The 119,778-nt window shown below is 39.3% G+C and overlaps 1 protein-coding gene across 2 annotated transcripts; it reads left to right on the forward strand.

Moving 5' to 3' along the window:
- Positions 1 to 32,252: 32,252 nt before the first annotated feature.
- MARK3 (microtubule affinity regulating kinase 3) lies at positions 32,253 to 108,544 on the forward strand. Of its 2 annotated transcripts, XM_032234799.1 has the most exons (18): positions 32,253 to 33,240; positions 48,945 to 49,136; positions 54,282 to 54,335; positions 57,046 to 57,094; positions 62,738 to 62,803; positions 70,436 to 70,506; positions 72,889 to 72,945; positions 73,911 to 74,147; positions 74,265 to 74,384; positions 76,636 to 76,735; positions 77,489 to 77,601; positions 82,496 to 82,649; positions 85,338 to 85,555; positions 89,263 to 89,369; positions 92,604 to 92,861; positions 96,167 to 96,193; positions 104,235 to 104,279; positions 105,923 to 108,544. In XM_032234799.1, the coding sequence occupies exons 1-18, from the start codon at positions 33,184 to 33,186 to the stop codon at positions 106,266 to 106,268; spliced, it is 2,271 nt and encodes a 756-aa protein (XP_032090690.1). In that variant the 5' UTR covers positions 32,253 to 33,183; the 3' UTR covers positions 106,269 to 108,544. The 2 variants fall into 2 exon arrangements, with proteins under 2 accessions (XP_032090690.1, XP_032090699.1); XM_032234808.1 differs by lacking the exon at positions 104,235 to 104,279.
- The last annotated feature ends 11,234 nt before the right edge of the window (positions 108,545 to 119,778 follow it).

The following is a 119,778-nucleotide window of genomic DNA, read 5'->3' on the forward strand; positions in this document are numbered from 1 at the left end:
GAGAGGCTGGTTGGCCACCAGGAGGCGCCTGAGCCTTGGACCAGTGGGGAGGAGACAAGGGAGTGTGATCCAGACGTCATGCATTGGAGCAGTGGGGAGGAGCCAAGGGAGTTGTTCCTGGATGCCCGGCACCGAAGAGCTAATAGGCATAAGGAACAGTTGTGCAGTTACAGGAGATAATTGCACTCAGCTGGTGGTAATTAGGCTCCTCTCAAGACTATAAAAGGAATGATTGTGCACACACCCTTTTGCAGAAGTCAACGTATTCACTTGAGCTGGAGAACTCTTGGGGCTAGCTTGGCAGGCTGGATTGCTGCCAAGATTAGTCTGTGCTGGATTGCTGCCAAGGCCTGGACTGTGCTGGATTGCTGCTAAGGGTCTGTCTGTGTATCAATAAATCCTGGAAGTATCTTTGTCTTGGCGTGCTTTGGTGTAGGACGAGCGGGGTCAGAACAGGTATGCATAGTCCATCTTCCCTTAAGCTCTCAGAGCAGTTATAGGCATTATGTCAGATCCCCATGTAACAGGTTTCTCGATATCTCTTCTGTAAGTTCTGTATAGCAGGACCTGGATAACTCCTAAAGTTAATGTGCTGCATATTCTGCATTTATCTAAAATGCAAGGATCTGAGTTCAATTTCAGATAGAAAATTCGAATTCTGTTGAAAAACAACTGACCGTCTGTATTTAATTATTTCCAATAAGGATGAAACTGAAAATGTGGCACCTGCTTAGTGCTCAAATAAAATAAACACTACCTCATTCCTTTAAAAGATCCAGAAAGTGTTGTGCTCCAAATGAATTTGAACAAGATTCTGAGACATGACTCTGCTTTTCCTTGATTGTTGAACTTCAATCTCAGGAGACATCATCATCGGGTATCTATCAATGGTGGGATTCAAAAATGTTTACTACCGGTTCTGTGGGTGTGGCTTTGTGGGTGTGGTGTGGCTTTGTGGGCATGAGTTGGTGGGCATGGCAGGGAAAGGCTACTGCAAAATTCCCATTCCCTCCCCACTCCTGGGGGAAGGTTACTACAAAATCTCCATTCCCTCCCCACCCCACTAACCTGCTTTCCAGCTCCATTCTCCTGTTCAGGGCAACAAAAGAAGATCAGCTGGGAGGCTAGGAGGCAGCAGGAGGGGGCCAGCCTATTTCCCAGTTCTCCGAACTACTCAAAATGTCCACTACCGGTTCTCCAGAACCTCTCAGAACTGACTAAATACTACCTCTGGTATCCACTGAATCCAACAAACCTGCAGCCTACTGCTGTTTCTGCCTTTTTATCGACCCACTCCGAGATTTAGGATTTAACAAAAGCCAAGAAGAAGCATCCATAATCGAGTCTTCAGCAATATCAAACACATTGTGTCATACATTAAAAAGCAGGAGAACGATAAACATGTGGGTTTTTAAAAGAAGAAATATTTGAAAGCCATATTATACAGAAGTATCCACACCGGGTTAGCCACAATGAGAGGTGCTGATTTCAAAATGGCAGGCAAGGCAAGGCAATCCAAACTGTGCCTCTTTTTAACGTGTATCACTTACACAGTGCACAGGCAAAAGGTGCAGAGCTTTAATTGCCTACCTAGTTTGTAGCTCCTTACCCCTTAGTTATATGTTCACAGGCATCAGCTGCAATGGAAGGCCATTTTTATTGCTATGCATTTTGCTTGTGCAATGGAGCAGATACCCAGGATCACTGAGATAAAAACACAGTCATGCTACAGGGAATTAACATAAACAGCTGCTCTTATTTCTGCAGAGTAGCTTGATTTGAGTTAGCAGCATGTAGTGTGAAACCACTTTTTTGTCTAAATGCTTTACATATGGTGTTCTGTTAGGTAGCATGTGGAGCCTGTCAGCATACCAATATCATTTGCCAATTGCTTGCAGTTGAGTCACATATGTCAGTTATTAAAGATGATCCAAATATACTAAAGGAGGTGTTTTTACACTTGCCGAGATCTCTGCCTTCTCCTGCTGCTCGCTCATCGCCAACTGTTTAAGTTAAGAATGTCCATCATATAAGGATGACAAAATTGCCCATCATAAGATAAACAGGCTGTCTTAGCATTTTTTTTAATTCAAAATTCTCAGGGTCATTGTCATGGAAGAAAAATGTCAATAGCCAGGTTGTAGTAACTATCAATTGTAAAATAAGCTGCTGTGGCTGATTTAGCACACTATCTTAAGTATTTAAAAAAAAACATTGTTCCTGTAATACATGATTCAGAGCTATAGTTTATAAATCACAGTAATCACAGGTTTTATAATGTGATTAAAACTGATTTGATGTTGGTGCATCTGTAGGCCTAACTTCATGTGAAAGAGGAGGAATGGTTGAAGTGATGTCTCGAGTTGGGATGGATGGGGACTGGACCAGAGATGGGTTCCTCCCAGTATGGTACAGTGTGCCAGAAGAGGTAGTGAAAATCTGGCGTACCAGATAGGACCAGTAGTAATGGTGGCCTGGTCATACCCTGGTTCAGGCAAGGGGAAAAAAGCTTTAAAAATAAGAGAGAGAAATGAGAGAGGGGGAGGGAGGAAAGGAAGGGAGAAAGAAAAAGAAAAAAAGAAGGAAGGAAGGAAGGAAGGAAGGAAGGAAGGAAAGAGAAAGAAAGAAAGAAAGAAAGAAAGAAAGAAAGAAAGAAAGAAAGAAAGAAAGAAAGAAAGACAGCACAGCAATTTAGGGCTAGATAATTGCTTGGAAATTATTTAGTCCAACCCCCTGCTACAGCAGGAAACCTTACATTGTCTGGATTATTTTGGTGCCTCTAAGAGAGAGGAAAATTGCCAGAAAGGAAAAAGAGTTTACTAGGACAAGACTGTCATGCAAAGGAAGGCAGAGATAGTCCTTGACTTATGGCTACAATTGAGCCCAAAATTTTGGTTGCTAAGCAAAAGCGTTGTTAAGTGAGCTTTACCACATTTTACCCAATCCATGACATCTCCTGGTGAGTGACATCAAGTTGGCCATGCCTATCTAGTCACATGACTGCCAAGCCACACTCACAAAATAGGCCACGCCCACGGAATAGGTAGTAAAATGTTTTGAAACCCACCCTTGGATTAGACTATGTGGTGGATTGATGAGTACCGTATATACTCGAGTATAGGCCGACCCGAATATAAGCCGAGGCACCTAATTTTACCACAAAAAAACTGGAAAAGTTATTGACTCGAGTATAAGCCTAGGGTGGGAAATGCAGCAGCTACCGGTAAATTTCAAAAATAAAAATAGATACCAATAATGTTTTTGAATATTTATTTCAAAGAAAAACAGTAAACTAGCGGTGTATTCAATGAAATACTTCACTCACCTCATGATGCTGATGTCCCGCTGTGATGATGATGTCCCGTGCAGCCGCGGGAGCGATGTCCCGCCTCCTATGACACACGGCACAGTGATTCCTATCATTGGATCACTGTACCAGAGGAGGTGGGACATCGCTATGTGGCTGCTTGCCATAACAAGGAGGAGGTGGGACATCGTTGCAGAGCGGCAGGAGGGGGAGGAAGGGGAATTGTAAGACAGCCCTGCATTACATTAGAACGTGAGGAGGGGGGATGGTGCGGTGCGCGCTGCGCGGCAAACTGACACAAAGGGAGGGGAAACTCACAGGGGCACTGGGCCATTCACGAGTGTCACCCAGCGGCATGGCCCCGCCCCTTTTTCTCCTCCATTTCGGGCAAATTTTTCACTGACTCAAGTATAAGCCGAGGCGGCTTTTTTCAGCCCAAAAAGTGGGCTGAAAAACTAGGCTTATACTCGAGTATATACAGTACATGGGTTGGATTTGGACTTTTGACTTACTGAGGGAAAACCCGGAACTCTCAGATTCGGGTTTTCTCAGATGTGCCAGTATACTTACTCTAATAAATTGGAACTTTGAGAAAATGTCTGTCTTGAAGTTTTCATTTGGAGTTGGGTTCTTCTGGAATGCTGACAATGGCATTGCAGTGCATGCCTCTTTTTTACATGTGTTTGGCATGTATACAAGAGCCAAGGTGGCGCAGTGGTTAGGGTGCAGTACTGCAGCCACTTCAGCTGACTGCTTGTTCTGCAGTTCAGCGGTTCAAATCTCACTGGCTCAGGGTTGACTCAGCCTTCCATCCTTCCGAGGTGGGTAAAATGAGGACCCAGATTGTGGGGGCAATATGCCGACTCTGTAAACCGCTTAGAGAGGGCTGAAAGCCCTATGAAGCGGTATATAAGTCTAACTGCTATCAGGACTTGCATCATGATTCAAGTCTTATCATATTGCCTGTTTTGAACTTCCTTTGTGGATGCCCCTGCCTCACATATAAACAGATGATGTTGAAGCTGACTGCCGTTGTTAAAGAGAGAGATAATGGAGGCGAGGTAGCGACATTTTCATAGGTCTAGGATATTTACATCACCAGAGAATACAGGAAATCCATGTTCCAGGTACCATACCTCAGCAAAGCTGGCTGAGGAACTCTAGGAGTTGAAGTCCACAAGTCTTAAAGTTGCCAAGGTTGGAGACCACTGCCATAACCTCATAAAGGGCTTCAGCAATATCCTATGAGGAAAAATTAGCCTGCTTATTTGGAAGAGGAAAAAAGTAAGGGAGGATACTAAAATAAATCTACAAAATTGCACACAGAAAAGGGATTCCATTGCACTCCGTCATTCATAATAGTATATTTCTGGGCCAATCCCAGAGGTTGAGTGGTGGGAGATGCAAGGCAATTAAAGTATGTATTTTTTTTCCCTTGCAGCTTGTAATTAAACTCTGGAATTTGTAACCACAGTACAATGATGGACAACAGCTATGACAGTTATGGCAAACCTTTTGAGCTCAGCATCAGGGATGGGTTCTGACCGGCTTTACTGCCCGTTCGCTTGGGTGCACCCATTGCGTGGGCACGCACATGCGCAGTTCAATTAAAATTGAACCAACAAATACAAGATGGCGACGGCGATGGCGGCGACCGATGAACGGGTTCAGTGGCATGGCAGGCCTGAGTTGCTGTCGGTTCCAGCGACCCAGGCCGCCATACCACTACTGGTTTAGCTGAACCGGGCCGAACAAGTAGGAACCCACCTCTGCTCAGTGTGTCAAAAATTTGGAAAATGCCTCTTTTCATTCTCCTGCCTGTCACAATGCTCTCTCTCTCTCCACCCAAAGAGCAGAGGTGGCGCAGTGGTTAAATGCAGCACTGCAGGCTACTTCAGCTGACTGCAGTTCTGCAGTTCGGCTGTTCAAATCTCACCAGCTCAGGGTTGACTCAGCCTTCCATCCTTCCGAGGTGGGTAAAATGAGGACCCGGATTGTTGGGGGCAATATGCTGACTCTGTAAACCGCTTAGAGGGGGCTGAAAGCCCTATGAAGCGGTATATAAGTCTAACTGCTATTGCTATTGCTAATCTTGGATACCCTGAACAGCAACATTTAATAGCATTGTTGAGGCTTGGCCACCTTGTACAACCACTGTCACTGCCACTCAACAGGCCACCTTGCGTCATTCCCCAAGGCACACAAGCCTTGAGGAACTGCGTGATTTCTCCCACAGGCCAGCGGTCCCCATGATCTGTTGTGTGCTGCTTACCTTCAGACCCTGTTCTCTTTCTGTTCAGAAGCTCTTGCAGCCTACCCGAAGCTACTGAGAGTGAACATGTGGCTTTTGTTCTGGAAGTGGCTTCGGAGAATGCTCTTTCTCAGCTTCTGTAGCCCCTAAAAGCTCACAAAAGCACTCCCTATTGTTGCCTGATTTTTAGAGGCTGAGGAGGCCACATGACAATGGGGTGTGCTGTCATATGGCCTCCAGAGCCCCCCAAAATCATGTGAGAATAGGGTGCATTCTTACAGAACTATGAATGGGTCTGGAGACTGTGCAAAAGCACACCCCACTATCATGCAGCCTCCACAGTTTCTGAAAATTGTCTGAAAGCATACCCTATTCTCACATGATTCTGAAGGCCATGCAACAGCAAGGCTCTCTTGTGCAATTTCCAGGGGGCCCATAGGCCATGCGACAACACACTCCATTCTTCTGCAGCCTCCGAAAACCACACAAGAAAGAAAAGGTCATACTTTCAAAAAAAGTTAGCAGATAGGTAAACGATGACACCCAAACATCATGGTGGGTTAGCTTATATGTGTGTCATAAGTTCTCCGTCACTGAGCTAGGGTGAGATTTAAACAAATATGTAGAATTGGTTAATCTGGGAATTTATATAATAAAAAATGGCATAAGACCAGCAATATGGCCATGAAAGAAGTGAATTGCAAAACCATTTCAGTGCAATTGGACCCCAGTTCTGCTGTATGAGTTATATTACAGCATGAATTTGAACAGCGTTCAAATTCTGAACTGAAATATTAAAGCCAACAGAAATACAATTAAAAATGCATAATGAGAAAAGATAATCCTTACTGCGGTGACATTTGTAAAGAAAAAGATACAATAACCAGCAATGCAGTGGTGGGTTGCAAGCGGTACACCCCAGTACAAGCATACCAGTGCCTGCCAGGAGCACCAGGTACCGTTCCAGTACGGTGCTCTGAAGGACCCGCCCTCCCACCTGAGCTCCTTACCTGTATTTGATCTCTTCGGGGCTTACACACACGCACACAGAGTGTGCAGTGCCTGCATGATGCTCTGCCGAGCAGCTGGAGCATTGCGGAGGCATTGCGCAGTGGGTAGAGTGCAATACTGCAGGTCACTTCAGCTGACTGCTAGATCAGCAGTTCAGGAGTTCAAATCTCACCGGCTCAGGGTTGACTCAGCCTTCCAGCCTTCCGAGGTGGGTAAAATGAGGACCCAGATTGTGGGGGCGATATGCTGACTCTGTAAACCGCTTAGAGAGGGCTGAAAACCCTATGAAGCGGTATATAAGTCTAACTGCTATTGCTATTGCCGAGGCGTCGTGGAGGTAAGGACGTATGCGTGCACTGCGCATGTGTGCACATGTGTGCACGCATGCTGTGTGTGTCCATGTGTGGGATGCTAGGCCCCATTGCACCGTACCAGTTGCACCGGGATCCGGAACCCACCACTGCAGCAATGTGTTAAGTTTATTGGACTTAAATATGAAAACAGGTAGATTATTGTTGAAGAAGTTACTAGTGGATTGAAATCAGTCAACAATGCCAGCTTCACTTTCTCTCCACCAAGAATAAGCTGAAAACCATATTGAACCATATTGACATGTCCCTGTCTCAAGCATGTCAACAATAAATCATGCTATAAGAAAATGCCATATCCAAGTTTCACAAAGCATGTCCAGTACCATACACTATAACACAAAAAGGTGTGAATTGAGCTTGATAGGGTAGCTGAAGGAATCCTTTCAAAAGTTGATTGGATCCAATGGCCTAAATACAGTATGTATTTCCAATTCTAAAAAATTAAATTGAACTATCATGATCTGTGGTGACTTTAAAGCTATTAATCCACCATAAGAGGCTGAGCACTACTCCTTGTATAGAATTGAGAAATTTTATATTAAGCTTGCTGGGGGACGTTTCAACAAAATAGGCCTAGCAAAGATTTATTTATAGGTGGAAATGGGTGGAAGATTGCCTGATGTTCCTCACTATATTATGTAATAGAATTGTTTTTGAAATAGTATCAGTCCCAGCATTTTGGCAGAAAGCAATGGACCAAGAATATCCTTGAGGCACCTAAAGCTACTTAGATGTCCTCACTATGACTATATAAAATGAAAGAGTGCATCTGCAAATTTCAAGGAATTGCTTGTAGAGATGGAATGACTAAAGCCTTAGAACCTAATATGACAAATATGAGTTCTTTAAAACTGGCATTACATATTACAATTATATCACATGACCTGTACAAATGTACAGAGAAAGTTTAATCAGTTGGGAATGCCCAAAGGCTGCAATATGTCAGGTACAATGCTTTTTAACATTTATCAATTATTATAACAGATTTCTGTCAAACCTAGCCACTGCAATGAGTATGTACTACCCTTTCAACCCTTTACTTCATGTGCGGAAGATACGATAATAGTGTAAACAAGCTTTCATGGAAGCAAAGAAAATAGTGATATTGAGTACAGAGCAGCAATGCTATTCTATTTTCTTCACTATCGGTTCTGCATACACAGAAGGTCCTTGATGACATCTGGGTGGGTGGAGCCTTGCACCGCCACCACTACCAGTTTGCCCAAACCAGTGCGAACCAGTAGCATACCACCTCTGGTTGGCCGCAATTATAACCCACACTTACCAATGACATTGGCTTGTGATGCCTCATAATATAACTCTGCAGTAGTTATGTTACACTTTATAAAAGGCAGCACTGAACACCCAATAGCTTTTGCATAATGCTCACTCACAGCTGCAAAGCAAAAAAATGCACTATGTTTAGTTAGGGGAGCTAAATGTTTGAAGCTGTATTTGTACAGAAGGGAGTCTGCCCTCATCACTGGTCATCAGCCACTACTGTCAATCTTTTGAGTCCACAAAAAGGATTCCTCTTACAGCAGCTGCTCAACTACAGTGTTGGGTTTTGTTCCTTGAAGGGCACATTCAGAACAATATTAAAAAAGCTGCATAATCCCCATACCTGTGAGATAGGGAGAGAAAAAGAGGTGGTGGGAGACAGACAGACAGTGCTGGCCCAATAACTTCACCATTAGTTGTTCCCTTTCTTCTCATGTCAAGTAAAAAATATTGTCATTATGCTATTTTGGTATCGTACAATAATTACACACTTTCTAAACTACAAGGTTCAGTTCCTGCTGCCAGAAATATTCTTTTTTTCCCTTTCAAGGACACACTGATCATAGCCCTGAAGTAACCCTCATGTCCTTAGCAATGTATCCTTTCCGTAGATGATGCTGAGTTGCTAATGGCAAAGTCCCTCCCCTATTTCAGCAGCAGCATCCTTGCCTCCCTCCATGCCTGAGAAGGTTTTCATTTGAATTGTGCTAAATTGTGCTTTAAAATGCTGCAACTTGATGAGATGGCTTTCAGCACTGTTTCAGAATCCTTTTCCTGATTGATCATGGTCTGCTCGAATGTACACATGAAATATGCATTTTGTACACCCACGTACATCAATCTGCACTTTCTTATACTGAACTGCATTTGCCATTTTGAGGCTGTTTCCCAGTTTGGAGCAAGAGCTTGGAATGATAGGTAATCCTTTTTTTATTTTTACTACCCAGAAAAGTTGGAAACAACCAACAAGTTTTTTAAATCACACCACTCACCACTCCAGATTCCTTATAAACAATTTTATTGTTTATAAAATACTCTCTGTAAAGGTAGTTTCAGCTTTTTTAAAAATGCAACCAAGATTAGAAGTTCAGTATCAGTTAGTTAGCAGTTAGACTTAGCAGTTAGACTTATATACCGCTTCATAGGGCTTTCAGCCCTCTCTAAGCGGTTTACAGAGTCAGCATATCGCCCCCCACAGTCTGGGTCCTCATTTCACCCACCTCGGAAGGATGGAAGGCTGAGTCAACCTTGAGCCGGTGAGAATTGAACCGCTGAACTGCAGATAACAGTCAGCTGAAGTGGCCTGCAGTACTGCACCCTAACCACTGCGCCACCTCGGCTCTAGTCCGAGTCTGCATCAGTTGCCAGCAAAAGGACATTCTGCTCCTTGGAGCAATGCAAAATGTTATTAGAATAACTCTCTATGCTGTGATGACATCCAAGATTGGTCTATATAAGTAATACAAGAGTATTGACTGAATGAACCCCAGGCACAAATCCAATCTAGTTAGCTGCAAGTAATTTTCACACATTTAGGGGCACTTTTCATGATTAAAGTAAAAATAATTTAATCTTAATTTTTGAAAGAAGGTTTAATTTTCATTCTTAAGCAAGTTTTTTTTAAATACTGTATATACTCGAGTATAAGCCTAGTTTTTCAGCCCACTTTTTGGGCTGAAAAAAGCCGCCTCGGCTTATACTTGAGTCAGTGAAAAATTTGCCCGAAATGGAGGAGAAAAAGGGGCGGGGCCATGCCGCTGGGTGACACTCGTGAATGGCCCAGTGCCCCTGTGAGTTTCCCCTCCCTTTGTGTCAGTTTGCCGCGCAGCGCGCACCGCACCATCCCCCCTCCTCACGTTCTAATGTAATGCAGGGCTGTCTTACAATTCCCCTTCCTCCCCCTCCTGCCGCTCTGCAACGATGTCCCACCTCCTCCTTGTTATGGCAAGCAGCCACATAGCGATGTCCCACCTCCTCTGGTACAGTGATCCAATGATAGGAATCACTGTGCCGTGTGTCATAGGAGGCGGGACATCGCTCCCGCGGCTGCACGGGACATCATCATCACAGCGGGACATCAGCATCATGAGGTGAGTGAAGTATTTCATTGAATACACCGCTAGTTTACTGTTTTTCTTTGAAATAAATATTCAAAAACATTATTGGTATCTATTTTTATTTTTGAAATTTACCGGTAGCTGCTGCATTTCCCACCCTAGGCTTATACTCGAGTCAATAACTTTTCCAGTTTTTTTGTGGTAAAATTAGGTGCCTCGGCTTATATTCGGGTCGGCCTATACTCGAGTATATACGGTACAATGTATTTCAAATCAGAAAAACATGGTGCTTTCTTCATTAATGTTTTCAGGGAGGGGGGACTGAACAAAGTGAAGAATCCAACTGGCTTCAATTAGAGAATAAGAGAGATGACCTTGAATGAAATATGCAAAACCCATTATCTAGGCCAGGGGTGTCAAACTCATGATGACATGTTGTTGTCACATGATGTATTGCAACTTTTCCCCCTTCGCTAAACTGGGGGTGGACGTAGCCAGCGCATGACGTATCTGGCCCGCGGGCCACGAATTTGATACCCATGATGTAGGCAAAGAAGGCTGAATCATTCTTTTAGTCCTGGGAAACAAGATAAAAGTCAGAAGCAACTCAGACAAATCCCTCCTTGATTCACTGAGGTAAAAGCAGAAGGGAAGTAAACCTTGCAAACCTTGTTTGCAAGGTTCTGTTATTATGGTCTATCTCAATAAAGTAAAATTCTAATCTTCCTGTGCAAGTGGTTTTCTGGTGTGATCAACGTAGTAGGACTCAGAAAATTTCTTCTCTTGCTCATGAAAATTGTTTGCCTAAACCTAATGGTAAAGGGCAGAGGTGGGTTGCTGCCGGTTTGGCCCGGTTCAGCAGAACCAGTAGTAGCCCAGAGCAACAGAGAGTGAACTGGTACGGTGGCTCTTTTGGCCTGCATGCCCGTGCTGTATACCTGTTTTTATGGCAAAAGGCAAATTGCGCATGCACATAGACATCCACAGTGTGGGAGCCCCGACAATCAGCTGACAGTGTGAGTTAGGCGCGTGCGCAAACAGAACGCATGCATGCACGATCAGCAAACCGGTAGTGACAGTAAGTGTAACTTCAAAGTGGTTAGGGTTAGGGTATAGAAACAGAGAGAGACAGAGGTTACAGCAATTTCTGAGTCAGTTGTTCCTCCTCTGCTTTCAGAGAAGAAAGAGGGTGAGAAACCATTTGACTTTGCAACTGCTGCCTGCAATTCTACAGCAGAAGCAAAATAACAGCCACCCAATTTCCCAGGGTCATGACAAAAAGGGGAAGGACCAGAGAAGGAATCGTTTGGTTCAGTTCTCTATTATGGCAGCAACAGAGAAGCAACTACTGTGGTAATTTGTGAGCCAATGCTCTCTCTCTCTCTCTCTCTCCAAGATTAATAGAGGCAGAAACTAAATTACTGAAAAATACAGAACCTTTCTCCTTTGTGAGTGCTATCTATCCATATTTCAGTTGGCACAAGCTATACCGACATGAAATTTCCTGTCTGCACTAGTATCTGTCTTACTTGCATTATTTTGTTTGTGACTCACTGCCAAATAGTTATGACCTGATCATGCATGTGCAGGACATATAAAGTAAAGCTATTAGTTTAATTCGATGATTTTGCAGTCTCACCCATTTCACTCATGACCAGCTGGTAATGAAACATCCAACAATCATTACAGTGATGTGGAAATAGGGTAGGGATTGACGTTTTGGAGAAATGAAAGTTAATCCCAGGGTAGCTATCATGTTTTGAAGGATGTTGAATCACACATGCATATATCTCACGAACATATCCCATGAGCTTCATATTTCAATAGCCACAACAGCACAATCACTAAACTACTCATCTTGCACATCCGTCATGATGCAGGAGGGAAGGAAAGAAACATTAAAAAAAATATTAGTTTGTGGCAGCAGTACAGAAAGCTGTTGATTTCTAGTATATATTATAAAAAGGTTTTGAAGCAGGATTTGAAACTTGTGGCAGACATGGCTCAATCAGAACTGTTCGGGGTTATGTAATATAGTTAGTCCTCAAATTACAATTGTAATGGGCCTATCATAACGTTGTAAAAACCATACCAAAATTTTTTACAACTATTTCATGGTAGCTGCTAAGCGAACATGGTGGTTATAACTGCAAACTACTATGGGAGCAATTGTGCCATACATCAGATGTGCCAGTTTTCAGCAAAACTGCTGTAAAATGTGGTCATGTAATTATGGGATGCTGTAAATGGACACAAATACAGCCATGTTGCTGAACATCTGAAGTGCAGTCAAATGACTATAGCAACAACTGTGGGAACTTTGGAACTGGAACTGGGTCATTAGTCCCCTTTTTTCAAGTAGGTCATAACTTTGGTCGCTAAATGACTGGCTGTAAATAAAGACTACCTTTAAACTTCCAAGGTCTTTCATTTTTCTCCAAAGGACTCCAATGTGGTTCATCTTCAGATGAATCAGGAAGTGCTTAAAAAGTTATTTAGATTGAAACCACTGTTTTTCAGGAAAGCTCCAGTACCACAGAGCAGGGCAACCAATGGCCTTCATGTTTCTTGCAGTTCCTAGGTCCGTGATGGCATGCGTGCCACAGGTGGCACATAGACCCCTTTCTGCGGGCACTCCGGCTGTCACCCCAGCCCAGTATTACTGCGCATGTGTGTGCGCTTCCCGCTGGCCAGCTGGTCTTTAGGTCTCTGTCACGCATGCGCATGGGCATGGTGTATGTACAGGGGGCGCTTGCATTGCATTTTGGGGTTTTGTGCACGTGCTTTGGGCACTCGACAACAAAAAGATTAGCCATCACTGTCCTAGATCATTTTGTGCAAATCCCAGAGCTTTCCCTTTTATCACAACACACTACTCAAATTTGTTAGCAAACCTTCAAATTGAAGCAAATGTTTCTACCAATTTTAGTGGGAATTCAGTTAAAATAAATCATACTGTATTGAACTTTCCACTAGGGACACACACACACACACACACACACACACACACACACACACACACACACACACGCTTATATTCTTGGATTTTCTCCTGCTCACCACCAATGTGATTTTCTGGAATGGAGCAGCTGAGTGTCTGTCTAAACTTATATTGTCTTGTTGGCAGCTAAAAGTGCCTACAGATTTAGTGCCTTCCCATTCCATACTGTGCTGCTAATCTTAACTTGGGGCATTCATGTCAACAGGTGCCTTCAAGAAAAGGAGGGATGTGGGATATTGGTACAGCTGGGGCAAGTATTTATAGGCTCTGTGTTGTTTTTAAAGAGTAAGCTTCTAGATCATATCTGTGTTAATATATGAAACTTAATCAGGGAAAATCCCTGTTTTTTTTTAATATATTCCACTGATACAGAATTTCCGTGGAATCTTCTTTAGACCACAAACTTAAAACTAAAAATAAACATCATTGAAAGCTACACATGAAGTGAAACATTGCAAACATGAAGATTTAAAAATAATCTATCTTAAGTAAAATACTGATGAATCAGCAGCCACTATGTATGAAGTACAATTGATCATTTCTTGCCTTATTAGCATACTACTGAACTTTTTGTCAAATTATTTCCTAGCAAATGCTAAACGTTTCAAAATTGGAGCTGACTGGCATCAGCAGCTTAATTTGTTTGTTCAAACTCAATCAAACAAGATGCAATTCCACTGCAGTTCATTATTCTACAAGTCCCTGGAGATTGTTTGGCATCTATGTACAACTGTTTACAGCACCAGAAAAGGCTCAGAGTTTGGTGGGCAAGTATATCCATGTCCAATCAACAACTTGGTTTGGATGGTCTCTAGGTTTCATTTCTAAATCAGGTTTTTTGGCTCATATATTTAGGTGGCAATGGATTTGTTCTCAGTTCTGACATGAAGCTCAGTTTTAACAGATCCCTTCAGCAAAAACAGCAAAAGCACAATGCCATCCAAGGCAGCAGGCTATCCGACTGGGCTGCCCATTCCCTCCCCCCTCCAAAGTAAATAATTGATGTTGGTTAAGCATAATGGAGATATCAGATCATTCTTGTAGCTCTGGGGATTGTTTCAATCTCCATTTTTACAGAGGCAGTCATTTTAGTTTGGGACAAGATTATGTTTATTTTTATAAACATAGAAAAAGCAAAATAGTAGAACTAGGTAGCAAAAAGATCTATATATCTTATAATTCCTTATTAGAATTAGCAATACATAGGGAAGCTCAATTTTTATAATGTATGGGAAATGCATCAATTCATTTTTGTCCTCTAAGGTATTAGACAGCATGGTGTTGATTCTGTGAGATGGAGATGCAGCCTGAATTTTTTGAACCTATCTTATTTTAGCTTGAAGGACATGTCCTTTGTGTTAGACCTGGAATCCATCTTTTACATTTGGGCCTTCAGGCCTGCCACATTTTTTACTGTGGGAAAATGGGGGATTATATAGAGCATAGGTGATAAATAGTCAAAATAACATTCTTTTCTCAGAGAGTCAAGGCCACCTTGCCCTGCAGCTGTGATGAGGTGACTGGGAGGCATCTCCAGTTTGGGATGGTGCCTGATTGGATCATGAGATGGACATGTGGATGCTGGGCAGGGACTTGAACTTTCTTTTTGGTGTGGGAAACCTGGAAGCTTTCAGATTCGGGTTTTCCCAGATGTGCCAATATGACATCTCTAACAAAATGGAATTTTGGGGAAATTCAAGCCTCGGAGTTGTCTTTTTTTTAATAAAGTTTTTTTTATTTTTTGTTCTCTATATGTACATTCACATAATTATTATTCTTTTTTTTACATTCATAATTCTAATACATTTGTCATTCCATTTATAGAATTGTAATATTCCATTCGGGTTGTTTTGTTTACTATCCCTCATCTATTTTGACACCACTTCTTCTCCTTTCCTTTCCTTTCCTCCCTCCCTCCTCTACTTCCTTCCTTTCTCTTTTCCCTTCCTTCTTCCATTACCTTTCCCCTACTCCTCTCTTCCTCTTCCCCTTCCTACCCTCTCTCCTTCTCTCCTTCTTCCTTCCATCTTCCTCCCTCTGAGTCTTCTTTTGTGGGGGTGTTACTTGGAACCCTGACATTTTGAACATGCATGTGCCTATGTGGGTGGGTGCCTGTGTGTATTCATGTGTACAACTGTTGCTGTTCTGCTACGTAATTTCAGCAATGTGATCTTGGGGAACTCCAAAGGCTTCTAAAACAGGAAGTTGGACGGGTTGCAGATTGCTCTTCCATGATACACTGTCTGGCTGAAGGATCAAATTTGTGCAAAAAAGCCAACTATCTCTTTCACAAATTGGCTGGTTATATTCTGTCTATTATGGAGATAAATATCACTATGGGAATCATGTGCAGCTTTTGTCCTAGTTTTCATATTGCTCATAAGAAAAGAACAGAAATTATATGAAGGAAATGACAGAGAATTTAGAGTCCTTCCCTATTTGTGGTTCTGGCTTCAGCTCCATCCACCAAATGGCCCCAGCTGGCCACCTCTGAGAGCATGTGGCTGTTTAAAAGGGGGCTATATTCCTTTAAATATTTTTTTAAAAAAAAATGACACATCCAATTCTACGCCGACAGTCCCTTAAGAATATCTCCCCACATCCCGTCAATATGACTTCACTGTTTCATTAATATCTCCACTGCAGTTTTTGACCCTCTCAAAATAAAAGTGTCCCCCTGGCTGCTAAAAAATTGCCTGTCCTAACATGCATGCAAAGTGTGTGTGTGTGTGTGGGTGAATAGAAATGAAATTACAGTGGTCATGTGTCAGCCTTTCTGATATATTCCCTTGGTTATGTCAGGAGCTGCCAGGAGCTTCCATTTCTCATGTTGGAGATTTGTTTCCCTAGATTTTTAATTGCTTTAAATTATCACAGGTTCTTCTTTTGAACCACCAATTACCAGACTGACCCAGATTCAACAAACACAAAACATTGGAAACTTGGCAGTTGATTGGGTTTTTCATCTCCCTTCAATGGATGGATTGAAATTTTTATTTTACAAAAGGAAAGATTACAAAATTCAATCTGTCTTTTATCTTTTTAAGTTTCTGCTTTCTATTTCTGTTCTGTCAAAGTCTTTGTTTCCTCTTCATCTTTTTTCTTTGTTTGATCCTGACCAGGCTTCTTGATTCTTCTTCTCTTCTTCCAAATCTTTATTCCATCGGAGGGAAACCACTTGAAGAACTTTTACCTCATGTGAATCTGAGAGAGGGAGATAAATGCCTTTCTTCCCCCCCAGTTTTCTCAGCTGCTGCTCCCTTTCATGTTGCCTCTTCTCATCTGGGCAGTCTATCTTTTAGTTTGACTCTTAAGTCAAAAGTCATGGGATTTGGCTGTGTTTATCCAGCCTATTTGTTGTGCTGACTCATATTTGATTGTCCACTAGGACCCCAAGATCCCTCTCGCAGTTAGTACTATTGAGCCAGGTATCCCTTATTTTATACCTGTGCATTTGGGTTTTTTGCCTAAATGTAGAGCCTTTCTTTCCTCACTGTTGAATTTCATTTTGTTAGATAGGGCCCAGTGTTCAAGTCTATTGAACTACTTCTGTATCTTGAGACTATCTTCTGGAGTGTTGGCTATTCCTGCCAGCTTGGTGTCATCTGCAAATTTGATGAGTTCCCCTTCTATCCCCTCATCTAAATCATTGATGAAGATATTGAAGACTGAATATTCTTTTCTATTGGATGCTTAAGCACAGAATTGCACCTGTGCATATTCTATTTCTTCTAAAACCCATCTTCTCTTCTGCTACTTGTGGTTCTATAACTGGTCTTATTCTCATTTATATTTTGGTGTACATTTTTCCTATCTGACTTGAGAGAGATGCCTCAATACTGTGTGCTTTCTTATTTCTTCCTTTGTTTTTCCACAGATGTATGTTGCCAGCCATAAGTGCAGTTAGTTGTTTCCACGTCACGTTAAAGATTCTGTGTAGCTATCTTATGCTGCTTTCACCTGCTGCTTAAATTATTTCTGTTTGTAGCCCATCTATTCCTGGAACTTCGTATTTGGGTGACTTTTTAAGATTTACTATTTCCTCAATCAGTATTTCTGGTAAGACAAATCAGTGCACATTTCAATTTTTCAGATTGTATGTCAAGAATATGAAAGCAGTGTAAGGTTATCTGATGCTTGACAAAATTTTGTAAAACCACATTGTACTGGACTGGTAATGAAAGCAATTATCATCTACATGCCATGGTTGCAGTCAATATTTTGACATCATTTTATATTGAAATTGAGTGATAGTTTGCATTGTCAGCAGGAACCTAATCAGTCATCATCAGTTACACAACCATTATTGTAGAAAGTTAGAGAAACTTTACAGTATTTAAAAAGTTATCCTCTTTGACCTCAAAGAATATTGGGATATAGAATTCTATAGATATAGCATGGGACCACTGGAGCATGGCTTTTTCTGTTTTCATAGATTTAACTGCAGCTAAAAAGAGTTTGATCATACATAATTTTAGGAAGAACTAGTATAAAAATGATTTAATTTTTTCCCATTTATATTTGACTCTTATTATAAAATAATAGACTAAACATTTAAAAGTTGAAAATTGAGTCAGAATTGTTACATACGATACCTTGCACATTCTTAACACTGAACTAGAAGTGACTATTATTATATTGTGGCAAATATTTCAGTGAGATAACATTAATGTCTTTTTGTTTCCAATTATCTTTGCTTATATGATTCAATAAATATTTGGTTTGATATGCATGTTTTTTTTAGCACTCATAAAAATTTAATATAATTCTGGTAGGTTGTCTTGTATAATTGTGGTAACATGACAAACATTCCTACCTTAGTCTGTACAGCTTCATTGTCTGAGCATATAACTTCCTCATATATCCCCTTTCATCTGAACTGCAAGATAGGACGTTTTCTCAGTAATATAGTGGACTCTCCCTCCTTGGGATGTATTGAAGCAGAAACTAAGTTGCTATTTGTCATGGGCCTAAATGGCCTTTTCCAACTGTGATTTTATGGCAGATGGAGAGATAAATGTACACATTAAGAGGTATAGGAAGGTATTTCTATACTGGTTCTTCAAATTTGTAGTACTAGTAGCTTTACTCATACAGTAGTATATTCAATTATAACATCATAATTAAAATGAGTCTCTAAACTAAACTAAAAAGTCCAGGGCATATATACTTATCCTTAAACATTCTAAATAAAAAATAAGAATGGATGTATTTAATTTAAAAAAAAATATGTTCCTTGGGATTCAAATCATAAAAATACTTTAGATGCTCTAGATCAGGAGTGTCAAACTCTGGTTGTCACGGTGGCCTCACGTGACATATTGTGACTTCCACCCCCCCTTTGCTAAACCGGCCGTGGCCCCATATGACACATCTGGCCTGCGGGCGGCAAGCTTGACAGCCCTGCTCTAGATTCTGCATAACCATCTCATCTTTCATTGTGCCTCCCCTTGTCTAGGATGTTTGTATATAGTTTTGCCCTTTTTGTTCTTTTAAATGTGATTGTTTATGAACTAAGGAAAATTAGTTCATAATTACCACAAGGTGGTAGATTTAAGAGGCAAAAATATTTCTCCACCTAGGGTATGGAGTGCTTACAGAAGTCCCACCACAAAATGAAACAAAGAATAGTCTGATGTTTCTGCTTTGGAAGTTTGGCTGCTTATTAAGATTCCAACAATGCTAACTTTAGGAGAGAGATGTTTCATTTTTCAGATTTATCTACTATATAGGATGGTTTGGACTATATATTTGCATTACATTATAGCTTTCAATTTCTTTTGGGAATGAGTAGTTTCCCCTCTGTTTCTCTTTTAACTGCATACATAATAATTGACTAAATCTCTGAACCCCTACTTAAGGCTGGTGGTGATATATTAAATTGTTGGCTCCACTTCTTCTAACAATCTGGGAATCTTAGGAAACATTAAATTTCTTAAGGCAATAATAGTGCCAATTTCAATAAAGGAGACAATCAATTAAATAATTATCATGGGATTATCCTGTTGTCAATCATAGGCAAGGTATTTATGAAAGTAGTCCAAAAATGCCTTCAGAAGAGAACAAGTCAAGAGTTTCTGTCAAGAGGATGCTGTGTCCAAATTTTGTATTATAACAATTGCTCAAGGAACACACCAGAAGTGGAAAGCTCATAATTGTGTTAATGAATTGTAGGAGCCTTTGGTAATGCCTATTAATCAACACTACAGAAAGCATTCACTTCAGAACATATGCTTGCTAAAACCCTATGCTCCCTGCAGCTGCTTTTGAGGGATCATGAAATTCTATTTGCATGAATGGCAAAATATCCAAAGATTCACTGATCTAAGGCAAAACTGCATTGTATTCCCTTTGCTGCTCAACATCGTGATTGATGCAGTCCTACAGAAAATCCATGCCAGTTAGTGTGGTGTCAAATTTGGACAAGATGGATTCATCACAGATTAATGTTTGCCAATGACAGTTTGATTTTTGCAGACAATGCAAGAGATGCTTGTGACATCCTACTTAGTATAGAAGTTTCTGCTTATAGAGATGGGCCATCAACACTGATGAGACCCACTTTGAAAGAGTTCATCTTGAGCAAGTTGAATTATTTAAATATTTTGGCTCAATTGTTCAAGAGAAGGTAACCACTACAGCCAATATCAGCAACTGAATCAGCCAGGCTGCCTCAGCCTGTAATGGTGTCTAAATATTGCTATCAAAATGTGCAATAATCCAATAATTTGAAAAAGCTTGAAGCTTTCCAAATTCATTGCCTATCCCTTATTCTATATAAGGAATTTGAATTTATAACAAACTACAAAAATGAAATAAAGAATGGTGTTGTAACCAATTTATGATAGTTGATGAAATGTAGAAGCATCAAACACACTGTATTGGACACATAAAAATCCTGCTATTATAGCTATAATTGTTAGACAGCTTAAATCCAAAATTGAATTGTAAGCTCTAAAGACTTTTTTAAGATGTTAAATGCAAAACTATACAAATGAAAGTTTGCTCATATTTAAAACAAATACATAAAGGAGAAAGAAAGAACACTTTAAAGCAATACTCAAGAGCCTCAATGGTTTTTAGAAGCCATACTTTTTATTATAATTAATTTTGAAATCACATTTCTTTAATAATGTTGTACATATTTATATTTTCTTTTATCAAGTAATTTAGAATACAGAAGGGAAGGGAAAAAGATTATTCTCATGTTTTACTGTCAATTCCATCCAGTAGAAAAATCATATTATCCATTTCAGTTGACCATTGTCAAATTATTACTCTTATTGTTACTGCTCCTCCTCCTCCTTTTAGCCCAAAAGTTCCATATTTCATTGCTGCAGAATACAGTAAATTTCTTTCTACTAATGTTCAAGCTTATCAATAATTAATTTGTACTTAAAAGTCTTATATAGACTGAAATCCTGCCTTTCTTCCTATTATGAATGGAATCTTTGATTCCATATTAACCACACAGGAAATACAGTGTTGGTGCAATAACATGCCTGACTCAGAAGGTAGCGAATCCAAAGAGAGTGACTCGCCAAAGAGGACAAGCTGTGATACGAACAGGAGACGTCTATAAAACAAGTTTGTTGTTTTTAAAACACGTTAAACAAAACTATTGGCATGACTTCATCATCTTCAAAAGAAAAATGCTTAAGAAAAAATTAACCCATTGCTCTTAATAGCATTTAATTTACACAGCTTGAGTATCCTTCCTGTTCATATGTTAAGGGAAGTTCACAGAACATTATTAAACATCTTTAATTAAAATAATGATTCTTGTATGAAAGGAATTAATTTATCATAAATATCATCAGGGCTGCTATCTAATAATTCTATCAATGACATATTTTCAGCACACTTTTATATATACATATAGCAAGAAAACAGCCCCCCCCCCCGGATGTACAATTCAAGGAAATGTACTGTCTGATCTTGTACTTGTTTAATTAGGAGTAAGGTCCAAGTTAGCATACATATGGCTATTGTTTTTATTAATTTTTTTGTTTTGTTTTATTTAGAAAGGGCAATTGGGACCTATCTGATATGAACGATTTGTCTATCCTAAGAGAAATCCATGTATTATTTCAAGAGAGCTGGTAACACAGATTTTTAGGAAATTATTTCCTTTGACTTGTTACCCATTTCCCTCTACTTGGCGCTCTCCAAATGTGTGAGACTTCAGTTGCCACAATTCTTAACCAGCATAGCCTATATAGCTAGGGAAGTCCCATAAATCTGGAATGTATCATCTTGGGGCAGCTGTTCTTTTTTCTAAAGATTTCCAGCATGACCTTTACCTTTTTAATAGCAGCCACAGTTCAGTTTTGACTGCACTACTCAAGGCAAGCCCAAAATCTGTTTCCTCTTGACATTGCCTATATATACCCATGCTTATGGTAAATGGCAACAGTATTTTTAACACCTTCTCCTGCATCTTAGAGAAATTATTATGGGCTCTAAATTACTCAGAAATAACTTTGCATAACCAGGAACCTTGGCCATCTCACTGCCCAGCAAATCATTTTTTTAACAAACCTATTTGGACTGTTTTTAATACTGAATCTTTTTATATTTCTCAAATAGAAAAACTGTCCATTTCTGATTTTTTTGCTTCTTCTTTTATACACAATCACTGGTTCATAGTATTGGTTTATCCTATGCCTGCTACTCATAAACCATTATTGACTAATTTGTCAATTCATTTTCAAATATCAAAGTACATTATGCGTACCATCTTCTGTTGTATCAGTAACACCATCAGAATTTTCTTTGCTGTAATTACAATAGAGGGGAAACAAAGAGATGTATATCAATTTACATTACGCTGCATGACAATTTATATGAGAGTTACTAATTTCACACTGAAATAAAGAGGGCAACAAGTGAAATAAATATTTTTAATAGTGTATAAATATACCAAATCAGTTACTTCACACTACTTTTGCACACTGGAAATATAAGCGTTCAGCAAATTCAATTACATTCATCTAGGTTATGAGTGAGGATCATGCTTCTTATCTTGTATAAATTTAAGCTTTGTCAAAAAAAATCTCAATTTTCATTTCTATACCATGTACACCATCTTCTACTATCAACAATATGCATTTGCCAACTAAAGTAACTTTCCAAGTGTTTGATGAAATGTAGTACTGTATCCAGTGTATAAAAATATATGTAATATAAAGTAGTTAATGATGTATAATAGACCTTTTTCTCTTTTGTTGCAACAGACAACTTGTTTCCCTTCACTTGCCTTTGATACATGTGTTCTTGTTTGCACAGAACCTGCTATTGACTAGGGTGATATTGTATTTCTTTTTTCTCTGCAGTCATGGATAACTCACTATTGAGCAAGAAGGGAGAAACAAATACTTAGCAAGGTCAATATGGAAGAGATCCCTTGGGGGAAAAAGAACCAGAGGCCCACGCTGCAGATGACCAGTTATGATTTAACATACTTTGAGATGAGTAAATGATTACACATTACTTTAAGAGAACTTCCTTATAAGATAATTAAGAAAACAGAATTGCAGTTATATTTGTTTTTTTCCTCATTTGTAAAATTACATATACAGGAAAGAACAATTTCAGTAATGTTTCTACTTCACTAGCTATTCAGTCTATAAAAACTGAATGCTGCAATCTAAACAGATGGGATACTGAGTATTTCTATTCTACTAAGAAGTATACGTATTACTAGCTATTAAATGATACAAAAATTTTAAAAGGGTGCTTGCTGACACTATACAAATGTCAGTACTATTAATTGCCACCATTATACAGTATAGGTGGAAAAGTGTTTAAACAGATATTTCAGATGCTAGAATCACCTATGTATTTATACGAATAAATCCTTTGGTCCTTTTAAAAAAAAATACTGTACATGAAATCAAAAGATTCAACAAATAGCCAGAGAAGGCCAGTGTGAAGAATGATGTTTGGAACTTGCATTTATAAAGCACACTTAATAAAACTATAGCAATAATTCACAAGATGGGATTGAAAACAGAAAATGTTATATATTTTATCTCACCTCTGCTTCTGTTTCCCAATTTTTCAAAAGCAGTATGGAGGGGATTTATGATCTTCAAATTTGCTGATCTCAAAACATAGAACAGTAGCTAGGAGTCACTACTTCCTGACTGGATGGACATAGACTTGCTTTCCTAATCTGTCATTGGTATTAATTCATAGCTCCTCCAAGGACATTCTAGTATCTCTTTGAACCCATTCATCTGCTTTATCCATTCTCTTCTCCATCTATTTCCCTCAACCCTGACAAGCATATTAGTTTTTCTAGGCCTTCATCTGCATCTATCACATGCCCAGATATTTCAGTTTCTACTTGTTGAGAGGTCATTCTTTATTTTTTCTAGGCTAAATTTATTCCAGCTACCTTCTCTTACTATCATTTTATAATGTAACCATTGTATATATTAAATAAGAGAGCATTTTTGTCTTGCTCCATCACCAACAATTCTTGCAACAGCTTTTCACTGCACATTCTCTTGTATCCTTCTTTTGTACAGTCATATACACCATTTTTTTGCAATCTCAAAGCCAGTCATATTTTCTATGACATAGAGCTGTTAATAATGTAATAATAATAATCCCTCTTCCTCTAGAGCTACAGACATTTCAATAGGTTCTTTTCTATTTGACAGTAGACATATACAATGGTGTAGTATATATTTAAACTGCAGTTGTTTTCTGTTTATTGCCAACAGTACAGAACCACACAAAATCTTTTTGGAATAACATTCACATTATTCTTTCATAATGTGTAGGGTGGGGGAGAGATATTGCCTAGGGAATGATCAGATAAAAGGGGAGGAACCTCAACTGAATGACAGAAAAAAAAAGTGAGAAAGGATACACCCTACATAATCAGGTGGTAAAAAGAAAAATGGGAGATTTGTACTTTCCGACTTGTAAGATTCTGTTAATGCAGCCTTACAAAAAGTAGAATTAGTTCATCTTGTGTTTCATATCTGGTATATTTGGGAGGCTACTCAGATGGACTCATGCTTTGTAGATAATAAGGACAGTGACCATGATGGAAATATGCAAGAATAGTTACTTAGGCAAAGTGATTGAAATGTTTTTTAAACCCCTGAAAACAAAATAATATTCAAAAATCAATCAGACAGATTTATAAACCTCTCTGATTCATAAGGAGTATAAGGGAGGGAAATACAGCATGAGCAGACTTGTTAGATTCTATTGTTACAACCTGTCTCAATGAAGGTAGTTCGACTCTTCCTATGGAGTTGATCTCTTGATTTGGGTTACCTAATGCAGCTACCAGTTCTAAAATCTATGGTATTATGTAATTATTTAAATTAAAATGGCCTATTTCAGTTTACCTAAATTATTTATTCATAAAATATCCATTTTAGCATGCTTTGCTTTTGCTTTGATAAATTCATTATTTTCATAATTTATGATTCTCATATTCCATGTTCCTATTATGCGTTCTTGTAAAGAAAAAAAACCCTTACCTTTTCAAAACTGATACGCTGAGTTGCCTGATTTCTTTCTGCTTTAATATATTTTATTCGCTCCAGATCAATGTATGGAGTTCTTTACTCTCCCCCTCCACTTAAAAGACCACTTTCCTATTGGAGGATGTTGCATCATTTAGCATCCAAATGCAAACCAAATGTTACAGCCATTTTTTTTTTACAATATTCTTGGCAAAGATAGAGAAGTGATTTACCATTGCTTTCTTGTGAGTTTGACCTCCGGAATTCCTTTTCATAGGTAGGATGGTGTCATACATGCTCAACATGTTATGACATATTTTTTCTTAAAAGACCAATTAAGCCCAAAAGCTGGGAAGCACAATAAAGTATAATTTAGAGGGAAAGGGAAAAGCAGAAGCTCCAGCATTTTAAAGCAAAGCTTCAAAGAATTGCAGATGTATCTTAAATAAATCAGATCAGCTACTGTCAAATAGGACTGAACTGGAGCACCGGGGAACTGCCAGAGGACTGGAAAAGACCTGATGTCGTTCCCATCTTCAAAAAAGGGGAAAAAAATAGATCCAGGAAACTATAGACCTATCAGCCTAACCTCAATACAGGGGAGGTTCTGGAAAAGATAAGCAAGCAATGAATTAGCGAACACCTAGAAGTAAACAAAGTAATAGCCAAAAGCCAACATGGGTTTGTCAAAAACAGATCATGCCAGAATAATCTTATTGCATTCTTCGACAAAGTGACAAAATTAGTGGACCAGAGGAATGCTGTCGATGTAATTTACTTGGACTTCAGCAAGGCATTTGATAAAGTAGACCATAACCTACTACTAGATGAAGTAGAAAAATGTGCGTTAGACAGCATCACCACCAGATGGATTCATAACTGGCTGACCAACCGAACTCAATGTGTGGTCCTCAATGGAACTGCATCTACATGGAGGGAAGTATGCAGTGGAGTACCCCAAGGCTCTGTTTTAGGCCCAATACACTTCAACATCTTCATTAATGATTTGGATGAGGGGATAAATGGGGAACTCATCAAATTTGCAGATGACACCACGATGGCAGGAATAGCCAACACTCCAGAATATAGGCTTAAGATACAGAAGAATCTTGACAAACTTGAACATTGGGCACTATCTAACAGAATGAAATTCAATGGTGAAAAAAGTAAGGTTCTACATTTAGGCAAGAAAAACAAAATGCACAGGTACAGTATAGGTGATACCTTGCTCAATAGTAGAGCGATGTGAGAGCGATCTTGGAATCCTAGTGGACAACCATTTAAATATGAGTCAGCAGTGTGCAGCAGCTGCCAAAAGAGCCAACACAGTTCTAGGCTAGAGGGATAGAATCAAGATCACATGAAGTGTTAATACCACTTTATAATGCCTTGGTAAGGCCACACTTGGAATACTGAATTCAGTTTTGATCGCCACGATGTAAAAAAATGTTGAGCTCTAGAAAGAGTGCAGAGAAGAGCAACAAAGATGATTAGAGGACTGGAGGCTAAAACATATGAAGAACGGTTGCAGAAACTGGGTATGTCTAGTTTAATGAAAAGAAGGACTAGGGGAGACATGATAGCAGTGTTCCAATGTCAGACCCTCCTGGAGGAAATCCAGGACTTGAGGGACCGTGGCCCTGGAGGGGGTCACATGGGTGGCCTGGCACCAGGAGACAAACGTCTCCCAAGTGGAATTGTAAATCCTGTTGGTTGACTGTCTGCGGGAGGCCTTGATGGCTCTGATCACCTTTTGGGACAGGAGGGTGCCTCTCAGGTGCTCCCGCTCAATCTCCACATGGCCAGTTGGAGCCACTGTGGATCTGGATGGACCAACTTTCCCTGTAGCAATCTCACCTCCCCCCAGAAAATCTCCACGGTCTCCCTGCTGACAGACTCAGCAGGTCCACAAACCAAGCCCTCCTGGGCCAGTAGGGCCAGGAGGGCTTGGGCCTGCTCTCTGACTACCTTCTGGATGATCCCGGGAAGGAGAGGTGGAGGGGGAAAGTGTACAGCAGCCCGACTGGTCACTTGGAGCAAAGGGCATTGACCTCCTCCTTTTCCCGAGCTGGGAACTGAGAGAAGAACCGCGCTAGCTGAGCATTGGATGGAGTGATGAACAGGCCCACCACTGGTCTCCCAAACCTCTGGTAGATCCTCTGGAAGAGCTCCTTGGACAGACTCCACTCTCGTTGTCTACCGTCTCCCGGCTCAGCCAGTCCGCCTAATGGTTGTTGATGCTGGTGATGTGTTCCGCTCGGATGGAGCACAGGTGTTTCTCTGCACAGTATCCCATGATATTGCCTCGGTGTGCAACGCCCTGGATCGTGTGCCCCCCTGTCGATTGATGTGCGCCTTTGCTCAACATTGTCTGTTAAGACAAGGACGTGATGACCACCTACTGAGGTTTGGAACCGTCGTAGGGCAAGGTGGACTGCCCGAAGCTCCAGCCAATTTATGTTGTGTTGAAGGTTGTTCTTTGACCACCAGCCCTGTGCCAGCTGGGAGCCTAGGGTTGCCCCCCATCTGAACAGGCTGGCGTCCGTTGTCAGTATGAGGCACTCTTGTTCCCCAAATTTGCAGCCCTTGAGCAAAGCTGGGGACATCCACCACTTGAGAGACATCAGCACCTGCGGCGTCGCTGGTACCTTGAGCGTCAAGTTGCTGGAATCGGCCCTCTATTATGGCAGCAGCCTCCATTGGAGCGTCCTGGCATGTAGTCGTGCCCACTGGACCACTTCGATGCATGAGATGAACTTTCCCAGCAAACTGGAAAGAAGGGCTATGGGAACACAACAATCCTTCCAGATCTGGTTAACTTCAACAAGCTGGACCTGCGGTCTGGGGAAAGAATCACTCGACCCAGCCGGGAATCAATCACCGCCCCCAATTAGGATTCGGGTGGATGGGGAGGGAGTACTCTTCTCGAAATTAATCGAGAACCCTAAGCCCTGGAGGGTGTCAATGACCTGCTGAAGGTCTGACCTAATCTGAGCAGGAAATGCCCCCTGGACAAGGATGCCATCCAGGTAGCAGAAAAGCCCGATGGGAATCTCCCTCAGATGGGCAGCCGCTACCGCTAACACCTTGGTAAAGGTCCTGGGGGCTGAAGCCAACCCAAACGGTAGAGCCCTGTACTGGTAGTGAAGCCCTAAGAAGGAGAAACGAAGAAAACGTCTATGCTTGGGGAGGATGGGGATGTGCAGGTAGGCCTCCGTGAGATGTAGTCCCCCTCCCAGATCCCTGCCAGAATGGACTTAAGGGAAGCCATCTTAAAACATCTATACATTAAGAATTGGTTTAGGAGCTTTAGGTCTAAAATGGCTCTCCATCCCCATGATGATTTTGGCACTAGGAACAGGTTTGAATAAAACCCCTTGCCCGCCTGGTCCTCAGGGACTCTCTCTATGGCTGCAATGTCGAGCAGGTGCTGCATGGCCTGTCGCATCTGCTGGCGCTTGTCAACGTTCTTGGCCAGGGGGAACACCCAGAAACAATTGGGGGGAAGGGAAAGGAATTCCAGGCAGAGACCATGGGTCACCATACTGAGGACCCAGGCATCCATGGATAGCTCCACCCAGGTGTCTGCGAACAGAGCTAGGCAGCCACCAATGGGTGGGGTTGTGGGCAACCTACTTGCCCCGGTGGAGGGGCGACCACCCCCTCCTCGAAAATGCCATTTGCCCTGAAGCTGGAAGCAGGGTCTGTCCCTATTGAATCCCCAGTCAGATAGCCTATCCGCCCTGCCCCCCCCCCCCGGGTACCTGCTCTGGTGGGTGTCCTGTTCCTGTGATTGCTGTGCTGACCTGCAATAATAGGGCGTGGACCTCTGCTCCACCTTCTTGGTCGATGTTGGAAGCGCCTTCTTCTTGTTCTTCTCCTCCACCAGGATGGGGTCAAGGGAAGTCCTGAAGAGGGAACCCACTGTGTAGGCAGCTGTTGCTAGTTGCCACTTCGCCTTGTTGTCCGCCTGCCAGCCATGGAGCCACAGGAGGCTGCGCGACGTGAAAGATGATGCCATAGCCCTGGAAACAAACTTCATGGCGTTTAAGGTAGTGTCAGCTGAGAACTGAGCAACCGCCACTAACTTGCTGATGTCCTGGTGTAGGCATATGTCCTCTGGTTTAATGTGCATCTGAATCTGCTCCATCCAAAGGATGGCCGTACGGTTGAAAAACAAGGTGGAGGCCGCCGCCTTAATGACCCAAGCCAACGACTGGAAGGTCTTCCTGAGGATCATCTCCACCTTCCTGTCCTCTGCCTTTAGGTTGTCTGCCACATCCTTGGGTACCAGCAATGCTGGAGCAGCCAAGGCTATCACCGGCAGATCCACAGAGGGCACCTGCAATGCTTGGGAGAAATCTGGTTCAATGTTATAGAACCATCTGTCATTGCTGCCTGGGGTGGGGAAAGCCCCAGGTGTCTCCCGCTGTCTCTTAACTACTTCCAGGAAAAGGTTGGGAGCAGGAATCTCCTTCTTAACCTCTTTGGGCTTGGAATAGACCGTGCCCTGTGGCTTCCTTGCTGGCTCACCTGCCTTGACCCCCTTCCCCCCCCCCCAGCTGAGCAGTGGCACGCGCCTTGCGTAGGAGGGACTGGAATAAGTTAGGAGGGAACAATCCCGTGAAGGCTGGAGGTTCAGGCTCCAGTTCCTCCTCGTCCTCAGAAAGATCTGGGTCACGCTGCGCCTTGTCCCCCAGGATAGACCCCTCACTTGCCAAGGACGGAGACCCAGGGCGGCGGACTGGCTGGGAAGGGACCTGTGGCTGGGCTGATGAAGAGCTGGGGATCGTGACCTCACTCTGAGAGGCAGAGCAAGGCACCTGGTGCTGCATGCTTGCAGCCACACCAGATGCAATGGCTCTTTCAATGAGGTTCTGAAGACCCTCCATATCCAAGGAGTCCCAGCTGGATGCCCCAGGCACCTGACTATGGCTGGGGATAGTTGCCAGGGTTGGCCTGGATGGATCTCTACCTCCCAGCTGAGTCTCTAGGGATAGAAACCCAGGCTGGTTATCTACCTGGTCAAAATCCTCCATGGAAAGGGGAGGGGAATGGGCAACCCTCCTCCCACTGCACTCCCTCAAGGAATCTGGTGACCTAGGAGGAGACTCCTGCCTGGAAGGGCTCCCTAGGGGTGAACTGGACCTGGAGGGGGAGGGACTGATCCTGCCCTGCAGAGCCCTCAACCTCTCTGCTCTGGAGAAAGTTCTCACCTAGGCCCTGTGCCTCCTAGCTTCGTCTCTTCGGCTGGCACAGGAAGGGCGAATGTCAGCCAAGGCTTTAACCTGGAAGAGGCAGTGCGACGTTGCCTGGTGGAAGTCCCCTCCCCAGGAGACATGGGGGGGGGGACTGGGATCTACCCGCCATCACACAACTACTTACGACCACTCCTCGTGCTTCATGCGATTCGCTCCTCACCCCCACCTCCGCAGTTAGAATGGCAAGATCCTTACTCCTTTCGTAGCGCACCCTGAATTTTAAACCACCGGGGCACGTTTTGGGGTTGCTGCGGCTTCTCAGGGAGTCTGCTGCTGCCACGCTGCTTCCCAGCCACCTCTGCCACTCCTGGGGCTTCCTGTTGCTGCAGCGAGGCAGGCTCTCTTTTTAGGCTTCTGGGCTGTTGGGCTGGAAATCAGAGCCCTTTAGCCCCCACCGGCGCCAATCTGCCATCTCAGGGCTCCACATGGTTGCCGGCCAAAATGGCCACCGGGCCAGCGACCCAGCCACCGGAGCCTCCAAGCCTTGAGATTTAACCCTCGGGTAGCTGGAAAAACCGCAGCTATCGACAGGGACTTACTGGGAAGTGAAGGAAGGATCTCCTTGTGAGAAGGAAGCAAGTTGAGTCGAGGATGGTCCAGAAAAGTTGAATCAGATCAGGAGTCAAGAATTTAAAACTTCTCTTTGGCCAGATTGGATTGGAGTCAGAGGAGAGGAGCCCAGAGGCATGGCTTCACTTTCAACCCAATCTCGAGGCCAATTGGCTGTGATAATACCATCTCTGGACCATCCCGCAAACCCACTCTGGAAAACTGAGGAGAAATTTCCTGTCAGGGAGAACAATTAATCAGTGGAACAGCTTGCCTCCAGAAGTTGTGAATGCCCCAACACTGGAAGTCTTTAAGAAGATGTTGGATAGCCATTTATCTGAAATGGTGTAGAGTTTCCTGCCTAGGTTGGACTAGAAGACCTCCAAGGTCCCTTCCAACTCCGCTATTGTACTGAAACAGCTTTCAGAGAAGCAAATGCATTACAACCTAGGAGTCATCAAAAACCACTTTACATAAAAAATATCAGGTTTAAGTTCAGAGTATACTTTAAAGACCAATGTGGATCTACTTTTATTCCCCCGCCTCCCCAAATTGTCAGGGTTTCAAGATCTACTAATAAATTGGAGTGAATTTCTCAGAGAAGGCAAAGCACTTTATACAATATGAAAAAAAATACTTTTACCGTAGGAAGTACATTTCTTATCTGTACATCTGCGATCCCTTTTGGTGGATTCCAGAAGCCCTCAACAATTTTCACCATAAAATACCGCTAGAAGAATTTCTGTTCGCTTTTATAGGGCCAGACTTTTGTCTGACGCTGTGTTATGTTCCGTTAAAAACAGCTCACGTTTAATTTGAAGGAAAAAAAAAATACGCTCTCCTTTTTTAGAAGAACTGTATTGTTCTTCCTGAACTGTATTGTCGATTGCAGCCACACCTGCCTCTCGGGAGAAACGGTTTTCTCACCTCAATTTTAATCAGGGGTCCCCAAACTTGGCAACTTGAAGACTTGTGGACTTCAACTCCCATCTGGCTGGAGAATTCTGGAAGTTGAAGTCCACAAGTCTTCAAGTTGCCAAGTTTGAAGACCTCTGATTTAAATAATTCCAAGGAAGATGAATCCACTATTTCCGAAGAGGTTTGCGAGGAAACAAAAGCTGCTTTCCCACACTAACTTCTTACTTAGGCGAATACCTGCTTTCCCCCCCCCCCCCCCCCGTCCACTCACGGATTCCGGGCTGCCCTCTGGAGTAGCGACGACCAAGTCTGTCTTACACGGATCACCTTTCCAGATACCTTTAAATTTCTCGTGTTTGGAGGCTAACCTAGCTAGTTCCCCACCCACCCACTTGCGATCCCCCCTCCCCAATCATCTACACCCGAGTTCGGTTACCGGTAATTAAAAAAAGGATCGAAACCTGAAATCTCACTTGAGATTCCCTATCAGGATTCGATCCTTTTTAATTAAGCGGGTGACCGCGTAGACCTGTCAAAAAGAGGAGCAGCCCAAGCCTTCTCCTTCCCCTTTACGCGAAAAGCGCTCCTCCTCCTCCTCCAATGCCCCACCCTGCCACCCCGCCAAAACACCTTAGCAACAAGAGGTGAAGCAAGCACGCACGCCTGCGCCTGCGCCCGCACCCTCCTCCTCCCCCTCCCCGTCTCCTGTCCCTGTGTGGAAAGGGCGGTCTCTTCCGGTTCATGTAGGAGCAGAGGAAGCCGGGCGGCCATCTTGGATCATCCGGGAGCGGCGGCGTTGTTGCCGCCGCCGCTGCTGCTGCTAGTACTGTGGCTACTGGTTGAGAGAGCCGAGGGAGCTGGTTTGACGGCGGCAGCAGCAGCGCCAGAGGGGTTGTCTTCCTTCAGTGTTTCCAACCCAGGCTGTGACGGAAGCGTCTTTCTCCTTGGGTCTGAGCCTTCCCCCTTTGGGATAGGGGGTTGGTAGGCAGCGAAGGACTTGGGAGTTCTGGAGAAGAAGGAAGAGGAGGGGGCGCAATTAAGTCATGAGAGCCCGAGGCCCGGCGAAGCAATCCGTGTAGAGTTAGAAAACGGCTGAGGGCTTGGCCCGCTTCCCTTTGACCAGCTCTGGGGGGTTGGGGGGGTTGGTTGTTCTTTCGCAGCCGACAGTGGTTGCGCGGAAAGCGGCGGCTGCTTCCCCACTTTTCCTTCCTCAGCAGCCTGCTAGTTGGGCTGTACCGTAATTGCTGCAGCGCCTGCCCTCTCCCGGCTCCCCGCTTTTTTCTTTCGTCTTTTAACGGCACCGGACCATTTTTTGCCCCGTTTTTCTTTTGGTGCTCCATGAGAATCTCCTCTAATCTGTCCGTCCCCACCTTCTAAAGACCCTAATCTGTCTATAAGATGATTCCTGAAGATTCCCAGAGGAATCTAATGCTGCATTATCAGACTGGAAGATAGATGAGAAAAAGGGTGGTGGAGAAAATAATCACCCCAAATTTCTCTTCCCCCGTACTACCTTTTCCTTTGATGGTGGCACTTGATAACTGCTATCATGCTGTAAAATCACATTTTTTTGTAAATATATATATGTATATGTGCTCGGAGGGAGGGAGGTGTTAGGATTTTTTTATTTTTATATAATAAATAGTTGGATTTTGCCATTGCAAACGGTGCTTCAGCTAAGTGAATGAAAATGTCTACTAGAACTCCATTGCCCACGGTGAATGAACGGGACACTGAAAACGTGAGTGCACTTAAGGATTCTTCATTAAGGTGTAGTTTCATAGTAACTGAATACTATTTTAATAATTAACGTCTATCATACAAAGTATAAGTGATAATGCAGATCCTTAGATTAATGGGGGAAAAACCTTTTGTCCTCAGTGGAAAAAAACCAACGTAAGTAGGTAGCATATAGAGAAACAGTCTATGTTCATTTAAAATATAGCTTAATATTACATAGAGAATTCTTTACCGCAGCAACCTTTGTTTCATGGAAGCTGAAAATCTGATAATGGTTATTTTTTACAGGTTGTTTGTTGCCAAATGTTAATTGCAAGAAAAGTCTTATGAGGCCTGCCTGTTGTAATAACCTTCCTTTTCTATTGTTTTTGGAATCCTGCTTTTTCTCTCACATTTTCAAAATAAGCCCCTCATGCTTAAAAAAATGTTTTCAGAAGACAATGGAGAACATACGTTCTTGGACATAATATATATTAGTTGCTAAAAAGAGATCATGAATGCATATATTGTGAGAAAGAATGGGTCATTTGTTTGACAGATAATGAACAGTATCACCTACAGTAAATAAGTATCTAATTTGTATTTCCTTTAACTATTTAAACTTTGATACTGATAGTCAGTTGGGTAATATTCAGTTGTTTCCTTTTTGGGTGGTAGTGAAGAGGAATTATCGATCCTTAAATTGTACATTTGCTAATTTCATGCATATTGATAAAACGCTATTATGGTCTATATTGGATAAAATCTGGTATTTTTAACAATGCCAAACAGCTTAGCTAAAGGTGTTTTGTGGAAATTTAAATTGAAAAGCAGACTATGTTGAACCCAAGCATTAGTCTTGGTCTGTCACCTTAATCAAAGAAATCTGGTACTATAGAAGAAACATGTTGATTGATAGAGATCTTAAGTCATAAGAAATCTTTCTATCTGTATTTTGTTTGATTGCAAATTAATAGTAAACTAGAAGCTTATTAGGTTCCAAGAAAGGAAGATGTTAAATTCCATTAGGATTTTAAATGTAGGAATGATAAATATAGCTGAATGTTTTATAAAGGCTTTTTAATCAATTTGACTTATTATTCAATCAGTTAACTGTTATTTATTGAATATGATTGACCCAAGTTTAGACACAAGAAGAAAATGTGTTTAGAACAATTATATTATCAGGGTTTTGAATTCCCTATCATTGTTGATGAAACTTTTATCCTTTGTTTACTTTAGCTCTTGATACAACTTGCAAAATTGTGTTCAGCAAAGGTTAAATGCAAAAATTCAGCTATAGAATATTTTGAACTTCAGTTCAAGCTTTCAAAGTTTCATTTTATATAAAATTGTTTGGAATTAGATAGGTCTGTAAATCATGGTCTCTGAGAATTATTTAGTAGGATTATTCATATGGACTTTCCTTAGATCTTTCAGTGTTGTTTACATCAATCACTTAATATAATTTAGAAGTCACGTATGAAGATTGCTTTTATTCTCTACTCCAATACATTTAATGAAGTTCCAGAGTATATGAATCCTTAAGTAGCTTATTAATGTACCATTGTTATTCCAAAAAGACATTTGTCAGTCTGAAGTATGCTTGTACCTTGAGAAAAAACATAGTAGGGGTTTAGAAAATTGGGGAGCAAATTTTCTATGCTTCTTTGTTTCTCAGCATATTATGTGTAATGTATTGTGGCCTGCAAAAGAAGCAGTAGACAAATCTGGCTTGTTGTATGAATGTAACTAATATAATTTTAGCCCGTCGTTGATCAAACAAGAATAGAATACACGATTCTTCTTAACACATTTTAAATTTCAGGATGCATATGTATAATTTCAATTGTATATAAACTTGCTTTTTTCCTTAATACCTAATGTTGAAATACTTCCTCATTGTAAATGGGCAACTGTAGTGGAGAAGTTTTAAGTGAAATAGATTTAAAATGAAAAGCACCTTATCAAATTCTTAGGAATGCAGTACTTTGTTATTTAAAAGTTTCATTCACATTCACTGGGAGTTTAGGATTTTTATTTGAGTTGTATTGAACAAGTCTTTGTAGTCTGATTCAGAAATAGTATGAGACTATAATGAGTAGGCTTGCACATCACACCAAGACTAAAATAAATAACATTGCTTAATACTACACATGAATTTAGCTTTCATTGTGAGATTCTATATACAGTGCTTTCATTCATATTTTAACATGAATAAATGCACATTTGTATTCTAGCAATATTTTTTCACTTGCAACATCTATCCTGGGGAAGACTTTCACATTTGATATTTTCCTTGCCAGTCATAGCTGTCAAGTGTGTGTGTGTAAACCTAAATTTAATGGCCAATCCCTCTTCCAGTTTAATACATTTTTGATACCACTGGAAACATCCCCACAAAATATTGGACCTGACTATTGTATCCAAAGTAGGCTAGACAAGGCATTTTTAAAAAAAAGAGAACCTCCATTAAGTTTATTTAAATATCATTTGCATCATTATGATAAACTAGAACATTTGGGAAAGATGGAGCTCCTTTATATAAATATTCTATTAATCAACAATTCATTTGATTGTACATGGAAATAACTCTTGTTTTACACGATATTCTTAAGAATATTTAACATACATCTATACACCTCATTGTCTTTGCACTGTTCCTAAAATAAACCTAATTTATTTAGATAGAGTGTCAGTTTGGTGTGGTTAACGCATCAGGCTAGAAACTAAAAAACTGTTCCCACCTTAGGCATAAGGCCAGCTGGGTGACTTTGGGCCAGTCATTCTCTCTTAGGAAGAAGGAACTGGCAAGCTACTTCTAAAATTGTTGCCAAAAAAAACTACAGGCTGTTGCCAGGCATTCAAGACACAGATTTGGTTTGTTACTGAGTTTCTTCTAGACTATATTCTTGCAGTGGCTTGGGGCTGCTTTCCCTAGCCTGATATTTGCAGATGTATTGCACTGCAACTGCTATCAAGCCTAGTTAGTGCAGTCAATAGCTATGCTAGTTGAACATAAGCACAGTTGTAGTCTAAGACTTCTGGAGAACCCCAGGTTGGGTAAACTTGAATTGTGGCAATTTGGAAAACATTGTTCTTATAAGGCATGTGCTTGAATTGTATTTTTATGGGCACTGTGAACTAACTACACATCTTACTCAATTATTAAAAGACCCATTTGTAGCATGAAATAGATGAATAGATGAATACTTTGCTATGGCACCGTAAAATGTGCCATAGATCAGTTACTGTGTTTACATTAATAATAAAATGTAAGTGATTTATCAGTATCGCTCTTTGAAAACAATGCAGTATTCCAATGTGGTGCCTTTGCCATGCAAGTCTTTCACAGTAGTCCAGGGACTTCATAGTAAATTATGTACTATTAATTCATAAATCAAACTGCCTATGTTAAGTGACTTGTTTTAAATGATATTGTTTTAAATTATATAGTAGAGGTTAGGACATTGCTATAGAATGTGAATCAAGTGTATTTGCTGATGCATCTTTGTGAATTTATAAACTGCTTCAGTCATTGGCAGTCACAACCAGTATATAATCACATATAATTTATTTTCATGATGCAGTGTTAATGGCTTTTTACTTGGAAGCAATTTCACTAGAGAGCCAATTTTGTCTAATAGTTAAGGCATTAGGCTAGAAACAGGGAGATCATCAGTTCTAGCCCTCCCTTAGGCACGAAGCCAGCTGGTGACCTTGGGTCAATCACTCTCTCTCAACCTTAGGAAGGAGACAGTACTAAACCACTTCTGAAAAGCCTTGCCAAGAAAACTGTAGGGACTTGTCCAGGCAGTGTCAGAATCTGACATGATAGAACTGAAGAAAAACAATCCACTGAGTTTATTAGAGATGGAGTTCTTCTATAAATATTAATGCAGTTGTTTTGGAAATGAAAATCAAGCATAAATTATATTTATCATCTTAGGGATACTTAACAGTTATATTCACATTATACAATTTGTATATTGGAATGTGGAAGTTTCACAGCATTTTATTATTGATGTTTTGGGTTTATTCAAAAGCACTCAAATAATATAACTCTCTCTCTCTCTCTCTCTCTCTCTCTCTCACACACACACACACACACACACACACACTTGTATAAATAAATAAAAGATTAGAGTTGACATTTGACCTTTACATTCTTAAATTCCCAAGTTAACATATCTTTGGGATTTTACCTCTAAAACAACTTTGGGTGCAAAAATGACTTCTTAAAATAGCCTTATGTTGCATAAAGTAATAAAAGTAAAGGTTTCCCTTGCACATATGTACTAGTCGTTCTCTAGGGGGTGGTGCTCATCTCCGTTTCAAACCGAAGAGCGAGTGCTGTCCGAAGACATCGCTGTGGTCATGTGGCTGGCATGACTAAATGCTGAAGGTACACGGAATGCTGTTACCTTCCCACCAAAGATGGTTCCTATTTTTCTACTTGCTTTTTTATATGCTTTGAAACTGCTAGGTTGGCAGAAGCTGGGATAAGTAACAGGGGCTCAGTCCATTACGCAGTGCTAGGGATTCGAACCACTGAACTGCTGACCTTTCTGATTGACCAGCTCAGCATCTTAGCCACTTAGCCACCACATCCCTTTATGTTGCATAATGAAATTGAAATCTAAAAAGATATTTTCTAACACAAATCCCAGAGCTTTGCCTAATGAATGTTATTATGGTTTCATACATAATTTCTAACAATAGCCGAATAAGAAATGACCTAGTTTGACAATTTTATTGATGAATCAGACTTGCCTATGTCTTACTCTTAAGTTGCTATATTTACATTTAAGTGCTGATGACAGTAAGAATGTAGTCTGATCAGTGAACAGACTGATCAGTGAACAGACTTGGCATGATTGAGACAGTATATCAGATTGTGAAAAAGCAGCATTTTTTCTCTCTCCTGCAAGTAACGATAAAGCTAGAATGTTCTTTTATGCAAAATAACTCATCTGTTTTAGTATTTTTTATTTTGTGCAGAAGATCCCCTCAGTTCCTTGATCCCCTCAATTCCTAACTAACTCACTATTTATTTTGTTATAAGTCCAAGTATTCACATCATGGGAAATGTGGTGCATTTTGAGTACAAGAATGCCCATGGACTCAATTCTTGGCATCTACCAAGTCTCATTTGTTAGTGTTTTTTAATTAGAAAAATAATATTGTGAAATTGGCATGCTGTAGAGCAGTGTGCCAGTATCTAGTAATATTCTAATTTGTAACGTAGTTGGCATCCTTTTCCAGCATTCATGCGATTTTGTGAAATGGGGCAGTCATCCAAGTATGTAAAACTGAAAATAAAAATTACAAAAAAAATCCCAAGATTTCAGTGATGAGATCCCATAGGAATATTATATTTTCATGTAAGAATGTAAAAACCTTTTGAGAGTTCAACCACTTTTAATGGTATTTTTAAAATTATTCTTAAGGTGCAGGGCCTGCATACTTGAGGAATGTTATATAAATCTTGGTGGCTGGGGCTGCCATTCTTCTGAATTGTGTCTTGAAGAATGATTCTTGGCCACACTTCCATAAAAAAAGTGAAAAGTAACAAGGTGATCCAGAATGTTCTATGACTCTGAAAGGAATTTCAGAGAGCACATTCATAAGCTTGCCTTCTAGTAAATTGATATTATATAACTGGTCGTGTCCATTACAGTAGCCATTAACAACTCTCCGACATTGACCATGGTATTTGCTCAAATTTCCAAATACACTTCCTACCTCAAAATGGTTGCTGATTGTTAACTCAGGTATTCAGGCAACCCAGATATATGACATAATTTAAGTTTGAAATATGAGTGCTTTGTGATTTATAGTACCTAATTATTATATATCATTTATCTTGATGATGTTATACCAATGACCAAAATTAAAATTGCTTCTTAGTTGTTGTAAGCCACCTAGAGTCACTTTGGTTAAAAATGTAATGAATAAATAAATTGATGCAATTAAATTAAAACTAAGAAAAGTACCTCCCAAGATATGACTGTAAGGGCCATGGAAGCCCCTGGGCTATGAGGAGATACATAATGCAAACATTTAATGAATTATTCCCAGTTCTTTCTCTTTGTCACTCTTGTTCTGTCTGGTGATTGGCTATGAATAGTATTTTATACTTGGAATGCATGTATGTGTCTTTGACCTATGCTGTTAAACCTTCATGTGAAATACAGGAAGGAGAACTACATGTTGCTAAATCAGCTGCTTATTTTTATTGATCAATAGTGTTTGCTTAGTGGTTGCTGACTATGCTATTCTGCTTGTATTTTTTGTGGTAGTGCAGTAGTTTCCATTCAGATTTAAATATTTGTTGGGAAGAATTTTGTTAACATGTGAATATAGAAAAATATTAAAATATGTATTCAGAAAATTGAACTGTTCATAGTAAAGTGATGATCCTTTGGTAAATACCGCCTACTGAGTCCGGTCAATTAGATTAATGGCATTTAATACTGTAGCTATATAAGCTACAGAAGACAAAGTGGATCCAGAGAACGGAGGTTATATTGTATTGGACATTGTTTTACTTTTTAAAATGCAGCATGGTTTCTGATTACAAATTCACTGTTTCAAATCTCTCTTATTTTGCTTTGTCTGTTCAATTCCTATAGCTGCTCATCTCAAGCAAGTGAGTGTAGTAGTCCAATGTGCATGCCTCTCTAGCATATTTCCCTGAGAGATGATTTTATTTACAAAAGAAACTTTATTTTTATCCAAAGGGTAGATTTGCACATGGGAAAAAGCTAAGTAGATAATTCAGCTGTTCAGCAGAAACATATACCGTGTTTCCTTGAAAATACAACCTGTTCTGAAACTAAAGCCTTGCCACATTTTTCGCATAGGCAAAACTATAAACCCACCCCCGAAAATAAGCCCCCTGGACAATCCCCCCTCCTTTGACCAGGAAGAGCACCGCTCGCCGACCTAGCGGTATCCTGAAGGCTCCAAGCCATGGGAACAAGGTGGGAGGCAAAGGCGCTCATGTTGCTTGCTGCTTTTGGGGTACCAGTAGGTCGTTCAGTGGCGCTGGGCCCAGCTGAAGAGGGGGTGCAGCCGGGCAGCTGCTCTCTTGCAAGTGGGCTCCCGAGGAGCCGGGCTTGAATGACTGTGTTGCGCTGTCGCAGCAGCAACACAGCAGCCATAAGGTGACCACACTCTCGAGCAGTTGCCCGGCAACCCCCCTTTCCAGCCGGGCACAGCACTGCTGACTTATCTAGCGGTACCTGGAAGGCACCAAGCAACGCGAGCGCCTGTTTGCTGCCCCCCACCTCCCGTGGCTCAGTACCTACAGAGCCAGGGCATCGCTGCTGCCGCTGCCCGCCACTTGGTGTTTTTTTTTTTCCGACTTTCAAAGCACGAAAGATGGATGCCACTCTGGGAGTTCCCTCTATGGTTGTGGGCTGCAGAGCATACAACCATAGAGCGTATTCCCAGAGCGGCATCCGTCCTCCGTTGTGGCTTCCAAAACACGGAGGTAGGATATTGCTCTGGGAGTACGCTACCATAGAGCGTACTTCCAGAGCGGCATCTATCCTCCATGCTTTGAAAGCTGCAAAAAAAAAAAAAAAAACCCAAGCAGTGGGTGGCGCCAGCAGTGGAGATGCCCTGGCTCTGTAGAATTAGCCAAGGGCATCGTGAGCCTGCGAGCTGTGCGAGCAGGGAGCTGAAAAGCCGCTCGCGCAACCCCCCCCCCTCCAGCCATGCAGAGCTCCATTCACTCACCTAGGGGCATTCCGAAGGTGCTGAGCCACGGGAGGCGGAGGGTAGCGAACAGGCACTCGCATTGCTTAGTGCCTTCCGGGTACCACCAAATCAGTCAGCGGTGCTGTGCGCGGCTGGAAAGGAGGGTTGCCGGGCAGTTGCTTGCGAGTGTGATTACCTCATGGCTGCTGTGTTGTTGCTGCTGCAACAGCGCAAAACAGCCATTCGACCCTGAGGCTGTGCCCGGCTCTTTGGGAGCCCGGTCGCAAGGGGCAGCCACCCAGCAACCCAAAAACAATAAGCCCTCCTCTTTAATAAGCCCAAGGCCATATTTCGTGGGTCAAAAAAATAGAAGACCCTGTCGTATTTTGGGGGAAACACGTTATTTTAATGGTCTTCTGTATTAAATGCACCTCAAAATTTCAAGCCAGTGTAGTCCAACGTGACTGAAGAGCACCTGATTAGAAAAAAGTAATTGAATGCATAGAAATTAAAAGTGTGCATAGATTATTGCTAAAGATTTTCATACTAATATGATTCTGGTATGACATTCTGAAGTTCAGGGTAAAGATGCTGATGTGCCATCATTTGATTGTGTTAGCAATCACATGATTTTTCTCCACAATGATCTGTCCCTAACTGGTCCTTCAATTCCTCCAATCATGCAACTATCATTGCTGTAACTGAATCCCCTCTTGCTATTGGTTGATTTCTTCTCTGATTTGCTTCCACCTTTACTGGCATTAGAGCTTTCTCCAGAAAGCTACAGTAATATTTCATATAATGTGAAGTAGGTGAAGCCTGGCCATTTGTGTCTCAAGTGAGTAAGTACTATGGGTTGATCAGGTGCGAATCATTATACTAATCCAAAATTGGCTACGTGTGATGTTATGTTGAAGTATCCCAGGCTTAGTCCACAGCTTAAATCAATCTCGCCTTCTGTTTATGCTAATCTACAGACCAGGTAAACATTGATAGATTGCTGAATGATTTTCAGTATATGGACAATAACTTCTTATTCCCAATTGTTCGGTAGGGTTGTGGTATATATTTGGAGGGTGCTTCGTGAAGCAACCAAACTACTCCTTTGAACCAATGATTGAAATGTCCAGGTGTCATGGCCTCAAAAGCTTGATGTAGTTGATTCAGGTCATTCTCACTGAGATTGCTCCTGAAGTTGGCTCCCACAATATGGGAGTTCTTGAAGTGGCCATGGGAAACCTCTGAGAGGATATGCTGCCTCAACATTTTGAGCAGCAAGTTTGGACAAGCATTTTTATCACTTTGGAAATTACCTGCCAAACGTTTGTCACACGCCTATAATATAAAAAAGGTATCCTCTCCATTTTTAATAATCTCTCAGTGTGTGCTTCTCAGTGTGCTTCTCCTGCATGCCACCTGCCCTCCGTGCATGTGCGCGTGGCCCTCCTCATGCACCCTGCTCATAGCACATGCGTGCAGAGACCCGAAGACCCGCTGACTGTTGGGGAACGCATGGAGACGCATGTGCATGCATGGCAGAGCTGAACTGGGGTGACGGCTCGCGTGCCCACAGAGATAGCACATGCCATAGGTTTGCCATCACGGGGTTAGGCCAAGGAAGAGATGGTGGGGTAGAAGAAAGGTGTGTTTCGGGACGCTAAAGTGTCGTAAATACGGGGGAGCTGCCAAGCACTTGAATTTTGATCATGTGACCAGAGGAGTGCTGCAGTGGCAGAAATTTCAAGGACCAGATCTAAGTACAATTTATTCAGCGATCACATGAAATTGCTGAATGAATACTTGTTAAGCGAGGACTATCTGTACTTACTAAGGAGTTGCAATGCAAAAGAAAGGGATTATATATAGCTCAGTATTTTTGGGACAACAGCTTTTTCCTAGAAATGTCATTTTCCACTCTTTCATGTTGCTGAACTTATCTGCAGGAGAGACTGAGTACACAGTTCAGTAAGCAGAAGGTGTGGAGGGCAAATTTAGTTTTCATCTCCTAGGCAGAGTGTGGAGGGTTAGGGTTAGGGTACACATGATCCATTCACAGTACATATATATTGGCTCATAGTATAATTATTATTATCATATTTTAAAGTAATTATGAACTTGATCTCTGGAAATGATTAACCATATATTCAAAGAGCTTATTATTATACTTGTGTGGTTAGGATAATACACCATAGTCCAAATATATGGATTTTTTCTATTCAGCATTTTATGATAGGTAAGTGTTTTTATAAGTAATTTTTTAAAGATGGACGATAAATACAAATTCCTATAAAATGCAATGCAGTTTAATTTCCTAACCATTTTATGATAAAGGTTTTTTTTCTTTTAGCAGGTTTATAACCAACCATGTATCTTAACTGTTGATCTCTTAGTATTTCTGTAGAATAGCCAGTAGTTAATGATAATGTCCACTTTTAACCATTGTTAATGTGTCTTTATTATAACTTTTTGAAATATGTTTCAATAAAAAGAATATATAAACATCCCTCTAATAAAATTCAGCTGTTCCTTTTGATAAGTTTATTTCTTTCTATTTTTCTCTTCTTGCTTTCACTACGCCTATTTCTTAATGAAAAAGGATGCTGGAACATCTGTAGGGGAAAACTTTTGTGAAAAGGTGGGTTATATTTTTTTGTCCAAAAAACGGGTTTTTTTCTTTCTTCTGAATATATTAACTATCAAATTTATTTTTCTGTTCTTAGTTTGCTGATTTTATTGTAGATCACCAGAAACTAAAATTATATCCCGTTGCTAAGAAGAAGGTGGTTAGTAAAATCACCAATACTTTCCATGAATACTTTGTAAGCTTGGATGTTTTGAAAAAGAATAATGAAATAATTGTGAAATTTACAATTCATATTTACCTGGGATTATGTAATTTATCTAGAATTCTTTACTTTGGATTCTTATATGGGGAGTTTGTTACTTTTTATCTCAGCTACTTATGTTTCCCTACACATTGCTGATTTCTCAATGTAATTTAAGTCATACTCTGCATACATTTTTCTGTGAAAAAATATTGTTTGAATATTTTAATGTCAGTTTTCTATCCTGTATCTTGCTTTCTTTTCAGTTTGATTTTAAGACTCTTAGATGTACTCAAAATATTTTGTCACCAGTGGAAACAGTTGAATAATGTTTACTTAATTGAAAGTTAATGAGATCCATTGGAGGTGATAGAGATGTGTCTTAATCTTGTTATCTGGGGGGAGTTCAAGCCAGTTGTTACTGAGAAAATGGACAGAGTCCTTGGAAATATTACCAGTAGTTCTGCCATCTATACTCTGAATCCATGCCCCTCCTGGTTGATTAAGGCCTCCTGGGAAATGACATGGTTGAGTTCAAGCAATGATTAATGTCTCTTTGTAGGAGAGATGATACAGTTGTCCTGAAGGACATGGTTGTGCACCCCCTTCTCAAGAAGCCATCTTTGCACCCCATAGTATTGAACAACTTTTGTCCAGTCTCCAATCTTCCTTTGGGGGGAAGGTTGTTGAAAACTGTCTGGTATACAACTACAAAGGGCCCTGGATAAAGTGAATTATTTGAACCTTTTCAGTTGGGTTCAGGCCGGAGCACAGCACTGAAACAGCTTTAGTCACACTTGTTGATGACCTTTGGAGGGCTTGAGATAGAGGTGGTTTGACCCTTCTGGCCCACCTGGACCTTGTAGCAACTTCCAGTATCATCAATCTTGATATCTTTCTGGATCAGCTTTGAGAGTTGGGAGTGTGAGACACTGTTATGATGATTCTCCTCCTTTCTCCATGACTGGTCTCAGTTGGTGTTGGTATGGAAGGAATAGTTGAGCCCTAGGCCCCTTCAATGTGAGTTATATATATGTAGACTAGTAATGTTAGGGCCTTTTCTATGGTAGCCCTTATACCTGTGATGGCGAACCTATGGCACACGTGCTAGAGGTGGCACGCAGAGCCGTCTCTGTGGACACGTGCGCTGTCGGCAGTTGCTCATTTGGTTTCATGTGGTCTTCACAGACGCTGAAAAACGGCCAAAAAACAGGCATCCATGTGCCGACCACCTGATTTTCAGTTCTCCTAGGCACTGCTTGGAGTGCCCAAACACGGGTTAACTTCAGCTTGCTGCCCAAGGACGGAGTTCAAAGTTCGTGCAGCCACGCCTCTTGCTCCCCTCAGAGGCTCAGTTTTAAAAAACTCAGTCCCCCTAAAGGACACTTTTTGGGGGAGTTCCAGTCTTTGAGCAACAAGTTGGACTCTCCTAGTTAGTGTAGTGTAGCCTTATTAATTTCTCTTGTGTTTAGTTAGGTTAATTCCTGTAGCTTTGTTGTTTTTGGCTCCTGATCCAGATAAGTAAATCACCATCGGACGCGCGAAACAGGCTGCCTGGAGCGTGGCTGGCTTTCGCGTTGCTGTGATTACAGCAACACCGCGGGAGGCTTGTTCAGCGGCTGCTGGCGAGCTCTTGGGGACAGGTAGGCAGTCAGGGTCCCCAAAAGGAATTTCGGAGGACGATTAGCTAGCCGAACACTCTCCTGGGTATTTGGATCCTCCGATAGTTTCCCCGGTGCCTGCGGGGATGTGTGTACCGACTTCGTAGGCATAGAACATTGCTATATGCATCTTCCTTTTGGGTCTTATTCTTCATTTTTTAAAACTGAGCCTCTGAGGGGAGCAAGAGGCGTGGCTACACGAACTTTGAACTCAGTCCTTGGGCAGCAAGCTGAAATTAAGCCATGCTTGGACACTCCCGCAGCACCTAGAGAACAACCATTCAGGTAAGTCAACGGTCATTTGCTGGTAGTCCAGCACGCGCAAAGACCAGCTGGCCTGAGCGCATGAGTGTGCTGGAAACCTGAAGACCAGCTGTCCGGTGCGCATGCATGCGTGTTCCAGTTTGGGCATTCAATGCCAAAAAGGTTAGCCATCATAGCCCTATACTGTTCCCCGACTTTTGGCAGGTTTCTATCCTCCTAGCTTTCCATAGAGCTTCTGAAGACCTGGCTTTTCCCTCAACTACTGGCATAAGATTAAATGATTATGCATTAAAAGTTTGACTTGGCACTAGGTTTTTTTTGTTTTACAATTTTAATATTTTTGTACAGTGGTACCTCAGTACTGATTGTTAATTGGTTACGGGAGCTGCAATAAGTACTAAAAACAAGGAATGACTAACAAATCACATGATTTACCACATGATCCTTTGTTTTGGCCAGCAAGGACTTTCCGTCTGTCCCTTTTCTTATATCAGCAACCTTCCCGGCATGGCTGACTTCCTGTTCATTCTCCACAGTCGTCGCCCTTTTCCTATCACAACACATCAAGTACAAAAAAAGGATGAGTACTAGGACAATGTTTTCATGACAAAATATCTCAACTACCAAATTCTATGAGTTTTGAAGCAGTTGAGTACCAAGGCATCACTGTATGTTTTTTTTTAAAAAAAAATTGATTGAGAGCTGCCCAGAGTTGGTTTTAAAAGGGGCAGCTATATAAATTTTATAAGTAAGTCAATTAATGTAGCATAAAATGCTAAACTAAATAACTCTAAAGTTGGCTAAAAGATAAATCCTGGGCTATTTAACTATGTCTAATAAAGCACTGCAGGGAAAGGAACACTATGCAAAAAGTATTCAAGGATAGCTTCTTCAGTAGTTTGTGATACATTGACATTTGTAAATGGTTTCAAAAAACAAGTGACTTCAATCACTGAATGAAGGTTGATGATTTTGTAGAAGCCATTATGTTGGGATGAGTCAATTTGAAACTTGCAGGATCTTGTTTTTTTAATATAGCCCTGAAGTCTGCCTGCTGAAGCCAGTTCCAGAATACTTACTCAGGCATGCAATCATATAAATTACTAATAATGGCATTTCTGAGCATGCATTCCAATACAGTAATCAGATTTTAGTATCAGTATTAAGTATAAAATGACATTCATGAAAACTCATCTTAGTCTACTCTATCACCAGAATTTCTCTAAAGTAATTAAATTTGGAGAGAGTGAAGTCATTTAAGTATTGCTGTTATTGGATAATGAAAAGCACAAAACCTGATCAAATTGTTACACAACATTTAGAGATATATCAATAGATTTAAATCTACTTGCTTTTAGATTTACAATACATTACAGTATTGTTCATTATTTTATTGAAAGAACAATAACACTGAAATTAATGTATAGATAAATTATTGAATCAGTTTAGAAAAGAATTGGAAAGATATTTGGGGGAACTATAAGGACATATAGAATAGTATGAATAATTGTAAAATATAGGAAATTAATTGTAAAATATTTTCTTCAAGTAATAAGATTATGACAGCACATATAGAAGTTTGACTTGTTACCAGGTTTTTATTGTTGTCAGTGTTTTAATGTGCTTAGTTATATAGTTTTACTATGATTTTATATATTTTAACTTTTGATTGGCAGCCACCCAAAGTTGGTTAGAAGATGGGCAGTTCTATAAATGTTTTAAATAAATAAAAATATAAAGGAAATACTAAATGTAAATATAAGGAAGAATATGAAGAACAATGATGCTAGAATATTATTGTAAAGAAAGACTCATAGTACATATGGCAGTGCCACTTTATTATAATTCCAATAATATAATCAAAATTGTAAAGTCCAAAAGCTTGTTTTGCATATAATATTGCAATGGCCAGTTTATGCATACAATAAATTGTGTAATTTAGATTATTAAAAAGCTAGGGAAAATATTTTGACCATACATGTATACTATACACACACACACACACACACACACACACACACACACACACTTCATTGAGAGAAGCTAATAGCTCCCCTTAAAATAAAACTTATTTTGCCAGCTTAAAAGTAAGAAAGTTTTCTGAATAAATATGCTTTATTCTGTCAACAAAAGGATTACATAGATGGAGCCTAGACTTCCTTGACTGGGAATAAAGTAAAATTTCACTTGACAAGTAGGCAATCATATTGAATGTAGGAATAAATGAATAATGTAGTATTGATCATTAATGAGAATTCAAAAATCCAAGGTCGTACAGGACATGTATTGGGACCAACCTAATGCATCAAACTGTTTCAAGATTTTGAAATTTCTTCTTTAAGCAGAGTTTTATTTAAAAATGGTTGTGGGGAAGAAGGGAGGACTTGACTTTCTTTGTAAATCACGAAATTTGCATATTCAATTATAAAAAAATAGTGGAAATTGATTCATAAATATAATGACTTAGTTTTGTCTCCAAGTTTCATTTAAAAAGAGATTGGGCGCATGGTTGGTTTTTTTTTTCTTTTTTCTTTTTGCAAACAGGACGAAAATGCTATAGTTCATATTATCAGTAACCTTGAATAATTGTGCAAGATATTGACTTTACATCAGAGGTGGGTTTCAAATCCCGGTGCTACCGGTGCTCTCTCACACACACATGACACTTCTGCGCATGCGTAGAAGCGTCCGGGCAGGTGGGCGGAGTCTGTCACCGCCGCCACTACCAGTTTGGCCGAACTGGGACCAACCCACCTCTGCTTTACATCATACTAAAATGTGAAATATAATGGAAACCGGCAGAATATCTCCAGATCATTGCAAGAAATGCCTATATTTGTATTACTGATTTAAACTATTCAACAAGAGTGTTTGTTCAGGAAAAATACTATTATGTCCTACTGCATTTAAAAGAAATTTTTAGAAATCAAAGTATGAAATCTATGTGTAATCTATCTTGTTCTCAATAGCTACTGAGATTGTTCAATAGGCAGACTATAAGTCTACAAAAAATCAGGTGTTTGCTTGTTGGCTTTTCCAAAACTATTAACATAAATATTTTCTGTTTAAATATCTAAGTTTTAATTTGACTATCATAACATATACTTGAATTGTCTGAATTGATCACCAGCTGTTAACAAAAACTGTAATAGTTGAACATCCTGCAAAACAATATTTTGTTCTTTGTCTTCTAATCTGATATCAACTTAATTATGAGTTTGAGTTTATTGTGTCACAGTATAACCTAATTTTTTCTATTTTTATTATAGCATATCTCTCACAGTGAAGGACGACAGGAAATTTCCTCCCGAACTGGTCGGTCTGGGGCTCGCTGTAGGAATTCTATAGCTTCCTGTGCAGATGAGCAGCCTCATATTGGGAATTACAGACTCCTTAAGACAATTGGAAAGGGAAATTTTGCAAAAGTGAAACTGGCCAGACATATCCTTACTGGCAGAGAGGTAAAGTCTTGTACTGGCATTTTTGTTTTTAGATTTTGGAAGATAAATTTCCTAATATAATCATTATTAATAATTAAAATAATGTGTACTTTGCATAGAATCATGTAAATTTAACAAGATGTTTTTTTTCTCTATAATTAATACTAACAAATGTTTTAGCCTAAGACAGTACAACTAAAAGGTTGATTAAATGTTGCTAAATTAAACTGCGGTTGTTGTTCAGTTCCTAAGTCATGTATCACTCCTTATGACGCCATGGACCATAGCACATCCTTCATTGTCTCCTGGAGTTTCCATGTTCCAAATCCATGTTCATTGCATCAGTGACCCTATCTAACCATCTCATCCTCTGCCATCCCCTTCTCCTTTTGCCTTTAATCTTTCCAGCATCAGGGACTTTTCCAATGAGTCCTCTCTTCTCATTAGGTGGCCAAAGTATTTGAACTTCAGTTTCATTATCTCTTTTCCAAAGAACAGTCAGGGTTGATTTCCTTTGGGATTTACTGATTTGATTTCCTTGCAGTCCAAGAAACTCTCAAGAGTATTCTCCAACACTACAATTCAAAAGCATCAATTGTTCAGCACGTAGCCTTATGGTCCAACTGTCACAGCCATACATTACTACTGGGAAAACCATAGCTTTGACTGTATAGACCTTTATTGGCAAGTTGATGTCTCTGCTTTTTAATATGCTGTTTAGTTTTACCATAGCTTTCCTCCCAAGGAACAGGTGTCTTTTAAATTCATGGCTGTGGTCACCATCTGCAGTGATCTTGAAGCCTAGGAAAATAAAATCTGTCATTTCTTCCATTTCTTCCCCTTCTATTTGCTAGGAAGTGATGGGACCGGATGCCATGAGCTTATTTTTTTAATATTGAGTTTCAAGCCAACTTTTGCACTCTTCTCCTTCACCCTCATCAAGAGGCTTTTTAGTTCCTCTACACTGTCTTCTCTTAGAGTGATATTGTCTGCATATCTGAGGTTGTTGATATTTCTCCTTGTGATCTTAATTCTGGCTTGTGATTCATCCAGCACAGCATTTCACACGATGTACTCGGCATATAAGTTAAATTAGTAGAGTAACAATATATAGTCTTGTCACACTCCTTTTTCTATTTTGAATAAATCAGTTGTTCCATGTCCAATTCTAATAGTTTCTTTTTGCCCCGCATAGAGGTTTCTCAAGAGATCGGTAAAATGATCTGGTACTCCCATCTTTTTAAGACCTTGGCGTAATTTGTTGCAATCCACACAATCAAAGGTTTTAGCATAGTTCATGAAACTGAAGTAGATGTTTTTCTAGAATTCCCTTGCTTTTTCCATAATCCAGCGAATGTTGGCGATTTTATCTCTAGTTCCACTGCCTCTTCAAAACCCAGCTTGTACTTCTGGTAGTTCTTGATTCACATATTGCTGAAGCCTAGCTTGTAGGGTTTTGAGCATAACCTTGCTAGCGTGTGAAATGAGCTCAATTGTACAGTAGTTTGAGCATTCTTTGCAATTGCCCTTCTTTGGGATTGGAAAGTAAACTGATCTTTTGCTGGCATATTGAGTGCCGCACTTTAACAGTATCATCTTTTAGATTTTTAAATAGCTCAGTTGGAATACTATCAACTCCAGTAGTTTTGTTGGTAATATTTCCTAAGGCCCACTTGACTTTGTACTCCAGTATGTCTGATTCGAGGTGAGTGATCACACCATTGTGGTTATCAGGGGCAGTAAGATCTTTCTGGTATAGGTGTTCTGGGTATTCTTGCTGCCTTCTCTTCATCTCTGCTTCTCTACCCATCTTTGCACGAAATGTTCCTTTGATATCCCCAGTTTTCTTGAAGAGATCTCTAGTCTTCCCCATTCTATTCCCCCCCCCTCCATTTCTTTGCATTGCTCATTTAAGAAGGCTTTCTCCTTGCTATTCTCTGGAAATCTGTATTCAGTTGAGTATATCTTTCCCTTTCTCCCTTGCCTTTTGCTTTCCTTCTTTTGTCAGCTATTTGTAAAGCCTCATCAGACAGCCACTTCACTGTCTTGTATTTCTTTTTCTTTGTAATGGTTTTAGTTGCTGTATCTTGTACAATGTTACAAATCTCCATTCCTAGTTCTTCAGGCACTCCATCTACCAGATTTAGTCCCTTAAATCTATTCACCACCTCCATTGTTTATTCATAAGGGATATGCTTTATGTCATATCTGAATGGCCTAGTTGTTTTCCTTACTTTCTTCAATTTAAGCCTGCATTTCGCAATAAGCTCATGATCTGAGCCACAGTCAGCTCCAGGTCTTGTTTTTAATGACTCTAAAGAACTTCACCATATTTTTGGCTGCAAGGTACATAATCTGATTTCTGGCGATGTCCATGTGCAGAGTTGACTCTTTGGTTGTTGGAAAAGAGGGTTTGCTATGACCAGCATGTCATATTGACAAAACTGTAACAAAACAAAAATTACCAACCTTTGTCCTGTTTCACGTTGTACTCCAAGGTCAAACTTGCCTGTTATTTCAGTTACCTTTTGAAAATGTATCTCTTACTTTAGCATTCCAATCTCCTATGATGAAAAGGACATCTTTTTTGGTATTAATTCTAGAAAGTATTGTAGGTGTTCATGGAACCAGTCAACCTCAGCCTCTTCATTACCAGTGGTTGGGAAAAGACTTGGATTACTGTGATGTTGAATGGTTTGCCTTGGATTCAAACCAATATCATTCTGTCATTTTTGAGCTTGTACCCCAGAACTACTTTTCCCATTCTTTTATTGAGGATTATTCCATTTCTTCTAAGGGATTCTTGCCCACAGTAGTAGATAATGGTCATCTAAATTAAATTTGTCCATCCCATACACTTTAGTTCACTGATTCCCAAAATGTCGCTGATCAATATTGCCATCTCTTGTTTGATCCCATCCAGCTTATTTTGATTCATAACTCTTACATTCAAGATTCCTAAGCAATATTGTTCTTTATCGTATAGGTCTTTCTTTTCACTTTCTTTCTATAGTATCAGACTTTCTTTTCAAATACATCCACAGCTCAGCAACCTTTCGGCTTTGGTCCAGCTGCTTTACTCTTGTGGAGCTATTTGTAATCACTCTCTGCTTTTCCCCAATAGTATATTGGACACCTTCCAACCTGAAGGACTCATCTTATGACATCATATCTTTTAACCTTTTGATACTGTCCTTGGGGTTTTCTTGGCATTGCCATTTCCTTCTCCAGTGGACCATATTTTGTCAGAACTCTCTCTATGACCTATCCATCATAGGTGGCCCTGCACAATACAGCTCATAGCTTCATTGAGCTGCATAAGCTCCTTTGCCATGACAAGGCTGTGAACCATGAAGGAGAATGATTAATTAAATTAAAATTTAATTTAATTAAAGTAAAATTAAACTATTAAAAATTAATGTTCTAGGAAATCCAAATAAATTGTATTCATTACGAGAAGCTAAAACATTCCCTTTTATAAAAATATTGGTTTGACATATAGCTTTCTTTGTTTCATATATATTCTTGGCAGTACTTATGTAAAACATCTTTATATATCCTTTAAAAATCTGTGATTAAAATGAATTTGGATTCTGTTGCTCAGTTAAGAATGCAAGTGTACTTCTGCATTAGGACAAGCCCCATTATTCCAATATCCTCTTTTCTATTTTGGCCAACTAGATGCCAAGGATCTAAAGAATATGAAGAAAGGAGCCCCCTATGCAACTGTTCCCTAGCAATTATAGAATACTAGAGGTGGTTGCATATGTAGTGGACAATGTGGTATTAGCCGCTATCCATTAATAACCATATCACCTATGCACTTGTATAATCTTTTTCTAAAATCAGCTGTCAGTGGTTGTAATCATTTTTCATAAATGGATGACTCCAATTCATCGTTGATTGCCCTTTTCAGCTTCTGTCTTGGTGCTGCAATTAGTTAGATACAGATATGTAATACATATACAAAGGTTGATACTTTATGTTCATTTGTCTTCTTTCTTATCTCCACAAACAACAAGCACAGTGTCTGCTGCCCAGGAATGTTTTCCTGAGCAGGCAATCATATCTGTTCAGACTGGTGAGATACTTGAACCATATTGCAGTATCTATGCTGAGAAGGGCCTTTATTAGCTCAATTTAATGCTCTTCCTTCAGTCATTTTGAAAGGCAGATACAAAAATAAATAAATCCATATGCTGTTTGACTATGCCCACGTGATATAGATGGTATAGAACAGAGTTCCCCAACCTTTCCAGCTTTGGGACCAAGGGGGGGGAGGGGATGGTTCTTTGCAAGTGGTGGGTAAGCACCTATGCGCACATCTCCATTTGTGTGAGCCATTGTTCACACCTGCCATTGTCCACATATATTTTATTTTTATGTCATTATTAAATTTATATGCTGCCCAGTTTCCAACAGTTCTGGATACCTGTGTTGGACATGAAGTTGAATCAGGGGAATAAGGCTTATATGAAGAGGGGTTTGAACTATGTTTTGCGTTAAAGCTGGTTGATTGATTCTTATCAGCAACTTACACAAGAAAAAAATGGAATTCAGAATTTTGCGTCCATTGTGATTTAACTTGACAAGTTAAAATGTTTCTGTTTGGTACAATGAAAATCATGATTGCAGAGTATTCATAATGTTGAAGAAGTGTATAAATATATTGCTGCTTATAAAAATTCTACATTCAACAAATTATATCTTCCTGTGTGTGAAGAGAGATAGATTCAGGGGAGATCACTTTCTGTGTACTAGGTAACTTAAGTGTCCATTGTTAGTAACAAATACCTGTCTTTACTGCAGAAGAAATATTGCAGATATTGATCATGGACTATATTTAGAAGAGGGATTTGAAGAAAGATTCTGTTATAATCTCTTTTTAAATTTTATGAATTGTTTTCCTTTTTTCCAATCCAGTTTTTTCATCCTTGTCATCTTTATTCTTCATGTTTCTCTCTTGTTGTTTGTCTTGTCTTGAATGTTTTAAACAATTTGTGCCATATATATTTAATATATCGTCATCCATTATTACTATTACTATTGACATTACATTGATTTTGTGCAGTTTGCTCATACAGTAATATGCTATTAACAATCAAATATTTCTGCTTTGTAATTCAGCTACAGTTAAGAGAAATGAAACAATTGTATTTTTTCTAGGTTGCAATAAAAATAATTGACAAAACTCAATTGAATCCAACTAGTCTACAAAAGGTAAGTTTATTAGATGTTCCATCTTTTAGGTATACTACTTAGTTTAGAATATTCTTTTCTGGCACTTCTCTCTTCCATTTTTAAACATTGTGTGTTATTTTAAGAATAATGGTTTCATTTTAATCATACTTATTTTCTCTCCTAATTGATAGAATGGAAGGAATCATGTAATCTAATAAAATTAGTCTTGAACTGAGCTCAGAATTTTTATCAAAAACCTGAAATAAGTACTATACCTACATTCTAATACCCAAATCTGTAGTATAAATGGAATTGTCTCTGCCATTTTGATTAATGGACAAAAATTATAAAAAACACATCTTCTCAGATCACTTACTTGGGCTGGAACTATATGAATTGAAATTAGGGATCCAGATTACAAACTGACTGGGAATCTACAAGCCATGCCTATAACTTCCCATCACCCAAAATGTTTCCTTGAGTTATGTAGCAAATTCGTATCAGGAATCTCCTCTGTAGAAAAGCAACTGAAGGAGGGAGAGATGTAGGAGGAAGTGTAGGAAAGATTAAGCTGTCTATCTTGGCCATTGTTTCACTATTGAACATTCCCTCCTGCATTTTTAGGTTTCCAGCAGTGAAATGGATTTTCTGTTGAATGTATATTCCAAACTATGAATGATGGTATTATTTATTCAGTAAATTTTATAGCTATTTGATGATTGAATGCTAATTTCTCATGATATTTTTCTTAAAAAATCCTGTTCTAGCCACAATGAAATGATATTTTGGTAGCATTATCTCTGAAGCAGTGGCTGATTTAAAATAAAACCATTTGATTGCTCTGCTCCTTTCTCTATTAAAAGCAGAAAATAACAAAGCAAATGTTTGGAGTGTCAACTTGAAACCTTGGTTACTTCAAAAGCAGAAAAAGGAAACCATTGTTCAGTTCATGCAGTTCTTAGGAATCAGTCTTTGCTTTTGGAATCTTCCCAACTGAAAATCCCAGCTGTCAAATGAATATTGTTTACTTTATTAACACCTTGATGAAAATACCTTACTTTGAGTTGAAAATAATTTAGCAAGCAGTTCAGTTTCCCAGTTAATGCTATTATTATAATAGATGTGTATTCAGTTTAGAACAATCCAGTTACACATTTAAATAGAATCTTACATTTTATAGGAAAGACCAAAAAAGGCATTCTTTTCTTTTAAAATAACTAAATGTCCAAAACAGTGCAAGCGCTTTCGTGGAAACAAGTAAATACAAATGCAAACCTTCTGTTGTCATGTTCCTTATTAAATATGTGAAATAAAATTATATAAGGGGAAAGAAAATAAATATTGTTGAGTTATTATGAATCTTTAATTCAATGGTAGTCATTCCGGTGATTTAAAATGTCTGCCAGTGGAATGGAGAGGTGATTTTTAGGAACCTTCTAATTCTTGCAACACAGTGTATATCTGGGATTAATGTGGACCGGTATAATGGGCTGCAGGAAAAAAAAATGGCCAAAAATATTCTATATCCTTGTTTAATTGAGGGAATTTTCCAACATTTGAATGACTGTTAAAATTTACAGTGTATAGACAAACTTCCCAATGGCTAAGAGTACCAGTATATCCAGGGAACTTCCTTTGCCACTCATCAGGCTCCTTGTCTCGTTGAATTCTGAATTTCTGCATTAAAATGAGAAGTTGGAGAGGAAGCTTGAACACAAATGAACATGTACACATAAGTGAGGAAGAAATTCCCAAAGTAAAGAAAAATCACCTTATTAGAGTCCCGAAGTTTCCATGTTCAAAGCAGCACGCAAAAGAGTTGTCAGGGAGATCTGAGGGTCAAAGAGCAACAGAAGATTTGTGAGACAGTTTGCGATCCAAAGTCAGAGTCGTCGGATTCAAAAGTTAAGGTTTCAAGAGTATGAATTAGTGAACAATTGTCCAAGGGTTTGCTGCCTATCTACTGTATCTACCTACTGTAAGTAGAGACAGTCATTGTTGCTCATTACGAGAAGGTGTGCGTCCTCTTTTGCAAGGAGCCTTGCAGAGTGCCTTTGCTCTATTGTCTTCTCCATGTGGTGAACCCTTGTACTAAATGGAGGCAACAGTTCAGAGCACTCATCTCCTGAAACCAATAGCAGGTAATCCTGTTGATTACCAGCTAGCTCACCTCAACTTCTTGTAAGCCCACAGATAGAAATACATCTGGTAACTCTGGGGCAGCGTTAGGATATTGATTTAGAACTGGACAGATTCCAGTCACCCATCAAACTGTAAAATTATTTTAGAATGTTTTAGCTTTGGCATTTGAAGAATTAAATCTGTGAAGTTTTGTTTATAATTTTCTCCATCTTTTTTACTTTTATAAATAACTCAAAGCAATGAATATATCTAATATCCTCCTACTACTTACAACAGTAAGCCTGTGAGGTTAATTGGGCTGAGAGAAAGTGACTGGTCCAAAGTCACCCAGTCAATTTTTCTTACCTTGGATGGGACTAGAACTCATAGTCTCCTGGTTTCCAGCCTGTTGCCTTAACCACTAGACTAAAGTGACCCTCAAAAGTTCTAATCTAATGTTCAGATTAAGAAAACCTGAAAAAAGATTGAATGTTCTTCTGGTTTTTCTTCTGGTATACTTGTAATTTTCCAGACTCTTCAAATATGATTACAGTTGTAACACTTTTACATGCACATGTTCTCAGGGTTGCTAACTATGTATTACTAACTTTTAAATTTTCTTTTCAAGCTGTTTAGGGAAGTAAGAATAATGAAGATTTTAAATCATCCTAACATAGGTAGAGTATGATTTAAATATTCTCTTTTTGCATAAATCTATTTATCCATTCAAACATGCATTTTTAAAATATATGAATAAATGTGTACATTTAACATCTTCATAATCCACATTATTTTTAAGCACATTAGTCATTCTACTGCATTCAATATTTTCCTTCATTTCCACTTTCAGTCAACTATACTCAAATTTTATTTTATTTATTTAAAATCTAAGGTCTTAGTATGCAGATTCATCACATATGTATCTTCTGTATGTGAAACCTTTCTATTGGGCATGCTTCTCCCTTAATTATTTGCTGCAAGGCAGAATTAATGTACTCATAATATCACCAATCATCCTGTGGTATATTGTGAGCAGATAGCACAAATAAGATTGGCTCATCATAACTCAAGTAGTAACAGCATTCCGCAAGGGAAGGCAATTTTCAAAGTCAGAAGCCTTCTAAGTGTAAATTAATACTTTATCTTGCCTGCAGTTTGTTCCCTTTCAGGAGAAGCAATTCTATATATATACATTACAGCTGATAATCCAAATTTCTTTAGAGCATATTAAAGAATATTAATTGTTGAGATATGGGAATGAGTGGATTAAATAAACCTTGGATAGCTTTTCAATTGAAAAGTCTGCTTCCTGTGTTTCATTCTGCCCTGGCTTTGTCTTTTGTACGACTGTCTCATTGTTTGGGCACTATTCTTCTTTATAAGTGCTCAGACATGCTCTATTACATTAATTCTTTCTGGAAAGGCTTTAGCTGCTCTGAGCAAACACTCAGCTATGCTTCTGTTTTCTCCACCTCCAATAAGCCCTCATTCACCTGGGTAACATGTTGAGGAGCTTCGGCCTAACAGGGAGATGGAGAGCGCACAGGAAAAAGGAGTGGAAACAATAGAGTATAAAGCAAAGAGGGGAATAGAATAAGATACTGGGGAGGGAGAAAGAAAAGGATTAGAAGCATTGCTAGAGAAAAGGAGGATGAAAGAAATATAGAGGGGATTTAGGGGAAATATGAATGGATGGCAAGAAAATAGACTTCCAGATTTGGACAGAAAAAAAAATTTAGATGGCCACTGAATTGCATTGGGTTTTTTGCAGTTCAAATCTAATAGCCTTAATAAATGGAATGGTATGTCCCAAAGAGAGTTTGCCTTTGGTCGTCTGCTGCTTTAGGTACAACTTCTGGAAAGAGCTGTGGTGGTGCAATGGTTAGAATGCATTATTGCAGGCTAACTCTGCCCACTTCCAGAAGTTCAATCCTGACTGGTTCAAGGTTGACGCAGCCTTCCATCCTTCCAAGGTCGGTAAAATAAGGACCCAGATTGTTGGGGGCAATACACCGAATCGCTAAACCACCTAGAGAGTGCTGTAAAGCACTATGGAGCTGTATATGTCATAAAATAATTTGTCTCATTGTAAAAATTTTCCTCAGCTTCAGGGGATTCATCATTTGTCCTTAAAATATTTGGATCTGCTGAAGCTCTGCAGCATTCAGCAATGTTGCACATACTAAATTTATAATCCAAGTACACATTTTTTTCAAATGAGATTGAGTTATATCAGCTTAATTGGCATTTAAAAGTAAACACCAGTATGAAATTAGTTAATTTTAACTGAATGTATTTTTGTGGAGTTAGCATTTTTGTAGCTTGGATATTGAAGACAATAAAGCAGTAACTAGTTTGCAGCTGCTAAAAGACTATTATTGTTGGATTAAATTCTGAAGATCAATCAACACTGATTACTTATATCTCAGGATTTTTTATTGTTATGAATTGGTCAGAAAAAAGTATGCTTTTCTCTTTACCTTTTAAATTAACATCTTTTTTCTCAAGATGTATAACTACAACTCACTACAGTGAGTGTTTTTTTGACACTCATGATAAAAACATCTAGTTAAAAACAGACACATTAAGTAACAAAAGAGTTTATATGATTCTAATTTGACAAAAACTAAGAATTAGATTATATATCTTTTGGGATGTCATCTGAATATATGATTCAGGTATGAATATTGATTTGAATAATTATTTGAGAGGAATCATTTTGAATCTTGTGTGTCTCTAATCAGCATAATTCATTAACAATATTTAGTTCTCAATTAGTACTTTCATAATCTTACTTTTATGTAGGAAGACTTGATCTTTGAAAAGAGTTATAAGTTCACCAAAAATTTAATAAATACTGTAATCTTAGCCTGAGGCAAAGCCTTAACTGGCCAAATGTAATATAGACAGAATTGATTTATTAATACAGAAGTCTGCCTTAATTTCTGTAAATTTCTTCCAGTAACTATATGTGCATCTCTATTCAAATTAATCTAAAAATATCTATCACTGTATTTTTGGAGTATAAGACGCACCAAGGTTTTGAAGAGGCAATTTTTTAAAAAAAGTAGGTAGGTAGAGGGAGAGAGAGGGAGAAAAGAGAGAGAAATATAGTAGGTAGGTAGGGAGAGAGAGAGTAGTTAGGTAGATAAAGGGAGAGAGAGAGAAATAGAGAGATAGAGAAATACACCAGGTAGGGAGAGAGAGAGGGTGTAGGTAGGTAGGGAGAGAGATGAATAGAAAGAGATAGAGAGAAATACAGTAGATAGAGAGAGAGAGAGTAGGTAGGTTGGTACCTAAGTAGAGGGATAGAGAGAGAGAAATAGAGAGAGAGAGAGAAATACAGTAGGTATGTAGGGAGAGAGAATAGGTAGGTAGGTAGATGCTTCCAGGTGTATTTATACATGTGCTGGAGAAGGAAATTGCTGATGATCTGCAGCACCTAAGACTTTGTTTTTGCTGGCACAGCACTTGATCAATGTAATTCTCATCAATCAGTTAAAGAGCTTTCCAAAAGGAAAAAAAAAGGTTTTTGCACTCTGCAAACCTCCCAAAAACGGCCTGTTTTTTGCGAAATGGCCTTAAAAAAAAAAGGCATGAATAGCCTTAGGGGCTTGCAAAGTGCTCCTTTGATATTGATATAAATGATAGTAATATGCTTTTGAAGAAGTCTCATGCAGAACCTTCTAAATATTTTCCAAGGGCAGCTTCATGTAGTATAATAATCTAAATGGGAGGTCAGTAAGGTGTCAGTAATTTTGAGATCATCATCCAGGAATGGCTACAATTGGTACACAAAATGTAACTTTACAAAAGTCTTTGCCACACCTGCTGCTTGCTGATCATTTACTGAGCCCAGTAAGACCCTCAAATTACCATGTGAAGCACCTCTGAATGGAGAAGTATAATTTCCATATCATATGTCTCAATCACAGGGACGTGCAGTCACTAGAGGCAGGGGAAGCGGGGCCTCACCTGTCTCCTGAGGGAAAGGAAGAATTTTAAATATTTTTTTTAAAATAATTAAAGCCAGGGTAGTTGCTACCAGATTCAAAGTCACAGTGGCTTGGTGTCTGCTCTCAGTGTTAACTATGGGAGGAGGCCAGAGAACTCGGGGCCTCTTTTGCCTAAGGAATTGTTCACCTTTTAAAAGTTAAGGAGGAGTTAAAAACCGAACACTTTCATATGCAAAAGAGGCACTGATTCTCCCACCTCCTGATCGGGGAGCTGCGAATCATGCCTTATGAGCACGCTTACATTGAGCATGCTTACGTTGGGCGGACAAGAGAAGAGTTGAGAGAGTTTCCACAGCTGGAAAAGGTGGATTGGACAGAGGGAGAGGGGGGGAGTTCAAATTTATTGTAATTTAATTTGTAATTTTTTTATTGTGAGGTGTGTCTGTGTTTTTCTTTCTTCACAGCGGTGGGGTCGGAGGAGGCGGGGGCGAGGCGGCGGAGCGCAGAGGCGGCAGGGACGTTCTCACCGCTGTGTCCCAACAGGCCAGGTGTCTCGCGTTTATGGTGGACATAAACGCGAGACGTCTGGCCTGTTGGACACAGTGGTGGCGGGGGAGGAATGGGCTGGGTGGGCTGGCTGGCTGGGGAGGGGGGAGCCCTTTAAAGCCCTGCTGCCGCATCTTCCCAGCAAGACTTCCTTTCGGCTCGCAGTTTCCCTTGCCTGCCTTAACCAAAGCTTGGCGCCCTGCCTCTGCTTTCGCGCTCTCCCTCCCTCAGCTGTGCAGCAGCGTCGGCGGTAGCTCTCGGCCTACAGCGGCAGCATCACGCAGGCTGTGGAAGGAGGAGGAGAGAACCAAGAGAGGCTTTTACCGGGCGTGCGCCCCACAGCCAGGACCGTCCTTGCGCCTCAAGCTGCGTTTTGGGTTGCCCGAAGGGCTTTGCAGGAAGAAACGCGGCTTGAGGCGCAAGGACGGTCCTGGCTGTGGGGCGCACGCCCGGTAAAAGCCTCTCTTGGTTCCCTCCTCCTCCTCCTCCTTCCACAGCCTGCACGGGGAAAGAAACTGCGAGCCGAAAGGAAGTCTTGCTGGGAAGATGCGGCAGCAGGGCTTTAAAGGGCACCCCCTTCCCCAGCCAGCCAGCCCATTCCTCCTCCCGCCACCACTGTGTCCAACAGGCCAAGTTGCTGGGAGGAGAAAGTTTGGGCTGCAGAGCAGAGTTTGAACTGCCGAGTGACGTGCGTTGAGCTTCATGGCCGGTGAGGGTCCCGCTCTATGGCGGACGCGGCGCCGGGGCTTCGGCGGGGCTTTCGCACTTGCCTCACCGGCCATGAAGCTCACCGCACGTCACTGCTCAATCAGCATTTTACTTTTTCCTAATAAACCTTTACTCAAATCCTGGTCAAGTAAATAGAACACATTTTTTCTGACTGTCTTAAGAAATAAAGTAATAATGGAAAAGATTAATTTTCAGATTTTATAATAAAAATATTAGCATTAATGAATTTGTATGCTATCTTGAGAAGATGTCAAAAGCAAATCTTATGATTTGATTTTGATTTGAAGTGAGAATTGTGATGTATATACAATGGAGAGCTAGGTTATAGTTATATATGTATTTGTATGATTGTTAATAGGTAATATTATTTCATTTCTATTGCTTTATCTTGCTTATTTGAATAAATTAAACTGTCTTATATATTACAGACTGTAGTATATTAAATGTCCTGAATGTGACTATGAAATAACAGGATGGGCTTACTTAAATCTTTCTACATTAGCCTTTGATTTGTTCTTCTTGGGGGGGGGGGGCAGAGTTGGCTTCCTAAAATATAATCAATTGGTGCTTCCTGAAATTATTTAGTGGTCTGATCTTTAAGTAATTTCAGTCTGCATTTCCTAATAAAATGCTATTGCTATAATGCAAAGAGCTTTTTTTCAGCTGATGTTTGGCAAGACTTTTGACATTTTTCTGTGAATACTTATCTCTGCCTGTAAACTGCTTTTGAGATTCCCCTGTGATTTTAATTATAGAATATGCAGTTCAGCTTAAGGGGAGGCTATGACTCAGTGAAAACAATCTACTATGTAGATTCATTCCTTAGCATTTCTAGCCAAAGGACATTAAGTAGAAAATTGGGATGACATTTTGCAAAAAGAGCCAGGTTTCTCATGTTTAGCAATGTCTTACTCTTCTATTCCAGGGAGAATTTGGTTAAAATATGTATTTTGTACTTGATATCATTTACTGGAATATCACATAGGAGAATGAAATACACTAACATTGTACAAGTAGATAAAATATATTTGATCGCATCTCTAAACTAGTTCTTTCTCTTTCTTTTTTTGGTTGTTGTTATTGTTCCAGTTAAATTATTTGAAGTAATTGAGACTGAAAAAACACTCTACTTAATCATGGAATATGCAAGTGGAGGTAAGTTCAAACACTTGCAAGCAAAACGCTTACCTAGCTTCTGTTTATATATAATTTTATTTTTGAACAAGATATTTAAAAATTACTACTTTATAAATATAAGAATACTTAATTATTTTCAGTAATTATTTTTCTCTTGTTATTAAGCAAGTACACTAAAATTATCTAGAATAGGAATCTAGAACTTTAGATGTTTGTGCTTTCAAAAAAACACTAGTACTTGTTAATTTATTTGCCCAATTTAAATAATTGTATTTTTGTTATATTAATAATCTCCCTTCCCATCCAGTTGGGAAAATAAAAAGTATAATTCTTGAAATATATATTTAAAAAAAAAGAATATTCTATTCTTTTTTATGTCCTTGCTGCTTTATATATTTCCCAAATAACATGTTAATTTGCAAATAAACAGTTTTTACACTGGTTTGTCCTTTGTACACAGTACAGTATATCACTTACAACTTCCTTTTTTATCTGTACATGATAAAGCATTTTATATGCAGACTGTTATGATTAGCTATCAAAATAATGTTTGGTGTTAAGCCTAAGAATTGTCCGCAAACAAGATAATTTTATCTTCGTTACTTCCTCTTTGCATTTTGGAAAACAAAATGAAATCTCAGTCATTAAGAGTTATAAAAGAGATTTGATTGTTCATGGACAGAACAATTTATTTCTATTTAGCAGGTAAATACTCATATTGTAAGAATTGGTTGGACAGATTTTTTTATTTACATAGAATAGCTTCTTTCTACTCAATGATAAAGAACACTGATTAGCTTATTGTGATTAAAGATTAACTGTGGGAACAGTTGATATTCATATTTAATAGATTATAAAAGAATTTTTAAATTTGTATTTGTATTTTTTGTATTTGTATTTTGTATTTATTGCACATTTATAGGCCGCCCTTTTCCCTGAGGGGACTCAGGGCGGCTTACAATCAAAGGGGAAAGGGAGTGTAGGACAAATACAAAAAGAGATGTGAACAAAGGTAAATTAAACAGTAAAACACAACATTCACTCAGCATTCAGGAGGGGCGAAAGTAGACTTATCCCCAGGCCTGACGGGCTAGCCAGTTCTTGAGGGCTGTGCGGAAGGCCTGGACGGTGGTGAGGGTACGAATCTCCACGGGGAGATTGTTCCATAGCGTCGGAGCCGCAACAGAGAAGGCTCTCCTCCGAGTAGTCGCCAGTCGGCACTGACTGGCGGATGGAATACGGAGGAGGCCAACTCTATGCGATCTGATGGGACGCAGGGAGGTAATTGGCAGAAGGCGGTCTCTCAAATAGCCAGATCCACTACCATGGAGCGCTTTATAGGTGGTAAGTAGGACCTTGAAGTGCACCCGGAGATCGACAGGTAGCCAGTGCAGCTCGCGGAGGATCGGTGTTATGTGGGCGAACCGTGGTGCGCCCACGATCACTCGCGCGGCCGCATTCTGGACTAGCTGAAGTCTCCGGATGCTCTTCAAGGGCAGCCCCATGTACAGCACATTGCAGTATTCCAGCCTGGAGATCACAAGGGCTTGAGTGACTGTTGTGAGGGCCTCCCGATTCAGGTAGGGCCGCAACTGGTGCACCAGGCGAACCTGGGCAAATGCCCCCCTGGTCACAGCTGAAAGGTGGTGGTCAAAAGTCAGCTGTGGGTCCAGGAGGACTCCCAAGTTGCGGGCCCTTTCTGAGGGGTGTATATTTTGTCCCCCCAGCCTGAGTGATGGTATGTTGGTCAAATTTTTGGGAGGAAAACACAACAGCCACTCGGTCTTGTCTGGGTTGAGTATCAGCTTGTTTGCTCTCACCCAGTCTTTAACGGCCTCAAGACCCCGGTTCATCACGTCCACCGCTTCATTGAGTTGGCACGGGGCGGACAGATACAACTGTGTATCGTCCGCATATTGGTGGTATTTTATCCCGTGCCTCCGAATGATCTCGCCCAGCGGTTTCATGTATATGTTAAATAGTAGGGGGGATAGGACCGACCCCTGCGGCACCCCATAAGTTAGGGGCCTCAGGGGCGATCTCTGCCCCCCTACCAACACCGACTGCGACCTGTCCGAGAGATAGGAGGAGAACCACTGCAAAACAGTGCCGCCCACCCCCACCTCCCGCAGTCGTCGCAGAAGGATACCATGGTCGATGGTATCGAAAGCCGCTGAGAGGTCAAGGAGAACCAGGATGGAAGCATGGCCTCCATCTCTGGCTCTCCAGAGATCATCGGTCAATGCGACCAAAGCGGTTTCTGTGCTGTAACCGGGTCTGAAGCCAGACTGGAAGGGGTCAAGATAGTTAGCTTCCTGTTTTTCAACACATCGGAATTTAAATTTTAACAATAGTTTGATACTTTTATCTCCTCAGGAATTAGTACTTACAGTTGTTTATTATTTTAGAAAGAGCTTCCCCATATCCTCAGTTATTTCTTAAATAATTTTGTGTTTGTACATTTCATATTTAGTTTTATTTACTTAACTATTCTAAAAGTTATAAATGAATTAAATCTGGTCAGAATGCTCTTCATATTGGGCTTCAAATCATATTTAATCCCTTGTGGGATTACTGTGATTAAGAGATTGATTAGTTTAGTTGCTACTTCAATATTTTCCCCTATCTTGGCTTAGTCACTTTTGATTTTTAATTTAATTGTTATTAATATTCTGGACAGTCCCAATATTTGATGTTATATTGTCTTCTGAAAATGAGGTGCTTGATTGCTCTGATGTTTTCATGCAGCTTTTCTTGCAGATAGGAAAAGACATATTTCAGTGATAGCTACAAGCTGAAAACTATACCATGCCTTCCTTTTTTGAACAAAAACATACATACAAATCATTTCCTCTGTATAAAATCTTACTACCATCTAAATAAGGCAAAAGGAAAACTTTTCTAGACCATTGGTTGGCTAAGTTTCAACAGTCAACTTGGAACTGTGATTATCTACCAATTCCATTGATTTTCTGTTGTTTCTGGGTTGGTATAAAGTGCAGTTAATGTTTTTTAAAGCACTTAATGGTCTTGGGCTAGATTATCCAAGATCAATTTCAGTCCATTAACCTACACAGCATTGAAAATAATTTCAGAGTCTTAAGATGGACAGGTACATGAAGGCACCTATTTTATTGATGATGTCAACACCGGGGAATATTTTTATGCCTGAAAAATCTATAGCTTTTCCCATTACCACTGATTATTATTGTTTTTGTGGTTGTTATTGTTGTTTAAAATCTTTGACCACTCAAAGCAGTTAATGGATTCATCATTCTCTAAGCTCTCTCCTTTGTATCTAGCCTTTGAATTCAGGAGTTTCTTTAACCATGGCCTCTCCAGCCAATCTTCCCATCTGGATAGATGATAACTTAGGATCTGTTTGTCTGCATTAAGTATTTAATGCATTCATTTAAATGGGGTGGGGATGTTCTGCCACATGTAAAATGTTAAAGTAGGCTTGTTGTGTTTTAGTTACTGCATTGTGATTTGTTCTCTCTTCTGCTTTTGACAATAGAGCTTATGGAAAAACAAGTTATCAATAGCATAATCACAGTGCCTAGTCTAAAATGAATATTAGCATTAGATTCATTAATGTTAGGCTAAGTCTAAGAACAACATTCAGCCACACTTCAGTTCCATATTTCTGCTTACACATAACAGAAAGAATCTTGTCAGACTAAATCCTTACTGTTCTCGGCCTAATATATAACCTGTGAGAATCTAAGGAGTGGCTATCTGAATAAACTATCAATTTCCAGGATATGTTGCCTCTTGTCTCTCTCCCTTTCTGGAATGTGCTCCCTCTTTACTGGGAGGAAATATGTGTATGTAGGTATGTATGTATTGTATCATGCATGATAGTGTTCTGACAATATCAAGACAGCCTTCAGCACTGACCAAAAAATAGCCAACATCTTAAGAAACCTCAAAGACAAGATCCAGCTAGAAAACCAAGGATTCTATGAAATACCATGCAAAATCTGCCCTGCCACATACATTGGACAAACTAATAGGAGAATAAATGCACGCATCGCAGAACACAAGAACGCAGTCAGAAAAAAAGAAAAAACTTCCTCCCTTTTCTAGCACCTTAAAGCAACAGGACATGATATTGATTTCGAAGGAACCAAATTAATCTCCAAAAAAGAACACTTCAACAAGAGAATAATTATGGAAGCCATCAAAATAGAGAAACACCCCCACAACATGAATAAACGTGACGATACCTCCCACCTACCAGACATCTGGAAACCAGCCCTGGTAAACTAACGAGCCCCACCACTACCCAGGCCATTACAACACAAAACAACGACGGACCCACAGCCAGCACCAATCAGCACCAATCTACCAATCATGATACAGCCACACATCCAATCAGTCCACTTACTGACACAACACCAGCACTCCACACACCCCCCACCAAGATTTACAGAAAGACGGCAGCTCCAGCCACGCTTTAAGCCAAAAGCACCAGTCTGAGAATGGCGAGTGAGACCTCGCTGAAACGTTGCCAAGACAATTTCAATCTTACAGGGGAAAAGACCTGAATGCAACAAGACCAGCTTTTTATACATATACATATTAAAATAGGGAGCCGCCTTTTATTTTTTCACTGTAGCTGGTTTGAAAAGATCTTAATTTGTATAATGTAAGAAAGCATGGTTTTGTTAGCATGCATGTTCCTGGAAGATTCACTCTGAGCAAATCAAAATTTGCTGTATTGTCATATTTAGGGTGACATATTAATTGGATTTTCTTTAATCAGTACATAGCTATTTGTTCAATTGAAATAATATTTTTCTAAAATATTTAAATATTTTTTCAACAAATTTTCAGGTAGTATGAAGATATATCTTGTCTGGCCATATACTAAAAAAATAAAGTACACGAAGATAGTTATCAATTTACATTTTCTTACATTTCCCTTACTGCTACTCTTTGTATAGTCAAAGCAATTTTACTGATGGGGGGGGGGCATTTTAAAGTAGTCCAGTGACACAGTGACAACTAAGGATATTTCATATTAGTGGTTGCTGGCTGATTATTGATATGGCTGTTACAAGTGCCTAGCACAACCCCAGATCTACCTGTCCTTGGCGTCCCAAGGCTCCCCTCCCCTCCAGCATACGTCCTGCCCCTTGGTATCTTCACAAGTCTTGGGTCTGCTTTCCATTCCACCAGGTCTCACATTCTCCTCCTCACATCTTGTCACCAATCACTAACCTATGTTCTATAGAGCTCCAGAGATTGCAGGCCGTTTTGCCACTTGTCATTCCTGCTAGCTTCGTGACAACATCCAGGGATCAGGCACTATTTGTAGAGCGGCCACAATGTGTCTGCTTCCAGAACAGCCATGCAGCCTAGAGATGCCAAGAGGTGGAGCAGCCTGCTTTCTTCCTCCAACACAAGCTTCCAGACTTCCGGAACTCTACAGTAGATAAGCGACCAATCAGTGACGGAGTTGGGGAGGAGGGCCTGGGATTCAATGGAGTATAAAAGCAGGCCCAATGCCTGCGGAGCAGGATTGGGAGAGAAATGAGCAGGAGGCTACTACAGATCCCTGCTGTTAATCATAAGGGAAAATCTACCCAGTTTTGTTCATGTGACTGCAGGGGTCCTGCACTGGTTATAACTTTGAAACCAGGCGATGAGTAGCTTTTCAGGAGTCCATTATAACTTTGAACTTAGCGACCAGCCATAACTTGTAAACTACCTGTAAACAGAAACCTAGAAACTTCTGGAGAAGAGAATGCTTAGTTGGCTTAAATCGGATCAGTCCATTTATTATAGTAGTAATATTCACATGCTTCCAAATTGGAACTAGTATGGAGATTTTTTTTTCTGTGGGGCCTAAATAGTTTGGAAATTAAACCACCATTTTCTAGACCCTGAGTTGTGCAGAGCTTTCCCATATTTTCCAAGATGAGGGATTATTGCTTTGGCATAGGTTTTTCTTGTAAATTCCAAGTGTGAGAAACAATTATAAAGATCTTCCTTGATACAACTCTCTTAAGTACAGAAGCATAGTAACCAGTCTCTACTTCTCTAACTGCAGAAGTAATTTCTTATATATACATTATGGGAGAGCTTTAAAGGAATGCAACGTATGTTATCCTGAAATTCTTTCCAATTCTCTAAAAATATATGGACTATATTTGTTATAGGTTGGGAAAGCAACACACATAATTTTCTCAAAACCATCTGTGGATCATTGTATGCAAAAGTTCAGGAGAGCTGGAGGCTCTAAATATGGGGCTACAGATGATGGAAAATTGTTAATAACTGGGGAGAGGAATCTCTGGTAGTATAAGAAAATTTAATTTGATTCTGGCAATTTCCCCATTTTTATTATATTCATGTATTTACTTTTCATTCTAACACAAGATACCAGCCATTGTATTTTGACCTTATCTAATATGCAAACATTCTCAATATTTGAACTGTCCTATAGACTACAGCAGGGGGTGGGGGGGGGACATGTTCATGATTTACAGAATCGTATAAAAAACTAAAATTAAATTATATGGTATAAAGAATAATAGTTTTTTCTTCCTTGTGTTACTAAAACTTAATTACCCAATGCCATTTATAGCAGGAGATTGAAGACAGGCAAAATTATCTCTTTCATGCAATATGCAGTTGAATTATTGAATCTACTAATCCCAGGATGGTGAACCTATGGCACATGTACCACAGGTGGCACGCAAAGCCATTTGTCACACACACGCTGGCCAGCTGAGTTCAGCCTTTTTTAAAGCCATGTTTGCCCTCCCCAGGCTCCAGAGGCTTTATAGGAGCCTGGGGAGGGTGAAAACAGCCTCTCCCCCCCCAGAGGCTCTCCAGAGGTTTCAGGAGCTTCCCTGAAGCCCCTGGAGCGCAAAAAAACGGCCCTACGGGCAAACCGGAACTTCAAGAACAGGCTTCCAGTTTGCTCGTAGGGCCGGTTTAAGCCCTCCAGAGCCTTCAGGGGCCATTTTGATTTCTTTCAAATGATATAATATGCTTTTGAAGAAGTCTCATGCAGTACCTTCTAAATATTTTCCAAGGGCAGCTTCATGTAGTATAATAATCTAAATGGGCGGTCAGTAAGGTGTCAGTAATTTTGAGATCATCATCCAGGAATGGCTACAATTATGGCACGCGAGCCAAAAGTTTGCCATCGCTGTACTAATCTAAATGAATCACCATTTTGGATCAACATTAGAGTGTTATTTATTATTGCGGTCATGATTATCTTCCTTCGCTAAGATTAGAAAAAGCATGTTTTGCAATACCAATTCCAATATAAGTAAGAAAGAGTCTTTCTGCTCTGCTCCTGCTATCTTTTCTTGTAGATATTTGGTTTAACTAATACAATTATACCCCATTTATCCTCCAGAGTTTCAGTATGTTCACAGTACTTGAAAATTAATCTTAAAATGATAAAATGTAAAGCATTAAAAAATAAAATCAAATTGATAAAATGTAAAGCAGTTTATAACAGTTCTGAAGATGTTTAATAAAATATAACATGAAATCTATAAGATTTCACATGAACACATGAATGTTCTTTGTTTTTAATTATAAATTTATTGTCACAGTAAAGTAGAATTTAACTATTATTTGATCATTAAGTGATCTGTTTTCTTTTGTATGCCTTAATTACAGGGGAGGTATTTGATTATTTAGTTGCACATGGAAGAATGAAGGAAAAAGAAGCAAGAGCGAAATTTAGACAGGTATGAAAATACTTTGATGTATAAGACTTTTCCTGTTAGTGATTGATCTCATTCTTAACATACAGATAGATGCATTTGTTCATGGAGGAAAATACTGATAAAATTGACTTCAATAATGTGACTGCAGTCCACCAATGTTGATGCTTTAGATATATGATACAGCATTAAGGGAAGGTAACGCCTACATAATTTGGTGTTTCTACAAGGAGTTAATGAATAATAGAAGAATCCAATTAGAACAGGAAGAGACTGTTTAGGCCAGGGGTCGGCAAACTTAAACACTCAAAGAGCCATTTGGACCCATTTCCCACAGAAAAGAAAACACCGGGCGTCCCAAAGGTCCTAACCAGAAGCCTCTTGTTCAATTCTGGAGCTCACCGGAAGTTCAGTTCCCCCAGTTCTTCCTAGCGCGGCATACTTTTTCCTCTACCTGTCATAACCGAAAGCCCTATCAATTGTGGAGACAACTGGAAAACCCTCCTCTTGCCAAACAGTCTTCTCCTGGCACACTGTGCTTTTCTTCTCTCCCCCCCCCCCCCCAGATCCTCTCAAAATTGTGGCACCAACCGGTGACAGAGCCACAGCAGAGAGAGGAAAGAGCCACATGTAGCTCCAGACCTGCAGTTTGCTGACCCCTGGTTTAGGCCATTAAATCTAATCTCAGTTCTATGAAGAAAGCCTAAAGGCATTGACAACTTATGTCTGTCTCTCTTCTGCTTTAGTATGTCAGGTAAAGGGAAGCAAAAACATTGTGGAATGTTTCCTAATATTGAATTAGATTGTGCTTTCTTTATCTTAAATTTATGTTTATGCCCCGTGGGATGAGAACAGGTTTTGGTATCTTCTGTTTGACACTTTTTTTCCAGATATTTCAAGAATGCCGTCATAATTCCCTCTTGTTTTCAGGATAAATTTCTCAATTCTTTCAATATTTCTTCATAGGACTCAATTTCTAGCTCCCTGATAATTCATTTTGCTGTTCTCACAACCTGTTCCAGTTTGTCTAATTCCTTTTTGGAGTATGATGCCCACAACTGGGCACAAGCTTTGGGAGAGGGTGTGATTAACCTATAGAAGAAGTATTGTGATTTCAAAATGTTTTTATTGCGGCTTTAAATTTCATTTGATCTTTATGCAATAATCATATTGTTGGCTCATTCTCAGTTTGCAACCAACTTGTTTTTGAAGACTTTTTTCACAAGTGCTGTTACCATACCAAATGTTCCTCCTCTTACACTTGTACACTGATTTGTTGTTGTTTTTTTTAAGTGAAGAATTTTACTTTTGTCTCTCTTACATTTCAATCTGTTGAATTTTAGCTCATTTTTGTAAGTCGTGAAAATGGTTTGTAAATTGGATATTAATACAGAGTTCAAGTTATTGATATTACACTTCTTCAGTCCCATGCTTTTGTCTTGCCCCTTCATTCTACTCTTTGTAATTGCCAAGAGAAACACATCCCAGCTTACTAAGGAAGATTGAGTAGAAGCTAAAATTGAGTAATTTTTTTTCTTTTACTTTTGTTGTCTGCTAGTATTTTGCAGTCTTAATTAAGCAGATGATATACTATTTTTTTCTCTTTATTTTGAATATATCTGAATGAGTTCTTTTTAATTGTTCTTATTGTTTGCCAATCTCTGCTCAATGTAATACCAACTTTATGGATTGTCTCTGTGCAATCTTCCTTAGTGGTACATTCCTCTTTCCTCCACCTATATGTGTCTTTTATATGTGCTTTGTTTTAATTTTCAAACCTCATCAAGCATTTTGTTCTCATGTAGATTTCTTGTGCCATCATGCAAATTTGCTTTCCTCTTTAAAACTGGTTGCCTTAGGTTTTTTGTTATAAATCCTTGTTTATATTATTGAAACAGTTTTTTTGAACTCTACAATAAATTACTTTCGTATAATTATGTTATCACCATTACAATCTGCAAAATAACTTTCTCAGCACCCAGATTCCTAGTTTCACTTCATTTTTTAAAATAGATTTTTATTTTTGAATATGTGGACTAACATACTATAGAGCAAAGAACTAACCATTATCATTTTATTTCAAGAATACTTATGAATACATTTGGGACCCATGGGAATTACTTAGAACATTTTTTTTAAATTCCGTTGGGTTGCTAATGAAAGATTAACAATAGCCAGTGTAAATAATAGACTTGCTGTCAGTCTTGCAGTAAATACTATTATTTGAATAATTCTTTCTAATTTTCACAAATATATTTGAACCTGCACCATTTAGCATTCATAATATGTCTTGTATTGCCTTTATAACTTTTCTTAATTTTAAGCAGTTATGTTGCTAGAATATATGAGTGCAAAATCTGATTCTATAAACAAATATTTTTATCATTGAACTTGTTTTCTATCCAGATAGTATCTGCAGTGCAGTATTGTCACCAAAAGCATATTGTTCACAGAGATCTCAAGGTAAGAGAACTCTAAAGAATTTTATGTGTTTACATTTTAGTCCATATTTTTTTACTCTTGCATTTAACTTTTGTTTTAGTCTGAAAAAATAATGGATTACATTCTGTGACAAAGATGAACTATTGCTTGGCATGTTATTAAGGCAAATACTTGGCTGGCATTTTAATAAAGTTGAACATGTTTTAGGAGAACAGATAGAAATAAGTATGGTTTTTATACTAAATAAGGCTATGTTGCGCAAATACAAGATGATTGTAAAGGCAAAAATAGAAACAACACATCTAATTTCCCACTTTAATCTTTACATAGCCTCACACTGTCTATGTTTCTTATTCCATCACTCCTTGTCTCTAGGAAAAGTTGTTCATACTCAATGTGATATGGTCTATTTCCAGACCATAACAGCAGCAACATTACACATTATTAATATCCTCATAATTCCATTTTTGTTGGGGCTTTCAGCATCTTTGTTTAATTTCCCTTTTTTCTTCAGTTCTTCATGTTCTGTTTCAAGATTTTAAACCTGTTTCCTGGCTTTCCTTTCCTTCTTCAATGTCCATCTTTAAAACTCTTGTTTAACTGTTTCATTTTAATTTCTCACTGCCAAAAGCATAAAGAACAATAGTTTTAACCCTTAGCTTTCCTTTTTTCCTCAATTCTAAACAATATTAATTCAGAAAATTCATTATGAAACTACAGCTTTTAAAAAAATCAGCTGTTTTTGCTATCTTTTCATAAAAATGATAAATCTTTATGAAGCAGTAACATTAATTCTGTATGTTTTACATTTCTTATTTGCTTTCAGTTGCCAGATAATGTTCAGTTTTTTATCTATTAAATCTTTAACCGTTACGCCAATTACATAAACTATATCTTGAAGGCCAGCAAATAGAGGAAGTGGTTTATTTTTTGTGGTAAGAACACACACACGGCACAAGTCTTATCACATTATTTTTCCCCTCTAGGCTGAAAATCTATTACTTGATGCAGACATGAACATTAAAATAGCCGATTTTGGTTTTAGTAACGAGTTTACAGTTGGTAATAAACTGGACACATTTTGTGGCAGCCCTCCCTATGCTGCTCCAGAACTCTTCCAAGGCAAGAAATATGATGGACCAGAAGTAGACGTTTGGAGCTTAGGTGTCATTCTTTATACCCTTGTGAGTGGATCTCTGCCTTTTGATGGGCAGAATCTAAAGGTATGTATTTAATTTATATTTAAAAGATGAGGGAAGGGAGACACTTCTTATGTCATTTCTCAGCTGTATCAGCATATTGACTGCTTTTTGGAATTTTCTGATCACTATTGATTTAAGGAACTCAGAGAGAGAGTGTTAAGAGGAAAATACAGGATTCCTTTCTACATGTCAACAGATTGTGAAAACCTGCTAAAACGTTTCCTGGTGCTAAACCCAACTAAAAGAGGCACTCTTGAGGTAATAGCATACTCGATAAACTTACTCTTATTTTACTGTAGCACATTTAATAGACTTACTAATTTTTACATTTGTTTTTGCATAGATTATATTCCTTGCTAACTTTCATCTGCTAGATCTCCCAAGTTGTTTTTCAATTGCAGAAAGAGAAAACATACTTGGGTATATTAAAATACATGCAGCATATTTTATACCAGATATAATTAATCTACCTCCCATGCCCTCTCCATTACATAAGAAACTCAAATCTTGTTGCTGCCTTATGCATATTGTCCTAACAAAATCAGGGCACCATGCAGTTGATTGAAATCATTGTATTGCCAGTAGTGAACTCTGCCTTTGGTGGGTTTTTTTTAATTTCTGTATTTTAAACAGTTTTTTGAATTTTAAAGAGGAATTTTAAAGAAGTTTCTGAATTTTAAAAAGATTGTGTTCTACCTGAAATGTTCTTTGTTAGTCTGAATCTAACTGAATGACTTTGTAACAATAATTTATATGCTGATGTTGTTCTTTCTTCCTTAGAAAGCACTTATTTAAAACAAATATCAAAGTAATTTGTGAATATGTTTTTAGAATCAAAGCGGAGATCTATTTAAAGTATTTGTTTCAATTGTAGCCAGCAGTCTGTCTCTGAGAAGCCCACGAGAAAGACACAAGTCACTTTGATGTTTGTTTTAACCATTTTTTCCCCTTGGTTTCTCAACAACTAATTCTGATATGTTAGAAATAATATATAAAAATCTTGAGTACATTTTGTTAGCCTTTTCCTTAGTGTAATGAACCTGTGTTGTAGAAATTCAGAACCTATCTACTCCATTAGTGAACCCATCTGGTTATCCAAATATCTGCAGCCAAAATACTATTCTTCATGTTAGTTATATTATGTGAAGGAATCTTAAGTACCAATTAAATGATATACTGGTAATTGTTTAACAACTGGCTCTTCTAATTCCATTGCTGCCATCACTACACTGAACAGCTTATTTGCATGCTTGGCATAGTAGTTTAGATCTGCTCTCAGTCAACTAACAAAATTCCAGAAAATTTAACAATCATCTCTTGTGAGCTGGAACAACCTGGTTTTACCACACCGCTATACCATACTAAGATAAAGGAGGAAAATATAACAAGTTACTTTCCTCTACAAACTATCGTATTGGTAAACTGTTGGTGAAAACAATGTCTGATAAAATATACCCTTGGATACAGCCCAAGGTTGACTCAGCCTTCCATCCTTCCGAGGTGGGTAAAATGAGGACCCGGATTGTTGTTGGGGGCAATATGCTGACTCTGTAAACCGCTTAGAGAGGGCTGAAAGCCCTATGAAGCAGTATATAAGTCTAACTGCTATTGCTATTGCTATTGCTTTAGTGTTTCAGAGCAATGGAAAAAAGGCATACATGACATGATACAGTGAATCAGCAGACCTTTTGAGACTCCTTATGAGAGAAATGTCCCTATTATTTTGTACAAATTCGCCATTATGCAAATGGGAAAAGAGAAAAAGTTACAGATAGAAAATATTTAAGGAAAGGACTATAGCATATCTGAAATTATAGTGATTCCCTTTGATTGAAGCCAGTATTTTAACCCTCTACTATATATTGATAGAAGGTTCTTATTAGCATGCCTCTCCTTCTTTGTTTTGTATTGTGAACACAGACATTATAGTTACTAAGACTTGTCTGTTTTAGCAGCAAGCATCTATCTCATCTCATCCCTAGGAAGAAGTCAAAGATTGCTTAGATAACCATACTTTCCCCTATTTCCTTTGAAGGGACCACTTCTTTTTCTCTTTGGATCAATGTAAGCCTATATACCAGAAACATCCCATACTGTCCTTCCTTCCTCAATAATTGTCCAACAGTGGACAAGAAGGTGATTCAGTAATTATATTCAGGTGGGGGGGATGTTATGGATTGTAATAGAAAGGCTAGGTCACAGAATCATGATAATTTCAATATAGCCTGAACTAGTTCTTAATATGGACTTTCTTTAGATGTCATTCTAGATTTCCATTGCTAGAATTTAAAATTTACATCTGGTGAATTGTATGCAGAATAAGAAAGTAAGAAAGTATTTTGTGTTAAAAATATATACTATTCATTTTGCTGCATATAGGGCGAAGGCAGTGTTAGTATTGGAAGGAAAGCCAGTGCTTATTTCTCAAATAAAGCGAGCTTACTTGCCTTCAGATGTGAGTTTTACTGTTTGTTGCTGTTGGAATAATATAAAAACTTTTTATTTGCAGCAAATAATGAAGGACAGATGGATCAATGCAGGACATGAGGATGATGAACTTAAACCATTTGTGGAACCAGAATTAGACATCGCAGACCAAAAGAGAATAGGTAACCAATGAATTGAGATAGGAAGCATCATAACGGTTGAAGAATGACGAGCTAACATGAATTGCGATAAAAAAATGTGAACAGCCTAGAACCAAGAACCTGATATGATTCGTGCACAAGTGTGGCATGCAGGAGAGAGCAGCTCTGTACACGAGACGTCACAGTGCTGGCCACGCCCCCTGCACTGACCGGAGATGCTGCTATCTGCCCTGTGTCTCCCTCCCACTGGATTCTTCAGGAAAGATTAACCCCTTCTACCATTAGAAGCACAGACTTAAAACTTGCTTAGCTTATGTATATATTGCTGACCATCAGATTTACAGTGCTATATTTTTTTACATAACTCATACAAACCCTTTAAGGTTCTTTTGGCATTTTATATCTTAAATACACATGTGAATTAATTAATAGTAATTTGGACTTTAAATTTGGTTAAAAACCCATAATATTAAAAAAATACCAAAAATTTAAAAAAAATGATGAATTTGAAGACAATTTTGCATGTTGTGACAAATCATGACATCTAGGAGTTTTTTCAATATTTTATTTGTTTTCAGCACACCAAAATACATGGAAATGAAAATAATCAAACAGCTTTTTAGTCGCAGACCCATGTAATTAATACAATAAATAGTATTTGTTTAATATGCAAATTTATACAGGACAAAGATATTTGCCATAATATTTCTGTAAATTGAGTTAAATCTATAATTAATATAATATGCCAATCAGACTTGAAAATTCCTTTTTTAGATATTATGATTGGAATGGGATATTCTCAAGAAGAAATTCAGGAATCTCTCAGTAAAATGAAATATGATGAAATCACTGCTACATACTTACTACTCGGGAGGAAATCATCAGAGGTAAGTTAATTTTGCCAACTAACATTATAAGCTGAATATAATCACAAAGCATATTGTTTTATTAATATTTCATTAAACTCAGTATTATGTGTGTGGTCTATGTGTGTGTTCAGTATTTAGCATTATAAGTTGATTCCCATATTAGTTGTGCAGCAGTTCTTTTTAAATAGACAGATGCATTTAAAACTTGAAGCAGTTTGCTCTCATAATAAACTAGGATGTAAGATATCTCAATTGGCTTATATACCCTTGAATATAAAAAGAAATAATAGTTTGGTTTAACAAGCATCTTAATACACTTGAAGTAAATTTGGGAGAGTTTGGTGTTATGGTTGAGACATAAGGTTAGAAATCAGAAAATAATCCCTTCTGGAACAGTGGTGCTTCTATTTTAGCAAGATTTTACATTTCCTCTCTATGCTTCTATTATTAGTATTATCTATTATCTCTATAATTAGAGATTAGCAGAATTATTTACTGATAACCTGCTCTTACATTGAGTCTCTGTGATCATGGGAGATGCAGATGCAAGATATTAGGTAGCCATCTTCATCTTAGCAATGTTGAAGTACTATAAGCTCTGAATATTCATTGGCAGTTGCCAACCGATACCAAACATGGAATGGTAGCCGAAGCACTTGGGAATTTTAGACGAGAGGGCAGACCTGGCATGTATTACTGAAACCTGGCTGGGCCCAGAGGGAGGAGTCCCCCTTGTAGAGCTGTGCCCAGAAGGATTTCAGGTGCTGCATCAGCCGAGAGCCCAGGGAAGGGGTGGGGGTGTGGCCGCCGTTATCCGGGAGTCGTTAGTTCCTCGTAGGGTCCCTGCTCCGGAGATTGTCGGGTGTGAGTCTTTGCTGTTAAAGTTGGACCTCAAGGGTCAAGTGGGTCTGCTGCTAACGTACCTGCCTCCCAACAGCGTTGCAGCAGCCCTCCCCTCGCTCCTCGAGTCGGTAGCCGAGCTGGCAATTGAGTTCCCTAGGTTGATGGTCCTGGGGGACTTCAATTTGCCGTCGCTCGGTGAAAACTCTGATGGGGCGCAGGAGTTCATGGCCTCCATGACAGCCATGGGCTTGACCCAAGTAATTCGAGGCCCAACCCACTCAGCGGGACACATGCTTGACCTTGTATTTCTCTCGGAGCAGTGGATTTGTGATCTTGGTCTGAGGGGGAGCGACATCATACCCCTGTCGTGGTCAGACCACTGCCTACTGAGGCTCGACTTCCGGAGGCCAAACCCCCACTGTAGGGAGGAGGAACCGACCAGGTGGTTCCGCCCCAGGCGCCTTATGGAGCCGTCAAGGTTCCAGACAGAGCTTGGGGTTATTCCTGACACTCTCGCCCACAGTCCGGTGGAGACTCTGGCTGCTGCGTGGCACTCGGCAGCGTCGGAGGCCCTCGACCGGATTGCGCCACTGCGGCTCCTCCGAGGCAGCGGATCCCGGAGACCCCCTTGGTTTACCGAGGAACTCCGGGAGATGAAGCGCCGGAGGAGATGCCTAGAGCACCGTTGGAGGTCCGATAAGTCCGAATCGAACCGAGCAATGGTAACCACCTGCACCAGGGAATACACCAGAGCACTTAGGGCAGCAAAAAGATCGCACATAGCCACCCTGGTTGCATCCGCTGAGTCCCGTCCAGCCGCCCTGTTTAGGATAACCCGCTCCCTATTGAACAAAAGGGAGGCGGGGGAACCCTTGCAGGGCAGGGCTGAAGAGTATGCCCAATTCTTAGCGGACAAAATTGCTCGGTTTCGGTCGGACTTGGACTCCACCCCCGCAGTTCCAGCCGAGGCACAGGGGGACCAAGTAGAACAGCTCTGGGTTGAGTTTCAGGACGTTACCCCCGGGGATGTGGACAAGGCCATGAGAGCTGTAAGTACCTCCACCTGCGCTCTGGATCCGTGTCCCTCATGGCTGGTTACGAACTGCAGTGAGGTGACACGAGGCTGGATCCAGGCGGTCGTGACCGCCTCCCTTCGGGAGGGGAACTTCCCCGCCGCACTGAAAGCGGCGGTGGTGAGACCCCTCCTGAAGAAACCATCTTTGGATCCAGCTGTTCTTAATAGCTATCGTCCTGTCTCCAACCTTCCCTTTTTGGGGAAGGTTGTTGAGAAGGTGGTGGCCTTTCAGCTCCAACGGTCCTTGGAGGAAGCAAACTACCTAGACCCCTTCCAGTCAGGCTTCAGACCCGGTTACAGCACAGAAACCGCTTTGGTCGCATTGATTGATGATCTCTGGAGAGCCAGAGATGAAGGACATTCCTCCATCCTGGTCCTCCTTGACCTCTCAGCGGCTTTCGATACCATCGACCATGGTATCCTTCTGCGACGACTGCGGGGGGTGGGAGTGGGAGGCACCGTGCTACGGTGGTTCTCCTCCTACCTCTCGGACAGGTCGCAGTCGGTGTTAGTGGGGGGGCAGAGATCGTCCCCTAGGCCCCTAAATTATGGGGTGCCTCAGGGTTCGGTCTTATCCCCCCTGCTATTCAACATCTACATGAAACCGCTGGGAGAGATCATCCGCAGGCACGGGATTAGATACCATCAATATGCGGACGATACTCAATTGTATCTGTCCGCCCCGTGCCAACTCAATGAAGCGGCAGATGTGATGAGCCGGGGTCTTGAGGCCGTTATGGACTGGATGAGGGTTAACAAGCTTGTGCTCAACCCAGAAAAGACCGAGTGGCTGTTGTGTTTTCCTCCCAAAGATTTGACTAATATTCCAACACTCAGGCTGGGGGGTCAAATTTTGCACCCCTCAGAGAGGGTTCGCAACTTGGGAGTCCTCCTGGATCCACAGCTGTCATTTGACCACCACCTAACGGCTGTGACCAGGGGGGCATTCGCCCAGGTTCGCCTGGTGCGCCAGTTGCGACCCTACCTGAATCGGGAGGCTCTCACAACAGTCACTCGGGCCCTTGTGATCTCTAGGCTGGAATACTGCAATGTGCTCTACATGGGGCTGCCCTTGAAGAGCATCCGGCGGCTTCAGCTAGTTCAGAACGCAGCCGCGCGAGTGATTGCGGGTGCACCTCGATTCACCCGCATAACACCCATCCTCCGCGAGCTGCGCTGGCTGCCTGTCGATCTCCGGATGCGCTTCAAGGTGCTATTAATCACCCATAAAGCCCTACATGGCAGTGGATCTGGATACTTGAGAGACCGCCTTCTGCCAATTACCTCCCTGCGACCAATAAGATCCCATAGACTAGGCCTCCTCCGTATTCCATCGGCCAGCCAGTGTCGGCTGGCAACCACAAGGAGGAGGGCCTTCTCAGCAGTAGCCCCGGCCCTTTGGAACGAGCTCCCCGTGGAGATTCGTACCCTCTCCACCGTCCAAGCCTTCCGCATAGCCTTGAAGAACTGGCTCGCCCGTCAGGCCTGGGGATAAGGATAGTTACCCCTCCCGAATGATGAATGTATGTTGCCTACCATTTTATTATATGTCTTCTATCTTGATGTTTGTGTTCCCCCCTTCCCAGTTTTATGTGAGCCGCCCTGAGTCCCCTCAGGGAAAAGGGCGGCCTACAAATTCTAATAAAACTCCAAACTCTAATAAAAACTCCAAAATTTTATATAGTGGCCAGCATTTTTAAATGAAATTTGATATTTTTACCCCTCATTCCTAATTGGAATTAGGGAAAGAGAAAATAACCACAGCAGCTGGAAATGTTGAATCAAATTATTGATTATGTACCATCAAATCATTGTAGATTTTTAGCAACCACATAAATAGATTTTCTCCTTGAGGAACTGTCTCTAACCTGGTTTTTTACATCTTTCAGTGATACACTGATCACTTTGCAATTGAATCCACCCAGCTTATGAAAGTTTATTTATATGCCGCCCTTTTCCCTGGGGGGACTCAGGGCGGCTTACAACTCAAGCTTGCTGGTGGCATCCTGTTCTTTTTTCCCCCTTTTATCTTTTCTAATTTTAGAGCCTTCTTCAGAAATCTAGGTATTTGTATAATGCAGGTGAAGCTTTGTTCTCTGAGCTTGTGGGTTGGTTTTTGTTAACCAAACTAGGTAACATCTTCAGCGTTTAGGGGATTCAGTCCCCTAAACTCCACTGAAGATACCACCTAGCCTAGTAACGAAGCCTTTGGAAACCAATCCCCAAGTTCAGAGAATGAATCTTCAACCTACACCCAACCTACAGATATTCACCATTTATATAATGTATCCAAACTAGGATAATTTGAACCTGGTCATTTGTGCCTAAAGTGAGAACACTCTCACGAGTCTTCTCCAACATTATCAATATTCTTTGAAACCTGCTTCTTCAAAGTCCAACTTCCATTTCTCTAGAATGTCGCAGGGAATCCCATGATTCTCATCTTAAAATGCTAGATGGCTTTGGGGGGAAAATGATAATGCTGGGCTTTGGCAGTTTGAATTAATTTCAGCTAGATGGATTATGGTAGAATGTAGTCTCCCACCACACTGCAGTTGTGTAATCAGAATCCAAAATGGTCTGTTTGCAGCTTTTTTTTCAGGTTTAAGATAGGAAGTATAGCAGGAAACTCTGGCAGGCAAAACACTCATATCCCCATTTTTGATCTTCCCAACCACACCCAACCAGTAGCTAGGACAAATAGTAATTTTAGTCTGATTGTTTTTTCAGGAGTATTAAGATTGAGAAGATTCTTACAATACGAACGAATTTTCTATCTCATCTTGAATTATTTTAAGTATGTTTGGTGGAATAAGCTACAATGACTAGCTTCATACATCACACTAATCCAAGCCCTCTTCCTCCACATATTATAATTTAGCATGATGTGTAAAGTCAGCCACAAAGAACGAGACTTAGTTTTCTTTATATTCTTATTGAATGCTGATCCACATTGCTAATGACCTAATTTTTGTCCTCTCTATTTATATTTAGTTGGATGCTAGTGACTCAAGCTCTAGCAGCAACCTTTCTCTTGCTAAAGTCAGGCCAAGTAGTGATCTCAATAATAGCACTGGACAGTCTCCACATCACAAAGTTCAAAGAAGTATATCTTCTAGCCAGAAGCAGCGAAGGTACAGCGACCATGGTGAGTGACTTTTCATTGTCTCAGAACTCTTCTGCTCTAGAAAACCAACAACACATAGGTGTAGAGGTTGAGTCTCTGCCTCTAGAGAAAAAGAAAAGATTGTGCCAACAATGAAGAGTTTAGCATATGGCTAATCAGAAAGTTTGCATTTAATGGTGGATGCCAATTATGTACTATACCTTCTCTAGTTGCAGATTTAACTATTATTCAAGACAGTGGGCTATAAATGTTGATGCCAAATACATTCTAAAAACTAACAAAGGGATGTTTGATTAATTTCTATTCATTATGAAATACATATTTGGACACATTGCTATATATTTACACCCAAATACCTTTTTATTACAGAATAGGAGTTTATCAGATATGGTCTATTGACTTATCTCATGCTATTTCCATTATCCACAGCACAATTTTAAAGCAGTATTTTTATACTATATAATTTTACTTAAAGCTTATCAATAAGAAAAAAATATATCAAATAGCATTCTTACCTAATGGATAGGTGTATTGAGCACATTTTCTTTCAAGATTTCGTCCCACAAAACACCTTCTAGTTCTGTTGTCTGATTGTGGTTTTGTTTTCATGAAGAAACATTCATGTTTACTCCTACTCTCATTTCCTTTTCTTCTGTGGGGAATCTGTCATTTATTTCACAAAGTTTCTAATTATATGTGGGATGGTGCAGTGGCTCATTGGTTAAGATGCTGCATTTGTCGGGTGGAAAGCCAGCAACCAAGTTTCGATACCCAAGTGCCACATACCGGGGTGAGCTCCCATCCTTGCCCCAGCTCCTGCCAACCTAGCAGCTTGCAAGCATATAAATGCAAGTAGATAAATAGGTACCAGTTTGCTCCATAATGTCATGCTAGCCACATGGTTGCGGAAATGTCTTTGGACAATATTGACTCAATGGCTTTGAAACTGAGATGAGCCCCTATAATGAGCAACAACTAGCAGAGTAAAATCCACCAGAATTCCTTTACCCTTTTTACCTAATTATATAGAGCAGCAACTCAATCTAATTTGCTCTCTATGATGTAATAAAAGCAGACCTTTTCTTATTTTACATGAATTTGAAGGCTTGAAAAAAGATCATACTTTTATTCAGTTTCTAAAAGTTGTGTGAACAATTAAAAGCTCCAGCTTCTTAACACCAGTGCAATTTACTACTAGGCAAAAATAGGTTGCATTTGAATTAATTTTCTAGAGGCTGTATGCCATCTGTCCAAATATCTATAAATTTAAATTTAAACATGTTAAAAAGCTAATACATCTTAAATGGATCAAGACTTGCTTACTATTATGGTAAAGTATGTCTTGGTGATGAGATCATTGTGATTTCATTCCAAAAGCAGTTACTTCATTTTGAAAACAAGGATATGTTGAAGTTTTTAAATTAAGAAAAGAGTACACATATTTGGATTAGATGGGAAGACATATGTTCTTTCATTGCAAAAATTGTATGTGTCTTTGAACATGGGAATGATATATGTGTGTGTATGTGCAGATTAAGTTATAATAACTGCCATTACCAACTGCATAAAAGCAAAATTATGTCTAACTGTATAGAATTTTAGCTTTGCTCCATCTGAGAATGAGATGAGTGGCACCTAAAATTGACAAATAAATAAATCTTCATTGTTTTAAAAGTAAATAAATTCAGATTCTGTGACAAGTTTATTTGCAGCAGAAAGAAAAATCTGTAATAGTCATCCTGGATACAAAGTGGAAAATAGGTTGCATTATTTTTTGTGTGATGTAATAGCTAGGATGTTGTACTGGCATTGGAAGACCCAGGCTGTAATCTACTCTTAGCCACAGACGTGCTGTTGGACAGTTATTTTCCCAGCCTACTACCAAAGGTTGTTGTTGTGGAGAAAAGAGAAAACTATATATGCTACCTTGAGCTTTTGGACAAAATGAATGGTACAAATTTCACAAATAAATAAATTATTAAATTCTTTCCGATGCTCTTATTAACAGCTGCAAAAGGGTGTTTGAAAATTAACAGAAAAACCTTAGTCCATATTCAATATGTGATTGCATATTAATAGGAATATAATAAAAAATCATTGGTTTCAACAGTTGAATAATATTTTTAAGATCAAATGGTCCCAGGAGCACTACTCCAATGCTGGCACCACTAGAGTTCATCAACAAGAGTGACAGTGACGTTTCTGTTCAGCACATAGGCCTGAATTTTGGATGGAAAGTGGCCAGCAAATACATTTCATCCAGGAATCTCTGTAGCTGTAGTGCAACAACCTTACCAAACAGGAAACGTTCGAGAATGACTGATAGTTGTCTAAAACAGAGGAGTCAAATGATATCATCTTAAGATGGGGGAGGACATAATAATACCTCTTCCAAAGCAGGAGGTAACCCCACCCACCCACATATAGGTACATTAAGCTTGTTCTTAATTGGACCTATCTTCAATCTTACAAGAATTAGAACATGTCTCTTAATTTTTTACACTTGGATTTCAGAAAGAAATGCTGCACTAGTAGTAGAAAACAAAAGAATTGCACTAGAGGGTAGGCAAGTTAAGAAAAGTAGATGTATTGTTGGTAATGTCCTCACTGAATATTTCTTAAAATATAGGTGCTTATTTCTTAGGTATTACATTTTCACGGATACTTTGCAATCATAATATACAACAATTCTATGTTGCTCTTTTTCAGCTGGTCCATCTATTCCTCCAGTAGCAGCATATCCTAAAAGGAGCCAGACGAGTACTACTGACAATGACCTCAAGGAAGAAGGGATTCCATCAAGGAAATCCAACAGCAATGCAGCTGGAGGAAAAGGAATTGCTCCTGCTAGTCCTATGCTTGGGAATGCAAACAATCCAAATAAAGCTGACATACCTGAGCGTAAAAGAAGTTCTGTTACACCCAATGTAAGTTGTGGATTTTCTTTAAATTATAAGACTATTTTACTCTTCAACCAACCTTATGTATTAGGAGCAATTTGTGGCAAAGCACATTGTTTTTTTTTTAATCAGTAAGGAACATGGTATCTCAGGCCTATTCTATGATGTATCCAATTCTGAACTGTCTCACCATAGATTCTGAGTGTGGTATGATTGTGAGAATCTGTTGATTAGGTTTTTTTCTTCCTGAGTCAACTTTGAGCTTAGGGTGAACCAAGACATTGTTATGCTACTGATGCAATGTTTTTAATTATTTTTGGACTGGCTATTAATGTGGAGTTCTGTAAGGGAAATGGACATTGACCTATTTCAAATACATGATATAGTTTTCCAAAAATATAGTTGGAGAAATACTACCTCGTTTGTTAAAACGTTTGATTGTGGAAAGTGAAAATGCTTCTGGCAATTAAATTTGTCGCTGTAGATCAGGTAAGCTTTCCGATTTAACAGGTGAAAGAGGTGAATGAAATAGAAATGAGGAAAAATGTACAGCTTAGTATCATCTGGAGATCTGATCTATGACAGTGAAGGCATCCTAGTCATGTCCTCACAAAATCATCTGCACTGTCTCTTGGTTGATCTGTTTTCCAGTTCTCCTGGCTTTCTCAAACATAATCAGTCTGACTATCAGCAAATTTCCAGTCTGAGTTACAGTATATTTAGTCCCATAAACTTAAACTCATTTAAAGTAATACTGAGAACTAATTTGGTGTAGTGGTTAAAGTCTCAGGCTAGGGACACTGTCAGTTCTAGTCCTGTCTTAGACACAAAACCCAAGGATGCAATGGCAAACCAGTTCTGAAAAATCCTGCCAAGAAGGCTGAAGGGAGCTATCCAGGCAGCTATCTGATTCCTTGAGAATCAGACATAATTGAACAGAAAAGAACATACAAACATGCATGCATACATACATACATACATACATACATACATACATACAGTGGGACATTGGGTGCCAGGACTTCAGTCGGCACCCGATTTGGTCGTGACCAGAAGCAAGACAAACTGCACATGCACGCGCACACACACACAAAATGGCACGGAAGGGGACATCGCTGCAGCTGTGTTTTTTCGGCACCTGAGAATGTGTTTGTGATGTGAGTGAAACGTTTAGCAGATTTTTGGGTCAGCATCTGAATTGTTCATTGTCTTAGCCGTTCGGGACTTGAGGTCCCACTTATGTATATACGTACATACATACATACATACATACATACATACATACATACATACATACATACCTTTATTCCTGGGGAGTTGCATACCATTTTGTTTGAAGAAACCAAGTCAAACTAAGAATTTTGTGCCTTTTCTTTTTATTTTTTGTATTCTTATTATTTTACCTTTTTTAGTGAGTAGCTGAAATTTTTTTCAGCTTTTTTTCATTTTTTTTAACTTGGTGTATAGTTGGACAATTTCATTGAAATCCACTGTTTTGAATTACCACATTCAGGTGTGATTCATCTTGAATATCCCTTAACATCAAGAACAACAGAATTAGCATGGTCAGTTTTCCTTGGTATTCCTGCTTTGCCTATAACTCAACAAAATAAATGTCCTGTCTGTCCTATCTGTTAATACGCAATCAGGGACAGATGATCTTCTTGTAGTTTCCTCCATCTTCTGAAAGAAAAAGTTGTCATCAAAATTAGTCAAGAATTCTTGAAAGGTCATGCTTACAGATTTTATTTTCCAATAAATGTTAGAATAATTTTCTATGGAGATTCTCAGTCATCCAGATCATGGTTGTCCGAAAGGTGCTTTTTCAAGATAAAACTAGACTTTCTGGTTTTTCTTTGAAGACGTTTTGCTTCTCGTCCAAGAAGCTTCTTCAGCTTCTAATTATCCTAATTAGTTTCCTTAATTATTCTGTTAGAACAGAAGAGAATATACATATGGATGTTCTGTGTTTTTAATTCTTCAATTAGTCAGTTAGAATAATTAAGAACACAAAACATCCTTAACATGTTTCTTATAACATTCACTATTATAAAATGGTAATTAAGACCCATCTTTTTAACCAGTACTTTTAAAATACATTTGTTTTCTGCTGCTATCATGATTGTTTTGTTATTGTCAGCATGGCATTATTTTCATTATCTATTTTATCTATTTAATTAGTAAGTTATCATCACAGTTCCATATAGAATAGCTGTCTGTTACAACTCCTGATTTTATTCTTCCAAAAACACATCTCCATCTTTGTCCAGTTATAAACTGCCTTGAGATTTTTCATTTGAATCAGCAACATTGTTCAAATAAATACATAATGCAAGATACTGAGTATTGTGCCAATGTTTTGCATTACTTAACTTATCCAAGCCTACTAGGCAATCATAGAATTATGGAGTTGGAAGAGGATCATGTAGTCCAAATTCTTCTTGGTAAATCTCCAGAGTTGGAGAAGAAGTCCATAGATTGGTTCATACTATAGATCAGTGGGTCTCAACCTTCCTAATGCCACGACCCTTTAATACAGTTCCTCATGTTGTGGTGACCCCCAACCATAAAATTATTTTATGTTTTCCGTATTTTTTTGAAAATATGTGTTTTCCGATGGTCTTAGGTGACCCCTGTAAAAGGGTCGTTCGACCCCCAAAGATGTCCCGACCCACAGGTTGAGAACCCCTGCTATAGATCTTACTGTCATGAAGTTCTTCCTTATTTAAATAAAATCTGTTCTAAAATTTAATTTATTCTATTTTCATAGCTACCCATCTGTCAGGTGCAAACAAGCAGACCCATAATTTAAAAGTTCAGTTAGCTGTTTTATTACTAAAGCCTGAGTGACACTAGATAAAGTTCAAGGGCTTTTTTGGGGTGGGGGGGACGGTTCTGACTTTCATCCTCTTGTGCCCATATAGGGATTCCAACAATTCCCCATTTGACCCACGTTCTTTGCATGAGCTAATCTCTCTTCTACACCATCTCATAAAAATGACTATAGATGTATACTTTCAATGTGCTATATTGTACATCTAATTTCCCTTGTCTTAACAATATTAAAAAAAACTCCCATAGTTGAATGGAAATTACAGTTTCTGCAATCTGTTAAAAGTCCTACAGTAGATTGTATCTAGACATTAGTTAGTGTATAGCTTAAGTAAACAGATAAAGGGAATCATAATGGAATGGCTTGTGACATTTCTGGCCCACATTCTTAGTTAATTGCATTACACAGAGGGAGAAAAATCAAACCTTTCCAGCTATTATTGTTTCCTCTTAAGTCACAATGGGTGCATGTTGATTCCTGATAAATAAGCCCAATAAGCATTGTTTATTTGCTGCATATCTCTTTTTAAACAGTAATATCTGATAATTCCATGCTCGTTGCTGGAAAACTGTTCATGGCTTGGACACATTGTTTCTTTGGAAAGTAAGAGGCTAATGTTTAATTTTTCTTTTTGTACTGTTGTCCCTAAACAAAATATTTTAAATGGGCTTGTGGTTATTTTTTCTTTCTGTATACTTGTATTCATATTTCATCATGTATTGTCCAGTATTTTTGCCTAAACCCTTTCTGTTCTTACTTTCTTTTCCATTTAACAAGACTTTCTTTGCAGCTGTTAGAAGTAGACATATTTGTATTTTAATGTAAGTTACATTTTATACTAAGATTCTGCAACAATCCCTTCCTTAGGTAATCAATACAAATGTGTTTTTTCTTTATCTAGAGCAACACTACACCTGGAGCAGCCATGACACGGCGAAACACTTATGTTTGTAGTGAACGAACTGCTGCAGACAGACACTCGGTAATTCAAAATGGCAAGGAAAGCAGGTAAGAGTTTCTAAAAGGAGGCTTAGGTTACTATTTCAGGTTTATTGAAAGCATATCGGTAAAGCCATGCTTTTTAGTGAAGAAGATAAGCATGAAAAAAGCAAACAATACAGAGATGTGCAAAATTCTATCCTAGGCATACATAAAATGTTCTGGTGTTTCCCAGAATGTTCTGTTTTTCTCCTGGAATGTGTCAGATTGGGAGATTCCAGGGGAAGAACAAAATATTGTGGAGAACTTTAGAATATTTCATGCTTGGAATGCAGTTTTGCATTACATTAATAGCTGAATTATTTAATTTTGTGATTATATGCTTTAGTGTATCCTGGTATGTCATAATTGAAAATAAAATATCTTATTACTGTACATATGTTTAAAATAATTATTACTGTAGAACAGTAAAATATAAATATGTACAAAAATGTCTGTTTCTGAAGACTTACAGCATGTTATACCCCACCTTATATTTGTTTTCAGTCACTTCTAAACTTTCAAAATATTTGAATAATTGTTTTCTATGTCAGTTCACGTTCTATTATGTATCAATATATAATAAAACATGATGTTTCTTTTATCTCTAAGTTTAGAACATAATTAAACATTTTAATACTTATATTGGCTCATAAATTCTAAAGGGTAAAAGTAGGTGGCAAGTAGTTCCCCCTTTCTCTCTTATAGCATACAGTCTAGAATGATGACCAAACAGCTGATAGAGCATATTTAGGTGAGATGGCAGGAAGAAGAAGAAAGCAGGGGGCAGGGGAAGGTCCTTTCATCTCTTCCTGTGATGTTGCAATCACTCTGGAGAAATTGAATCTCCAAGATGTAGAGATTGAATCTCTTTGCACATCTTTTGGGAATGTGTATGTATTTGGGTTTTTTTAAAACAAAGATAATAAATATTTCCATTTATTGAATTTATAGGCCGCAATCCCGGAGGACTCCGGGCGGCTTACAGAAATAAGAAATATTAAAAAGGATTAAAACAAATAAGACACAACAAATTAAAAGAAACACAACATGCACCCAATCTAAGCGGGGCTTGACCTCAATCAAGAGGTCAACAGCCCCAGGCCTGCCGGAAAAGCCAGGTTTTGATAGCTTTACGGAAGGCCATGAGAGTGGGTAGGGTCCGGATCTCTGGGGGTAGCTCATTCCATAGGGCTGGAGCGGCAACAGAGAAGGCCGTACTCTGAGGCGTCACCAGCCAGCATTGTCCAGCTGATGGCACCTGGAGAAGGCCCATCCTGTGCGATCTTATCGGTCTTAGGGAGGTACGCGGCAGAAGACAGTCTCGTAGATATCCGGGTCCTAGGCCATGTAGGGCTTTAAAGGTGATAACCAGCACCTTGAATCGTGCTCGAAGACCAATGGGAAGCCAGTGCAGCTCGCGGAGGATAGGTGTGGGTGTACCTTGGTACACCCAGTATCGCTCGCGTGGCTGCATTCTGGACTAATTGTAGTCTCCGAACACTTTTCTGGGGCAGCCCCAAGTAGAGCGCATTACAGTAATCCAGTCTTGAGGTGATGAGGGCATGAATGACTGTTTGAAGTACCTCCCAGGCCTTCCGCATAGCCCTTAAAAGCTGGCTGTACTGACAGGCCTGGGGCTAAAGACTTGCAACCCCACTCGAATGGTATGACTGTTGTGTTTTTTTAACGGTGTATGGTTTTCATGTTTGTAACTTGTCTGTTTTTCCCCTCCCTTGAATTGTGAGCCGCCCTGAGTCCCCTCAGGGAAAAGGGCGGCATACAAATAAAGTCAAATCAAATCAAATCAAATCAAATAGGGTCGCAACTGGTGCACCAGGCGAACCTGGGCAAAGGCCCCCCTGGTCACAGCCGACAGGTGATGTTCCAAAGTCAGCTGCGGATCCAGGAGGACCCCCAAGTTGCGGACCCTCTCTGAGGGGAGCAAAGTTTTCTCCTCCCAGGCTTAAGGACGGGCTAGCTGGACTGTCCTTCGGAGGCAACATCCACAGCCTTTCGGTCTTCTCAGGATTGAGTGCGAGTTTGTTCATTCCCATCCAGACCCTAAAAGCTTCCAGCCACTGGCACATAAAATGTCATGTGTTTTTGAAGGGGTATAATAGATACTTTTTTTCCTAATATTTCTTGATTATGCAAAAGGTAATAAATTGTGTTATTTTGCTGCACATTGATAGTAAACCTACTTAGTATTTTTTTAAAAAACTTTTAAATCACCTTTTTTCCTGCTGGTAATGCTGGAAAAATCTGTTGCCTTTTAGCTATGTACTACTATTAATATGGGCAAAAATATCAAAATAATAAAAATATCAAATAATTGACTAGAGAAGCAAGTATTAGGACATTTAGTTAAAAATCTGAAAATCTATAGACAGTCTTGAAAGTTTTTTATAATGAAAATATAGTAGGAATCTTAGGTAAGTTGTTTTCTCCACTATCTTATGCCTGTTATATATGTATATGGAGGGGGCTGTTGTTTGTTTCCTTACTTGCTTTTTTGCAACTTAATATCTTGCATGTTTATCACTAGTTAATTGTATTCCTTTTGGCTGTGATTGAATTCAGCTCTCTCATAAGCTGACTAAGATGCTCATTTATAATACAGCTTGCCCCAATACATATCCCTATGTTTGACTGTAATATCACAAGTCCTTGGCAACATTAACCTTTTTCTGCATGTAAAAACAATTTTTCCTCCAGTAAAGAATAACAGGGATAACTTCAGATGAATATACTAAACATTTCTTTAATATCAAACTAATTGGCATCCATTATCTAACAACCCTCCCCCTCAACCATTTTACAATTGCCTTCTGGAATCATCTTTTCTTGATCAATATTTTAAATATCCCTTACTCCTTTAGTACTGACAAAAATCCTTTTAGTCTTCCATTATAGCCAGCTTTTGGAAAATATTGGAATTAAAATGTCTTCAATGTATTTTTCTTCTTCAAAAATACTTCGAAAATAATTTAATACTTTTCTTTGCATTCTTAGCCTGTTTTTTAATCTATACAAAACCTTTTTTCATCTATACGCAAGTTTTTTATTACCATTTTGCAATATGTTTGTGTTGTAAAATGTAAAGTATATAACAATATAGAAAAATAATCATCTACTATATTATGATCTACAAATATTTGTCTATATGCTATAGTAGTATAATATGCTGTTTGTACACACAGCTTTGTAAACGATTGAAGTTATACAGTTGAAATGTTTAAGGTCCCTTTGGCTTTATTCTAGTACCATTCCTGACCAGAGAACACCAGTTGCTTCAACTCACAGTATCAGCAGTGCAACAACACCCGATCGTATCCGATTCCCAAGAGGAACTGCCAGTCGTAGTACTTTCCATGGTCAGCTTAGAGAAAGGCGCACTGCCACCTATAATGGACCTCCTGCGTCACCTAGTTTATCCCATGAGGCAACACCACTTTCACAGACACGAAGTAGGGGCTCCACTAATTTGTTCAGTAAATTGACTTCAAAGCTGACTAGAAGGTATGTATTTTTTAAAGAATCACAAACTAAGTTATAATTACTAAAGGAATTTTCAGTACTGAACAGTTACATTTATATACATGTGACATTTTCATCTGTCATTGATTTTTTTTCTATAACCATTTTAAAAAGTTTTAATATTGAAAGTATGGAAATTATAGATCAAGTTCAGAAGCATTACTTTGTAAGGAGCTGCCTGCATTTTCTCTCAGACAAATGTTATCCTAAAATGGATAACACAGTAGATTTTCATCCTGAAAACAGAACTGTAGTTGTGACCTTTTAAACAATATGAATTATGATGTAGAACATCTGCTGTAATGCATTTTTTATTTTATTATTTATTTTATTATTTTAATGAATAGGAGTGTAGAAAATGTTCCATGTGTCTGGATCAGTTGGATCCAGGATTAGCTTTGATGGAACTGAATGAAACATAAATGTTTCCGATACTTTGGTTCTTGTTTTCAGGATGGAACTGTATAGTTTCAGATAAGGAGAATACTGTTCGCTAAAGAGAGGTAGGAGGAGAAAGTGCCAAGATTGGTGGATGGCAAGGCAGGGAGACATACCGTGGTGATTTGGTGTTGGCTGAAGGGAATCTCCTGGGAAGATTGGGGGGCAGACAGGCAAGGGAAATACATGTGCCAAGTTGAAATCTTACCAACAGAATCTTTTTTCAGTTAATGTTTCTGAAACATTGCCTCTTTGCTGTTTATCTATTTAGTGGTTTTATTGTGATTCAGCTCTGTAGCATATCACAAGAAAATGAGAAGCATTCTTTTTAAGAACTTTTCTCAAAATGCACAACATACAGGACACAAAGAATTAACTATAGATACCATGTTAATGTTCAGTGCTATAGACTTGTAGAGATACAAGCAGATGGATTGGACAGTATAGATGCTACATAGCCTCAAAATGAAAATCTGAGAATGTAGCAGTCCCAAACATAACACCTTTTACACCTTTTTGTCTACTTTCAAATATTTAAAGTTAAGAGTTGCAGATTTTACAAGAAATGTGAAAAAGAGGATTGTTTCTGTGGGCATTTATCTTTGTTTGGAATTATTGATTACTAGGAGCTGCACTTCCAAAACTCCCATGTTTCAGAGATCCCAATTGTAATTAATTAAGCAAATGGGTAAAGTCAATTCCTTAGTTGTAGAACAGGGCTGTCAAACTCCTAGCCCACGGGCCAAATGTGTCACGCATTGGCCATGCCCACGCCCGGTTTAGCAAACTGGGGGGAAAGTCGCGATACGTCACATGATGCCACCATGACAAAATGAGTTTGACACACCTGTTATAGAAGATGTTTTGCAAGCAGAAGATACCAAGTTCTATCTTCAATACTTCCATGTAAATTTGGACGTCTGCGGTACTTCATATATATTAACTGAAGTTCTTATGGTTTTTTTTTCACTGAAAGATTTCTGAATGCTCCTCACCGTTTTCTATAATAGGTTTAGTGTTCCACCATTGCTTAGATCATTTTAATGATGCCTGTTAGGATTGAAACCACACGTCCAATACTAATCTTTGCCTGAATTGATGCATTGGATATCCAATAGAAATCTTATGATTGTTGAAAAAGGGAAGAATCCTATTCATTTGGTAGAGGGAACTTGGACATGGAATATGGCTAAAGGAGAATGTTTGGAGTTCTGTTAACAAAAGTTAAGAGCTCTGCGGAGGATTTTTTGGGCCATGTAGTTAATTTCTTTCACTGAATACCAGAGATTTTACTTTTTAAACATCATTTTAATCCAAAACTGGAATTTTAATCCAAAATTCAAAATTTTGGGAATTTGGGAATTAAATGTTTTGGTCCTGAGTAGGCAAATATTGTCCCTAGTTCAAAATATTCAAATACTTACAACATGAGTTCCCATTATATCTGAATTTTTTGAAGAATGCTTGTAAACATCCTGAAATGTGCAGGGTACCTATCTGCTATCTGCTCAGTATTTCAATCCACATCTACACTCTTGAATCATATATAAATAGTTCTAGAATTTATTGGCATACTTTTTAAAAGGATTTTTAAGCAAAGTCCTTTTGACTAATTAACCATATTTGTAGAACCTTGTTTATAATGTACATATATGTTGCCATGTTCAGAACGGATTTCTAAAATATGTATATTCAGAAAGTAGTATTTTTATATATAGTTACTGAAGATGTAATATGTGCACTATTTCTGCAAGTGATCAGAGTTATGTATACAACTGACCAAATATTTAACTCTTACTCCAAAATGTAGTATTTTTATGCTTGGAATGATCTGTACATATTTCCCAAACCATCATCCTTTATCTATTTTTACCCTACAACAATGTTTTTTAGGCATTTAAAGCATTAAACAAAATATGGGTGTTTTATCTTATTCGAAATATTTGTGATTCTGTCCTTGGAAAAATATAAAAGTAATAGATTTAGGTCATATGAAGAAATAAATTGGAAAAATAATTCTTCTTTTTTTTTCCAAGTCCCCAGTGCTTTAAAATATACTGCTTTAGATGTAGATATAGAGAGAAGCAGGCAGAAATGATCAAATCGCTCCTATTTAAATCACCTGATTATTTCTCTCAAGTTCAGGGAATGTAGAGGAAATTCAGAAAAAACCTGGCAAAACTTACCTGTCAGTTTTTTCTATCCAGTTTTTGATGACCTTTGTCTTCTTGAAGGCCTATAATATTGTAGAGAGAATCAGCATTTGTGGGTTGGTGAAGCAAGTCATCTTCCACTTGCCTCTTCTGAGGGCTAATATCCTTTGTTTTTATATTGTCTTCTAGAACATGTGCATACTGTCTACAGTAATATATTACAATAATATACAGTAATACACTGCCTAATTTAACTATTTTTGGTTAATGATAACATGTAGAAAGCAGAAGTGACATGAAAGGATTCTCTGCTACTCAGAAGAGGTTCTAGATCAGGGCTGTCAAACTCCCTGTCCATGGGCCAGATGCGTCACGTGTTGGCCACACCCACGCCCAGTTTGTGAAGGGGGGGGGGAAAGTTCCGATACATCAGGTGTTGCCGAAGTGAGTTTGACATCCCTGTTCTAGATCAACTATTGATAAGTACTAGAAGCACACAGAAAAGAAAAATGTTGAATTCCTCATATTGAAAGGCCATCCATTTCAATAACTATTTTTAATTTAATTAATTAATTTCAAGTGTTTCCATATTTCATACAGCTAGACTTATTCTGTGTCTCACACAATGAATAGATTTTCAGTTTATTTCATAATAACCCATTTGTTAATTATTATTTTGGCTTTAATTTCTTTTAGAAACATGTCATTCAGGTTTATCAAAAGGTAGGATTTTATTTATATTTTAAGAACCAGCTCTTGCGATTAACACCGAATTTGGCTTTCTAGCCTTGATTTTTCTTTTTTTTAAATGAAACAACACTAAACCTTCTGCTGAGAACTAAATACTTTTCATGAACCCAAGAAAATAAAATAAAAAACTTCGTATTAACTAATGATAATCCCTGTGGACTCCTGAATAATGAGATGCAAAGCATGCCTCGTGCGCTTTACTTACTTCAATAGTTCCAAAAATAATTTTATTCTTTATACTAATACACTTAGCATGCTTGTGATTGGAGATTGATGTTTGGTGATACTGATTTAAACAAGTTATGTACAAGAAACAGGTAAGTAACTCAGAACTTGCTTTATTATTCACATTTTAGTTTCATTACCGTGTCAATTTCCACTAATAATACATTCAGAACTTATTTATGATTTGTAAATAAACTGCTAATATTGATAATTACAGTGTTAAACATCTTCAAGATTTGTGTGTGTGTGTGTGTGTGTTGTGTGTGTTGGAGATATTCCTGCTGCTTGCTTGGTATTGATGAATATGTTAATCAGAAAAGGAGAAATAAAGAAGCTGTTGCTTCCTACTTTTCTCCCTTGTCAGCTTGCAGCCAGGAAGAGCTTGTTGGATCTTGCCTGAATATTCTGCAAGTTTGAGAAGGATTTTTCATACTCTTTGGTTTCAGAAAAAGTGGAATGTAGCTTACATATATGTGTAATTACAGCTGGTTGGTTCACTGTCTCTGCCATTTTCAAAATTAGTCATCACTAATTAGTGATTAGTGACAGTTAGTGCGTACTTGTATTTTTTGTTACTGCCTTCATTCTCTTCAGCCTCTCTTCATACGCTTTGCTTTATGTTCTTCTCACTGAAAGCTTCTCCACTTTCATATGGACTGCACCCACTCCATATACATTATAAGCAGACTTTTCTTATGCAATAGGAGTTGCCTTTGCTTTATTTCCCCTCTCCTGACTGCTAGATAGTTCTTCTGAGTAGGAAGAAGGAAGAATTCATTCTGTTGGCAAATACTCATTCAGTGTTTGATACATACAACAATTAAGACTGTTAGAGCTACCATATTTTTCGGAGTGTAAGAAGCTCCAAAGTATATGACGCACCCAGCTTTTGGGGAAGAAAAAAAAAATCTGCCTCCCAGCAATTTGCCTCCTTGCAGCAAACAGCCCATTTCAGTTTCAGTACAGCCTGATTAGCACAGGCAGCTGATTGTCTGGCCTCCCAACTATCAGCTGTTTCAGGCTTCAGGGATTGCCATAGCCTATTGCCGCCTCCACATGCCCTATTTTCCACCCATTCCAGCTGGTGGGGATCGGAATGGACGGAAAATGGGGCACGCAGAAGCCGAAAACAGGGCACACAGAGGCCAAAAATGGGATGTGGAGGCCGAAAATGGGGCACATGGAGGCGGCAATATGCAATGGAAATCCCTGCAGCCTGAAACAGCTGATGGTTGTGCTGAAACAGGCTGTTTGCTGCAAGGAGGCAAATTGCTGGGAGGCAAAGGCCAAAGGGTGGGGGGGGGCTACATTCAGTGTATAATGCCCACCTAAATTTTCACCCTCTTTTAGGGGGAGGTGCATCTTAAACTCCGAAAAATACAGTATTTTGCATATATAGTTGTCAGCTACAGATTGAATTCAGCCATTGTTCTTACAGGCCCAAATAACCTTGTAGAGGTTACATAATTAAAGTTGTCAGGGGGCATCTCGGGGCATAGGTATGTTGCATATTTCACACAACAAATGAAATGCACAAGTTCTTAGAATAGTATTCCCCACTATTTTCAGTTACATTCAAAGTCAAATTTAAGTGAAAGCATGTTTTCTGTAGTCATTGCCTGCTTTTATTTTTCTATGAGAGCATCTTGGTTAATTAGGCCACTGGATTTTTGGAATAATCTTGAATGAAAGTATATAATCTTTTTTGAGTCATTTCATTTCAGTTTTTGAGAGAAAAATATACAAATGTAATTTTGAGATGTTTGAGATGTTTATTAACATTTGTAGGCCGCCCTTTTCCCTGAGGGGACTCAGGGCGGCTCACATAAAATCAGGGAGGGGGAATACAAACAATGACGTAGACACATATAATAAAAGTAATAAGCAACATACATTCATCATTCGGGAGGGGCGGCTATCCTTGTCCCCAGGCCTGACGGGCTAGCCAGTTCTTAAGGGCTGTGCGGAAGGCCTGGACGGTGGTGAGGGTACGAATCTCCACGGGGAGTTCGTTCCAAAGGGTCGGGGCTACTACTGAGAAGGCCCTCCTCCTTGTGGTTGCCAGCCGGCACTGGCTGGCCGATGGAATACGGAGGAGGCCCAATCTGTGAGATCTAATTGGTCGCAGGGAGGTAATTGGCAGAAGGCGGTCTCTCAAGTATCCAGATCCACTACCATGCAGGGCTTTATGGGTGACTAATAGCACCTTGAAGCGCATCCGGAGATCAACAGGTAGCCAGCGCAGCTCGCGGAGGATAGGTGTTATGTGGATGAACCGAGGTGCACCCACAATCACTCGCGCGGCCGCGTTCTGTACTAGCTGAAGTCGCCGGATGCTCTTCAAGGGCAGCCCCATGTAGAGCACATTGCAGTATTCCAGCCTAGAGGTCACAAGGGCCCGAGTGACTGTTGTGAGCACCTCCCGATTCAGGTAGGGTCGCAACTGGCGCACCAGGCGAACCTGGGCGAATGCCCCCCTGGTCACAGCCGTCAGGTGGTGGTCAAACGATAGCTGTGGATCCAGGAGGACTCCCAAGTTGCAGACCCTCTCTGAGGGGTATAAAATTTGACCCCCCAGCCTGAGTGATGGAATATTGGTCGAATCTTTGGGAGGGAAACACAACAGCCACTCGGTCTTTTCTGGGTTGAGCACAAGCTTGTTAACCCTCATCCAGTCCATAACGGCCTCAAGGCCTCGGTTCATCACGTCTGCCGCTTCATTGAGTTGGCACGGGGCGGACAGATACAACTGGGTATCGTCCGCATATTGATGGTATCTGATCCCGTGCCTACGGATGATCTCTCACAGCGGTTTCATGTAGATGTTGAATAGTAGGGGGGATAAGACCGAGCCCTGAGGCACCCCATATGTTAGGGGCCTAGGGGACGATCTCTGCCCCCCCCACTAACACCGACTGCGACCTGTCCGAGAGGTAGGAGGAGAACCACCGCAACACGGTGCCTCCCACTCCCACCTCCCGCAGTCGTCGCAGAAGGATACCATGGTCGATGGTATCGAAAGCCGCTGAGAGGTCAAGGAGGACCAGGATGGAGGAATGTCCTCCATCTCTGGCTCTCCAGAGATCATCGGTCAATGCGACCAAAGCGGTTTCTGTGCTGTAACCGGGTCTGAAGCCTGACTGGAAGGGGTCGAGATAGTTTGCTTCCTCCAAGGACCGTTGGAGCTGGAAGGCCACCACCTTCTCAACAACCTTCCCAAAGAAGGGAAGGTTGGAGACTGGGCGATAGTTATTAAGAACAGTTGGATCCAGAGATGGCTTCTTTAGGAGGGGTCTCACCACCGCCGCTTTCAGTGCGGCGGGGAAGTTCCCCTCCCGAAGAGAGGCGGTCACAACCGCCTGGATCCAGCCTCGTGTCACCTCACTGCTGTTAGTAACCAGCCATGAGGGACACGGGTCCAGTACGCAGGTGGAGGCACTTACAGCCCTCATGGCCTTGTCCACATCCCCGGGGGTAACATCCTGAAACTCAACCCAGAGATGTTCTACTTGATCCTCTTGTGCCTCGGCTGGAACTGCGGGGATGGAGTCCAAGTCCGACCGAAACCGAGCAATTTTGTCCGCTAAGAATTGGGCATAATCCTCAGCTCTGCCCTGCAAGGGTTCCCCCGCTTCCCTTTTATTTAATAGGGAGCGGGTTATCTTAAACAGGGCGGCTGGGCGGGACTCAGCGGACGCAACCAAGGTGGCTATGTGAGATCTTTTCACTGCCCTAAGTGCCCTGGTGTATTCCTTGGTGCAGGTGGTTACCATTGCTCGGTTCGATTCGGACTTATCGGACCTCCATCGGTGCTCTAGGCATCTCCTCCGGCGCTTCATCTCCCGGAGTTCCTCGGTGAACCAAGGAGGTCTCCGGGATCCGCCGCCTCGGAGGGGCCGTAGTGGCGCAATCCGGTCGAGGGCCTCCGATGCTGCCGAGTGCCAAGCAGCAACCAGAGTCTCTACCGGACTGTGGGCGAAAGTATCAGGAATGACCCCAAGCTCCGTCTGGAACCTTAACGGATCCATAAGTCGCCTGGGGCGGAACCACCTGGTCGGTTCCTCCTCCCTACAGTGGGGGTTTGGTCTCCGGAAGTCGAGCCTCAGTAGGCAGTGGTCTGACCACGACAGGGGTATGATGTCGTTACCCCTCAGACCAAGGTCACAAATCCACTGCTCCGAGAGGAATACGAGGTCGAGCATGTGACCCGCCGAATGGGTTGGGCCCCGAATTACTTGGGTCAAGCCCATGGCTGTCATGGAAGCCATGAACTCCTGCGCCCCATCAGAGTTTTCACCGAGCGACGGCAAATTAAAGTCCCCCAGGACCATCAACCTAGGGAACTCAATTGCCAGCTCGGCTACCGACTCGAGGAGCGAGGGGAGGGCTGCTGCAACGCTGTTGGGAGGCAGGTACGTTAACAGCAAACCCACTTGACCCTTGAGGTCCAACTTTATCAGCAGAGACTCACACCCGACAAGCTCCGGAGCAGGGACCCTACGAGGAACTAACGACTCCCGGATAACAACGGCCACACCCCCACCCCTTCCCTGGGCTCTCGGCTGGTGCAGCACCTGAAATCCTTCTGGGCACAGTTCTACAAGGGGGACTCCTCCCTCTGGGCCCAGCCAGGTTTCAGTAATACATGCCAGGTCTGCCCTCTCGTCTAAAATTAAGTCCCGGACGAGAGGAGCTTTATGTACCACAGACCTGGCATTTAGCGACAGCAGCCTGAGTCCAGGGTCCTGATTACTTGCGCCATCTGGTCTCGGAGTGGGACTCATAGGGCCGGAAGGAGGGATCTCTGTAATGTAGCGAACCCTCCTTCCCCGGTAATGGCCTGCCCTAAAGTCCCCGCCGTATCTGCCCCTCCCTGTTACGACCGTAATATCCCGACCCTCTCCCGTGTCTCTGGTCCCCTCAACCACCCCCATGGCCCCCGCATCTCCCGGCAGGTCCTCTGAATCATACATACCCATGCACTCCCCCAGACAATCCCCACGTAAGAGTTAAAAACACAAAAATTTACAACAATATAATAATAAAAAGTGGGACATTCATTCATCTCATACGTATCTCATGCATATCCCATACAAAGAGAGAAGAAAAAGATGAAAGAAAAGAAAGAAACTAAAATAGTTGCGCAGTTGATTAAAATTTAAGGTGCGAGTTCAGATTGCTGCCATCGACTGTCCACCCGCAGCCCAGGTCCAAAGTTTCATTTCCAAATTTTCATTTTACATTCCTGCACATAAAACTGTTACTTCTTCCTGTAAAATAACTTATGACCTGCCCCCACCCACCCACCCCGGGGCAGAACCATTTCAAATACAATTAAAATTTATTTAGTCTTCCATATATTTCCCCAGTGATCATAACAGCCTTGGCTGACTATTATGCAGCTGTTCTGGTAGTAGCAAATAAAAGCATATTTGTTTTAACTTAAAACTAATACAATTTTACTTGGTTAATAGAGTATAAAACCAGTGAATATTTTAGCTTTGTTTATTTATAACTTTCTAGCATTCTTTTCCAATATTCCCCCTCCCTCATGAAGTAATAAAAATATAAAAATCTATTAAAACATATTTTTAAAAGAAGTAACAGAACAGCAGTAGAAATCATTTAGGCACTGAAATCACCAAGAGAAGACAGTCTAAAAAGCACTTTTGATTCTGTATTGATTATTTATAACTTTATTTTTAGTAATTTGCTTGTATTGTTGTCAATTACAGCTTAATTGACAGCATAAAAGCCATCTGGTTTTGTGGCCGCCATATGCCAGTTTTTTCCAATTATAAATTCATAATAGGTTGTTCTCACCATATGAGTTAACTGCTTAAATAATGTTTAGCATATATCTTGCATCACTATTTAACAAACTTAACAGAATTTACCAGTACAAGTGCTAATGCATAATACAGTGACAAAACAATAAATTAAAGCCAAAGATCATATTTCTTATTTCTCTTTTGCTATCTTCCAGTATATTTTACTTTTCTAAGACACAATGCAAATTAATGGAAGAAGTTAAATTACTATTGTTATGTTATAGACCAGTACTTCTAATATTAAAATATGAAGTCGCCTTTTAATTGTTCTATAGAATGCTACTTTCAAATTGTATAGCTCTGCAGAATTGGACTTCACATTTGTATGGAGCTCTAGATTACATAGTTATTAATATTTTAGGTTTAATACACAGTGCACTGAACTGCAAAAAGAAATGTTTAGTTTTCACAGATTTGTGAAATAATTCAGACTTTCATATCAATCAGTTTTATTTTCATACAGCAGTCACCAGCCTCTTTAGAATATATTTAGATGCTGCCTTGCAGCCTTGTTTCCCGTCCAGAATGTAATGTAGAATTTCACCTGAATATGTTGAGCCAATCAATATATTTTATTGTTATATTTTATACTGACTTTTGAGATGAAACTTTCCATAACAGTGTGACTAAAATTCCATACAAAGCTGTGACAATTCCACAATTAGGGATTTAGATAAGATTGGTATAAAGACTTTGCCAGCATACAGGTGAAACTCGAAAAATTAGAATATCGTGGAAAAGTTCATTTATTTCAGTAATGCAACTTAAAAGGTGAAACTAATATATGAGATAGACTCATTACATGCAAAGCAAGATAGTTCAAGCTGCGATTTGTCATAATTGTGATGATTATGGCTTACAGCTCATGAAAACCTCAAATCCACAATCTCAGAAAATTAGAATATTGTGAAAAGGTGCAATATTCTAGGCTCAAAATGTCCTTCTCTAATTAGCTAATTAAGCAATAACACCTGCTGATATTTCCTGATATTCTAATTTTTTGAGTTTCACCTGTATTTTCAGTCCAGTATCTCAGACTTCTAAAAATGACATTGATGGATAAAAATGATATAGAACCCTGAGAGATCGCTCTGAACTTACAGTGGCAAGAAAGGATTTCTTCCTTATTACTCTGTTAGCTATTTATCTATCCATTGACAGTAATTTTGTTGTAGAAATTCATTTTAAAGATTAGTTTAAATATGTCTTTTTAAAACCATATATTAATTAGAAAATATAGAAGGTTAATTGAGATTCTTGTTTCACATCCAGTTTATGCAAATTTTATTTTCATATCTTTCTGAAAGAATTAAGATGTATCTACCTTGTATTATTTCTATTTTCTTTAAAGATTTATTGTTAACAGATAAGGGGAAAGTATGCTAAGTACATTCCAAACCACTATTTGAAAGCCAAAACCTCTGTGTACTGAATTTTGCTCCTGGATTGTCTCAAAATAGTAGTCACACTGTGCGCACTCTGACAAAATTACAGAATAATAAAAAATTTAGCTGAAAATATGGATACTGTGTATAGCAATTATAAAATTGGCTGTAAACTTTTCTTTATCAAAGAAATGTTGCTAAAATCCTGGGAAGCATAAAGCACAAATATAAGGTGTTTCTATTAGCTTATCTTAAACTGAAATGAATTTTTATTGCTTTAATTTTTTTCCTTCCTATCTAGCATCATCTACAAGTAATTGAATCTTTCACAACCAACTTGTTTCTAATATCTCTAGAATATCTCAAACAGCAAATACCCGAGGCTTCCCAATACAAATGCATGCTTTATATCCTGAATGTCCTGATTATTTCAGTGTTTAAACCCAAGCAGTGAATTGCAATTAAATTGAATGAGATTTCAGTGTGCAGTGTTCTGCCATCATTATTTGTGCTAGTGTAAGATTTGTCTTCTCTTTCCTGCTTTCTTTGTGCTTCGGCATTGTTTTCATTGAGGCTCCCGACTGAATATGAGAGGAATGGGAGATATGAGGGCTCAAGGTGAGGGAAAACATGTTTTTTGCTTAATTTTTTAACTTAGATTAGTATGTCTCGTTCTCCCCTCCTTCAAAATATGTAAGGGTGTTGGTGGTGTTGGTGGCGGTGACTTAAGTATCTGAAACCCAAAATGCCTCCTATCTTCGAAACTGTGATTAAGTCATTCAAAGTACATGATTCTGATTTCTCATGCAGGTCTAGACCTACTTCCTCATCCTTAAAAAGAATCCATGATCTTAGCTGCAATGTAATAAATCAGCTCAGAGAGATCCAGCAGGTAGTTTGCTGCTAAAGAGTGCTCTCTGTTTAGCTTCAGATTGTCCCAAAAAGAAGCTACTTTCTTTGCCAAATAAAGAAGGAGCTGCATGCTGAAACTGCCAGTTCAGATCCAAGGATGGGAAAACATCCTGCCATAGAAGCAGTTTCATGTGACTACGACTTAATCACAGAAATATCTGAAACAAGAGCTTTAAATGCTGAGCTAATATTTTTTACACAAATTCATAGATTTTATTGGCCTTAAAAAAAAACCCAACCACCACCACCTCTAGGATCCTGTTAGAAAATACCAGATGCTGGGAATGAAATTAAATGAAATGTAGTTGTTTTCTTGAATGCCACAGTCAATTCTGATTCCATGCACAAAACCTAACAGTATTAGATAACTTTGTTTTTTAGAATTTAGGTGATTAATGCTTTTCAGAAGGGCATGACAATTTTTCACAGGATCAAGAAGTAGAAGAGTATGAAATTCTAAAAATTCCTGTGACCTCATTTTCTCTTAGCTTATCTCCAAAGAGTAAGGGAATTGGGTTGGAAAAGGAATGTCATATAGAACCAAATGTATTTTTATCCAGAAGACTGTAGTCCAATAAACAAAAATCTTAACAGGTGCTGGTATAAATTGAACCAGATCGTAGTTTATAATTTTAATTCTAATCAACCTATACAGTATAACAGTTTTGGAATGTGTATGTTAATTTTGCTGTTTTTCTGGAGCATAAATGGCAATTTTGACCCATACAAATTATGAGTGATAATTTATAAAATAATATGATGGACCTGTATTACTAATGTAAAACATGAAATATTATAATCTGTTTATTTTTTTAAATAGAAATTTTTTAAGTCTGAAGTAATCTTCTAGTTATAAACTTTTAAGGAGTCTTTTGTAATAGATTCAAAGTGCAGTACCAATTTATTGTGCTCTACCTAAAGAGTAGTGTAGTTGTTCCTTAAAAACTTCAATTCCCAATGTTGTATGTTTCCTTCAGTATACTCTATAAAATTCAGCATAGGCAAGCCTATTTGTTTGGAATTCTGTGACGATAGGAAATATGACCAATAAGGGAAAAAGATTTGGAGCAGAGAAGTTGCAGCAAAGTAATATAGTAGTCATGCTTATTCACACTTCCATTTGCACCTCCCCACCCCCATAACATCTGCTTTTGGGAGGAACTAACTGTGGCCTTTTCTAGCTTTAGCTTTATAGGGCTCTGTCTAATTCATGTGTTGCTAAATACTACCCTAAGCTTTTTAATACTGATAGAAGAATGTTTTTACTAATGCATGCCGCAAAAGACTAGCTTTTACTAACAGCAATTTCCAGGTTCATCCGTGAATACTGAAACTTGATTTCATTTCAGTCGTAACGTAGCCGTTGATCAGAAGGATGACAGCAAGGAAGCCAAACCCCGTTCACTACGATTTACTTGGAGCATGAAAACTACCAGTTCAATGGATCCTAATGATATGATGAGGGAAATTCGCAAGGTCCTGGATGCCAATAATTGTGACTATGAACAGAGGGAACGTTTCTTGCTTTTCTGTGTCCATGGGGATGGCCATGCAGAAAACCTCGTGCAATGGGAGATGGAAGTGTGTAAGCTTCCCAGACTGTCTCTGAACGGAGTTCGCTTTAAACGGATATCGGGAACATCCATAGCTTTTAAAAACATTGCTTCCAAAATTGCCAATGAATTAAAGCTGTAATGAGAAGAGCAATCGAGTTTGTAAATTAAGTAGCAAATTCAAGTGTTTTTGTTTTGTTTTTGAGGACACCAATGGTCATGTATAGAATACTTAGGGCAATAACTTCTGCATCTTCTGGATCGTGATATTAAAACAAAACAGTTCAGACAAGCTGCTGAGCTGGGAGGGAAGTTGGACTTTTTTTTATAAGTGCACTACAGCATTAAAGTTGCCTATGTAAAATATTCCCTTCTGCTTTATTTCCATTGCTTTGAGTCTTGACAAACAATCTAAAACACACCATGTATACATTTGGATATTCCTCCTGTTGTGTGGATGTGTGAATGTACAGTATGTGTGTATAATTATAATATAAAAGTATTATATGTAAACAATTCATTTATAGCATCAGAACTGTACCAGTACCTCTTCCGGGTTAATTTTGGTGCTAAAATGGAAATGGCCAAGGTGAAAGCCCTTAAGAATACTAAATAATCGGTAAACACAAGCTTCACAGTTCACTGTTGTGTTTAAGATTATGGAGGTTTGGGTTTATGGGTGTGAACATTATTCCTGTATTTTTTAAAATTAATTTTCATAACATGATTTAAATCCCCCCAAATAATTCTTTCTTTTCTTTTGCCTATTTATTATTATTTAAGTCTGAAATCAATTTAAATTACTTAATTATGATAATGAAAATTGTGGGGGAAATGCTTCAAGGTTACATGTTTTTTTCCTTTGCTAAGCTGATTGAGCATTTTATCCTCACCTTTTTTTGCTAGTACATATTATAATTTTAAAAATTTTACTTGAAAAGTTTGTTCTCAACTCCCATTCATTTCAGTGGAGCTGGTGCAGAGAAAACTTGTTACTAATGAAATACTGTAGAAACAGCCTGAACAATTGATATAAATTTTACATTTAGGCTACCTTATAATAATGTATTTTGAAGTTTAAAAAAACCATATTCAGACATTTCTAGTGTGAAAGAAATTCCTATGGCAAAATAATTGTGCCAGATCAGCAAAAAATGATCAGGAGAGAGAACTTTTGAATTCTAGTAATTTAATATTCTTGTACGTACTATACAATGACTGATAATGTTAATCATAATCAAAACACTATCAGCAAAGTTTATAAAAGTGAGAAAGTATGACCTGTCCAGCCAGGATTTGTGTTTTATTTGGTCTTTCCCAATTGTTTGCTGCCCAGATTTTAAAATTGGTTATGCAGGCTGGGAATTATGGGAATGGTAAAAATAAATATATTAAGGGAGATTAGAGGATTGAGAAAAGCTATTCTAAGTCTATGTCATGTGTTTCAATTTTGTCAGAGGCTTAAACTTCTTAAAAGCCTTGTTGCTGGCCAAGTCTTCCTTCATCATCAATTGCATCTCTCTAGCAAATTCTGCCCTTAGAGACAAAAAGCTATTGAAAACAGGGTGGGTAGGTAGGTGGAGAGGATTGCCTGCCAGTGACATGATAGCTCATAATTTCCATTTGGAAATGCTTCTGTAAATCTGAACAGGTTTATATGCTTTCTTGCACAGCTTCATATTTAAAAATATTTTAGTCACAATGCACTGGAGTTTAGAAGGGGGTTGTAAATGACTTAAATCTTTGTTTTTATGCTGGGTAAACAAATCCAATCCCTGGACCTTTATCTAAACTTCTATTTTCTAAGCTTGTGACAAAGCTTCAGACATTCAACATAATTATGATGACTAAAACACTTTTTAAGAAGGCTTGCTGGTCCTGCATTGCAGGTGATACGAAGCAATTTTAGGGTGTACTCTACATGAATTGGCTGTAACTATCTGCCTTTTTCAAACTGCTATCTCCTCTGCTGGTCCTTACTAAATTGGGTATGATTTGTCTAAATCAAGTCATAGGATGATATAATCTTTTCTGCTGCCTTAATCAATGCCTTTTGATTCAAACTTGTTAGGAGCTTAAAGTATCATGTATTAGATATATGGTCTGGCAGAAAAAACCTTCATTTAAAATGTAGTGAATTGAATTATAATATTTCATTTGGAGGCACCCAACTAAAATTCAATCCAGAGTGGTAATACAGAATACTGAATGTTCTAGACATTTTTCATTTATGTGTAATTCTCCCTTGAAACTTTGTAAAGATGTTATATTAATCCTGCATTGCGGTACTATAGCACAAAGTGACTGACTTCTGGTTTGTTTTTGATTTTTCTTAATGAAAAGAACAGTATTCTGTATAGAGATTTAATTATAACAATTGTTCAACAGTGGCTGTAGCAAGTACTGATTCTCCATTTTGTCAAAGCAATAAATAACATTTCAGGGCAATTATTTAAAACTTCAGGTGAGTATCCATCTGTCCTGTTATCTTTCCTGTTTAAATCTTTTTAAGCTAATTGAACTTTTTAATGCATAAAAATTGCCCGTTTTTATATTGTTCTGAAGAGAGCCAGGCCAAAAGTGAGAAGCAAAAAGGATGTTTCAAGATGATAATATATATTCTTTGCAGACTTGCTGAATGAGATTTTACCATGTTCATAATTTCTGTGCTGAAAGGTATTCTGCAATACAAACCTTCCGGTGATGCTATAGGTTTTCTAATAAATTTGTCACCTGCCATAACTTGTTTCTATTTGTCAGTAACATATATTGTACTCATCTTAATTTTGAATTCATTCAAAGGTTTAGAATTTTAAAGCACCTAATTAACTAAAGATTCCATTGTCTACTTCATAATTTACCCAATGTAGTAGATACTATTTATTCTACCAGGTGATACATTGGGATGCTTGTCTTAGCAGTATGATGGAGTCAGCTTATATACGTAGACATTGGAAAGGAAAATAGCTTCTGCCTATTATAAAAGCATTCTTGCTACTCATTCTTAAGAGGCAACTTTTTTGGAAATGCTATTATTGTTAGAGAAACTCAAAATCTTGCTTAGACCACCACTACTTTCTTTTTCTGGGCTTCCTGTTTCCAATTGAATCCTAAGTGTAGTTCAAATGTTAATAATGTCATTTCCAATTTGCTCTTTGAATATGTGTTCAGTGCCTATGTTTAGTTGATCCAGTACCCGATACTGCTTGGGATATATAATTTTGGGAAGAATGAGATAATATTGCTTGAAACAAATAATGACACTAAGCCAAACATTTCTTAACACTGTTTCTGCTTTAACTTTATACTGTAGCTATATAAAAGTATTGTTTCCTGTAAAAGTATGAAAAGCTCTGAGGTATTCAGTCAAGAAACTTACCTAGTTTAGTTTCCCACACAGTGGTCAATCAATTGTATAAAAGTCAGTGGCAGATATAAAAACAACAAATGTTGATCATTATCTATTGTGCTGACATTCTGAAGTGCTGCCTCTCTCAATTTAGTTTTTATCAGACACTATGACTATTAGAATATTCTAAACAGTATATTGAACGTAACAATATACTTGGCTTCTTAATGCAATCATAGCACTAGAATGCAGAAATGAATGCAAAACCCCAGTCTCTTCCAGAATTTAAATACCTATTTCCTAGTGTTAAGGCTAATGAAGGCTTATGCAAAAAGTCCAAAGCACCTGAACACTACAAGTTGTCTCTAGGTATCATAAGGCTTAAGTGAAAATGGATTTTTCTTATAAATCTGCACCTTACAGTTCTAGGTTTCTTGTTCAATGTCCATTTTGGATTTTACCTTTTCAAATAGGCGTCCTTCAAAGATTTGCTTACATCACTACTCATTTCCAAATTCATGTGGAAGCTGGATGGGTCCATTTACATGTAGAACTATGGTAGCATAGTCAGTGATCCAAGTCTCAACATATGAATTAGGAAATTTTACATTTATGTTGTAGCATCTACTTCATTACTCAGTCGACATGTTCCTTAGACAATGCTTTTTTTGCAGAAGCTATTCCACTTCCTTTTCAGCAGGTCTTGTGATTGCACCACTAAAAGAGAATATAAATAGCTCAGGGTTAAACTATGGAGTCATTGGCACTCCGTGAGCATGGTTGTTTGCTAGTAGTCATTTCATTGACTATTACTAGCACTGAGCTAGTCTGATAATGAAACATCTCAAGCAAACAACCAAGTTCAGCAAGCATCAAGGATTCCATTCATATATTGTGTTTTTCCAGCAACTTACGTAGAACAGGCTGGAATACTTTAAGGACAAGATATTTTTCAAAAGAAGTATCTTTTTATAAGATATGCAGATCTCTTGTGTCTATGAATAACAGTAAACCCTATGCACCTTGATTTAAAAATAAATGTTATTAAATTCAGGATAAATAGGGTAAATTGACTGAAAGGGCAAGAATAAGTCCTTAAAATCCCAGCTATTAACCTGGAAGAAGGGAGAGGATGCTCCCAAAAAAGATACTGAAGACTTTTGAAAATGAATGGTATAATCAGTCTGTTCATGTGAGCTTTTTAAGAAGTCTGTGCATTTGGAAAGATGACAGGGGGATCATTTTTTTAAGAGTTCTTGTAACAGACATAAATAAAATAATATAGTTACTCTGGAATTTATACCTAACTGAGCAGCAAAGCTAGGTCCATAAAATTGCAATGACCTTGGTGGCCACACGATGTCTCTCAGGTGCAGAAATAGAAAAAAAAAAATACATATACATTCTGGTGACTATCAATAGACAGATCTGCTGAAAGATGAAATTATAATAAATAATAACAGACGCATGGTTAATTTTGTTTGTTGGCAGATCTGTTAGTTTGTTTTTAAGACTTGTGGGCTTTTTTTTTTCCAGAAGAGTTCTAGGGCAGCATGCAAATAAAAACAGAAAAATAAAACTCAAAAGAAAAGCCTAGATATTTTAAATATATAAACTTTTTGTATATATTTTAAAATTAAATATAAAAACCTCAAGTATTAATAAGTGATTCTGCTGTATTTCAATACAACTTAGAAGGAAACCATTACCAACTTAGAAGGAAACCATTATATTACCAAGGAAACCTGAAGGTCATATCTACAAGCAGCAGAACCTTCCGAATAGATGTTAACTCACATAATAGTAATAGTTATATTACTAGTTAATAGTAAGATCACTCCCCTTTTAATTACTTGGAGGCTAAAATCTTGAAGGCTTTATAAATTTGACATAACCCCTGTAGCTCAGTAGAATCTAAAAATTATAGGGCTGACACTACAGTTGCATTTATGGAAACTGTAATCCAATATATCTGGAAGATTCCAGCCTGTAGAAAGCCATTTCTACAATGTTTCAAGAACTCAGCAAAAATAAATATGCTTCTTTTAAATTCCAGTCTGGTGTTGGCCTTTGCTAAAGTCTCTACTATTAGGACGTAGGAAATGTAATTGCACAGGAAGTCAAGATAACTACCCACTGACACAAAAAGCGTCAAGTGAGGGTTACAGGAAAGACTGGCTTGATACTAAAACCACAAAGTCTGCCTTTAGTCACTTTCTTAAAATGGAAGGCAGGAAGTGGAGCCTTACAAACCCAAAGTTGCAATGTATCTCCTTAATTATGTGAAGGTGTGATTGTGAAAGGAGTGTAACACACACAGAAAAGCAGCTTCAAAATTTTGCTCTGTGTGTGAATTTGTTTATTTAAAACATTTATATAAGATCCCCATCTAAGGTCAAATTCTGAGTAGCTCCTAATCATTTAAAACAACATACAGTAAAAACAATGTAACCTAAATTTATTAAAGCCATAAACATAATTTGACACTGAAATGAAACTTCCAACATTCTTATGAAATCTCTGATCCACTTCACCATATTCTAGTGCAGGGTGTCAAACTCACGTCACGGCAGCATCATGTGACGTATCAGGACTCCCCCCCCCCTCTTTGCTAAAGCAGGCACAGCCAGCACATGACAGGCCAGGAGTTTGACAGCCCTGTTCTAGTGATTGGAGGAAAAAATCCAGGTCTTAAAAGTGCTTTTCAAAAGGCTAAAAAGATGGAGACCTGCTAGACTTCATCAAGGGGAAGGGTGTTCCACAGGCCGAGGCTGCCGCAGAAAAGGCCTGCTTTATAGATCTCATGAGATGGCAATGTTTAAGGGAATGGACCAGGAGCGTGCCCATTCTTTCTGATCTGATAGGAAGATAGAGCCGAGGTGGCGCAGTGGTTAGGGTGCAGTACTGCAGGCCACTTCAGCTGACTGTGATCTGCAGTTCAGCGGTTCAAATCTCACTGGCTCAAGGTCGACTCAGCCTTCCATCCTTCCGAGGTGGGTGAAATGAGGACCCAGACTGGGGGCAAGTTGCTGACTCAATTTGCTAAAAAAATTGTGAACCGCTTAAAGAGGGCCGAAAGCCCTATGAAGCGGTATATAAGTCTAATTAATAAATAATAAATAAATAAGGGTAAGATGTGCCTAGGGAGAGGCAGTGATGAGAGAGAGAAATTGAGGATTTACAAATGCAGTTTGTCTCTATGCAAGTAATTACAGCTCATTTTGGCTAAGAGGACATTTAAGGAGCATTTGCTTTGCTACCATGAGGGCAGCAAGGGACAACTGACTTTTATTGGGAATTAAAACTGATCTCCGCATTGCTGCTGCCTAATAAGTTTAACAATGGATTCTATTACAAGTCTCTAATTAACTCTTGTTTATAGCGTAGTCATCCAATCTGCCACTGAATATAATGCACCACTAGCCTGCCTTCTATTCTCTCCACCTGTCTTACACTGTTGCAATGAAAGCAATCATTAGGATTGCAAGATTGTTTTATCCCTGCCATTGCAGTCCCACCCCACAAATTGCAATGGAGGGAGGGAAGGTCTAATTCCTCCAGACATATTATAAACCATTGAAGACTGGACTGGGCTGGATATTTAGTGTATCACCAAATAACCACTATTTGTTTCCAAATTTCCATTATCAGAGTTATTTTTAACATGTTTCACTATGTGTTGAAATCTCCCTCTAGAGTAGGGGGAGGAGTGAAAAAACTGGTCAGTTTGGACAGAATAATTTTTTTCTTCATCTTGGCAAAATCAGGTAAGTGCACACTGACATAGGGAGAATCTTTTGATCTTTAACCATTAAAACCAGTACCTTAAGACAGCAAATAGCAAAATGTATCTTTTAGTCTTTAAGAGCCTAGCTGCTTCATTTTAAACTAACCTAGTTTGGAGTAGTGGTTAAGATACTTGCCTAAAAGCCAAGAGACACATGTTCTGGTCCTGCCTTAGCATGAACGATGACTGGATGACCTGGTTCAGTCAGTCTGTCTTAGCCCAACTCACCTCACAGGGTTGTCATTGGAGGGAAAATAGGAGACAGAAGTACCAATGTTGCTTTTGTGATGTTCACCTGGGGAACTAGGACCACAAAGGACCACAAAAGATTCTTAGGGACCAATCTGTTCAGTTTTTTTATGACCCTCTAAACCAGGGGTGTCAAACTCAAGGCCCAGGGACTGGATCTGGCCCGTGGGGTACTTGGATCTGACACGTGAGGTTGCCCTGAAACAGTGAAGGACCAGCCTGCAGTGTCTCTGCCAGTGAAAAAAGAATTCAGGAGGGCTTTGTGCCCCCCCCCCAGCTCCATTTTTTGCTGGAAAAGGGTTGCAGGAGGCCATCACAGCCGAAAATGGAGCCTGGGAGTTTTTGCTGGCAGAGCGATCAAGCCACCACATGCGCCCCTGACATGAGCTGGCCATGCCTACCCTGGCCACACCCACCCCAGCCCCCCAAGGTCAAACACAACCCTCAATGGAATCAGGTTTGACACCCCTGCTCTAAACAGTTCACAACTAAGTCAATGTGCAAAGAGCCGGAAGAGTAAAACTGTCAATAGGAGAAATGGCATTTTATAATTTTATTTATTTAATTTAAGCTCCCCTATTCCCAACTCCGACTGCAAACTAATAAAAGATAAGACTGCAGGGGAGCTAACTCTGGGCCAGCTAAGCACTAGGGGATGTAAGCATTGTCCCTTTGCAAACAAAACAATTGTCTGGAATGGGTCTTATTTGTCTAGTTCCCATAGAAACAAAAGCTGCACCCTCTGGCTTTTCTGTTTCTTGCAGATGATTACAAAGTAAAAAATCTAGCTCTTATTCCTGAGAGCTATGAGTCAGTCAAATGAGAATTAGTTGGCCTTCCCACTGCATCTGCTCCATACTATTCCTGCTATGCAGTTGAAAAGATGCAGCCACACAATTGGGTGTGTGCTTCAAAATGTCTGTTTTCTATTATGAAGCTAGTCAGCTACCAGCTAAGGCCACGTCCGATCAGACAGCAGAACTGAAAGTTACAGATGGGAAGCAAGGACAAGTTAGGACTGGTTGGCTAGAAAAGAAACCATGACCACAGGAAGGCTGTAACTTCTGGTTCAGAAAGCAGAGGCTGATTTGCTGAAATGAGGCTAGAAAAGAAAATACATGAATGAAAATTTTTTGGAGAAAAAGGCATCCACAAAAGATGTTCTGATCTGGATCCCCCAAGAAAGTCTGTTTGTTACACAACTACTGTGACAGACAGCCCCCCCCCCCCAATGGTGTCAGTAAAGCTCTACCCCTAATTTTCCCTGAAGGGAGTCATCCATAATCAGGGCAATCCGGTCCCACAAATTAGATCCAACAATCACCAGCCCCGATTTGCAAGGCAAGGAGAAAGTGTGAAGTCCACAAACAAACTTCAGAGTTCACAAAGCAAGGTCCAAAGTCCACAAGACACACCCAAAGCCCACAAAGCAGGGTTTACAAAAGCCATAGAAGTGTTTGCCGAAGCAAATGGCTCTTCCCAACAAATGCACCTTCCCACAGCGTCTGGCTAAAACACCCCAGCCAATTGTTCCTTGTGAGGAAGGGGTGTGTGTGTTCTCCTTACCTGAAAGCTGTTCATGTTTACAACCCTTACACATTTTTGCTCCATCTAAAACCTAGGGAGGCATAAGAAGGCTTTTCTGTCAAGGCTTTTCCTGAGCATCTTCCTGACTTTTTCATGGAATTTTACTGGGAATCCAGAGGATGTGCTTCAGCAGAGACTTAACCAAAACCATTGCAGAGCTCTGCTTTGGCCTTCACTGCTCCTGCCTCATTTACTAGCAATCTGGTAATATGGGGAAACAGACCTAAATAAATGAGCATCTCTACTTGTTGACAAGAAAATAGACACCCAATTCAGCTTTAATACAATGCAGTTCATGCTAATGACCTTGATGAATGATCCGTTCCCATTGTGAGGCCTTGTGTTTTGGAGATTAATTTGGTCTCTTTCTGTAAATGGTGTGAACAGCTCTCAGTTCTACAAATCATTTTGGCATATAAATTACTTCCACCTAGGGCAGCCTGTATAGTTTTTTGAGTTCCTGTTAATTTTAATTTACTTGTGATTAATTTTACAAGTGAACTGAAGCATTATTCAATTCAATCTAGTAAAAAGGGCAAAAACAATGGGTGTGGGGTGGGGGTATTTTTGGAGCATAGCAAGGAGACTTTTTGAGTAGTGTATGTTGAATATCCCACATCTCAGATATAAGTGAAATTAAGATTTGTGTATGTTCTGAAACACTATAAACTAGGCAAAAATTATATTTTCATTCCAGATTAAACTGATTCCCAGGTTATGTTATGTTTCTTGTGGGGGGGAAATGATGATATTCGGAGATTAAGATTTGTTGCTTAATATTTGTTTCTTGACTATGTATTTTCCATTCCTAGAGCCCTTTTTTTTCATTTTAGTGATCCCTACATTCTGTTCCATAATTATTTGTTCATAATTCTTACTGCCTTCTGAAGTTCAGTTTTTTTAATAATAATAATTGTATTAAACAATTGTTCAGAGAAAATTAATACAAGGTATAACAAACAAACAAAAAAGGAAAAGTCCAAAGAGAGGAGAGAAGAGGAAGTATAAAGAACTTTAAACTGATCACCATATCTTAAAATACAACAAAGTTTTTTTCATTCCATATCTCACCACATTGTTTATAAATCTTTAAAACCTCATCAATCCTATGTCAGCGTTCCAAGTATCATGTAGAATTAAATCAGAGTCCAAGGCAAAACGAACCTTAAAATTCCAATTTAATAGATCAGACATCTTGGTATTATGCTATGAAATCCCAATACTGGAAATTACATCAGAATCCCACCCAGTTAAAAGTTCATGATCTTGTCCCCACACCCATAATCCATCACACAGTCCAATCTTCTTCTTCCACGCTAGCACCCACGCCCAGCTGCTTCCGGTCAGGTGCAAAGGTGCGGAGACAAAAGATGACCTTGAGCTTCTAGAAAGGAATGAAAACAATACATTCCACAATCCTATTCCTTCTATTCTCCTCTCCCATCAACTATACTCATGAAACAGCATTCTGAAATAAAGAAAGTGTGGCGGGCCAAAATTCTAAAAGCAATATAATTGCAGGCCTGACATCCTAATCAGCAAAGATCCATTAAGGGTCTTTGACTTTTTCCATTTTACATTTGTATCTCCTTTTCTGTGATTATACATGTCTCCTTTTCTATCATTAAAGAAGTCTCCCAAACATTATCTTTTAACTCTAATCAGTAAAAATCCAATAAAAGTTTACTGAACAACATAACTGTTTTAACCCTAATTAGATAAATTTAAAAGAAAAGAAGTCTCTCTTTAAATCCAATTTAGAAAAGTAATCCAAGACACTCTTCTAATGCATTATTTCTATGTTCTTTTAGTTATCAAACATTCACTGGTTTCATTTGTATATCCAACATTTCATCTTTTTCCACATCATTCCTTTAGGCTGTCATTTTTAAACCCACATTTGAATTAACTTCAGTCTTGTCCAGTACTTGTTCCTCTTCCATAGCATTATCAATAATGGCAGAGACCTTTAAAATTAACTTCTGGGCCCATTGTTCATAAATATCTCTCAATCATGCATCCATCCATAAAAGATTTAGCTTTATTCTGCATTATCAGATCACATTTAGGTACTCCACCTCCAATTATAATCTTTATTTGCTTCTGTTAGCATGTTGTCTTTCCTCTGAATGTAAAAACATGAATAACACGTTTTTTAAAACCTAACATTTAATTTCAGAATTTTATTACATTCAATTTGCACCCTTAGTCTGTTTTTAACTTTATGAAATCAACGCTCTAGTTACTCTTGCTGTTAATTCTTTAAAAAAAAACCTTAAACTTGTAGTTAAAATTTATTTCACAAAAGACGGACTGAAATTCACCCAGTGAATGTCATAAAGTTTGCCAGTGCTGAAAGATCTCAATATTTAAAGAGCAATAAAAAATTAATTCCAAAGTGATTAAGGAAGGAGGATTGGCTGAACCTCATGTTCTTAAATATTACATTTACTTATCAGCTTCAAATGAGGACATGGTGAACTGAAGATGTTCCTTAAAAAGTAGAGAGGGCATTTCGGCTGAAATTGCTGGTAAGAGAAAATAGAGATTATGAGATTACCCCCACAAACTCCAGTGAGTGACTCCTCATTAATAAATGGCAGGAACTGATGTTTTTGCAATTCGTTTGTAAGTTGAGCAGCTGGGAAATTGGAGATTCCATTAAAACCCAACTCACTTCTTCAGGAAAATTAATATACATATTTGTTTAACAAATAAATATTCATCAAGAGGAAAAGAGAAATTAAATTGATTCAATGGATTCAGCTCTTAGTAAGGAACGCACTTCACTTGCATTAAAACAATTTATCCATACTAAACTGGGATACATTTTTTGTTCTTAAGATTTGGCAACTGTAATATTAAAAAAAAAACTTGCACAGTGCTGTGTCATAATGAACATTTTCAATCTGCCCATGTTTCAGCCCTTCCAGGGAGTCCAGACAGAAAACCAAAATCATGAATGTGAATATTACTTTCATTATAAGGTTACAGTCATAGTCATGCCTGTATCTTTGTCTCCCTTCTCTGCCATTATGTTCCACAGATCATGAACCTAGTACATTAGCCTACTATTTCTCTTTTTCTTTAATCATGTTTACAGTTATTTATATTATTTTCCTTTTAAATTCTGTTCGCCACCCAGAGTTGTTTTGATGAGAGAGCTATATAAATCAATGTTGACATTCAATACCATTGGAGGGTCCATGCAGTTTTCCAATGTTGTGCTATTGAATAGTTGATTCTTGACTACAATCCTGTTGTAGAGTTGAAAACGTAGTGTCTATGGAGGTTCTCAATCATCCAGGTCATGGTTGTCTTCCAAAGGTGCTTTTTCAACAGGCAACTAGACTTTCTGGTTTTTCTTTGAAGACATTTCCATCCAAGAAGCTTCTTCAGCTCTGACTGGATGGAGGGGAATGGAAGGATTTATACTCCTTGCAGACAGCTGGTCATTTGCATTCTTTTAGCAAGTCGTTAAAGCCACCTGGAGGTTTATCTGTGTCATCAGGATCACCTGAGTGCTGCAAATGAAATGCACCTTTCAAAAAACACCTTTGGGATTAAAAACTTTGCTGGTGCAATATAAGATGCAGTGACTCTTATTAGAATTTTTTCTCTGTGAGACAATATTGGGTAAAAGTACTAGAGGAATTAATGAAGTATCTCCTCAGAGGCAACCCTTAAGTTCCAGAAACCACTATAGCTTTCAAGAGCCACTAAAAGTCAATATCTAGGTATTTTTCTTGATTGGATGCCCAGGTTTTGGTACCTGAGGCACAACATTCTCTTGGATTAAAATAATGAGCAAAAATCATGACTCCTATGTATCTTCTTGATTCGTTCCTAGAACAATATTCATTCCTCCAGTTAGCAGATGTGGAGATCCTGATATTCCATTATTGTTGTCTGTTGGAGTAGTACCACTGCATTGATATATCAGTGTTCCCTCATCATGTAGGGCAGATCTAAAATCATGATTTTATGAAACTGTTTAGAAGCAGTATACAGTATCTCATGATACAAGAGGAGGTACCCATTGCCTTTAAGATGGATGGGTGAGCATCTGATGTGGCATTGCAAAAAAACAACAACATTCTGCTCTGATGTAGCTTTTCCCAAACTAGATGCATTCAGTTGTATGGACTTCAGTTCTCAGAATTAACCTGCCGGTATGATCATGAAAGAAAATCCTTTACACATCTGGTGGTAACACATGCTGGAAAAGACTGGTATTACTAGGATTATAGAGAGATTTGTAGTAGAAAGTATGATCCAGCATTATGGGATAACTTTTCAAGCACTTACTCACTAGACCAGGAGTGGGTTCCAGCAGTCACTACTGCCAGTTCACATGTAATCTCACTGTGCACACGCTTGATGTGCGCTGCATGCACAGTGCAATAAAAATTGCTCTGTATGCACAGAAGCAAAAAACAAGATGGCATCGCCTATGGCACTACCCGGCGAACCAGTTTGGTGGTATGGAAGGCCTGGGTCACTGCTGGTTCAGCTGAACTGGTCCAAACCAGTAGGAACCCACCACTGAACTACACCATGAGCAGTTGAGAGAGCATCGCAATCCATATAAAATTTGGAGCTAAGCTTCTGGGATGGGGGGTGGGGAAGCAAAATAATGAGAAACTGAGTGTCAAAAATGCAAGCCAGATGGAATCTTCT

The sequence above is a fragment of the Thamnophis elegans genome, chromosome 1 (assembly GCF_009769535.1).
Source record: "Thamnophis elegans isolate rThaEle1 chromosome 1, rThaEle1.pri, whole genome shotgun sequence".
NCBI classification, from domain to species: Eukaryota; Metazoa; Chordata; class Lepidosauria; order Squamata; family Colubridae; genus Thamnophis; species Thamnophis elegans.

Coding starts and splice junctions, on each gene's coding strand:
- MARK3 (XM_032234799.1), top strand. CDS start 33,184: ATGAAAATGTCTACTAGAACTCCATTGCCCACGGTGAATGAACGGGAC. Junction 70,507..72,888: donor CAAGAGCGAAATTTAGACAG/GTATGAAAATAC, acceptor TTTTCTATCCAG/ATAGTATCTGCAGTGCAGTA. Junction 85,556..89,262: donor GAAGTTCTGTTACACCCAAT/GTAAGTTGTGGA, acceptor TTCTTTATCTAG/AGCAACACTACACCTGGAGC.